The following is a 144,179-nucleotide window of genomic DNA, read 5'->3' as shown; positions in this document are numbered from 1 at the left end:
CGACAAGCGGGAGGTTCGAGGATCCGACGTCGCAACACCTAGGTTAGAAGTTCTTCCTTTATCTAAGTCATTTTTATCTTCCCCTAGTCTAATACTGCACTGCAATAGCTGCGGATGTAAGCCTCAGTTTAAAGATGGATGTGTGCTGGATCGACACCACGATAAGGGAACGCGAGGAATATCAGAGGCGTATTTTATTAAGAAATTTGGAGACGGACGCGTTAGTCAACCGTCAGTGGTTTTACACGATAAGGAGTTCGCGCTTTTGCGCCTATGCCAACCCTTATCTTGTTTGGTTTTACTGCTGGTTAACCTTCCGATGTGTCTAGTGTTGCAATCCTTCTTCCTTCGTCCGTTTTTTTTTCTTTTTTCTGCACTTCAGTGCTTCGCGCTGCAGTTTGCACCATGGACGTAAACCAACTGGCCCACATCGCTATTCTTACTATACACCCGGCATTGCGGTGACCACTGCCAAATGACTCTCTGCTGCGTCCCGCAGTGTTCTGATAATTCGAGAAATCCTTGGCGGATGTTGTAATTTCCGAGAGATAGAAGAACAGTGTCTATGAATGGTGAGAATTAAACCGCGAGAACGACAATACGAAAGGGTGAACAGAACGATGAAAGCGGCTGATGAAAAATATCAAGATCAGAGAAATAAATATTATGCAGGTTTGGATTGTATACGCAGCAGAATGATAGCTGTAAAGTAATAATAATAATAATAATAATAATAATAATAATAATAATAATAATAATAATAATAATAATAATAATAATAATAATAATAATAATAATAATAATAATAATTTTATTCGATGTCCCTGCGAGCGATCAAACTACACATTTCTTTTTAAGCAAATAGCACGTTGGCGTTGTATCAGGCCCCTTCTGTGCTGGCCCTGATTTCCCGAGGCATACAGAGACAGAAATAATGCGGCTACATGTAACTTTTGGTAGGATATAAAAGGAACGAAAATATATTAACTTTAAAATATTCAGGCCCGCTCTGTGCGCTCCGATTGTAAAGCTAGGGCCAGTATTTATTTAGTCAACGTTTGCAGTAGGTTGGAGGCAGGTTGGCGGGGAGAGCCGAGTCTGATATTCGCGCCAGCTCTCTTAACGGCGAGTCCTTTACGTGCTGGCGGGTTCTATTCAACAATCATTAAACTTTTAAAACTTTTCTTGTCTGTCGAGAGCGCAGGAACAGTGACAGCTGGGGAGAAGGTCTTTATGAGTTTGTCACGTGCCGTACGCTGGCGCTGCGTACACACATAATAAAGCGGAGGGGAGGTGGGGGAAATGGGGGGCGGGGAGTCAGGACATGCGCACATACTCCCTGGATCCGCGCATGGCCATGGGGATGAAAGCAAAGCGTGACGTTTGAGGAGCAGAGGGAGCTGCTACGCATATGTGAACAAAATATAATACAGGTTTATTTAGACTACGAACACAAAGTTACAGAATCCATGCCACGCTTTTACACTTTTTGTCCCAATGGCGCAAATGCATTCTAGGGGATCGGCCAAAAATGGGCACGTGCCTATAGGTAGCGACGCGCGCCCAGTGGGCCAAGATATAGGGGTACGCCAACGGTAACTAAAAGTTATATTAAAAGCAATACGTATCATTCAAACTGGCTCAGCTGTTGCCAAGTGCGAGAATTTCCGCTTTCTTTTTTTTTGTACCGTTATCAAGTTCGTCAGGTTGCTTGTTTTCGGTGGCAATCGATGCTCTCGATTATTTCCACGCTTCCTTCCAGCGCTGTAGCAGGTACATGGTGCACACTTGTGAGCTGATAAGCTAGCAGGCATTCCGCTTTTTCATCACACACACAACTCTGTCATCTATAGAAGTGCCCTGTTTGTTTAATGAAATAGGCTTTTATCGTGCAGCGCAATTAGCGGACGAATTATACGCTCGGTGCTGGCTGTCGAAAGGGCTTACCTCTATCGCAGCGCGCCTCAATTAGAACGAGCGAAATCAAAAATTTGACGTGCACGTGATATCAGCATTTGGCGATTCGCGTATAGATCGCGAACTCGCGATAACGCGCATTAGGTGAGGCAGATATTGACCTGTGCTTCGTTTGTTCTCGAGTTGCCTGCGTGAGAATGCGTACAGCGATTGTATTCCTAGCAAATGCCGGAAATAGATTATTACCGCACCGTATTGGCGGTCAGTTCTCCCGCATAAGTTAGCGTTCTCTCGCTAAGGTGCCTTTCAGCGCCGTTCCTCGCAGAGTATAGTTCCGTTTAACTCGCGACGAAGGTAAATGAGTAAAGAATTGCTTTTAAAAGCTGAAACCATCGGAACGACTTCGCTTATCACTAAAATATAAAAGTTCAACCGCAATGCCGAATAACACCGTATCGCGCGCTCATCTTGTGCCACCAAATAAACAGAGCGATCAACAATGGTCTAACGAGTGATGTCGCTGGGGTATCCTTTGATAGAATCGAGCGTTATTGTTTCCCACTCGAATATTACTGACGCGGCGGACTTTCTCCTGGGCCCTTAGTGATACGGTGCGCGGGTGTGTGATTAACACGGCCGACAGCAGCCCGATAGTTGAGCGGTCAGCGCAATACAGCCTGCGGGAACAAAACAATGTAATTACTTCGACAAAAGATAACTACTTCCGGCAGTTATAATGCGCAGATAGCGCAGCCGCGAGCAGTCACGTCCGATCAGTGCGCGTCGCAGCGGCATAATTGAAGGACGAGTGCGAACGAATTGCCGAGGATGTCGAACGCGACCGCCGGTTCCTCTCGCGTTGCGTGGCCCAGGATCTACCTGTTTGGAGACACGTTGACGCAGGTGAGGAAGGATCGGAGCCGTTTTTTTCTCGAACCACGTGTCGGCTTAATTTTCAGGCTTGTCTCGAGGAGCGTAAGAGCAGCCGTTAAAAAAAAAAGAGGAAATTCCGGGATTTATCGTCTCGAAACTGAACAGATTAGGGACGCCATTATGTGGAGGCCTGTGCGGAATAATTTCTCGACCACGTTGGGTACTTCAACGCGCACGGTGTACGGTGTACAGGAGCCCGTTCAATTGTGCATTGCATCTCCGTCGCAATCCGGCCGCCGCGGGCTCGTGTGCAACATCATAAGCACTATAGGCTACACCGCGGTGGGTCTAGAAGCCGTATAACATAGCATAAATTAACATGTATGCTAAAGGGATACTAAAGAGAAACACTAAATTAGTTTAGACCGATAAAATATACTTTGAAATATCCGATTTCGTTAAACTTGCTGTAATAGGTTGATTATTAGAAGAGCGTTAAAGTGAAGGTGAAGGTTTTCTTGTCCTTTCTTTCTTCAATGTCCCGCGAAACGCCGCCGCCGGTATACATCAGTGCGACGTCCTAGATTTCGCAAAGCATTTTATCGTACCTGGGCCCTCGTGGCCCAGTAAAAGTTCCTGAATTCTTTTTTCTAAGTTCAGTTTTTGGGTCTTTTAGGGCAGAGCACAGTCGATCTTGAAATAAATTCTGGAGTTCTTACGTGTCACAACCGCAATATGATTACGAGGTACGCCGTAGTGCGGGACTTTGGAATAATTTCGACCGCCTGGGGTTCTTTAATGTGCACCCAATGTGCGGTACACGGGCGTCTCTCCGTTTCGGCCCCGTCGAAATGCTGCCGCCGCGGCCGGGATTTGCATTTTGTATCCATATGAACAGCAACGCAACGCCTTAGCTGCTACGCCACCACGGCGGGTTCAGTCGATCTTTACTGGTAAGTAATCAACCATGTAGACCTCAGAAGACGCCGATAATATCTAGGATGGCGTGCTAGTGTGAGAACTTCAAGGCGGCGTCGCTACCAGTCTTTCATTCTTGCGCTTTTCTTTTTTGTTTTGTTTTGCAAGTTACTAACACAGCTAAAATAATTTATCCTTTGGTGCCCCTTTAACATGTTTGTACGATGTGGGGTGCTGACAGACGCTCGCCGCGTCTACACAAGTGACTCGGATCTCCTTGACCGAACGAATGCCCACACCTTTATTCCCCAACCACATATATAGAACGCATGTCGCGTAGCGCCCTCTACATCTCTCCCCCGAGATACGCGCACAAGAAACACCGAACACTTCACAAGTCAAGTCTTTTCGGAGTCTTGACTCTACGACCAAACCTGGTGACTCTCACTCTACAATCTTTGGAGACTTGCGGTGTTGCTGTTGCCGTGGTCTGCTCTTCGTGCTCCTCACGGTTTTCACTCCGAGTTGGCTCGTTGAGCTGGCTCATCGTTGTGTCTGAATAGGGCACTAGATGTATCCTATTACGCACAAGCACCGCGTTGGGTGTTTCGACGACATACGAGCGGGGCTTGGAGGCTGGGCTGAGAACGTATGCCGTATCCTTGATGTCTCGAACCCACACCGTATCACCCGGTTGCAGCGGAGGAAGTACGGTCGCAGCATGACGGCCATCGGTCTTTCTTCTGCCGCCCTCTCACCTGTTCGTCTTGGCACTTCACATCGTCTGGCGCAGGCCACTTCGGTTCCAGGCGGTCTACTGTCTTGGGAAGCCTGGTTCGCAAGCTGCGACCCAACAGTAGCTGCGCTGGACTGAACCCTGTGACGCCTGCAGTGTCTCTGTACGACAGAAGAGCCAAAAAGGGATCGTCTGCTTTCGCAAACAACTCTTTGATCGTACGCACCATCCTTTCCACTTCCCCATTTGACTGCGGGTAGTTTAGACTTGAGGTGATATGTTGGAAGCCATAGTACTTCGCAATAGCTGCAAAGGCTCGTGAAGCAAATTGTGGTCCGTTATCACTTCGTACTACGGCGGGAATGCCAAAACGAGCAGAAATGCTTTTGACTGCATTGATGACCGCCTCAGAGTTCGTGCTTCGCGTGTGGATGACTTCAGGGTATCAAGAACGATAATCAACTACTAGTAGATAGTTGTGTCCCTTGTAACTAAACAAGTCCATTCCTACTTTTTGCCACGGTTGTTCTGGAGTCTTCGTTACGACCAAAGGCTCTCTTCTTTGCGCTCTTGTGACTGCACACTGTCTGCAGCGAGTGACTCTATCACGTATTTGCTGCGAAACTCCATACCACCACACGGAATCCTTCGCCCTTAGTCGGCATCGGTTTATTCCCTGGTGGCCTTCATGGATAAGTTCAAGTGTATCCTTTTGCAGCAAAGCTGGGATGACAAAACGATTACCTTTTAGCAGGATGCCGTTGCACAAAGAGAGGTCACCTCGATGGTTCCAGTACTTCTTGAGGTGCTCCGGAAGCCTGCCCCGATGAGGCCAGCCTTGAGTGCAGTATTTGACGATCTGGTTGCATTCCCAGTCCAGTTCTTGGTGCCTGCGAACCACATCTACGGTAACCAGCTTCGTGTCTGTGACAGTAGCAACTTGAAATTCAACAAACTCCTCTACCACATCCACCACACTGATCGACGGCTTCTCATCCGGAGCCCTTGAAAGAGTATCCGCAGTGGCTAGCTGTTTACCAGGAACGCAGACCACGCTAAACTGGTAGCACATAAGTTTGATGCGAAACCGTTGAATACGTGGGGGCATCGTGTCCAAGTCAGCGTTCCCAAGTAGTGTTACCAGCGGCTGGTGATCGGTTTCTACCGTGAAGTTTAGGCCACGCACATATTGGTCAAAGCGGTACACTGCCCATGCTACCGCCAGCGCTTCTTTCTCTGTTTGGCTGTTGCGCTTTTCCGCTTCAGTAAGCGACCTGGATGCGAACGCTACCGCGCGTTGCTCGCCTGATGGTTGTTCCTGCAGAAGAATCGTGCTCAATCCAAATGAGCCCGCGTCGCATGAGACAATGGTATTACGACAGGGATGATACTTAGCGACGCACAGGTCCGAGGTGAGCATCGCTTTTACCTGAATAAAAGCGGTCTCTTGAAGCTGTCCCCATTGCCATGCATTTTCCTCACCTAGCAAGGCGCGAATAGGGGCGGTTGCTTGCGAAAGGATGGGCAGGAAGCGACCAATATGATTAGCCATGCCGAGGAATCGCCTAACCCCGGCGACGTCCTTAGGTGGCTCCAAGTTGCGCAATACCTCGAGTTTGCTGGGACTTGGCGAGATACCGTTGGCGTCGATCACCACACCCAGAAACACTACTTTGTCTTGACCGAAGCAGCATTTTGACTTGTTGAGTTTAACTCCGGCTGTCTTTAGACGTTCAAGAACCTCCACAAGTCGCTTGTCGTGCTCTTCTCGATCTTTGCCAAAAACCAGAATGTCATCTATCATGTTGACGACGTTCGGTTGCCCCTCCAGAATTCGAGCCATTTCTCTCTGAAAATATTCCGGTGCTGAAGTCAAGCCAAAAGGTAGACGACAGTAGCAGTAGCCTCCAAATGGTGTGATGAATGTGGTATACTCTTGGCATTCTCGGGACAATCGCACTTGGTGAAATCCTGCAGCCGCGTCGAGCTTTGGGAACACTTGGGCGTCGCCCAGTTGCCCGAGTACCCATTCGACCGTTGGAAGCACATGCTTTTCACGGAGAACTTCTTTGTTGAGCTTCGTTAAGTCCACACATATTCGGATTCCGCCTGATGCCTTCGGTACTGCGACCAGACTGGCACACCATGGCGTCGGCTCGGTGATGCGCCTGATGACACCTTGTTTTTTCCATCTGGTCCAGCTCTTCCCTTACCTGGTTGTACAGAGGAATGGGAATTCTGCGAGGAACACTGAGAGCAAATGGCCTGGCGTTTGGCTTGAGTCGAATAGTGTACTCCTCCCCTACAGTACTAAGCCCTTCGAAGATGTCCTGGCCAGGGGTTGCGTCGCTTGCAGAGCTAGCTTGCTTTTCATGTCGCTGTGCGGCATCGATGAACTTCACGACTCCCAATGCGAGGATAGCAGGGCAGCCTAGTAGAGGTGTAGACTGCCAAGGCATGACGTACATTGACTGTACACAGGTGCGGCTCTTCCACTCTAACGTAGCTGTGAATTGACCTGTTACTTTCGAAGGGCAATTTCCTGTACCGGTGAGAAGACCCTCCGGTTTTTCGAGTCGCGAGGGTACTCCTGAAAAAGTGCTTGGAACGACGGTAACTTCCGCTCCCGAGTCGACCTTGAATTTGAGTGGGACTCCATTCACGTGGACCCAAACAAACTTAGCCTTTGCCTCTTGACTGCTCTTGACAGCATGCATCTCGATGGCATGTGACTGTCGGCTTTGCGTGCGCTGTTTGGCTAAGCAAACTGCTTCGAAGTGTCCTTTCTTTTTGCAAAACTTGCAAACAGCTCTGTTGGCAGGACAAAATTTCCGCTGATGCTCATCTCGTCCGCAGAAGTGACACGATCTGTGCGCGCCGGCGAAGAGCATTTCTCTTGCTGCCGACGCTTGATTACGTGACGGCCTTCTCGTTGGCCTGTGTTTCGCTGCATCAACGGTGACTGGCCCAGATAACTGGCTTTCTCGTTCATGTTTTTCTCGTTCCGCATTTTCATGCAGCCGTGCATGCAGAAGCGTTTTATCGAGCGTCAAGTCAGACGTATGGCAGAGTTGTTCCGATAACCTGCTGTCCAGCAGACCAACAATAAATCGGTCTCGAACGAGCCTGTCCTCCACGGACGCTGAGCCGTAGTTGCATCTTTTTGCCATGTTTCGCAACGCGGAATAAAAGGCATCGACGCTCTCGTCTTCTTGCTGCGTCCGCTTGTGAAAACGATAACTCTCGTGAACTTCGTTTAGCGGGTGCACGAAAAACGAGGTGAACTTGCTTTTAACAACGCTGTACGACTGAACTTCGGCCGACAAGTTGAAAGACGCCAGCACGCGTCGACCTTGAACACCCATGCAATAAAGAAGCGTTCGTACCCGAACCTCGTCGGTAGCTTGGTGCAATCCTGTAGCGTAGGCATAATCCTCGAACTGCTCAATCCAGGTAGACCATGCACTTGGGTCGGCGAAGTCGAAGCTCGATGGCTGTTGGAGTCCAGGTACCCTGGCAAACACAGCGTCCGGCTTGTTCGCCATTAGAGAGAGAGCGAACGGCGACCACTTCTGACACCATGTACGATGTGGGGTGCTGACAGACGCTCGCCGCGTCTACTCAAGTGACTCGGAGCTCCTTGACCGAACGAATGTCCACACCTTTATTCGCCAACCACATATATAGAACGCATGGCGCGTAGCGCCCTCTACAGTGTTAACACGTATGCAGTATGCTACAGGTACCAATATGACGTAACGTAGCCTAACAGCAGTCAATGCTTATAGTCTGCAAAATGCATGAACGATAAAACGGGCACTTTATTAGGATTTCACCCGCCACGGTATGGCAGTGGCTATGGCGCGTTGCGCTACTGAGCTCGTGGTTGCGGGTTCTGTTTCGGCCGCGGAAGTCGTTTTTCGAAGAGGGCTGAATGCAAGAATGCTCGTGTCTGTACAGTTTGATTTAGGTGCACGTTAATCAAGTTAAGCTGGTCAAAGTTAATTAGGAGTCTCCACTACGTCGTGCCTTATTATCATATCGTGCTTCTGGCACGTAAAAATCCAGAATTTATTTATTGTTACTTGACAATGGGGGGCCTCATAATGAAATCGTCCTTTTGGCACGTAATACCCTAGAACTGAATGTTTATATACATTTTAAGATTTCATAACAATTTTGTCGTAGCACTGGCGTGTATGTCAGCTTTTATAGCGTTCTATAAAGTTCTTTAAACAGCGCAAGTACACGAGGGGGGACAGATGAGAGAACAGAGCGCTGACCGAACTTTAAAGCATGCTTTACCAACACGCCCAACCTTACATCCTTCTTGTTTAGCGTTCGTTATTCTGGCCACGAACAACCAGAGTTTCTATCGGGCGCCAGTAGCCTCTATGTAGGCCCTAATTGTTCCTTTGGATCATGGCTACTCTTATCTCGAGTATAGACTTTCCAGATTTACAGATCGCAAGGCACGATTGGCATTCATTGGTGAACATCAAGCGTGCTACGACAATCTCGGGAATTTCTTCATCGATGCTACAGACGAAGATGGGGAACTTTGAAACGCGAAGAGAAAAGAAAAAGGTTGATGGATGGCTGAATGTCAGTTGAGCCGTTTGATTCTAAAAGTTAAAAAGCAACCATTGAGAAATGTTAAATTTTCCATAAAAATGTTTTGTGTAAGAGTTTACGTAAAGGTGGTAAAAATTTACAAAGACATTGTTGTGAAAGAACTATTCACTATTGGAGTGTTGCAGTTTCCAAAAAATTAGAGTGTTGCAGTTTCCAAAAAAAAAAGGCTGTCGAACTTATTTTTTCAGAACTTTGCCATTACCTAAGGGTAATAAAAATTTCGACTGAAAAAAAACGACACCATGTCAACCGTAATTCGAAGTTCACCTGTGAAAAATGATTGCCTGCATTGCATACGGGTGCCCTTTACTCTGAATGCATAACGACATAAATGTGTAAATTTGGAGCCGATATGTCCCGCGCGTCGTACTTATACAGCACTAACCTCAACGAGCTATGCGTAGCACTTTTTGAACAGATTTCTAAAGGCCATTGTTTGCATGTTAAATGCTGACAAGGTGTTTCATATTTTCAGTCTGCTTTCAACATCGGTGGTTGGGGATCAGTTATCGCAGAGTGCTTTTCGAGGTGAGTTTACGCTTTATGCTTCAAGTTCAAAAGATTTTGACGTAATAGTTCTGCGGAAACCCGCAAGGTGGAGAGAAGCAATGAATAAAGGAAAAATGAGACAGTCCCTTAATCGTGGTAATTGCTACAAATCAAACCCATGCGGGCTCCTCGAAAGAAAAACCTCGCAGCTGAAGAACAATTCGCCATGATCCGGGACGAATTATTCTTCAGCTGCGAGGCTTTTTTGCCGAGGAAACCGCATGGGTTTCCTTTGCAGTAATTGCTACGATTGGATGGATGCCTCATTTTCTCTTTATTAATAAGATCAAAAGAAAAACGGAAATTAAATTACAAAGGAATTTTTTTCTTTTGTGTGAGTTTCGCTTTTCCGTCGTTCTTTTACCTATTGCTCTTGCGTAATACCAGCTATCTAGCACCGCCATCAATGCGCGGCAGTTCGAGACAAAGTAAAACTGAAGCGTCCACGTAGCCTTCCTTTGGCTTTCTTATCAGTACTGGCTGCGTTATCTGGGAAAATATTGCGAGGAGGTGCGTCGACATTTTTTTGTTGCGCCGATAAGAACTCTGCCAGACAAAAGTAAGCCAAGGAATGCTGGCACTTTCGTCTAGCAGTGCACGTTGGCTTGTGCAAGAACTGATACGATATGGAGGTGCGTAAAAAACACAACAGTGAATTGTGTGATTCGTGTTGGTCTCTGCATTGACTTGAGAGCCAGTTTAATGTGTCGCAACATTTTCCGGAGTTATGACTTTTCTGGACACGACATGCTTTTTCATTAGGTGCCATTTAATTGTTGTGGAACTCTGAGGTGTTGCTTTGTGTTGGTTACCGGTGCAGTATCAATCAATCAATTAATCAATCAATCAATCAATCAATCAATCAATCATTCAATCATTCAATCAATCAATCAATCAACTGAACGAACTAAAAAAGTCACTCCAAAATTGACCGGGCTTATTAGGCGGCCCTCAAAAATGCCTTTCCTTGTTCCCCAATTCATCTTCAGGCCATAGGGATACTCTTTTTCTGTCAACGTCCACGAGATCCACCCAACGAACAATGCACCCGCAGACAAGATCTCAAGAGCACCCGCAGACAAGATCTCAAGAACTCTCTCGAATAACCCCGCGAGGCTCGCCGCATGGTGCCGCCTCCTCTTCCAAAACCTGAAGTTCCTGAGGTCTACAGGCTTATATAACAGAATTTGAGAACGCCGTCACCAGAATGCCTACGCGCCTTACATCGTTTTTGCTCCTCTCTTCTAATTTCCTTCCCTGTTTCCCTCGCGTAGCGCGGCCAGCCAGAACTACCTTGGTCAATAGCATCCCTGCCTTTCTATGGAATCTTTCTTTTACTTTTTGTTCTTCCTCAGTCACTGCAATTATGACCAATCCGTCTGCTCCCCCTTGCATATCATGGGACAAGCGACAGAATTTTGTACTAGAGGAAAGGAAAAGGCACTCGGTCTAGCTCTTAGCTTATTCGCGTCTCTTTTCGCCCTAGTGCACAATGTCTGACTTCAAACAAAATCAACTGGTCTTACTTTTTAGTTTTACGATTGGCTTTTTCTTCACTGTGACCATGCATGCAACAACTGCTCTGGACCACCCTGGTCGCTCGTATCATAACAGTTAAGAATCGCCCGATCGAATTGCCAGTGAAAACTTGACATGTGCGCAGTGTTCAACGAAGCATGATCGTCCTGCGCTATCCCATCCCAGAATTTTTTTAGGCTGCGAAGTTCGCCTTTCAAGGACACTGGCATTGGTCTCGTAGTCGCCATATATCTGGGTAGTCGTGGCCCAGTTGAAACGTTCTCTCCGCCGTTTTGATGCTGACATGGCACACACTTCAGTGTTCCACACTTCACTTACTGTACCGCAACGTCCCGCAGGCGGTGCGATGTGCTGGCCCGCGGCCTGTGCGGCTACAACACTCGGGCGTGGAGGCACGCGCTGCCCCTCGTGCTGGGTCCCGACGACGCCCGCAGCGTGGCCGCGCTCGTCCTGATGCTGGGCACCAGCGACAGCGCCGACCCGCGCGACCCCGAGGCAACGCACGTCCCGCTGGACGAGTACGCCGACAACGTGGCCCACATGCTCGACTACATCAAGGTATACGCAGGGCGTCCCAGATAAGGTTAGCGAAAGTGTTAAAAATAAAGATTGAAAAATTGCGGCGCAAAATACGCTTTTAAGACTTATAAGGTGTTCGGGCGTACGATCTCTGACGAGGGAACACCGTAGGTCTTACAATAGTGTCGTGCATCGTGATTTTTAAATCGTCTCTTTAACAGATTCGCTAACCTAAGCTGGGACACATATGGCATATAGGAGCGGCGCTCGCGGAGATGCGCAGGGCTGTAATTAACGTAATAAATTACAGTACTCGGACTGGTCGCGATGACTCAGTGCTACGGCGTGACTCTGCTGAACACGAGGTCGCAGGTTCGATCCCTGGCTGTATGACGGCCGCATTAGGGTGTCAGCGGAATGCGGAAACGTTCTTCTAACGAGCTTCGGGCGTGTGTGTTAAAAGGCCCCACGTGGTCGAAATAAATGCACAGCCCTTCGCTGTAGTTTCTCCCATAGCTCCCGTGTTACTTTGACTCGTTAAACACCATCAAGACAGTCAATTAATCAGCCAATCAATCAAGCCACTCATGATGTGATGGACTTCCAGGATTTGCACCTTTGAAATTGTTACCCTTCCGCCCTCAATACCTACAAAATGTTAATTTCCCCATTCTGTGGGCATCAGACATTGAGGGAGTGCCATAAGGGCGCCGATAATATTGATAGGCGTGGCGGTTTGGGTGAATCGGTGCTGTGTGAGGGAGACCACGATAACAGGAGGGCAAAAAAGGAGGCACACACGTGACTACATGTGTCCGCTTCTTTTTCTCTTCCCTTTATTGTGGGCTTCTTTCATTTTCACATCGATTTTCGTGCGCTACCTACGCCAAATGTAAAAGGTATGATAATGAATTCTGCAAAAGACTGTTTAACTTTGTACTCAAGTAATTCTACGGCTCTGTGCTGCAACTGGATATATTTGCTGTTACCGCATAGTCACTCGAAGGCGTCTCGTATTCGTATGACTTGTGCGAAATCAGTGACATTCGTTCGCTTCTGTTTGGCGACCACTCTGAGCTGTGCACTACTTCGCTGAGTCGTTCGAAGAAGCGCGACGGTTAAAACATCGAGTGAACGCGAGACGTTGGTACGACGTCTACTTCTTGCGCGAGAATTTCAAAGTGTAGATGTATCTTTATGATCATAGCAATTAACTGCACGCCAAATAAAGCTTCCCTAACAGTCCCGCTTTGGTCATAGTAATCCTAGCCTTACTGGCCGCGAAATTTCATCAAACGATGATTACTTTAAAGGGACAGTAAAGAGAAACGCTAAATTAGTACACACTGATTAAACTAGTCTTCTCCAAACTATAGTATGGTTAACTTCGCAGTAAGTTTTTTATTCCTAATAGAGTAACTGAAGGTCAAGATTCTCCTTCCTTTCTTCCGTATCTTTTTTTCCTGCCTGATCGTCAGTTTGACATCACCTATTTCAAAGTATTTTTCCCATACTCAAACTAAACTGGAGTTTTACGTGCCAAAACAAAGGTCGAATCATGAGGCACGCTGTAGTGGAGACAATTTTGACCAATTGAGGTTCCTTAACGAGCCTCTAATTTATGGTACACGAATGTTTTTATTAATTATTATCATTATATACATTTTTCGCATTCCTCCCCTACTCGGAATGCGACCAACGCGGCCTTGATCGAACCCGCGATCTTGTGCTCAGCAGTGCAGCACTATAGCCACTGATCTACCGTGGCAGGCCTTTTTTTTTTTCAAGCTCCGTATTTCTTTTTCGTAGTGAAAGTTCTCGAAACTTGCTAATTAAGCACAGTGTTTGGCTTATTTAAGAAACAATGTCGTTCATATTTATCGATATTGGTTATCGATAAAAAATAAAACAACTAGGCCCGAATGGATGCTGTCGAAATTTGTGACATCGCGGCATGCGGGTGCGGGAACTTCAAGGCGGCGTCGCTAGCCGTCTTTTGTTTTCGCATCATTCTTACTCATTATGCCTCCTGTCTCGGAAGTTATGGTATTTCTGGTATTTAAGAAGGGTGCTTTACTAATCCAGCTCAAACTTTTTTTTCTTGATTGTCCCATTAAGAAGCTTACGCAACTTTCTATATTTCTTCTGCAGGCCTGCGGCATTTCCTACGGCAAGGTAATCCTCGTGACACCTCCCCCGATTGACGAGCAGCTGTGGTTGGCCCATAGCAGGAGACGAGGTGTATATCATTCTCCAGCTGTTTGCTTAGCGGGTTCACTGGATTGCTCGCATGAGCGGAGCAGCTATCTCGATCTTGGTAGTGTGCAAGGTCTTCGGGACTGTTGGCCAATTCGTTGTTGTTCTTTCAACGCGAAACTAAAAACACACAGCACACAACACACACATACACACATATACACGCACACAACACACACATACACACAATACACGCACACACAACACACAACACACACACACACAACACACACACATACACAACACACGCACACAACACACGCATACACACACAACACACACACGCACGAACACACACACACGCACGTGCGCGCGCACATGCACGCACAGGAATTTCGCATAGTGTCCCTGCTGCCATCTGCCAAACTTCACTTCAATTCACTAGTGTAACTCGTAACTTTCCAGCTGTGTTATAGCAGAGTTGTATTCGTGACCAAAATTCTGCTATAATGGAACAAAGATGTTACGACTAAGTGTCGTAAATAGACATTTTGATAAAAGGACGTAATGTCTCGGCGTTGCTAACAGAAAGTTGTTGAAATTCAGGCAGCCTTCTAAAATAAATAAATAAATAAATATATATATATACATATATATATATATATATATATATATATATATATATATATATATATATATATATATATATATATATATATATATATATATATACACAGTGAAGTAGACGCGCGTATGAAGCGGTTTATTGACGTTTCGGCCGGGGTCCGGCCTTCATCAGCTGATTCCCGAAGGAATCAGCTGATGGCCGGCCTTCACTCCCGATTCTGATGAAGGCCGGACCCCGGCCGAAACGTCAATAAACCGCTTCATACGCGCGTCTACTTCACTGTGAATATTTACCCGGACCCAGAACTGCTTTTTTTCTGGTATATATATATATATATATATATATATATATATATATATATATATATATATATATATATATATATATGAATACGCTGGCGATTGAATTACGCTGGTGCACTGCGGTGAATCTCGACAGATAACGAAAGAGGAAGTGTCCAAAATTGATGGACAGGTCATTTGTTTCCAATCGCTGTTAACTAGTACAAGATGAGGCTACCTGCATATTTCTGTGAAGAATGCCACGTTTTCATTCGTTGCCCACGGCTGTGCGGTCATTGAAAAGGGCACCTGCTGAATGCCCATACTCACGTTGCGGCTCGCTTATTTGTAGTTAATCATGTCTGAAAAGTTCCTGAAGGTTTTATAGTACTTAGCACACATATTTTGGGAACTCAGCAAACACCCTCTGTGTGTATCGCCTATGGCAAGAAATACCAGGTGTTTCAACAAACACTTTCAAAAATGGAACAATGGAATGGAACAACGGAACAAAATGGAACAAAATGGAACAAAATGGAACAAAATGGAACAAAATGGAACAAAATGGAACTTTCAAAATTTTTCAGATATTGCCTGTGGCAGATAGCACAGTTCCAGTTCATGAGCTGGTCTACTCGAAGAGGCAGACTAATATTACTTGCACAAAAATTGAAATCCTTAAACGACTAATTAAGAAAAATTTACTAATTCCGTTTTAGCTAATTATCTTATGACACACATTGCAAATTTACAAGTTTTAGCCTGGGAGATCGCAAGGCGGATTCAGTTGGAGCGAATTCTCAGGATGACACCAGTTTCTAGATATTAATTCCCATACTTTGCAGAAAAATGCAACGGCATTCCAACTACTTTTGCACTTCAATGCATAAACTGACGCTTTGTTAAGAAAGTAAGTGGAGCAACGGTGCATTTTTACCGATAGATTGACGATGCGCATCTCATAAATGGTGTCATTCACACAAATCTTTTCAAATGGATATACCTTGCACTCTCACAAGCTAGAATTTGTAGATTGCAACATGTGCCAAAAAAGTAATCAGGTAAAAACCTAATTAGTGCATTTTCGTCATTAAGTATATTATGCATATCAGTTTTGTTGCACAAGTAATGTCCACCTCTTCGACTAGACCAGCTTGTAGAGTAGAACTGTGCTATTTGCCACAGGCAAGTGTTCGCTGCAACACCCTGCATATCGGGCAGTAAATATCCTATATGGAAGCTGGAGAAAGAAAAGGAATTACTAGTGCTGGTGGCATGCAATGATTCCTCGCCAAAATAATAACACGATTTTAGTCTGTAGGCATCTTTTTTTACTGGGGTTGCGCTTTGCCTTCCCGTATAGCGCCGCGTAGCCTTAAGTGTCACTCAAGGTCCCGAAGTGCACTCCCGCACTGGAATCCATACCGGATCGTGCAGCAAGGTTCATTTACTCTGACTACGCCTACCGCACTAGCGTCACTAAACAGCCTTCCACTAAACAACCTCTCTGAACCTTCCAGCCCTCGATCACCACCGCAAAACAGCAAGACTGTCTCTTTTACAAGTTTTATCACTCGCTGCTTCACCAGACCCACATCACGCCTGCACATCGCACTTCATCCCGACATAGCCATTCAGGAGCTGCTTATCCCCCTCCAGGTCGCACCACCGCTCATCTTAACTCTTAATCTCAACGCCATCACGAGGTACAAATGTGAGAAACTGGCACACTGCGTGTACGCCTAGCCGTTTCGAAGAGTTACTTTGGCATGGTAGGAGCATGCGTGTGACCGTCGACTAATGGTTAGGGCATCGTGCTGTTGTGCTGGAAGACAGGTTTGATCCCACTAACTTTCACGCTTTTCTTTACAGCATTATAGGAGGACTTCACTTAATTAGAAAGATATCTACCAAAAAAAAGAAAGAAAGAAACTGGAGGTGTGTTGAGCGCGTCAAAATCTGTACTCAATAGCAGGTTTTTAATGGATTCGAAGAGTAGAAAAGTGGCTCGAATATAGCGAAATAGCTTTTTGGAAACTGTCGGCTATTCGCTGGCATTGAGTATCATCGTCAATAGTTTCTGCACAACAGTTTCTTCCTGTTTATCCTTAATTTTTTTCTACATGTTTTTTTTTCTGACCACTTGCCTGTACAATGTTTTTTTTTTCCTTCTTGACTTTTTCTTGCAGGCAGAAACGCAGTCCGAACATCTGCGGCTGTCACCAAGTACGCGAAGGCTTGCGCCATGGTCGGGTTGGGAAGAGGCGTCAAGGTCGTCGATGCGCATTCGGAGTTTCTCAATGACGCAGTAAGTGACGTCACATCTCGCCCGGCATTTGTCAACGTTCAGCGATACGAATCCGTCGATCTCCTTCAGAACGTGCACCTTTTGTGCGGGCGGAAACTATGAGCAAGATTGTTTCGGCGTTCTGACGATGGCGCCGAAAGTCTGGCCGACAATGATGTGAATTTATGCTACGCGAATTTTGACGGCGAACGACCAAGTTGTTTGGCCCTTTAACCGGTAGCTCAACGATATTGCTGACCTTACAAAAATATCTGCAAACACTATACAAAACAATACTATTAATCTGTGCGTTTAAACTTACCTTAATTTATGTATCTGCTCAACAGTGGTAGTCACAAACGTCAGCCGTGAGCAGCAGTAGACGTTTCGGTGACAAAACTCGAATACCTCGTCGGTATCGTCTTAGCGGACGTAGTGGTCATATTATCGCTAATGCGAAAATTTTTTCAATTGTTTAAGAAAGCTATTATCTTTTTCTGCATTGAAGTGAACCTCAAAAACACACATTTACCTAGTCAAGGCAAGTACCAAACACCAGTCTTGGACCATACATTTGCCTCTAACCAGCTGGTCAACAATGTTTTCGACCTCCTCTATCTCACTTAGTTTTCAGAGAGACCGTTTCATATTTCATTTGGTTGTATTTGAACAATATCAAGATGAAATAAAGCAATAAAAACATTCTAGTTCAGGTCTTTCTCATCTTGCCAGTTAAGGGGTTAAGCGAAAGAGGTTAACGTGGCGCTACACGCAACACTATGGATCTTGAATTTTTCGATCGCAACAGACGCATACACCCTATGATATATTATGCGGGATTTTCTTTTTAGATATACGGAACTTTTTTTATAATATCACCTGTGGTAGATAGCACAATTCTAATTCTTGAACTGGATTGCTTGAAGAGGCGGATATTACACTAAGAATCAAAACGTGTATTTGACTAATTAAGAAAATTTTATTAAATAACTTTTCACCAGTTACTTTACGGTACACATTGCAATTTACAAATTCTAGCCGGTGATCCTACAAAGCATACCTACTTGAACGAGACCTAAGGATCGTACCGGTTTCGACATGCACAGTAAAAAAAAAAGTCTACTGTTGTTCCACTTACTTCTTTAACAAAACGTCGTTTTATACCTGCCGTGGTTGCTCAGTGGCTATAGTGTTGGGCTGCTGAGCACGAGGTCGCAGGTTCTAATCCCGGCCACAGCGGCCGCATTTCGATGGGGGCGAAGCGCGAAAACACCCGTGTACTTAGATTTTCGTGCACGTTAAAGAACCTCAGTGGGTCAAAATTTCCGTAGTCCTCCACTACCGCGTGCCTCATAATCAGAAAGTGGTTCTGGAACGTAAAACCCCATAATTTAAAACGTCGTTTTATGCATTGTACGACGAATGTAACTGGAACGCCAATATAAGTATTTCGTCGCCTGCTCTTGGAATGAATATCCAGAAACTGGTGTCATCCTGAGAATTCGTTCCAAGTAGACACGCTTTGCGAAATGACCGGCTTCAATGCGTAAATTGCAGTATATGTACCGTAACAAATAATTAATTTACCATGCACGCACACGCACATGGTATGTGCATACTTATGTGAAGGCATGCCCTTTGATTCAATTGCAACTTGTTCGGTAGTGTACATATATAAGCTAAGTCCTACCAAATATTACGAGTTACAAAATTTCAACATTTTATTGAGCGCGTTTTCCAGGCTGCTCTTTCCTACATACGAACATCAATGGCTCTGGGGGATGGTCCTGTGCATGAAATGGAAAATAATTGTTTTAATAAACCGCATTAATAATTCAGCGTACCACGTCAGTCTTCGTCGACCGTACTTGTATGCCTTACGTTTCATCGTCCTGCGCATGGCCTCGTCAGCACTGGAGCCGGCTGCTGTCCGACGGCGTCAACCTGTCGCCGGCCGGGTCGCACAAGCTCACCGCTGTCCTCCTGCCCGTCCTCAGGGAAGTGGTCGGCGGCGCGCCCCGGCTGTTCCCGGACTTCTACGACCTCGATCCCGACAGACCGGAGGATGCGATCTCGGCTTGGGCGTCCGAAACCTGCGGTTGCGCGCGTCTATAGACCGCACGCTTGACAAACTCGCGTTCCGAGGTTCATCGACGTCTTCGTTATCGTTAATCGATCAGTATTTATAAATTATATTTATTAAAAAAACATGTCTTGTTTGTGTTTATCGAACACATGAGGCCGTGAGTTATAATTGAGTGGCTCTACATCACGCGGTAGTATTTCTAACTTCTTGCGAGTACATATCCGGCACTCGAGAAGAGGCAGGCGCGTAAGCGTTTAGCAGTGCGTAATCGCAACCCGAGCTGGGCGCCTCGTCAAAACGCCCGCGAGGTGTCTCACAACTATGCGCATTGAAAAAGTTTCGCTTCATCTCTGAGCTGCATCAAACTATATACACGCGAACTTCTCATTAAAGCTCTTTTATTAATGTGAAAGCATTATATGTCCCATGAGGCAGAAAGGCCGGCGTTGTAGACAAACAGTGGTACCGCAAGCATCATAATAAGTGACGTCATCGCCGTCTTGTATGACGTCAGCAGTAATACAGAATTAGAGCAAATTAGAGTAAGGCGACTTATGGTGGAGTAAAGTGAATGAAGGTGCATTAAAGTGGATTAAGGTAAAGTTGTGAAAGACACGTGACACTGTATGACGTAACGTATCATGGACGTCACCATTTAAGTCACAATGCTTTCGCATTCAGATCACGTAAGGATACTTGAGTGGCTGTGAATTTTGATTTAATTTTTGGTGATTATTTCAGGAGACGCAGTTGTTGATGACATACATGTGCTGGCATAGCACATAAACATATACCCGTGGCGCTCGTGCATAGTTGTTCAAGAAAATGTTTTCGGAACACGGGATCGCCGAGAAATTTGGAATCTGGCCGCCGCAGCGTGGGCATGCTAAACCGAATTAACACCTTCAATCTTTAGTAGTTTTCGTGAGGTGTACAGGGATGCATTAAAATTTAGAAGTGTCATGCTTTTAACAGAGCAGAAATTCAAATTTGTCGTGGGACCCGTGTCCCGCAAATTTTTGCAGCCGAATACACTGTTTAAGGTATAACCCCTCACGAAGCAACCTTATGGGAATATTCCACTGGCTTCTCAGGGTGGAGCTGGCAAATAAGCGATGATATGATAACTGCTCAGAATTAGGGCATCTATCGAACTGTATTAGAGTGGAAAGTTGGGCGAGTTGGTATACATTCATAATGGTAACAGCGCGATCAAAACCACGACGGACTGAAAGGACACAGGACGAGCGCTGACTCACAACTAAGCTTATTGAAACACACATCAGGAATATAAGCGACAGGGGTTATCATGCACATGGTCAATCGAGGAACGCACAACCAGCTCACGTGGATACAGCGCATCTGTTATCGTATCGAGCTATCTAGGTAAATTAATTCCTTCTGGGAAAGCGCGATCGAAGGCTGGCTAATGCACCACTTGCCCTTTCGCTCAATGTGGGCTGCTTCCACGACTTATCTGGTGGATACATCAGTATGCTTAAACAAAATTGTTCGCTCTTTGAGCAGAGGCTTACACTTACATTGCCGGCAATGGCAATGTGGGCACATGAGCAAAGCAGCCCACATTGACCGAAAGGGCGCGTGGTGCATTAGCCGGCCTTCGATCGCGCTTTCTCAGCAGGAATTAATTTTTCTAGATAGCTCGATACGATAGCAGATGTCCTGTATCCATGTGACCTGGCTGTGCGTTCCTCGATTGGCCATGGGATAGCCTGTGTCGCTTATATTCCTGATGTGTCGTTTCAGTAAACTTGTGAGTCAGCGCTCGTCCTGTGTTCTTTCATTCCGTCGTTGTTTTGATCGCGCTGTTACCATTATGATAATATCGAACTGTATAGTTATCTGGGACTGGCTGAGTAATTGTAATATCGCATCGCGGCAGATGCGTCTAGAATGTGACTACTTACACGTGTTACATGCAATACTTGGTACATTTTGGATCATGCATCTGTGTTTGATAAGTTTCTCATATAGTCTTCAGCGGGCCTGTTTGTTTGCAGGCTGCTTGAAGTTTTGCTTAAAACTAAAAGTGAGCTATGTACAGGATTTCTTCATTAATCTTTCGTATATTGATGCTCGCTGCGTTTTGTAATTATTTTTCTGAATATCGGTAAGAGTTGCTGATTTCTTCGTAGGCTTCTCCGATACTAACCTGCAGCGGATGTTCAAGCACATCTAGCTGTGATCGCGGAGGGGTTCCTAAAAGCGAAATCTTGGGAAACATCGCCGATTCCACTGTAGAGGGACAAACGACGTAGCTCCGTGAATCCTTGTATTTACATTGGAAAATCCTCGCGAAGTGAAGCCACTATGCTGTTTACACTTTTTCAATAAAGCACCGTAGCCGCTTATGTTCTTTATCGTATAAGTTTTTTAAAGATTGGACGCTGGTTTTGCATCGAAAACATTCCGTTGTATTGCAAACTGGAGCCTTTCGTTGCATTCCTAGAAAAAGAAGAAAGCTGTGAGATAGATGAGCACCTCAGAATAATCGGACAGGAGAAAAGGGTGCTGACTCACTTTGTTCGTATATATCAAATAATGATATACAACGACGACGCTCCAAACATTCCGTAGAATTGACGCGTATGCTCGTCCGTCCTATTCTTCGTTTATGCATTTCTTTGTTTTCGCTCTGTGTCGACAACTATTACGTAATACAGGAGCACAGTTTTTAGGCCAGTTTGTTTATGGTACAGTTATTGTAATCATAAACCCTAGACGACACGTCACCTAAGAGTCGCCTTGTCCGCGTCACCCAAGCGCTGTGCTCCCCAAAGCAGGTCATACAAGCTCCCCGAACTTTCATTGTGTCTACATACACTTCTTGGGCCTATAAACAAGCGCGAGCATATACTTGCGCATATCATAGCGAGTCCTCCTCGCTCACTCCGGTTAAGTATCGCTTCATTTTTCAATCGATTCTCAAAAATTCAAATCTTCTACAACCTTTGTTTCCCACGTTTAATGCATTACATTCGCTGCCGCGACTCAGTGGCTCTGACGTTCTCCATGCTAAACAGGAGGTCGCAGGTTCGATTCCTCACCGCGGTGGTCACATTTGGATGGGGACGTAATGCACAAAGCTCGCGTATACCGCGCTTTCGTTCGCGCTGAGGAACCATAGGAGCTGGAAAATTAGGAGACCGGCACCACGGCGTGCCCATGCACTGGCCCAGTGCCCCGGATGCATGCCCCCAGTGCAAAGGACACGGGCGTTTTTTTTTTCTTTTTGCATTTCGCCTCCATCGATATGCGAACACCACAGCCAGGATGTGATCACGCGACCTCCATGCTTAGCAGCGCAACACTACGGCGGCTAAGCCACCGTGGTGGGTAATGAAGACCGAGCGTCTTGATAGAGGTTTATTTCCTGTAGTTAACCGGATTTCTCCATTCGCTCTATTATCTACAGGCATATGTTCAGCCTTTTGAGGTCAAGCATGAAGTTCTTCAAAGGGACTGCTTCTTTCTCTACAGCGAAGGAAACAAGCCACGTTTCAATGTCACGCACATTCATGCCCCGCTCCGTCAGCTGTATAACAGCTCGTTTTACTCGCATCAAGGGTGTTTAGTCAAACAAGCCAGCATATGTTTTGCGTGGGAACGTGCAAATTTTATGTCTGCAGCAAAATGGGCGCAGACCGTCTTCTAAGCAGATGGTCTTAGCTTCGCTGCACGAAACAGCTGCTTTTCTTTATAAAGAAAAAATGAAAAAAGGAGTGATGATCGTGGGTTGCTTAGTGCCACACGTATCGTTCGTTCTATTCCTTCCGATGGATACTCGCATGGCGCCTCTGCGCTTAGATACGAAGGACTGACCCACACACCCGAGTCCGCATCACACATGTGACGTAGAAATCATCCTAGCACTCGTAGGATGCGAAACGAGGCATCGAAATTTGCTTACCAAGTCCCCCTTCGCAAACAATCGGGGCGACACCACGGCGCCTTTCGAGTTCTCTGGTTCGTTTCAGTGTGTGCCACGAGTTCGGTGAGTCATTGTACATGTACTTTCTATCTAGACCTCTTTTCCACACCCCGCAGCATTTTTTTGGTTGCCGACAGTGGAAGCGCCTAGCTGCTTGAATATACGGGTTAAATATTCAGGCAGACGTTTCTAATGCTCACGCTATCAGCGGGAAGAAACGTAACACTAAGAGAGAGCTTAATCTGGAATTGCTCATCCTTCACGTCACTGACAACTCTCTTTAAGAAAATGTATGGCAGTCTTCACCCCGCCCACGCAAAATTGATTCGTGTTATTTTCAAGGGTGACCCGAGCGGTGACCCTATGTGTGCGAAATGAAAAAAAAAGACAAAACAAAGGAAAAGAAAAACCCTCGTGTAATTGGATTTAGCTGTGCGTGAAAGAACACCAGGTGGCCAAATTAATTAGGAGTCGCCCCCTATGCTGTGCCGAACACACATATCGTGGTTTTCACACGTAAAACCACATAATTCAACTGAGCTGGTACTTTTCTTTACTGTGGACAAGCGCTGGTGGACAGCAGCGCTGCATAACACACAGCGTAGAGCGCGCGGTGGAAACAGTTTTCAGTAGTACATGCTGCGATTTCCACGTCAGCAACTTCACCGCTCGTCTTGAGGTGTACGTGCGTCCGTGGGTCACGTCCAGCTCCTGACCAGACTGGGAACTGGCGTGATAGGTGAACGTATCGGTGCGTGCGCTTCTCAACGCGCTTGGGTATGGCCAGAGCTTGGCTGTACACACAGAGCTATGAAAGCCAAACGCTTGTCGCAGGCGCGCGTCTACTAGGTATCCAAAACGTTTTGCCACTTTCGTGGTCTCCCTATCGGATGGTGTCATCGTGTTTCAGTGGCGCACTCAAACTGCCGCTGCGCCTCCTGTGCGCTGGTTCCCCATGTAGGCACCTTGCGCTGTACATTTCCGCAACTGACAGCAGCGCTAGAACAGACAGCTTATCGCACGTTCGCTCTTGCGACAGCTCCCAATCACTCGTCAAGAGACAAGAGTCTCCGAAGCCCGAACACGTCGAAACGCACATGCTCCGAACGACTTGGGCATGCGATCGAGATCAGAGGAGCGAACGTTCAGGAGGTTTACATGAACCCGACAGAAGCGGGTCGAGTCGACTTGTCGAGCTTGAATATGCCTGTCGAGCTCGTGTAAACTCTAACCAGTCAGGCTGAGTCAGTCCGACTGCATGGGGTAGGTTGTCCCAGCCCGACCCGATTGCAGCGTGCATGTAAACGCGGACAGGTCGGGCCCGCCAGTGCCGAGACTTGCGCGGGACCATCGTGACGTCACCATTTGTACGCCGGCAGCAGGAATAGTATCGGGCGGAGGCAAAGAGAAGCACTGCTCGGTAGAGCCTCATGATAGCGATAAGAGCCATGAAATGGAGCTGTTGCAGACGGCAGCAGGAACCGGAAGCCCAGTTCTAACGCGTTGATATCGCGGATCAACGTTGTCTGCGGTCGCTGTCCATACTCGTCATAAGCGAGTTTATGTAAATGCGGTCGCGTCGGGTTTGGTCAGCCCGATTTCAGACTCGACCCGATCGCGTCAGGTTCATGTAGACGTTGCCAATGCTGAACTCCAGCTGGACAAAACTCTCGGTGCCTGACGCTTAGACGAGCGACGAAGCGTGGGCCGCTGTCACTTGGAATGTCGTGTCATTTCTCTTCGCATCCCCAGCATGTGGTGTCGGTGATGCTGGTGTGACAAATAAGAGAATTGCAGCGTCCTCCGGCCGTTGCAAGCTGCCTATATGGACACCGAAACATCGATCTTGTCGTTGCTTGGTCAATGAAAATATTTAGTGATGGGTTCACCTGGCCAAACGGCTTTCCCTCAAAACATCGACTAGAAAAGTTGACACGCCCTCAAGAAATAGAAAAAAAAAGAAGAACAGCGCAGACCCATGCACTATGAGAGTCGGTGTAGGCGAAGCTTTGTTGAGCCGACAAGACGAAACGGAACCTGCTCGTAATGGTCATCAGCCGCTGTGGTGCACCTTGCAAAGTTTTGTTCAGGAACGATATTCTCGAGCGATCACTTTAGGCGATACCATCATTTTACGAGATATTGCGTGACGTGGACCTTGGCCGCGTCAAAGTTGACGGCCGATAGCTGTTCAGTTACTGTGCCAAGAAAACGAGCTTGGCGCAGCGCCAGAAACACTGTCAGCCGTATGCGCCGACGCGTCCGGTTCCGAGTCACGTGAAACCGCGCCAAACTGATCATATCTGCGATAGCGACAGTATGGTGGCCGCACTCGCGGACAGCTTTCTGTGGTAACGAAAGGAAAACTACGGGTGCAGGGCTTCAGCACATGTGTTACAACGCCAATTATTCTGGCAGCTTTCACGTGCGCCGGTTTCGCGTTTGCCCAGACGCGGAAGGTAAAGGCCGCAAAATAAGTCAACTTGGAACACTCGGTGGTCTACTTCCTCTTATCTAGCTGTTGCTAAATAAGATGTTTAATTCACGCGGATGAAAATGGGGCACTTTTTCCAGGCGTGCACTCGCTTGTGCCATTTTGCCTTTGTAGCTTTCCATTCATTGCCACAGAAAGTTGTCCGCGAGTATAGGGTAGCGACAACCACTTGGCGAGGCAGACGGCGACCATGTTGACGACGACATGCCATATCACGGAGGGGTAAGCGTAGATGCTTCTCTTTAACACGGGAATAGTTAAGGCAGACGGTGGGTTGTCATTTATAGACAATTTGGTTACCACTTTGTTTTCGTGTAGGCCTAGCGGCTTTTATGGCTGTGTAAATTCCACGTGCTGTCCTAGAAAAAAAAAAAAAGTAGATTTCAAGTTTATTACCGGTCCTTAGTTCTTTGCGATTTGTATACTTCTTAACCTTTGCATTCAGAAAGCATGTGGGATGGACCAAAAGCTGTAAGATGTCTGTTTATGACAATCTATATTTCATAGAGTTCACAGGAAAGCTCCTGTACACATTGCATATACTACCCTGACACATTCTTGGGAGGGTATCCTGACTAATATAGAGATCCGGCCAGCTACGCAGCCAAGAAAAACAGACGTATGAGACCAAATAAACAAATTGGGAAAGTGAGTGAAGGTGGGGAAGCTAAAATAACGTATTGAATGCGCACTTAGAGCGAGGGTTCTTGATGTTTCGAGCACAGCCCGCTACATGTCGGGCAGAAACCTTGCGATAGCCTTGACAATTAGCCGACCACCTCGAATAATGCACCAAGGTCTCAAGTTTTCGGACCTTTCGGACAAAGGTCGCTTCTCAAGCTCGAAAAATACTTTGACAGCGTTTGTCGTTTTTCTTAACATCGCGGGTATGCTGTGGCAGTACATGTTTTGTGTGGTCCCCTAGCGGCGCGAAACGTTAATGAACTGAGTCCGACCCGCTTGGTTATAGCGCTATCATCACGGGCGCTTCTTGGAAAGTAAACAAGTACAGAACAGACAGTAAAATTTGTAAATTGCCACTAGTGTTCAACATAATATACACAAAAAAGGGGGTCGATGAGGCGATACCTACGAAACGCGCAAACATTGAAGGAGCCGTGCCGGGCAAGCCCCCTCCACCGCGCTCCTCCTTCTCTCCCCTTACCTAAGTTAGACCTTCTGCTTTGCTACCTTAAAGTTCATCTGAGCCTTCATCGTGATTGGCGCACGAAAATCCACTCGCACCAGCAGTCTTTGGTCGCACGGAAAAGTGTCCATTGCAAAATAAAACAGCCCTGCGGCGTAACTCTCTGGTTCCACAAAGTAGATGGTTCACTCGCCACTGAGAATGTTTTCGGCATCTGATACTGCGTGAGCCGTGCAAATTTCTTGCTGCAAGAGATAATGCGCTGGTTATTGCCGTTAGTGTTCCGCTTTCACGGAGAAACCGCCAATATATATTTTTGCAGGCCAATACGACTACCGAAAGTGGCGTCCTGTGGACAAAACATCGTAAGTGATATATGTTCCTCGCTTTCTTTTTTTTTTCTTAGTTCTAAGTCACCGCTTATACTGACGCTGCTTTTCCTCTTTGTCTCTCCCCCTCTTCCACATTCGGCAGCATGCGGGCAGACCCAGTTTATACCCCGCATCATAAACGGTCTTCGCGCTCCAGAGCACCGATACCCATGGGTCGTAAGTGCCAACTGTCCGGGAAACAAATGCTGGCAGTTCAGTGTATAGAGCATAACTTGAAGGTTGTTCGAATCGGTGTGGCTTCATCTTCGAAACAGCGAGACAGGACGTGACGTCGAGAGATGTGAAAACCACGCGATTACGCTGGAATCGATGCCAAGTAATGTACAAATGCCCGACGCGCTTGAAGCGTAGATCAGATTTCGGCGATCGCCGACTGCGCATATACCATTGTCGTTGTTCTCTCAGCGTCACTTGCCTTAAAGAGTCAGCTTTGTGACTCATAGTTTTTTGCTACTGTCTGATCCTTCGCTTTAACTATAACGTGATAATATCATTTCTAGGTATGTCGTAATCTTGAGGGCTATGCAGTGGTTGTGCTTCCCATGTTGTTGTTTCGCATATCTGGTTATCGCCGACAAGTTGAACTCCGTCCTTTATATTTTGCTCTCTTGTATAAAATGTATCGCTCGATAATCGTGTATGTATAAAAAAATGTGCCAGCGCGGTCTCACGTTGCTTTTGATTACGTTCCGCTGCGCTGTTTCGAAGATTGATGGCACATCCGACTGGTCGTTCCCGAGTACTCGTGCCTAGCTTCATAGGTAGCTTAACAATGTAGCAAAGTTTTATCGCACAGAAGGCGTGGTTTTATAATGTTCAAAAATCCAGAAAAACGCTACCAAAGTTATCTGTGTGCTTAATACAGCATTCTTGTCGTTGTGCACGATGACCGAAGCACTCTGGCAACGCTCTGAAACGACTAGTCGAATAATTCATAAGCAGAATGTTTTTTACTAAAGCTTTTGTCAGATTTTCAGGCGAAAGCCTTAGATCTATATGTTTCAAGGTTGCGTTGTGAGGTACAAAAAATCGGAGCGCTCGTGCGACTGCTCGCGCGTTCGTCTTCTTCTTCCACATCCCTGCTACATCGATTCCGCTAATCATAGCAAAGAAAGGCACAGTTAAATAATCGTTAATCGAGGTATTTAAGGCACTCGAACCCACGACCCTTGGTGTTAATTAGGGCCAAGTTGATTAGGGCTCAGTTGATTAAGGTAGCTTTAATTAAGTCACTCGAACCCATGACCTGTAGTGGGAAAAAATGAGTAATAAGAAGTAACAAAGCATTCGAATGAGAATTTCAAGTAATTAAATGTCTCTTGAGTGCACAGTCTTTCACCTTCATCTTCTTTAGCGTATGCTAAAGTGACTGTCGACGTTTTTATTCAAGGACATACTAAACACAGGAACGTTCCCTTTGGTTAAAAAGGTCTAACGATTTAAAACAAACATTTTACACTTAAGAGAAAAAGTCGAGTTCCAGTGATTCCTGGGACGAATAGTAAATAATTCAATTGATAATTGAATATTGAAATAATTCTAGAAATTGACCTAAATTGGCGAAATTTTCAGACCTTGGAGTATCCAGTTTCAGATTTTAAAGCAAGTAATTATTTATACATGCAACAAGAAATATATTAGTAATCTATAAGTTGCAACGCATATAATTATTAAAGGCCAACTGCAACAAAATTTCCCTTCGGATAAATTTGTTGTAAATGACCAGTATGTACCATTGCAGCATACTCTTGGCAAAGCGGCATGGTGGGTAACTGCGTAATTATCGTATTAGCAGCCGTTAAACATCACCTAACCAGACGACGCGTGTACTCGGCTGCCGTTATGTCGTAAGTGCCAGCACGCCGCCTCCGAGAGTTTTCAGCATGCCGCGGGCGCCGCCTTATCTCGGAGGTCATGCTGAAGAGCCACGTGTTCTACGTGATGGATCACTTCTGGCGAGCGGTAATGTTGGCGTTTTCTGTTATAGCATTGGTTTCAAAAAATGGTTACTTTAAAAGCTTTTCGGGATGCTTCCGTTCCTGTTTCAAACTCAAATTTTGGAGGCTCACATCTACATCTACACTAATTCAGACTAGGCTTCTCACACGGCCCAAAATTTCGTTGCAGTCGGCCTTTAAAGCGTTCAATGTTGTACTCTGAAGGCTTTACTCATCCTCTGGGTAAAATAAAAGGTGATGCAAAGTTTTTTCTGCATGCCTAAATTAGGCACAGTAAAAGCATGCATTTTCCAATAGTAAAGCACCCCGCATGGTTAGCAAGCCCGTTTACCTATCAGCTGCCTTGCGCATGAGTGTACCTGACTGGTTTTAGGAGGCGGAAACTAGGAGGGGGAATGGGAGAGGGTATCGCCGTGCCGCCAAATCAGCCCCGCTCTCGTTCTCGGAAGCCTGTGATATCCGCGCGTCCATCGTATACTCCGGGCCTGCACAGAACTAGTTCGGCGCCGTACTGCGTTGTATTGCGTTGAAACCTCTTTGTGTGCTCTTTAGGCCTTAAGTTATTGAGCGCTATGATGCGTTATCTCGTTGTTTGTCAGGTAATGGTTCAAGCTAGGGACGAAGTGAAGAAGCTCACGGGCATCTGCGGTGGCACTATCATCACCAGCAAGCACGTGCTTACCGCCGGACACTGCTTGTTTCTGTGAGTGTCAACGCCGTGTTCTCGCACACTCAAGCGCGTGGATACTTGGAGCTCAGGCGTATCAACTTTAGTCAATATTCAACCAATCTTTAGCGTAATCCGCACCTGATCACAATTATTGGAAAAGTAACGCAAGTGTTTTGTACAGACTACAGAGCTAACAAAAGCCAAGATCGCCATCCCACCGTTCGTTTCCTTAAGCATGACTTGCAGGTCACCTTTTTCATTCTGGTCATACTGCAATAAAGTATGTGCACGTCGTTGTAGAAGCTCAAAGAAAACTCCATGATTCTGCATGAACATGTTAGTACGACGTGGCTTCTGAGAGCTGAACGATTACGAATCCTGCGCGGAAGTAGCAGACAAGTTAATAGTAAGTTTGTCATAGTTGTACACATGCGCAGTGCACAAACACTACTGCAGAAAGTAAAACTAATTGACCTGGAATTCGAAAATTAATTTTCGTCTGATATTAGGAGATGGATTTTTTTCATGAATATCAATATTCGAATACGTTGTGGGTATTCGGGAAGCTTGTGTACAGATGATATGATGTAGGTATCCAGAAGCGGAAAAAGGTGTATGATGTGACAGAGTCCGAATTTATAATGCATAGTTATTTGTTTTGAATAGGTTGCAATGAAGATAAATCCGAGATGGACGGATTGCCCGAGGGTGAGAGGAAGTAATTATTACGATTGTTAACAAAGTAATAGCATGAAGACGAGCGTTTACGAAGTAAATCGTCGTGTAAGGAGCAAACGTTTGGAAATGTCCCTTTACTATGTTGCCGTCGATATTTTTCTGCTTCATTTTGAAAGTTACTGAAGGCGTAGCTAGCTATGCGGTATAGGAGACACTCAAATTCATTGCAAGGGATACGTACTAGAAATTCTGATGAACGTTCTTGTCACTATTTTCCAGGCCAAATCACCGTGGTGGTTTAAGTGCTGTGGTCACAGGAAATGTATCACAATAACTTGCTCAAAAGTCCGTAATCCTGCATTTGATTGTGCTTCAACAGCCTTGGCATGCCACCCACTTTCGGTGGATTTTCGTTGGACGATCTCGAGAGCTCGCTGGAAATATTTGAAAGGGTCGATATCTTCAACAAATGGAACCACGAGGATAAGTTCCGCCGTGTATACTGCTCCTCAGAAAGCACCGCCGTGATTTGATTCGAAAATCGGATGTCCACTCTAAGAACGTAGGACTTTTTTGGCAAAGGCTTCCTAAGAACCTTTACGTGCGGGGTCCGAAAAGAAAGGGCCGAGGCCCTACAGGAAACCCGAGTGCATGCGAGCTATCCAACAGCTGTCTAACCAGTAGATCGCCGTCTGTTCCGCCACGCGGACCCAGCACTGTTTGAGGAGAAGAAATTTCGTCTCCTCATGTCGTGTGTAAAGGAAGAACTCTTCGCCAGGTTGATGTGCAACCTTCCCAGGCCGTAGCAGAAGTTCTGTCAGAAGTCATGACGATTGAGAACACGCTGGAAAACGAACACTAGACAATACTATCACCGTTCGGTGCCAGCCTGCTCAAAGGTTCAAGCACTCTCGTCCAACAGCCAGCGGGAGACGATAAGAGCAGTTGTGCGCCAACCACTATGAAGCATGTTCCCAGCATCGAAGCTCCGGGTTGCTTCGATTTCCGACGTCGTTCGCCATGAGATGCAACAGCCTCGTGGAGTTCCAGAACTACAGCCCGAGACAACGCCGCCTCAGCGAGAAACGATTTTCTGCACCACCACCATCGCCTGCCGTCACGTTCTCCCTCCATACCCGTGCCGGGGCCCCGTAACTCTGCAATTAAATCGTCAGCAGCCACCGGCGCCAGTACGCCCGTTTATTCCCCGGTGCAATTTCTCAAGGCAGATGGACGTTGGTTCGCTCCAGACCGCCGACCGCTATGTTATCGCCCCGGTGAAGCGGGCCACGTTACCGCCGATGCCCGTACCGCGAGATGGGAGTGCACTACGCGTCGCCGTGAACTCGCCGCGTCTACCGCGCAAGGCGAACGACCTCGTGAAATTACCGGCTACCTCCATGGTAGCAACTCAATGGAGGTCTCGACGACCTTCCTGTTCGCCGCAACAAGGTTGCTACTTTTCGCCGTACCGTCGACCCTGCACTGGCCCAACTCATGGCCGGTCCGTTAGCCCTTATCCGGAAGAGCGAAAGCAGCAATCCGTGGAGGTGCGGTTGCTGTTCGTCAAAATGCCGAAGATCCTCGGGCGACGACGAACACGCTGCAAGGACGATCTTGACGACGTAGCGTAGAGCAAGTGCATAGAGCGGCTCTACGGCCGCACATAGTGCAATATCGTCTGTTCATCTGTTGTTTATCGACGTTCGTCACAGCGATAAACCTTATGGCTGAACACCAATAAACTTCAGGTAAACATAAACAAAACGAAATATCTGTAATTCAAATAGAACGGAATGATACCCCTCTCGAAACTACATTGACAACTTCAAAAAATTTAACACCGTACAGGGATCACTAGTTAGATTCTTGGGAACCGTATTCCATGAGAAGCTGTCTTGGTCATCGCACGTAGATGTTTTCTGGAACAGTATTTGTGGTGTTATAGGCGCGTTAAACTGATTGCAAGATTTGCTACCGATAACCATTTACAATGCACTTGTATACAGTCTTGATTTACTTATACCGTTTCGTGGCTCGCTCGACAACTATACACAATCATACTTAAGGTCTCTTCAAACGCTTCAACACCATGCGCTGTGCGCCATAGAAAACTTGGGACCGAACTGAGTATACTACACCATACATTACAAATATACAATACTAATAAAATATAAAATACTAACAATATTAAAACTTCAAACAAACAATTTATTTCTAAAAACATCACGGCCATTCTGGGCAGAAAATGTTCCCCTGAAGGAAATACTGTGGGAAAATGATTTGCCTACGAGTTCAGAAAAAAACAGTCTATGGAGATCAAAAATTGGCATTACAGCCTATTAAATTGGGGTCTTTCAAAACCAAGTAAAAAAAAAAGACGATGAAGGAATTGTTAGCAGAAGGCTGATGGAAGTGTTCACCTTCGAGTGTAACAATGTTTCATACATGTTCTTTTGTATTTCATGTCCTTAGCAAACTACGTAAGACAGAATTTTGTTCCGTAAACTATGTATACATGAACTGTGTAAAAACATGTATATATTAAGTTTCGTTTCATATGCGCTTTGTTGAGTGTCTTTCTTCGGTTTTTACCGTACTGCTGCTACTGTACGGGTGGCACAATTCAGTCAGGCAATCTGTAATATCGTCTCAAGTTAACGAGTAAATAAATAAATAAATAAATAAATAAATAAATAAATAAATAAATAAATAAATAAATTTTCGTGCTTGTTGGGGTATCTGGCCTCCGTGGAATTTCCGCTTCGTAGCCCGTCTCGCCCAGGCGTTCATCTGTCATTGTGCCGTCGTCGTCTGGTCGTCGTCCCACCATTGTAGACGTGACGGTGGGCATCGCTCCGTTGTCGTCGTGCCATCATCACACTGCCTTCGTCGCCAGGCTGTCGACATGCCGCCTTCATCACCCCTCCGTGGTTGCTTGGTGACTATGGTGTTGGGCTGCTAAGCACGAGGTCGCGGGATCAAATCCCGGCCCCGGCGGCCGCATTTAGATGGGGGCGAAATGCGAAAACACCCGTGTACTTAGATTTAGGTGCACGTCAAGGAACCCCAGGTGGCCCAAATTTCCTGAGTCCCCCACTACGGCGTGCCTCGTAATCAGAAAGCGCTTTTTGGCACGTAAGACCCCGTAATCTAATTAATGCCTCCTTCATCACACTGTCGTCGTCATTTCGCTGCCGCTGCCGCTGGGCTTGTGGATGGATGGAATAACTTTATTGAAAGGTCCTGCAAGCTACGGGGCGCAAGGTCCCATGGAGCGAGCTACTCCCACGTTGGGACCGGGAGTTGTAACAACTCCCTGGCCGCATCGTGGGCTCGGCCCAGATGCAGAAGTTCGAATCATACGCAAAACAAATACACATTTCAGCAGTTTAACACGACGCAGCTGTAGCGTTTGACGCGGACAATCGCACTATCATAATTTTTGCCAATTTTTTTATGCTCCAGATGGCAACTTAGGAATGTTTTAAACTTTCTTTGCGAATTCCTGCAGACTTGGTAGACCGTGGTTGCTGTTGATTCTACTGCCTCGGTGAATAGCTGACGCTCAGTACAGCACGCATGTAAAGTATTGCTTTCATTGGTGTTTGTGCTATCCCTTCAGATCTACCAGTGACCGAGTATGTTGTATACGGAATTAATAAGTCAACAAAATGTGCGTAGATGTCTTCACTACAAAACCAAAACAAAAAATGCGGATCCAACGCACATGATGAAATATACGGGAAGCGAAAATATCGTGACGATGTCATATAAATGCTATAAAGCTAAAGTTGTGAATCTTCTGCTCCAGGGTTTGCAGCACGTAACCGTAATGTGCCTGCCAGGCAAATCCGCCAGACACGCGGCTCACGCGACAACGGATTACATTGTCTCCGGGATCGGCCCAGTTATTACACCAACTCCGGGATCCCAGCCGTTCACTACTGCACCATATCTATGAGCGGCCAGAAACCAACCGATGAGACACGCGGAAGTCCCGGGAAGGAAGACACAGAAAACTTCGCTTTATTAAATTATGCGCTCGAGGGCGTTTCCTTTTTTAAACAGAAAGTATAACCGCGAACTGGCGCATATACCAGTTGAGATGCCTTACTGAATTTTATCACTCCGAGCTTCTCCGCAGCCACGGACAGCGGTCCCAGCTCTCGGTGCTGTACGGACACACGACCCTGGCGCTGTCGAGGCGGGCCTCCGTGATCGGGGAGGTGTTGCACCCCGGATACGAGGACAAGACGCTCAAGAACGACATCGCGGTGCTCGAGCTCTCGCGTGAGCTGAAGTTCTCGGATCACGTGCAGCCCGTGTGTCTGCCCACTGAGGATTTTCCTCCGCTGCCCGGAACCTTCGGCATCGTAGCCGGGTGGGGCTACACATCAGAGAGTGAGTAGCCGCCCGGCGTTGCAGACTGTTGTCGATGCCGAGTGTAGCCCCACTCGGCATCGTAGCCGGGTGGGGCTACACATCAGAGAGTGAGTAGCCGCCTGGCGTTGCAGCGGTTGCAGATGAGATAGATAGATAGATAGATAGATAGATAGATAGATAGATAGATAGATAGATAGATAGATAGATAGATAGATAGATAGATAGATAGATAGGTAGATAGATAGATAGATAGATAGATAGATAGATAGATAGATAGATAGATAGATAGATAGATAGATAGATAGATAGATAGATAGATAGATAGATAGATAGATAGATAGATAGATAGATAGATAGATAGATAGATAGATAGATGAGGCAGAGAGACGGCTTTATCTAGGGAGCGGAATACATTAGAAGTACGTCCTAACTTGCGAAAATAAGCGCGGGCAAGGCGGTGCGCTTAAAAACGCGCGCCGCGTTCCCGAAGGCCAGACCACTGCGTGTTCGTGGTCGCGGAGAGCGGCGGGCAGGCGAGAGTTCTCGCCCTATCTCGAGATGCCTCGGGAGCCCGCGAGCATTACCGCGCGTTTCAGTCGTTCCTCCCTGGCTGCTGGGACACGGCACGCGCTCCGGTCGGGCTCCTCGGCGAAAGCAGTGACCTCACCGCACACGTGACGCCTTCGGCGACCGTGATTGGCTCGCTCGGGTTTGCGGAAACGCGGCGCCGCGAAAAAATGGGTTCGAGAGCCATCCTCGCGCGGCAGAGAATTCTTGCCGCGAAAGGCCCTTTATGCGCGTTTATGGGCGTTTTTATGCGCCCCGCATTGCGCGCGCTTATTTACGCAAGTGACGACGTACCTTAGGGCGGAAAAAATCACTGCGCTCTGGATCCATCGTTCCAAATTTGATTAGGCTTGTTCTATTTAACTTAAAGATAGAGTTAATTCTAATGATAGCAGCGACCATATTTGAGAATTAGGCCATCGATTTTCTTCCCAAAGATTAAAAAAAAAATGGCTGTGGCTTAGGTAAGGTTAAGCCCAGGATGCGAAGCATACTAGCCTTTATTTTAGTTGTTGAACCACTGTTTAGCCTGGTGAACTGCTGTTGCTTGGCTATATTTGGTTCGGCTAGACGAAGAAACAACTCGTGCATTACTGCTTCGCCTTCAAGAGTGGAACGCGACAGCGTTCCCGTCGACCCGCCAAGGGGTGTAAGACAATGGGCTACAGGGCAGCGACTACGCGCCCCGCATTGGACGCGGTGAGCGTCGAGCAAAGCAGCGTTCGGCGCGGCAACGAAATGTGCGCCTCAGCAAGAGACGCACGCCTTAGAAACAGCTCGTTTCTAAGGCAACACCGCATTCACTAGAGGCGCTTTTGTACCGCTTTGAAGCATCGTACTCGTGGCTCAGTGGTAGCGTCTCCGTCCCACACTCCGGAGACCCTGGTTCGATTCCCACCCAGCCCGTCTTGCAAGAGTTGAGCCAAAGCCACTTCTCCTCTGTCGTGACGTCACGGTGTCACGTGGTTTCAAGGCGACACCGCCGCGCCTGAGGAGCTGGGTTGAGCTCTCGTAATATGCTTCGCATAATAAGATTAATAACGCAATCTGGTATTATTAACCATGCAGCTGATGACAGGGAGTGCCGCCCACACGAGAGCGAAGAGATTGTATGTACATCCCGCTCACTAGAGACTGTGCTAGGTGACAGTATGATTTGTATTTTTGAGGCTTTCTTCTACAGAACTGTGAAGTGATTTTGTATATTGTATGTACCATGTATTTCTTACGTCATAGTGTTACTATGAAAACGTTGTTTGACAAGTCCTGGTGCTTGTATGAAAACGTTATTTGATATGTAATCTTGAACCCTGTGTGTTGTAGGTTAGGGCCATTCAAGAGAGGAGTAGTCGGCGCCTTAAATTGTGCGTCAACATATCCTTGTATCATATCAATAATAAAAACATATTGAATACTCAATTGCACAAAATATATATTTCATTACTTCTGTCTCTGGCAATAGCGTGATGAGTCCGTGACATTCTTGTGCATCTGTGTGTTGTTAGGATTGGGAGGTCAATCGCATCGCTCGTAATCAGTTGTCAAGATTGGAGTCGGGCATGAATTAGATGATAGCTGGCCTATGCCGTCGTCCAACTTATCCACGCTGAGGACGTTGTTGAAGGGAAGGACTGCTTCTCATCGAGAACGAGGAATATGGGTTTATTACAGTATCTACATCAGGACGTTGCAGTTCATCAGTCTAGCATGACTGCGAGAGAAAGTACACTGAGCAGCCGCACAGCAGCGGTTTATAAACACTCGGTTGCCCCCTCGATGCCAAGGTGAGGGACACGTTCGATCAGTAGACGTAGACAAGCCCCCTCCCTGCGCGAGGGACTGCACACACACACACTTCCGCACAGGTTCATGGTCCTCAACCGACGTCAGATGGTCTCCGCAGAACTCGGGGCTTAAGTCAAGAAAGGCGCATTTTATTCCCCGAGCTGGCCCCCCGCAGCGCGCGCGCCGGTTGTCCATTGTCTTGCGTCTTGAATGGCGCGTGGGAAGGGCCCTCGAACTACGTTCCCTCGGGGACTCCCTTGTTCACAGCAGACCAGGTCGGCGATGGCGGGTTCAGGCACAAAGCCTGCTTCGTCGAACTCATCTTGGCTCCAGCGACGGAGAGTAGAGGACGCGCGTATTGTTCTCCACTCACAGTCGACTTAGTGACGCCGTGGCTAGAGGTTTGCGGTGGCGTTCAGGAAACGTTGACGCCCGCTGTCGCAACTGGCTGGCAAAACTTCCACCTCAGCGGGCCGTTCTTAACAGTGTGTGTGTGTGTGTGTGCCTGTGTGCGTGTGTGTGTGCGTGTGTGTGTGCGTGTGTGCATGTGTGCGTGTGTGCGTGTGTGCATGTGTGCGTGCGTGTGTGTGTGTGTGTGTGTGTGTGTGTGTGTGTGTGTGTGTGCATGTGTGCGTGCGTGTGTGTGTGTGTGTGTGTGTGTGTGTGTGTGTGTGTGTGTGTGTGTGTGTGTAGTCGAGCAGTGGTGACCGTATTGTGCTTTGTTGTTTCTTTTACCAGTTGTCGGTAATTCCTTTGAAAAAAAAGTGATCATCTAAATAAAAATTCCGCTTTCTATTAATCCGCATAATCCATTTATGTTTTTAATGCAACAGCTTTCATTTCAATACGCTTTTTTAAAGAGAGCATTTCTCTGTTTCATGTTTATTTGAGGAAAGAAGCCAGAGTTCACCCCCAGCAGCTAAAGCTTCCTGTTAACCTAAATTGAAAACTGTTTGCCAACTGCTACTTTACACTTTCCCGAAGGGAATGTAGGGAGCGTTAATATGCACATATAGATAGAAAGTCGAAGGAGTGCCAGAATAGTATGGTCGATACCTGTTTCATAGGAATCGGCAGAACACGAAAGCGAAACGTGTCTTCATAGAAGCTGTTGCATGTTGGCTTCGCAACACGCAACTTCGTCTCCTTCAGCGAAAGGTGCACGATTTGTGGGTCGGCGACCGTGTTGCAGGTTTGCTTGGCGCGCGCCGTCCTCATGGCGAGCGGCGTCCTGCTCCATAGTGTCTTGGGCAGCCAGACGAGTTGCGACGCACTCAGCTTCAGGAATGCGAGTGGCAGAGTTTGCAGCGTGCTCTGTGAACGCGCGAAGGCATTCTGCTTCACGCTGGTGTGTCTCTCGCCGGACTAAAGCGAGCATCGCCCGTCGACGTCGTTGCCTTTCTGCGCTGCTTAGCGCAGGTGTTTTCTTGGTTGGCGCCATCGCAAGTGAAGCAGTAGGTAGCGTTTAAGCACTGCTGATGCATATTGAAGCTGCACTCCAGTGAGCAGGATTAGCTCCAGCTAATCGGATGCGAAAGACAAGCCATGTGCGGAAACGGCGCCGTCACCTCAGCAGAAGGCCTACACTGCCTACACCGCCTACACCAGGCTACGCCGCGTTGAAGACTGCGCTGCGCTGATACTGGGCGCTCGTTAGTATCATGATATAGTACTTCTCTTCACCACTCCTAGATGGCGGCGGCATCCATGTCAAGAGACTGGGACAGGAGTGCTCCCTATCCCAACTGCTGTTTATGATGCACTTGATAAGGGCTGAAAGGGCGCTACAGGGAAGTAATATCGGGTTTAATGTCTGATACAAACAGGCGGGCATAACAGTAGAGCAGCAGCTTCCAGGTTTGTTTTTTGCGGATGACATTGTGTTGCTAGTTTACGTGATAAGTGATGTGCAACGTTCGGCTCATATCTGTGGACTGTGGAAAAATCAGGTGTTACGATATTCAACGAAAAAAGTTAACAGACAGTGTCAGTACAGAGCCAGGAAATATATCGCGTAAAATAATATAAATACCTCGGCATATGGATAACCGAAAGCAATAGACATATGGAAATAGAAAAAAAACACTAAAGGGGTAGAGAAATGCAGCCATAATGAAACACAGAGCGCTATGGGGATGCAATAGGTACGAAGTGTTCTGGGGTATGTGGAAAGGTTTAATGGTTGCAGTACTAACATTTGGAAATGCGGTTGTTTGCTTGAAATTAGGGGTACAATGAGGGTTCGATGGCAACGAAAGGTCAGTGGGACGACTCACATTGGGCGCTCATGGGAAGATTACAAATATGGGCTAGACACGTTTTGAAGTGAGGGAAGCTCACAGTAAAATTGATTATGAAGAAGGACTATGGAGTAAAGTAAATTGACCGGGAGAGTGTTCGGGTGTTTGTGCAAGAAAAGCATTAATTCACAGTGGAGGAAAAGAACTAGGAAGCTTACCAGCAAGTATGCGACCTGTATGGTTAGCAACATAACAAAGAACGTCAAGCGGGAAGTCAGAGAAGCTGAGATAATTTCATGGGTCGTGGCAGTTGAAAAGAAACATGCTATGAGTAACTACTTAAGAGGAAAAAACGAAATCAGGAAAGAAACAATTTATGATAACTCAAAGGGAAGCTCATTACTTGTCGAAGCGAGATCAGGATGCCTTAGAACACGTACTTATAAAGCGAGATATAAGAAGGAAGAAGACGTATGTGCTTGCTGCAGTAAAGCTAAGGAAACGATGGAGCATGTTTTATTAGAATGTGAGAATGTATGCCCAGTGGTCGAATTAGGCACCTCTGACCTCCTCGAAGCCCTCGGGTTCAGCGAGAGCATTGGGAAAATAAACAGGTCCGCAATAGACATTAGCAAGGGGCGACTGGAAGATTGGTGGAAGGCAAACGACAAACGGAAGCGCACAAGAACAAAGATCCTAATACAGGCTAGAAGAGATTGGTTATGGGAATTGATCGTGTGCTTTTTTTGTCCTTTTCCGTTTCTTTCTTCTTTTTGAACATAGGTAGGACATTAGGCAATATAATAACAAGAGCTTGGTGGCACGACCCACCACACCGTTCCGAAGTGGACGCTTATAGCTCCCATCGATCCATCCATCTATCCAGAGAGAGAGAGAGAGAGAATATTTTACTCGTTCGCAGCGACGTCACATCCGTTACAGGAAGTTGATGGTGGACACCTGGCAGAAAATACTTTCGTGGTTAAAAAACAAAGCGGCAGCATGCGACGTTGCGCCTTTTCGGTTATGCAACTTCGCTTTCTCTCTCTCTCTCTCACTCTTTCTCGCTCATAAACACCACACAATGTAGGACTTTTAGAGGTGGTCACGCAGTGTAGTTTTATTTTGAAATTGTAGTGACGCCCATTCTGCTTTGTGAACTTGGCTGACGCCTTTAGGCCAGTGCCCCACTTGTACCCTTTGCTTCGTGATCCACCCATTGTCTAACTCCTTTGATTTGCCACGCAAAAGGAGCTTTTGGGTGTTGTGAAACAACGCTCACTATAGAGAGAAGGTGCTCTAGTTTCATGCAAATTTCTATCGAGAAAATTTGATCTCTGTAGCCTGCGACCACGCCGCTGCTGTACGGCAGACGAAAGCGAAAAAATTGACATCCATCCGATAGTAGGAAGACACTGTACTGAAAAAAAAAACCGTATGGGTTTCTCAGACAGAAAATTCGGGAGCTCAAATTCGAATTTATTGTGCCTTACTGGAATAGTACAGAGCTGTGCATATACAGAAGGAGGTTCCGTGGTTTATACTCACAGTTGGCGGGACCTCCTATACGAGTGAAATGAGTAAAATGCAAAGTGAAAAAAAAATGACCTTAGCAAAAAAATTCTCATATGACGCAAATGAATCGTATGTGTTCTCATCTGTCATAAGAGATCATTTGATATGTGTCGTATGCGTCGTATGAGAATTTTTCAAAAAGGAAAGCAAGCGAAAGAGAGGTGAAATTGCAAAATATAACAACAAAATAAGAAAATATATATATATATAACGGCATCAAAACACCACGGTTCAATATGGTAACACAGGAAAATGTTCACAGGTATACGGGATTGGTCATCGTTAAAAAAAATATGTTTTAACGTTCTCTTACACGGACTTTACATATTTCATATGCGTGCTTAAACTGTTACAAAATCATGTTCAGGCAAAAAAACAAAATTTATGTGTCACAATAATACGGATAGTAGTCAAGAGCAAGTTACGATGGTTTTAAAAAAGAGATGTCGGGTTGGTGCGGGGGATTGAAACCCGGACCAACGCCTTTCCGGAGCGGTCGCTGTAAACCGTTTGACCTAGGGCCAGCTGGTAACAGTGTGATGCCAGTTTAATAAAGTCGAAGCGTGGGAACTCTGGAGGCCGCATAATTGAAGTTGTAGCCAGTATAAGCAACTAAACTATCTCAATACCCGCCGCGGTGACTTAGCGACTATGGTGTGGCGCTGCTACCCACGAGGTCGCGGGATCAAATCTCGGCCGTGGCGGCCGCGTTCAGTGGTAGCGAAATGCAAGAACGCCAGTGTCCCGTGCACTGGGATTACGTTAAAAGTCCCCTGGTGGTCGAAATTAATCCGGAGTTCTTCATTACTGCGTGCCTTATGTTGAATTCGTGGTTTTGGCCAGCAACACCCCGGAATTAAAAAAAAAATAATGATTGATAGCACTGCAGGCTTATAAACTTGCTCATGACAACCATGGGTGAACTTTGCAGATTCTTATTTCAAAAAAACTGTTTTAGGCACAATTGCAGTCCAGACGTTGCTACACTGCTTTATGCCATCGACAAGTAGACAATTGTCTTAAAATTTCTTGTTATACGCACGAAACGGAGCGACGAAGCCCCGTGGAGGACCGTGTGCACGGTAAGTTTAGGTAGCGTAGCAACGATCTCTTTGATATGAATGTTTGCAGGTGGACAGCAACACCGCAACCCGTACCTGCTGTACGTCACGCAAGTGATCAAGGGGGAGGAATACTGCAAGGCTAAAATGGAAGGCTACTACTACAGTCCGTCAACATCGTTCTGCGCCTACCGTTACAGCTACGACGCTTGCCAGGTACACATAGAAGCGCCACACGCGGTTTCAGTCATTGTAATCTTGAACTTTTGATGTCCAGGAAGAGCTAGCTTGGAGACGACGGTTAAGCAGTACTTCATTGTAGGGTGACATTCGCGCTTCATTGCTACGTTTTTTTTTTTTAGGTCCAGGTCAGGACGTAGAAATGTCCAGGAGCTCCAGGTCTATAAAGCAAACAAAGATACCTGACTGGGTGATGGGTTCCTGCTGCGAACTTAGCACGACGTCACAAAAATAAGCACTCTGAAAACGAAAAAAAAAATGCGAGTGCCTGCGTGGATGCTACTAAGCGAAACTTGAACAATCCACTAAAACATGTAGTTCCTTTAGTATCTAGTGATACTAAGGCAACATTGAAAGGAAATTTGAACAAGCAGTATCACATCTATGTGAGACGATTGCCTATGCGGGATAAAATCTAATCATACTACCTCGTTTAATTTGAAGCGGAGCAAACATAAATTGCAATGCCCTCTCCGTAAACGAAGGAGGACCAGCGAGAATAGATGGGCACCGCGTGAATATAAGTGTATGTGCAGCATTAGGGCAAAGAAAGCGATAACTGCATGCAAAGCCTGTGCAACTGAGGCTAACAAATGACTAAATGCAGGCGAGCTTGTTGGGCAGCCTCGGTACGTCAGCTAGCGACCCGCCAAACGCAATGAAAAACGCCATTTCATGCGTTTTCCAGTGCTTTAAAGAAATATGAGAAATTAAGAGAGAAGAGGAAAGACGAAAGGACAGGTAAGACACTGGGCAAGTACCAGCGTCCTAACTGCCCTTTCGTCTTTCCTCTTCTCTTAATTATTCATGTTTTTTTAAAGCGTGGCAGAATGCGTGAAATGTCGATATTCCTACTAGCCCAGCCGTCCGCTTTAAATGAACGACGCGGCTTGATACCACATTTTTTTTCTCGTGTCACTTTTCTACGCTGGCGTCTTCAACGTTACCATGGCTTTACGATGAATGACGTACTTGCCCATGTATCACCTAATAAGTGCCACTTGTGCTGCCTTGAATTATGAGCATTTGTAGTTCTGCTGCGCTAGCTATTATTATTATTATTATTATTATTATTATTATTATTATTATTATTATTATTATTATTATTATTATTATTATTATTACTGCTACTACTACTACTGCATTAGCTGGCTCCCGCTAGAGAAATGAGACTCTTCGTTTCCAGATTAATCTCTTCTCTTCCCAGGGCGACTCAGGTGGCGGCATGATGGTTCTGCACGATGAGCGGTGGTTCACGGTGGGAATAATCTCGTACGGCGTGGGCTGCGCTACCCCTGGCATGCCGGGAATCTACACGGACGTCACCAGATACGTCGGCTGGCTCCGCCACGTGCTGCAAGACTATCTGTGAAGAACGACGTCGCCTAGACTAGAGCATCGTAACACAGGCTGCGGCAAAACCGAGCATCACCGATATCAAGTACATGACGAAGAGCTGTAGCCACGTGAAACCAGCTGTGTCTTCTTTCTTTTTTCGCCTCAGTGCTCCCTTCAGTTGATAGTCAGCGTTCGTGTTGTCCACTTCTCTACTCTTGTGTCCTGTCTGCACGCCTCACTTCTTTTTTGCATAATGAAACCAGCTGTCTGTCGTCAGTCTTATCAGTTTCAGTTTTCAGTTTATTATTCGTTCATAACAATTGGTTACAAGAAATGGTATACAGACAAGGGTCCCAAAGTAAGAGACTGCACCGGAACCCTTGAATTAGAATTACGTAAAAGAATAAAGCGGAATGCAGAGCAGAGAAACGAAATATGAAATAAGTAAAATATAACGAAGAAACTGAGTGATGACACACATAAAGAACGACCGTTCTTTTAATTGAGACCGAATCATTACTAAATTTGGATAACCTTGGTTAGAGTATTAATGAACGCGGTGTCAATCGAAAAAAAAATGTATGGGTGTGCCAACAAAACCGTCGGGTGAAGGGCTTCTGAGGAGCTGATTCTTGCGCAGATACATATATATATAGAAAGTAGGTCACTGTGTTCAGCATCTCTAACTTGTCAGCCAATCAATCAATCAATCAATCAATCAATCAATCAATCAATCAATCAATCAATCAATCAATCAATCAATCAATCAATCAATCATTATTCAAAATACCTCGTGATGTGTTACCTGCTGAAGATGTACCGTGTGCTAAGAGGAATGCCGTAGTGGATGTCTCCATAATTGTTTTGACCGTTTCCAGCGTTCTTGAACGTGCGCCGAAATGCAAGAGCTTACGCGAGTGCGCTGGCGTACATAGACAGCTATACAGCTATAGGTGATCAGTACTTAAACAACGCCTTCGCATTCTGCCTCGATTGAAATGTACTCGCTGCAGTTGCCTCCGAAGAGAGCATTTAAAAAAATGGCTGTGGCTTAGGTAAGGTTAAGCCCAGGATGCGAAGCATACTAGCCTTTATTTTAGTTGTTGAACCACTGTTTAGCCTGGTGAACTGCTGTTGCTTGCCTATATTTGGTTCGGCTAGACGAAGAAACAACTCATGCATTACTTCTTCGCCTTCAAGAGTGGAACGCGACAGCGTTCCCGTCGACCCGCCAAGGGGTGTAAGACAATGGGCTACAGGGCAGCGACTACGCGCCCCGCATTGGACGCGGGGAGCGTCGAGCAAACCAGCGTTCGGCGCGGCAACGAAATGTGCGCCTGAGCAAGAGACGCACGCCTTAGAAACAGCTCGTTTCTAAGGCAACACCGCATTCACTAGAGGCGCTTTTGTACCGCTTTGAAGCATCGTACTCGTGGCTCAGTGGTAGCGTCTCCGTCCCACACTCCGGAGACCCTGGTTCGATTCCCACCCAGCCCGTCTTGCAAGAGTTGAGCCAAAGCCACTTCTCCTCTGTCGTGACGTCACGGTGTCACGTGATTTCATGGCGACACCGCCGCGCCTGAGGAGCTGGGTTGAGCTCTCGTAATATGCTTCGCATAAAACACTTCCACACACTGATAACACTTAAGCAGCTAACTTTTTGCGTATAACTCTTTCTTTTAGGGCAAGTGCAGGAGCCTCGTAAGCGGGAGGCACTGAATTCAGATCCCGGTACAGCCGGAAACCCACCGCTGTTCTTTTTAATGGGTAGAGATGTCACCCGGCCTGGTGCTCGGCTGCTTGTAGGGGTTTTGCATCTCTAAAAAAGGCCCTACTGGGATTATTTGGTTGGTATCTGGGCGCCTCTTGTCCAACCACAGACGGCCCTTGGTGAAGGAGCATCCGCTGTGACTCTAGGAGGCACACTATAGCTGGAACCGTGTGCCTACCGGTAAAATAGGTACAAGCATGATTCCGGCCAGATGCTCAGCCGTTGTGGGATCTAAACGCTTGGAAAAGGCTGTTTATCCCTAATATAAGCCGAATTCTACTTTGCAGTGATTCATGATCGACTATGTCCTTATACCAACCAGGCTGGCTAAATCATTTTGCAATTCGCTCTGACGATTGAGTACTTTTGACATTTGAAATAAAGAACAGCGTATTGTTAAGCTGGTTGGAAACACTTGACTATGGTGTTTCTCAAAGCCTCCAACAACCTTCGATTTGAAACCTACGTCATTAGGAGAGTAATTGGAAGCATGGCCAGTTATTTTCAAACAATTTATTAGCCACAGTGAGCCAAGTGTTGAGAGCCATTACAGACAACTGGTATATAGGAAAACGCAGGTAGTTTTCCTATATGGTAAAGACCTTCATTATTTGTTCGTTCTTGGCCGGGTTTCGCACTGCTCACAAAGAAGTTTCGACGAACATTTTTTTTTCTTTCGTATCTTTTGTGGCCGACAGCTTTTGTACCTGTAAAACGCTTACCTGAGCGTCAAGGCAGTACAATAGACACGTCGCTTCCGTCACATCAGTGTATATTTAAATGCAACCTAAAAAAGTCGCAGTTCTCCCCGAAATGCGAAGCATCGATTGCGATACAAATTAGTGGACAGCTATACGAAGAAAGTTTAATAGTTTTATCGGCCGTATAACCTTGTAAACATAATTATACTATACTCGCAGACACCTTTCTGTGGCTATGAAGGGAAAACTAGGGGCGCGTGGCTGCTGCACATGTGTTACCAAGCCAATAGTGCGGCAGCGCTTGACAGTGCTTTTGGTTGCTCGGAACAGACGCTGAATCGACGCAGCTTCTACGTGTGACGATTTCGCATTTTCCCGGACGCGGAAGGGAAAAGCCGAAAAATGAGTGAACGTTTACACTCATTGGTGTGTTCCGTCTTATTTAACTGTTGCTAATAAGGTGTTTATGTTTTGTCTTCCCCACCGTAAGTGGACGTGGACTAAAGCGTGGGTCTCTTTCCAGAAGCGCTCCCACTTGTGCGCGCTTTGCCTTCATAGCTTTCTCTTCACAGCCACAGAAAGTTGTCCGCGTGTATACCTAAATTAACAAGCGTGGTGTTACGCACGTACAAGCCAGCATGAACACATCTCACTCTACGGCCGCGGGAACTCGCTGTCAAAACGCTGCACTGAGGAAATGCGGCAGCGGCAGCGAGCGCTCGCATGAACGCGAAGTCGCGAACACACAGCGCAGCGCGGACTTTGTACCCGTTGCAGACGGCTTTCAAGATGCTTTGGCTCGTTGGTTTTTCCGAGAAAAAAAAGCGGACGAAGCATTCAAAATATGAAATATACGTGCTCGCACGCCGCTACTCAAGCGCTCCCAAGATAACAGCCACGGATACACGGCTTTACTAGCGGCGGCAGCTCGATACAAGGCTTCACGCTGAGAGAACAGAGAACACGCCGCTGACGCATCGATAAGCGTAGCGAAGCCTTGTACGATGCGGCGATAAGAGAATGCAGCCGCATATCTTTCAATGGTTGCTTGTAGGCGCTTGAGTAGCGGCATGCGAGTGCGCACCTATTTCGTATTTCGCGTATTTCACGGGCTTTTATTTTTTCTTGAAAAAAAAACCACCCAGGACCACTTAGGCACGAAATAAATGCTTGATTCGGAGGTTATTTAAGGTGCCCCACAACATCGCATTTAGTATGTTTGCGATTCAAGCAATAATAAGTTCACTAATTAAAAGAAATTAACCAATTAATACTTCGTGATGAAAAATATACTGGTTGCAAGTACTATGCAAGTACTGGTTGCAAGTACTCCCGCTACTATGCAGTCAGTACGATTTCTTTACAGCTCTTGGGTTTTTAAAAAAAATATTGGCCCAAGTTAACTGGGACACCCTTATATATGTTGCAGATACCTATGCCTAAGAAGCACCCGGCCCTTTCTGTCTCCTCCCTGCTCTTTTTTTTTTTCCATCAGTACTCTAAAGGCACCATTACTTTTCTCAACTGCTGACCATTTAATTTTCCTTTCGCTTTAAATCCCAGCGCTTCTGGAAAGTCCCCTAGCGTTGCACTGCTGCATGTTAGGCGTACTGGTATTCGAACTTGGATAGCATTTGTGTGCAAGCAGACAGAGGCAAAACTGAGACATAGACACCGCGGTGCGCCTCGAGATGTCTACGTCTCCCTTTTGTCGCTGTCTGTTTGCGCAAAATTTTTATACAAGTTTCCTACTGATCTAGCTGTGTGAGTATCGATGAGCTGAGTCGTTTCCGGACTCTTGCTGCAGCAGACGCATCCATCATTTAGTTGCGAATATTTGCTCCGGTATGTTTTTCTACTCAGGCAGTCGAGTCGACCCTCAAATAACAAGACACTGCCCTTTGTGTTATTGTACAGATTTTCCGTCGGGATTTTCTTCGTACTGTAACTGTAAATCTTCAGGGTCTCCTTTGTTTCCATTCTTTTTTTTTCATCTCTGTTTCTCTCACTTTCTTGTCGATTAGTCATGGTGGTCTATTTGCAATTCCATTTACCATGTACTTAGTGCAAGGTAGTTCTGCACTTTTGAGGTACAGATATTTGTGCACTTTAGCCGCCCATATTATTTTATTTTTTTTTTGCGTCCATGTTCCTGAGTCCTCAAAATTATTTTTGCTTTACGCTTCTCTGACTTCAAGATAGGCCTGACCCATCTCTCCCCGCACTGCCTCATTTGTGGTTTTACCGTCGACTCCCAATACCAGGTGGCCCACCGACCAGTGGTTCACTTCCAATCCCACCAAGATATTTCGTTTGAATTACAGAATGGCATTTGCGAACGTTAGTGCTGTCACCAGTACACATTTCCATATTACTCGCACCACCGCGTACTTATAGTAGCCATAAAGTGATCTATGTTTCATTACTGCTACATTCCGTTTCCCTGTCATCCTCAGATTATCGTCGGTGATGTTTCCTTCCTTTATGTAGAGGTTCACACCTGTGTATGCATATTGCTTCACTATGGGTACGTATGACTTGCTGTTGAATGGTAAACCACGTGCCCTGTTTTTAAAGATAATAATTTCCGATTATTTTGTGCTATATTAGGCGCTAGATATGTTGCTTCTCTGTCACAAGTATTCGCAAGTGTCTATAAACCTCTTGCACTGCTCGACAGTAGAACTATTTATTCCGTATGGATAAGCCCACGGCCCTTCTGCTACACCCTTCGCCCATTACCGATGTTAAGGTAAATCGAAACCTAATTCACTTTTTTCCAGTTCCCCTTCTATGCTCGTAACACAAAGCGCGAACGACAATGAGACAGATGACATTACCGTTCATGCTTTGAAAAAATAGACCACTGTGATTTGTTAAAAAAGAAAAGGCAGAATTTAGCACCACTAACTCCCTAAGTATGCTAGAGTGTGATGATTGTGACGCATTGACAGCTATTCACACGTTTATCATGGGCAACCTCGCGCACTCTCGTTTATCAAACTGACGTTTTTTGTACCCCGTACATATTTTGCGATTTCGTGCACACTGTGACGTGATCACGCACGCTCAACACACCTCGAGCTTTCTGTTGGACATCTCCCAAGTGCTTGAAGCCTGCTTGTAATGCTATAGAAACAACGCGGGACCGATGGTGGGATCGAACCTGTTTATTCCAGCACGTCAACTAAATGCTCCAACCAATCAGTCGCGGTCTCGCGCTTGCTTCTCTCGTGTCAAACTTGCCCATCGAAACGTCTGTTGCGTGTGTCACGTGTCATTCTCTCGCGTTCTTCTCTCCTGACAACCAGCACTTCGTGACATCGCGTTAGACTGCAGTGCCTTCAGAATCACCTCACATTCTTTTAGGCTGCACTACCCTCGGGATCGGCCCGCCCTTTCCTTCAGACGAATACCTGCAAAGTGTGTGCGGTACACCTACGATGCAATCGCTTTCAAACCAATAGTGGCACGGCCGCCCCTCCAAAGCTAGATCCGGAATCTTTATTCCCTTGCGGGCATCCTGTTTGAATCTCGAGCAGAAAAGGCAGCCTCGTTGTCACGAGGGCTCCTGCAGAGAAGCCAGCTCGCGCATCGACCTCGCATACCACACGAAATGTCCAACCTTGACAGCCTGTTCTCTTGCACCTGCAGACGAAGCGCGTAAGTCACCATCATCATCATCATCATCATCATCATCGTCGTCGTCGTCGTCGTCCTATCTTAGAGCCCACCTGTTAGGCGCCCGTTCCTTCAGCGAGCCTCGTCACCGTCCCTCGTAACCGAGTGAACGAACACAGCGAAGGAGGAAAGCGAACGCGGAGCGCAGCGGGAGATGAAAGACTGCGACAGCGAATGGAGCGCGAGGCGGAAAGCGGAGGAGAAGGGCGCAGCGGAACCATGAGGGTGAAAGCGAAAGAGGAGGGTGTGGCGAAAGCATGAGAAGAAGAGCGCAGTGCCGCGCAAGACGGGCTTTGCGGCGAAGGCGGCTACGAGATGGCGTCAGAGTAGGGCGCGTCGTCTCTATAGGAACAAAGCGGTGCATGAGCGAAGGTCTGTCTGTGGCGGCTGCTGTGAATCGCGCCCACGCGTCACGCGCGCGCCGCCTCTCGCAATCTGCCGATTACTGAGGCAGTCGCGCCACACTTCGCTACGTGTGCAAACGTGCCGCGCGAGACCGATTGTCCACACCAGCCAATATATCACGAAATAGTACGTATACAGCTGCGCTCGAATTTCACATTAGGGAGTATTGCAATCGTCAGTGAAATCTTGTGGAGTCCACTTATTTTGAGTGAAAGTTACAGGAGGGCTCCCGGCAAACGTTACGAGGCGATGACGCCTGTAATAATAATAATAATAATAATAATAATAATAATAATAATAATAATAATAATAATAATCACCATCACTAACCGTCACTCAATAACAATAACAACATCAATAACCATCACTACTACTACTACTAATTGCAGACTTTCTCGGTTAAGGTCTTTAATCATATGTTGTAATTTGTCCCCAGTATTGCTGTACGGGACAACGTCATCTACAAACCGAAAGTTGCTGAGATATCACCGTTGATGCTCACTCTTTAGCTTTCCCAGTATGATATCTTGAGTACTTCTAAGCATGAAGTGAATAGCATTGGAGAGATTGTGTCTCCTTGCCTGACGCCTTTCTTTGTAGGCAATTTTCTTTTTTTTGTGGAGTACCAATGTAGCTGTGGAATATTTGTAGATATTTCCCAAGGTATTCATGTATGCCTTCTGTACTCCTTGATTATGCAATGTCTCCATGACTTCTGGTATCTGTACTTAATCAAATTCCTTTTCATATTCTCTGAAAGCCATATAGAGATTGCGTGTTGATTGCACTCCGCAAGTTTCTCGATTTTTTGAGGGATAGCATGTGTGTGATACATTGTAGAATATCTCTTCATGAAGCCAGCCTGTTCTTTTTGTATACTGAAGTCAAGAGCTGCTCTGACTTTATTGAAAATTATCTCGGTGAATATCTTATGCAGTATTGAAAGCAAGCTAATGGGCCTTTAATTCTTCGATACTCTATAACGTTTCCCTTCTTATGGATTAGTATAACGTTGGCATTCTTCCAGCTCTCTGGTACATTCGAAGTCGTGAGACATTGCCTATAAAGGGCCGTGCGCTTTTCAAGCGGAATATCTCCTCCATCTTTGACTAAATCGACTGTTACCCGACCGCCTCCTGCCTATTTTCCCTAGGTCATGTTACAAAGCTCTTCTAACTTCCTCGTTAGTCATAGAAGGAGCCTCTGTATCCTGTTCATCACTACTTCGAATGAAGATAGCGTGGCTGCTCTGGGTACTGTACATGTCACTATAGAATTCTTCTGATGCCTTAAATATGTCAGCGAAATTGATGATGACATTACCCCGCTTATCTTTCAGTGCATATATCTTGCCTTGTCTTACGCTAAGCTTTATTCTCACTAATTTCATGCTGCGACCATATTTACAGCTTCATCAATCTTTCCAGCTTTATAATTTCTAGTATTCCTTATTTTCTTGTTGTTCTATTTTGATAGTTCAGCGAATTCGATCAGATCTCTTGAGCTGGAAACTTTCATGCTTTATCGTTTCTTTATTAGGTCATTTGTTACTTGGGAGGGATTAGCTTCTGATTGCCTTGGTGCCTTACCTCTCATTTCAATTGCTGGTTCTGAAATCAGCATTGTTACTATTTCATTAATTACATCTATGTTACCTCCATCTTCCTGTTATAAACATGTGTATTTGTTTACGAGCACCATCCGAAACTCGTCTGCTTTTACCCTTACTGCGTCTAGGTTGGCCTGTTTCTTCTTGACTAATTTTACTCGTTCTCTCTTCGAATTGAGGCGAATCCTAGCCCTCAATAACCTGTGATAACTGCACTTTACCCTACTTAACAGTTCTACATCCTACAATATGCTGGGATCGGCAGAAAGTATGAAATCAACTTCATTTCTTTTTTCACCGTTAGGGCTTTTTCAGGTCTACTTCCTGTTACTGCGCTTCCCGAATAAGGTATTCATTATTCGGAGCCTATTCCTTTTCGCGAATTCTACTAACATCTTTATCGCCGGGAAAACATGGGGATCGTCAGTGGGCTCCATGCTACAGTTATATCGAGCACTTTTTATCGGATTGCCACGTTACAGTTCTCCCGTGCTTGCTAAAACATGCAAGTCAAATCTTCGAGAACTACAGAGCGTGCAAGCACAGGCACTACGTGTTTGCCTAGGACTTCCGCGGAGGCCTCAACAGCAGGAACCAATATAATGGCTCGAGACCATCCGATCACGACTTACATTAGCATCGACACGCTTAGGGCCCATGTTCGTCATGTTTCACGCATACAATCAAGCTCTCTTGCCTGCCTGCCAGAACGACGACCGCAGGCGTCCTTCTCCAACGAGGTCAGCATCCATCGTGCCTGTCTACCATCGGGCTTCACACCCTCAGCACGTTCAACCTCAGCTTTGTGGTGTTTAGAACAACCTCAAGTGCGTCTCACGGTACCAGGAATAAGAAAGAAGACCGACCTGCCTACCTTGGCCCTGAAGCAAGCAGCTCTGGATTGTTTGAACACTTTCTACTTTGACCGAGTCCACATATATACGGATGGCTCTTCCACTCAGACCAGCTCCACCGGCACAGTGGTTATACCATCACGGTCAATTAGCATCCAATACAAGATTTCTCACATGACAACATCGACCGGATCGGAGCTTGTTGCCCTCCGAGGTGCCGTTGATTACATTAACAACCAACCCGCGAATCGGTGGGCAATATTCTGCGATTCGAAGGCGGCCTTACAATGTCTTCTGTCATCTCTTCGTCGCGGGTCGTGTGAACAACTAGTGTCGGAGATACGAGAAATGCACCATTGTATGATAGCGAAAGGACACGACGTCGTGTTTCAGTGGCTGCCCGGCCATTGCGGTATCTCCGGCAACGGCCTCGCTGACGAAGCTGGTAGGAAAGCCCACGAAGGAGCAACCCTTGTTTCTGTACCTTTATCGCGGACCGACGCAGCCCAACACCTAAGCAAGGTAGCACACCGTATGACATTAGAGAAGTGGCACACACCTGAATTCACCCAAGAACGATTGCATTCCCTCGACACCTCTATGCAACTGCGGCTGTTACCAGGACTTCAGCGAAATGAGGCAACAATGCTGTGCCGCTTACGCTTGGGCGTCGCATTCACCAATGCGTATACGTTTTTGATTGGAATGACTGATAGCGCCGACTGTAATGCCTGCGGTGCCGAGGAAACTATAGAACATCTACTGTGCTACTGCCCATCTTTTCAAAACGAAAGACATGACCTCTGCACAGCTCTCAATCAGCTAGACAGAACACCGTTCACCTTGAAGAAGATCTTGGGACTATGGCCTCGCATATCGCAGCTACAGAAGGCCACAAAAGCTCTGCTGCGATATTTGAAGGCTACTGGACTGAGTCAGCGTCTGTGACCCGGACTGAGTCACCGAACGATATCCCCAGTGGACTTTCTCTTCTTCTTTTAATCTTTCAGTCCCCTTTTCCCTTTCCCCAGTGTAGGGTAGCCAACCGGGCTCAGTCCTGGTTAACCTCCCTACGTTTCCTTTATCATTTGCTCTCTCTCTCTCTCTACTAACATCTCTCCTCTAATTTCCTAGAACCGATGCTGTAGTTGCCTATTGGATGTTCCCCAGCCTGCTTTTCCCACACCTGTACATTGAGGTAACCCATGACTACAGTATACTTGATTATTGCTGTAACATTCATTAATGCTGTAGTAACATTGATTAATGCTGTAGAAATAATCAATGTTGCCCGCAATGTCCTTATGGATTAGGAATCCTGCTCCCTATTCTCGCTTATCTGGAAGAAGCAGGGGACGTGGCCGTTAGTCAGCACTCTACAAGTCTCATCAGTTATTCTGACCTAACTAAGGCCAATAACACCTCTGGCAATGCCTGATAATTCTTCAAAGATCCCGGCTAAACTTGCCTCTCCCGAGAGGGTTCGCGTAAGCTTCGCGTAAGCTTCGCATAAGAGTGCGGAAGCATTCGTATTCAAACAAACAAGTACTCTAAATATGGCGCTTACTGAAACACGGAGGATTAGCCGAGAACCGACTGATACTGGAAAGATAGTCAAATCTAAAGTCGAACACCAGTAAAAAATTGACAAGAACAAAGTAGCGTTATCTTGTGTGAATTCAGCAACGAAATTGTTCTGAATCAAATAGAAATTTCTCGATGGCCGCCCACGCTGTGACAAAGTACAATTGAGGAGGCTCCCAAAGACAGAATATGCAGAGAGAGAGAGAGAGGGCTCTTTATTAGAAGAACAGAGAATTTTGCCGGCGCGTATATAACCGCTGGCATGCTACTCTGTATAGGGATGGGGAATGGGATTAAAAGATTCCAGAAAAGAGTGGGAGAAAAAAAAAGGATAAAAATAAATATGAAATGTCCTAGTGGACCTGATACTAATTTTTACACGTGACATGGCGGGTAAATTTAGGCTTTTGTATAGGAAGGATGCAATTTTTAAAGTTTTCCTATTTGACCAATTTCTGTCAGGTATTTGAACAATGAATCCAAAACCCGTCGCTGTTTTGAAGGGCCGGGCATTGGACCTAAGATGCTCGGTAACGTTAACGGTTCGTGGCGAATCATGTCCATTTGGTGCTCAAAAAATTGTCTCTCGTCGCGGTACGCGGGGCATTCTAGTAATATGTGCTCAATTGTCTCTAAGTTACGACAGTTATCAAAGTATGGGTTAGTGGTAAGGCCTATGCGGTACAGATAATTGTTCGTATATGCCACGTTCAGTCGAAGACGATGGTACAATGTCTCTAAGTGTCGAGGAAGTCGTCGTGGAATTTTCGGTCTCATTTCTGGGTCAATGTAACGTAGGAAGTTGTCTTGGTGAAGCGGCAGATTCAAGATGCGGTCTTTTTCTTGATAGGCATATTTTTTTGCCATGGTTGAAGCGTCGGCTTTTGTAAAATATGTTCTTCTGTACTTGCGGTATTGGAGTCCATTTCTGGCAGCTTCGTCCGCTCTTTCATTTCCCGAAATGCCGGCATGGCCAGGTATCCACTGGAACTTTATGCAATGGCCAGCAATCTTAGCCCTGTGGTGAAGATAAGCAATGTCAAATGCTGCTGGTTGATTATTGCAACGCTTGTGCCTGTTCCACATACTTTGCAGGGCTGCTTTTGAGTCTGTGAATATCACCCATGTCTTTGGCGGCTGCTGTCGAAGTATATACACAAGGGCCTCCTTAATGCCATATAGCTCCGCTGAAGTAGATGATGTCGCTCGCTCAAGACGAAACGAGAATCGTTGTCCTGTAGAGGGAACAAAAAGTCCGCATGATGAACGATGTGGAGTTGTAGAGCCATCTGTGAAAATGTGCGTTGCGGCTGCGTATTCTTTGTGCATATATTCTAAAGCTATCTGGTAAGTCGCTGCTTGAGGCATTTTCTTTTTCGCACTGATTCCAGGTATGTATGGCACGATTTCCAATGGGGACAGTGTCCATGGTGAAATGTGTCGCGGCATAATTTGTGACGCCTGAGCAGGAATCGAAATAGATATGCTTCCGACGGCCTGCCCAAAGCTAGATGTAGCACGGGTTCTGGAAATATCCTTTAAAAAGTGAGTCTTCGTATGAATGACGTGGCGGAGGTGTATCCGAAGTGTCTCCTGCGAACATAGCACTTCCAGAGGCAGGCATCCAGCTTCTGCTACAGTCCCTGAGCGGGACGACCCCTTCGGAAGGCCAAGACATACGCGAAGGCAGTTGTTTCGTGCTGCCTCGAGTTTTCTCCTGCTTGTGGGAGATATATTGTGCAGGATCGGGAGGTAATAACGTAGTGTTCCATCGACGTAGGCCTTATGGAGGAGCACCATTGATCGACAGGTGCTGCCCCACTGTGATCCGGCGAGAAATCGGAATACGTGCGACGCCGAGGAAATCTTCTCACTCAGTTTTTTCACTTGGGGTGACCATGTGAGGTTTCTGTCGATCGTCACTCCAAGAAACCTTTGCGTCTTGACGTATGGAAGGGCGCGACCACCCAACACTAGTGGGTATTTTTCCATACATCTCCGCGTGAAAGCCATGGCAACGCTTTTGTCGGGAGACAATTTCAGACCCCTTGGATTTAGGTAGGCCGATATATTTGCTAGCGCTCTCTGGAGGCGTTGTTGGGTGGTACTGCGGGAACGCGCCGCACTCCAAATGCAGATGTCGTCCGCATACAGTGTGATTTTGACGCCAGGGGGCAGGTTTCTTTTCAGATGGAGGAGGACTAAATTAAATAATACCGGGCTTAACACAGCTCCTTGTGGCACTCCCTTCTCGACGGCATAAAGCGCCGTGGGGCCATCCGGGGTACACATGAAAAGTTGGCGTCCTTGAAGATAGTCTGCAATCCATGTGTAGAGCCGTCCTCCAAGACCAAGGGTTTCCAAAGCGTCAAGTATTGCTGAATGATATACCGAATCATATGCTGCCTTAATGTCTAAAAATAATGCAGTAGGTATGTTGCCAGAGACCAATTCCTCTTCGATTGATGAGACCAAGGCAATGACATTATCAATTGCGGATCTATTTTGCCGGAAGCCATTCATTTCCTCCGGGTAAAGTTTTGCAGTTTCCAGGAACCAATTTAGTCGTTTGTAGATCATTTTTTCGAATAGCTTCCCTACGCAGCTAAGCAGAGATATGGGTCTGAAGGAGGCGTAATTTGTTGGCTGCTTCGATGGTTTCAATATAGGAATGACTTTCGCAAGCTTCCATTCCGTAGGAACCTCCCCAGTTATCCATGAGGCGTTGTAGTACTCCAGAAGGCGTAGGCGAGATGTGTGACATAGATTTGCGAGTGCTTCATAACTCACGCCGTCATGGCCAGGTGATGATCGCTTGTTTACGTCGCTGATTGCTGCCGTGAGCTCTTCGATGGTGAATGGTAATTCGAAGTCAGGAAGGGTAGCTCGAGGTGGACTAGGCTGACGACTTGCAATTTGCCGCAAAGGTTGTGCCCCGTTGGACAGGAGCCTGCAGTACTGCTCTGCCACCTCTTTCAGGGATGCGCGCTCGTGTAATGAGAGGGCGATAAAAGGATAAAGCTGTTGCGGCTCTTTGCGAATGCCTCTGACGACTCGCCAGATTTTGCTCAGCGGTTGTCGTATGTCCAGTGTCCCACAAAAGTCCCTCCACCTTTTTCGGTCCAGCTTGGTGAGGTAACGTCGTATATGTCTTTGTGCCCGTCGACAAGTTCTGAGGTCTTCGATATTCTTAGTACGTAGAGCCTTCCTTTCGGCACGCCTTCGAATTGCACATAACCTTTCAAATTCCTCGTCGTTTGTTGGTACATTACAATGCTTAGTGGCAGAGCGGGTACTTTGTTTGAGGCAATGAGCTATTGTCGGTATTATTTCTGTATTCGTAGTCGAGGCTGTGATTCCTTTGTCTACGGCTGCTGTGTAAGCTTCCCAGTCTACCGACTTCAGTTTCACTTTTCTGGGCGACGTCCGAAAATGAAGGGCAGAGATTAGGATCGGGTAGTGATCACTACCTCGAGTCTCGAAATCTGTACACCATCCGAACATAGGGGCCACTTGACTTGATACGAATGTGACGTCAATGCAGCTAACAGTCGTCGGATTTTTCAGGTATGTTATGCTGCCGTCGTTCAAGGGCTCTATATTGTATTTTGCAAAAAGCTTCGCCAGCTTGGCACCGCGAGCACATGTATGTGAACTGCCCCAGATCTCGTTATGTGCGTTGAAATCGCCACAAATAATATGTGGAGACTGAGTGTTTGTCAACAAGTTTTCCAATCTGGTCACGTCGAAAGGTGATCCTGGTTCCAAGTAGACGCCGATCAGGGTAAACACTTTGGATGCAATCACTGTGGTTGAGCAAATATATTCGTTCTTGTCATGTGGTGTTACGTCAATCGCAGAGGCAGGTATGTCGTTGCGAAATCCAATGAGCAGTCGGCTAATTCCATTTTGTCGCCTTGAATGATGAAAATAATACCCCTTTATCCTAAAGTGCTCGTCGACGCGAGACTCGGAAATGACTAAAAAGGGGAATCGGTACACTCGCGTAAGATGCTTAAAGTCGGCTAACTTCGAGCGCAATCCGCGAGCGTTCCACTGGAATATAGTACATGTGCGGAAGTGTCTGTTGGTGGACACCGCTTGTGAGACGATTGTTGGCGAAGCCATCGTTGCTACTGCGAAGAATCACGGCTTTGCGCCGTGAAAGAAGACGACACTAGCGGTTCCAAAGCCAGAACGGCCTCTACTTCAGGGATGCTCTTAAACGATGGGCTGGCGCGGAGAATAGCCTTGATTGCTGCGAACAACATGGGAATCAGCATACTTGATATCTCATTTGCAGTGCTACCATCTAACGACCTTTCTTGGTTCTTCCTGTTCTTCTGCTGCGACCTTGAGGACACTTGTTGCTGTTGTAGGGTTGAGGTTATATCATTTGAGGGCTTTGATGGATTCATTGCAGTTGAAGGCCTTTGCTGGTTTTCTTTCACGACTGAGGCGTAGGACTTTTTCAAAGCCGTGTCGCTGCGCTGCACCGTGTCGTGTTGATTTTGGTTTGTAGAAGTATACATCACATCCGGATTCGGTGGTGGTTCTCGTCGTTTCCGTACTTTCCCTTGGATTTGCTCCATCGTCCGTGCAAGAGTGGCTGATTTCTTTTTAGGACACCCTCCGTATGACGCAGCATGCTCAGCTCCACAGTTTGCACACCGAGGCTGGGAACGTGACGTACACTCCTTATGCGTATGTGGACCAGCGCATATCTTGCAGCGGATGGGGCCTTTACAATATTTCGCTATATGTCCGTGTCTTTGACATCTGAAACATTGAGTAGCAGACCCCATGTATTCCGTCACGGGATAACTGCAGAATCCAAGCGACACTCGGTTTGGTAAAGGGGCGTCCTTAGAGAATTCCAGAATGACCGAGCGTCTTCGGATTTCCGTTACGACACCATCTTCGTTAGGGACGTAGAAAACTTGCCTTTTAGCAGATATGACTCCTTGTTCGCTCAAATACTCCTTGAGGTCGTCATCTGAGTACTCGACAGGAACGTCCTGTATCCTCCCGTACGTGGCAGAGTAGGAGTATGGAACTCGAGCTTCTACAGGAATACCCGATAGATCTGTCACTGTCAGGAGACGATTGGCTGCGGGAAGTGTAGACACTGTCACCAAGAGGCTTCCATCCTTGTTGAGACGATGGCTGAGTATCTTTTCTTGGGCTGTTGTCACGACCGCTGAAGCCAGAAGATTTGGGTTTACTTTCCATAAGCTGCTGTCAGGCTGAGTTGGCTTGAATATAACAGGAACACCTGCGGCTCTTTTCTTTTTGTAAGAGACAACAGTGAAGGCTGTCTGATCCATCTCTTCGTTGTCTCCTGCAGATTCTCTTGTGTCGATGTCATCTTCACGTAGCCTTTTCCTTGCTTGCTCATCTTCTCCGTGGTCTACAGAAGCAACGTGCTGACCTGATTGCTGATTGCTTGCGACGGATGCCATCAGAACATCACGAAGGGCGGCCGACGGCGGAGGCTCGCCTCGCTGCTTCGGTCCGGGGCGCTTCGGGAGCCGCTTGCTGTGCTTCTCTCGCAGGACGGTGACCCCCAGACCGGCGTTCGGTGACAGAGAGGCACAAAGAGTAAAAATGGGCTCTACACTTGTTAAAAAAAGACTTAAAATTACAGACGGGCGTTCGGAAGCGAGCCTATCACTCGTCGTCTTCGTCTTCGTCTTCGACAGAATATGCACACGAGTATTGATCCGCTGAATCGTCTGTCTCTTCGAGCCGTGCTGGCCTCGTTTATAAAACCTTTGCTTTTTTCTTTGTAGTTTGGCGAACCCGTGAAGTGACATCATAATGCGGGATCTTTGGATGCGCGCTGGCACAATTCTGCAGTGATAATGTCACGGCCAGTATTTTTTGCTTTCGGGCGCGTCCTTGGCCACATGAAAGGCACCCGGCATATCACACCTTCTTTTTCCCCCAGAAACTAACGAGGTGAAAGAAGACGCGTTCGGTCTCTAACGCAGTGCGCGTGAAACACTGCGCTAGTGTTGTAGCGGATGAGAAAGCCCGCGAAATTTTTGAATGGCCCACCGAATTGGCGGTAAGCGGATCCGTTGCCGCGCGAAAAACAGCTGCCGTAGGGAACCTGGAGTGCGTCGATTCACCATCTCCTCAAGGCAACCATCGTGCTTCGTGAATTCCACTTCACGGCTCAGCTTCAACGTTGTGAGGTGAGCGTGTGCGTCGGAGTTTCACCACATAAGTAAGTAGAACGCGAGAGAGAGAGAAAAAAAAACGTTAATTGTAACATTTCTCACGCACCATTAGCTTGAATGAAATTAGCCAAATCTATGGTGGCAAAAAAAAGGGAAAACGCATATTTTGGAGATAATTAGCTATAGACGCTAATACGATTAGCGTTGAAGTGTAGGTGCATATGTAATATTATGAAGGGAAATTCGTTGTTGGTAGAGATTTTAGTGATTATGTTTATGTTATGTACTCATAGAGCATAAGTTATCTTTTCTGGCACATACTCAGTGACCCATGTCGCCTGCTCGGCAAGACAGGAGCCAGCACGTACCTAGTCATAGATAGATAGATAGATAGATAGATAGATAGATAGATAGATAGATAGATAGATAGATAGATAGATAGATAGATAGATAGATAGATAGATAGATAGATAGATAGATAGATAGATAGATAGATAGATAGATAGATAGATAGATAGATAGATAGATAGATAGATAGATAGATAGATAGATAGATAGATAGATAGATAGATAGATAGATAGATAGATAGATAGATAGATAGATAGATAGATAGATAGATAGATAGATAGATAGATAGATGCTGAAGTAGGCTAGGGATGCTAATCGTATTTGACAAAAAGCGAAATGCACTTTAGATATGTCTTTATTGCGAAAACCAGCCCACTTACCGAGTGATGTCGTGCCGACTATAGTCGCAGTTGAAGCCTTCGGGAACACACCGATGTGGTACGCATGCAAGGAACCAAGGAAGGCAGATGCGTGTTCTCGTTTCTTGCGATCCCGACCGTTTCAGACGGTGCCTCATACATTATCGTTTACACATTGGGTCATTCGCTTATTATTTGTAATTACGCTTGTATACCTTATCTTGAGTGGATACGACCACTACGCCGTACATTCCGCGATAGTAAAAAAATAAGCACGGCGATTACGTTGATCAGTACGAAGATTACAGCTAGTTCTTTCTGTTTACGTCGCCGAAGAAGCTTCACAGGGAAGCCTGGCTATTTGTATAGTTTCTACAGTACAGTATCTGTAACACTCGTATGTGTACAGACATAACTCGTGTAAACTTCTCTGGTCAGAAGCTAGGACAGTTGCGCAACAGTGTCGTTTGGCAGGGCTTATGAACTTAAAGAACATATATTTATATATATATATATATATATATATATATATATATATATATATATATATATATATATATATATATATATATATTAATTTGCACCCGGTGAGCATTAAGCGCGTATTCATGACCAAGGAACGACTGAGTTGTAAAGCTCCTGAAGATGCCTGATGTTCATCATGTAGAAGGAAAACTTACTTTTCGTGGTATTGGGTGAGGCAAGGACTCTTGTTTTCTTCTATAGCATCTTCTACGCTAGGTGTTTATATATGCATATAGAAATGTCCAGCAGTCTAGAAGAGGCAAGAACGGCTACTTGATGCGAGATACTTCCTTGAAGATGGAGCTAAGGCACAGCTTGAGGATTTTTATGTCATGCTGTACTGGGGTAAAGACCTTCCGCAGCAGTGTTTTCAGGACACTGTTCCTTCTGTCTGTATTCGCCCTCCTATTTTCGACAAGAACTACAACAAACGCCTAATGTTATGTGATGCGGAATTTCCCGCCAGCGGCTAAATGTACGTTGCTTAGAATCTAGCTACCACCGAAATGAGTACCTTTTTTTAGTTTAATGTCGTTTGGCCATGTTAAAAAGACCAGCAAAATCCTTTCGATGCTGATGCTCTTGTGGCCATGTTTTTGACAATGCTTCGCATAACCGATGTGTTGCTGCGAGCCGTCTTCATGCCGGCAGCTACCGTCGAGGCAAAGCCGCCGAGGGTCGGCGGTAAATGCGGCTGGCGTCACGACGCCCATGCACGCGCTAAGTTTAGATGGTGGCTGTGGCATCGTTGCCACTTCCGGCTCGCTCTTTTTTGAAGACGAGGACTTCTTCGAAGACTCCAGATTGGCTTGGTGTTCGTGGCATCTGGGTTGCCGGCCACTTTCGTCTCGTAAATTATATAACTTGAGGCCTTCTAGCACACGTATAGGGCAACGAAGAAGACGTCAAAATGGAGCTTGGAATGAAAAGGACGCACCGAGTTAATGTAGACTTACGCACGAAAGAGCGATAATGCGTGGTTAGCGCAAGGAGGCCGAAATTAAATTCAGATGGCCCAGGTGGTCCCTTAGCTAGTGCAGTATAAAAATGTGGGCCGATTCCCAAGGAAGGACTATCTAAACAAACCAGATTGTACACTAATACGCCCTTACAGATCCCTTTCTTCGATGTCAATCGCTGTTGAGTCGCCTTTTCTGTGTAATTCGAACGAGAAAGTCCTACGATATGGTACTGCTACTTGTGTTCCGCACGTTACGGCTGTCTGAATCTGCCGGCGTTTCGTGGTCGCTTCAGAACGTGGCGTCAAGGAGGTATATCGACGCTGCTATCGGTATACAGCGCACAACTGTAAAAAAAAAAACTCCATAGAAAATTGAAAGATTTTCTTCAAAATTATCCGCGTGATTCTACTCTAAGGACAAGACGACTACTTGGGTGTAAAACTGTGCATACTTGATGGAGATTATTTTTAGCGTGGCGATCAGCGACGAAAAAAAAAAAAAAAGAACGGAACAACAATGCGTTCGTCCACTCTATCTCGCCTATAGTGTGCGCTACTAATCGTCACGGCCCTTCATTGGCGAACATACAGTTTGGCTTGGCAAACACACTGTGGTTCTCAATATACGTGAGCGTGCCGTAAAACGTTGTAAGTTTTTTTTTTTTTGTATGCACCACGCACCGTAAGAGCAGTCGTATAAAGACAACAGAAGGGAAAGAAAAAAGTCGACTAATTCCCACTTATCAATCATATCAGCATTCGCTCTCAAAATAGATATGAAAAAAAAAAGAGAGCGAGGGAAAACATGAGTCCGTCACGACGCAGTTCATTGATCGTCACGCAGTGCACATGCGCTACTGTACAGTCGGCCAGAATTGGCCCGCCGGTCTAATCACGCGACCCGTCCAACGCGTCGCACAGCAACCGCGGGAAGCCGCAGCATTGACAACTGCTGCAGATTTTTTAAAGAGTTTCGGCCGCCCGCGCCCACCAATGCGGATTTCTTCCCGTTCCACGATTACAAAGGTACGAAATTGCGTTGGCACTCTGTACCGCGGTGGCAACGCTGCGTGAGTGGTGTTTCATTTGAAGATGTTGAAGCTCTTGGCCGGTCAAAACAACTTTGGTGTGCTGTACGGCTACCGTCGTGCCTGCTCGATACTTTCCTTTTGCGTAAGCTTCACGAAGCACTTGCGGTGGTTCCGGCTAAGACATACACGATCGCGGTTTTTTTTTTTTTTACCCTGCTTACGGCCCAGCGGAAGTTATGCTATGATTGTGCTATATTCATCGCGGGTGAGCTTTGAGGACGTTTAAGGATTTAGTTGCGCAGCCTCTGAGTACGGCAGTCCAAGCAGACACGGTGCTCTTGAGGCCTGAGTGCACAAATATTGTCACGTTCTCTTTCCGAAGTGCTTTCACTCATGCTTCTTTGTATAGTTTTCAATGCATAAGAAGCTGCCCCTCATCATAGTGCAACAAAATAAGCCCGCCATTTGGACACGACTTTCGTCTTTTCTCTTCGTAGCTTCACAGAAAATGAGCTAGGATTTGGCGGTTCAAGTTTCGTGGTTTGGACGCGTTCATGAGTGCTCCCATAAATGTGTTCTCATGAACACTGGGGGTGTTCCAACAGTGTTCTCACAGCTACTAAGTCCATCAGTAGATGTGCAGGTTATTTCAAATGTTTAGTGATTCAGCAGTAAAGCCTCGAATCTACAGATTATTGGCGTCTTCCAGAAACACAACTACGAAATTTACTAAAGTAAAAGAAATTCGATTTTTTTCTGCTGCTTTCTAGTGCAACTTTTTAGTTAGCACGATCAACCTTTACAGCCCGCGAGCAAAATGCAATATGCGCCTCTTTTTTAATTTCTGCGCTTAAGCACACTCCAACTCAACTGAACGTTTCAGACTTTAGGTACCGGATATCACCGACGCATTTCCAGAATTTATTCGCTGATTGGAAGTGTACCAGATACCCTCTGATTTAGTGTGGCTATTCGAACGTCCCACCGAGCCAACAATTTTGGACATCAATGTATTTTGTTGCGTCATCGCAGGTGGCGCATTGTAGAATTGACTAACGATTACCACTGAATGCGCGCCTGTAAGAACTTTGTTTAAAATACCTTTTTCGCCAGCATATGCAATCTACTATTCTCAACAGATTTTGCGAGCAAAAATTCACGACTACTTTTTATCACCTATGACGTCACTGTCTGCTTGCTTACTTCCGAAAAAATTCTGGTAATGGATCAGCAGAGATCGTGTTCTAGGAGCAAAGAAAGAGACGCTAACTTCCAACAAAGAATATTGAACAAGACTCGCGGGGGCAGGCTGTAAATTTTCGCCAAGTGGGCACAGGGGGTTTAATTAGGCGTGTCATGCAGCGCGTACAAGCAGCGGTCGAAGGAGGACGAGACAACAGAACAAGGGCTGCCTGGAAATGTTAGTGTGCCTTGAAGTGTGGACGGGTCATAATGCAGGTACTGCGAGCGTTCTGCACATCTCAAAGCACGTCGCTGCCACTTAACGCTACCGCTGCACGCAGTTTCCTTAAGAATAACTAGAATTAACTCTGGCATTAGTTTCTACGTTAACTGCATAAGCATAAAGGTTCAGCCAGCAGTAGTAATTTGCCGAAACTTGATCCTTCTGACTCCAAACGGCTTTTTGTCTTCGAAGATTTTGAATTTACTGAATGTCCTCGAAATTAGAAAGCTATGAGGGCTTGGAAAGTTAGAACGATAAAGCGTAGTAAACAAATCCACAAGAACAGCTGAAGCCACAAGCACGAAGATCAGGCAAATTCATGTACTAACCATCATTCTCATGGTAGCGCAGCGAACGCAGCGCCAGAGTTTCCTCTAGTAGTTATTTGAGGAAGCTATATACCTCTCTCATGGCCTCAGAGATTGCCCTTGGAGGTTATGCCTCTCCAGAGTCATTGATACTACTTAGTTTTCTTCTATGAAGTAGCCGCACTTCATTTTTCTCTCTCTCTTTCACTTCGGTGACTTTGCAGTTATAAACCTTGGTTTTCGTATCTAGTCCATGCATCGCTGTGCCCTGGGCAGGAGCTCAGTGGCTGCACAGTGAAATAACTTACCAATGTTCTCTTTATTTTATGCAAATTTTGTTCTTTAGAAGATGTCACAAGAGCCTGAAAGGTAAACGCGCTGGTGTCAAAGTAATTATTTGGTTGTCTTTAAGGTTCCGGACGACATCAGGTTTGAAGAAGTATCTCTACAAGAATAACTTTGTCGCCCAGAGAAACTGTTGAGGTTGTTGCAGGTGGCATGCCGATTTGTTTTGCATGCCCGTATCACGTAATGCTGCAAGAACGCTGAGCATTGGTTGGGAAATAGGATACGGCAAGTGCATTGATTGATTAGGAGTATCCCCGTGTCGGTGTTGTTCGAAATTAAATTATGGCGTTTAATATCCTGAAACGGGTGCAGTAAACTGTGAGTGACGTCGTATTGCAGGTCGTCTGATTGATTTTGAGCACCTGGTCATAGGCACCGGAAGCGCTGCCTACAAGCAGCGCAATGCCGCAAGCACTGAGTCACCACTGCGGGCCCCGAATTAGAAGTACGAGTACATTTTCTGCACTTAAATGACCACGAGATGTTGCACTGACGATGTTACTACGCAGAGTGTGGGCCATATGTCTTCCCTATATATGAGTACCTTACGAGGTATTATATACGCAGAAAGTTATTCCATTTAACACTTCGCCTCGACTCGAAAAAGGTGATGGCAGTGTTTCCACTCGACTGAAGTTGTCACTAGGCTTCATTGACGGCTCATGAAACTAAATTGGATGCAAAGGGCGGAAGTAAAAAAAGACGACGGAGATTCGCAAGAATGGCAAGAAATAAATTAGAAGGAAGAATCTGTACGATAACACAAAGGGCAGTGCCTTGCTATTTGAGTCTCGAGCTGGTTGCCTATAAGGACAAAAACGTGCCGGAGTAAATATACGTCACAAGATGAGGCATGTGTCTGCTGCAGCGAAAACCCGGAGACCAATCAGCGCACCCTAACGGAATGCGAAGTTATTCGCCCAGCGCGATCCGCAGGAAATGTCCACTTTCCAGAAGCGCGGCGGCTTACACATGATGGAAGCAATAACTGCGATCGGACTGTCGAGATAATCAAGATACGTTCAGTGTATGAGTGGTAAAAAAATCAGGGAACAGATTGATAGAACCGGTTCCGTTACAGGCTTTGGTAACTGTAAAAGATAGATATAGCTTGAAGGAAGTAGAAGAAGACTAAGGAGGCATAGGCAAAACGCTAGACTGATAAATATCTATAGATTACTTGTTTAGCTCAAGCAGGCTATATCAATATTCGTCACCATCCCATTTCGAAGAAGATGACAATAAATAATAATCATCATCAGCAGCAGCATCACCATCATCATAATCTTCATGGAGAGAATAAGAGCTTCGAGTCGAGAATCGTTCAAGAATACGGCTGATTAGTGTTGAAGACACCGTGTGGCTGGCGTGCCGCCTCCTTATAGGGGCAACACTTCTGGAACACGAAGTTGAAAAGAGCCCGGAACCCGACGCGATTAGCTGTTACCAATGGCAGCAGTGCTACGTTCTACCGACAATCAGCGTGTTACGTCGCACGATGCTAGAAGGCGGCTGATGGGATCCTTCTCACGGACACACGACGCGAAGTTTTCGTCTCGTCTATTGGCTGATGGTTCATCGAGTTTTCCGTTCGACGCTGCGTAAACATTGCACGCGCCACTAAGCGGCGTTGTGGCACGTACACGGTGCCCACTACCTAGAAACTGTCACTAAGGGCTTCGCATAAAAAAAATTGGAAGAGTTCAACAAATCTGAAAAAAAATTACTCTTTAGCTTACTTCCTTCCTTCTCATAACCTTATTGGCGTTATATTTATAGCGTTTTGCGGCAATGCTGGGCTGTAGAAAGCACAGTCGGAAGCATGTGCTTGCCGTTTGCCAAGTGTACATCAACAACGACGCAACCTTCAAAGTTTTACGACTGCGTACAAGACGAATGAAGTCTCTGACATGCATAAAAAAAACTATCGCGCTCTGTCTTCAAGAGCACCTGCATTTTCTTTTCCAAAGCTCGGCACCTTTACCTGCCTCTAATGTCCATTATTTTGACTGTCATATCGTGCTAAGGCAAGCGCTCATGATCGATAGCGCACATGTACAAAGTTAGACAAAACAAGAACAAAAAACAATACAAAGAATGCAATTAACCTAGGTTCAAGGCGCTCCTGATGAAGTCGTAATTTCTGTGCAGCAAATTACCCGTATCATCTTCCCTTGCAATGAGACACTTCGATCATTCTAAATACATATACCTAAACGTGTGGACGTATACACAATGTGTGTTTTTGTTTTTGGCGCAGTAAAAATTTCATAAATAAACGAAGCCCCGAAAAAGATCCCACTAAGTACATATAAAGCGGGCAGTTAAAAAGGTCCTGCGTGCAGAGCAGGACCTGTGACACTATAGCCTCGTGCTTTACCAATAGACGAAAGACCAGTCAGACCGTAGCCGTTAGCGTGCATACAAGTTGGTCGGCAAAGCAGAAGGACGTTTCTCTCTTGCTTTTTTTCTGGCGGGAGGCGAGTGAAGACACGGTGTTCACCAACGTAACAAAACGTAAGTCCTTGCTGATGAAAATAGGCCACAAAACAATGCGTACTTGCTTCGAGGTCTTCGGAAGTCCCGTATTGCTATCTCAAGCTAGGGGCGAGAAAGGGTCCTCTTTTACTGCGAATAGCATTGTTTGCCTAGGATAGGATAGGGATAACTTTAATAAAGTGCCAGCAGACGACGGTTTAACGCGTCGTGACGCTGGCCAAGCATCGACCCGGGGTTATACCCTACCCTGCACTAGCCCAGTTGGGCCCGTTTGTAGTGGGTCATGAGGCTTGTGCTTTTCGAGCGCACCCCGGGCCTGCTGGACGGTCCATAGTTGTGAGTCCTTGTCTGCAGATTGCAGTGCACCTTGAAGTTCGGGCGGGTAAGTCTTGGAGGTAGCTGCCGTCAGGAACCTGGCACAGTCCCACGTTATGTGCCATTGCCTTATGATTACGGCCTCCTCCTGACTGAGTGCCGGATGGGGAGGCGGCATTGTCCGTCGAGCTAAGCGGTAACACTTGGTTACTTCGGCATAACTAGTCAATCTGTCCTTGGTTTCGAACCACCACACAGAACGGTTACTCTCGGGGGCGCGGAAAGTAAGCGCTCGCGCCGCCGAATGGGCCGTCTCGTTGTGGTTCGGTGAGTATGCACACTCGCCGGCGTGCGCCGGGAACCACTTGATACGGACGGTGCTGTCGCGGTATTGAAGTTGGAGCTTGCCGATGATGGCGGCCGCCAGCTCGCATATTCGCCCCTTGGCAAAGTTGCGCACGGCATTCCTCGAGTCACTGTGCATGGTGCGACACTCGGCCTCGGTGATCGCCAGAGCGATGGCAACCTCCTCAGCGTATGTGGCGTTCGTGCACCGCACGCTCACTGCCGCTCTCTTGGTGCCGGTAGCCGCCGCAACGTCCACTGCCGCGAAGCGTTCCCGCTTGTATTCCGCGGCGTCCACGTACCGGGCGTGCGGGTCTTGGGCGTGTTGTTCGGTGAGGGCCTTGGCCCGCGCCTGCCGCCGTTCTTGGTTGTACTCTGGGTGCATGTTCTTCGGGATGGGGTCCACGTAAATGTGGGCCTGCGCCTCATCTGTGATCTCGCACGGTTGCCGGCTAGGAGCTTGGGGGTTGTAACCCATGGATGTCAGTATACTGTGGCCCCTCTTGGTGGTAGAGAGGCGCTCGGATTGCGCGGTGAGCTACGCCTCGGCAATTTGTTCTAGGGTGTTATGGACGCCTAGCTGCAAGAGCCAAACCGTACTTGTGGTCTCCATTAAACCCAGCGCCGTCTTGTAAGCCCATCTGATCAACGTGTTGATCTTGGTCCTGTCAGTGACGTGCCCGCTGAGGTAGGCCGCAACGTAGGCGATGTGACTGATCACGAACGACTGGACAAGACACACGCGACTGTCTTCACGCATGCCCGCCCATCGTGTAGAGACCCGATGTATGAGCCGGATGGCGTCCATTGCCTTGGTGGTAAGCTTCTTGATGGTCTCGTCGCTGCGGCCGCTCTTGTTGAGCAGCAGGCCCAGCACCCTGATCTTGGGAACTTCGGGGATGCGTTGCCCCGATGCAGCCACAATCTTGATGTGATCACACTCCCGAAGGGGAGCGCCCTTCCGTCCCGGTCAAAGCCATACTTCAGCCATTTTGAATATTTTGAACCTGTCTGTCTGTCTGTCTGTCTGTCTGTCTGTCTGTCTGTCTGTCTGTCTGTCTGTCTGTCTGTCTGTCTGTCTGTCTGTCTGTCTGTCTGTCTGTCTGTCTGTCTGTCTGTCTGTCTGTCTGTCTGTCTGTCTGTCTGTCTGTCTGTCTGTCTGTCTGTCTGTCTGTCTGTCTGTCTGTCTGTCTGTCTGTCTGTCTGTCTGTCTGTCTGTCTGTCTGTCTGTCTGTCTGTCTGTCTGTCTGTCTGTCTGTCTGTCTGTCTGTCTGTCTGTCTGTCTGTCTGTCTGTCTGTCTGTCTGTCTGTCTGTCTGTCTGTCTGTCTGTCTGTCTGTCTGTCTGTCTGTCTGTCTGTCTGTCTGTCTGTCTGTCTGTCTGTCTGTCTGTCTGTCTGTCTGTCTGTCTGTCTGTCTGTCTGTCTGTCTGTCTGTCTGTCTGTCTGTCTGTCTGTCTGTCTGTCTGTCTGTCTGTCTGTCTGTCTGTCTGTCTGTCTGTCTGTCTGTCTGTCTGTCTGTCTGTCTGTCTGTCTGTCTGTCTGTCTGTCTGTCTGTCTGTCTGTCTGTCTGTCTGTCTGTCTGTCTGTCTGTCTGTCTGTCTGTCTGTCTGTCTGTCTGTCTGTCCGTCCGTCCGTCCGTCCGTCCGTCCGTCCGTCCGTCCGTCCGTCCGTCCGTCCGTCCGTCCGTCCGTCCGTCCGTCCGTCCACCTACGCTGACCCAGTGGCCCAAGTTGGTACTTACTTGTGTCACTATAGTCGGATACAACTTTAAAAAAAAGGGGAGGCCCCGCCCAGATGACCGAAGCGGCGAAGTCACCGGCCGTCCGGCGCATGACGTCGGTCCAGAATGCGCGCCCATTGGTGCACCCACCTCGGAGGAGTAAACGCCCCCTTTTTTCTAAAGTTGTATCCGACTATAGGTACGTTATCCTGGTCGTGATGCTATCGTGGTCATTCCATCGTTGTCATTCCAGCTTCCTGATCTTACCCTTGTCATGCCATCATCGTCGCGCCTTCTATTCTGACCCAGTGGCCTAAGTTATCTAACAGCTTGGGCCACTATAAGTATGCATTCTTGGTCATGATGCCATCGTAGTCACTGCATCGTCATGATTGCAGCTTTGTCATGTGATTCGTGTCATGCCGTCGTCGTCACGCCATTGTCGTCACGCAATCGTCGTGCATTCCTTGTCCCCCCGCCATCGTGATGCCGTCATTATCGCATAATCTCGTCATTCCAGCTTCATGATCTGACTCTCGTCACGCTGTCTACGTCGAGCCAGTGGCCCAAGTTTTCTAATAGCTTCGGCCAGTACGTATGTGTTCGCTGTCGTGGTGTTGTCGTGGTCGTGCATCGTCAGCATTACAGCTTTCTCATTCCACTCACGTCAAGCCGTCGTCGTCGTGTCATCGTCGTCGTACAGTCGTCTCGCATTCGATGTCACCACCACCGTGATGTTGTCCTGGTCATTCTATTGTGGTCAATCCAGTTTCGTCATCCGAATCTCGTCCAGCCGTGGTCACATCATCGTTGTCACACCATCGTCGTCACACAGGCTTCGTGATACAGTCGTTGTCACAACATTGTAACCATGCACTCGTCGGCATCGCATTGTCTTCGTGCCATTGTCACGCCACGTCGTCACTGCATAGTCGTCATACAGTAGTCGTCATGCGTTCGTTGTCATACCGCCGTCTTGATACCGTCACGGCCGTCAGATCGTCGTCATTGTAGCGTCAACATCCGCTTGTGCTAATGTCATTGTAATGTCATACCGTTGTCATCATGTCAACTTTATCAGGCTGTCGTTTCATCATCGTCATCACTTCAGTACCGTCATCCCGTTGTCGTCACCTAGTCGCCGTCCTACCACCATCGTCGATAGACCGCCTTCATTATTTGTTCGTCATTCTATTGTAATCATGCTGTCATTTTTAAATTGTGAGTATGCCCATGTTCTTATGCACTCATCGTCATTGCCTCATCGTCAGATAGACGCTATAATGCATCTGTTTTCCTACTGTCGACGTCATACCGCCGTGCTGAGCACGCGGTCACGGTATCGAATCCCGGCCACGGCGGCCGCATTTCGATGGGGGTGAAGTGCGAAAACACCCGTGTGCTTAGATTTAGGCGCACGTTGAAGAACCCCAGGCAGTCGAAATTTCCGAAGTCCTCCACTACGGCGTGCTTAATAATCAGAAAGTGGTTTTGGCACGTAAAACCCCATAATTTATTTTTTTTTGTCATACCGCCGTGGTCATGCTGCCGTCATTTCAGCTTCTTCATCCGGTTGCCGTCTTACTGTCATCGTCCCGCCATCGCCGTCATACAGTCGTCGTCATCTCATTTTCCTCATGTCGTCGTGACGTCTCACGACGTCACGACGTCAATGAAACATCAATGAGACGTCGTGTAAGGACGTCTCATTTTTGTCATGCCATCGTCGTAATATCGCCTTTGTCGTTCTATCGATATCATTCCTTGGTCATTTTATCGTCACAGCGTGAGTCAGTAAAAGAACTTCATTGCAGGTCCGGCGAGGACGCGAACTCGTCGCGCAGCCAGCTAGTCCCCCGACGGGTCTGGTCGGTCTCGCCACTGGTCGCGGACACGCCGGACATCGAGGATTTGCTTGTCTAGAGGGGGCTACGCAGAAGCGAGTCCCACTCCTCCTTGCTGAACTTGGGGTATCTCGACCCGCACTCCCAGAGCATGTGTGCTACAGTGGTCTGCCCACAGGACGGGCTGGCGTCGTCGCAATATATGTCGGGGTAAACTTCGCGTAAAAGGGCCAGACTTGGATATGGATATGTGCCGGTCGGTAACAGTCTAGGAGAAATGGCTTGCGTCCTATTCAACTTGGGGTGAGGGTTGAAAAGTCCCTTCAATACACCCAGAAGAATTTCGTAAGCTCGTTGTGAGTAGCGGGAGCGTCCCTACTGATGTAGGGGGGAGGGGAGTCGGCGCTCCTTACAGAGGAATCGCGGTCGGTGAGGTCGCGCGCAGCCTCGTTAGCAGAGGGAGTGAAATAACTTGGTTGGAGATCCGGCGAGGACGCGAACTCGTCGCGCAGCCGGCTACTCCCACGTCGGGACCAGCAGGTCTAGCCCAGTGGCCCGGTCACGGGCACACCGGGCAGCTAGGTTCGGGGAAGCACCCTTGACCGATCCTACGTCATCATGCCGCCTTGCTCATGGGCGACTTTGGCAAGTGCTGCCGCACCAACGTGAGACGATATCGGAAGATGGGGCACATAGCCGCAGCAACGAATATGTCAGAATCGCCACTACACATAATTTATAAACGTGACTTCAGGAATAGGGTTTGTCGTTGCACTGCTCGAATGCTATTCGCGTTACCTTCAACAGCCGTCATGAGTTGAGTTCGGCCGTAATGTTTTTGCATTTTTTTTTATTCGTGATAGTGACTTAAGGCATATTGTGTGGTGTGTATTATATGCGTGCTGTAAGGCCTGTGTTGTGCACGAATTCGAGCACTGCTTTCCGACGTGTTGTCATGCGTCCAGTGATCATAGTTGATTGTGGCACTGTAGCGGAGGCAAGCTTGCCGTACAGGATAGAGAAAGGCATTTGCAGAGGAGCTCAAGCAAATAGGCCGTGTACATGATTCCCCCAAAAGCAGGTGCAGAAATACAAATACAAGGCAGCACGTTACGTTGTTCTCTTGGACAATACCCGCCACGTCACCTGTATATATTTGTATCGGGTCCACTTGCGCATTTCATATTTATTTTTATTCTCTTTTTTTCCAATTCCCCTCTGGAATCTTTTAATCCCATTCCCCATCCCCATGCAGAACAGCATGCCAGCGGTTGCATACGCGCCGGCAAAAATCTGTTTTTCTAATAAAGAGTCTCTCTTTCTCTCTTGGACAACACGTATACATTTTATTACTCTTCATCGCATACGTTTCCGTGTTTTTTGCACCTGCTTTCAAATAATAAATCCGCACCATTTTTTTTTAGGTATCCGTTTTATTATTCTAGGTGTGTGGGTTGCAAAGATGCGATGGCATAGTTTTCGTACTGTTTTATAGACTTCCCTTTTATACACGAACCTTTCAACGTCTCTTGCTTCCTTCCTGTTTCCAAGTTCAAACGAAACATTGCGATTCAGAGAGCGAGACACCAAAGTGATGTGCACTCTGTCTGCGTGGTGTGGACTATGGGTGAACGACGTCTGCCGCGTTCATTTCTTTCCATGCGATGGGTAGTTTTTTGGTAACATTGACAACCTGTTTCTTTCTGGTAATGCCAGAGATCTGAGAAATCTTGCGAAGCATTTTCTGTGACCTGCCAATAAGTGAAGCTCCCGATTATGTCGAATCAAAACGAGAACAAGACGATTTACGCTGAACCGGATGTTCCCCCTTGGCCGTCTGTCTCCAGTCAGAAAATACCTCATTATTCTTGTTTCTGGCACGAAACATCGCCTTTATCATTCCTCCCAAAGCACAGGCGGCACTTCGATTGTAACAGTCGCCCACTGCAAACTTCTTATTTCAGATGAGCGCCTGTTTTCCCGAGTATTATTTTGCTTTTGCCACCGAGGAAGTACCTGGGTCAACGCGCAGAAGGTCGGCGAGTACGCGACAACCAAAAATATGAGAGCCATTGGCTATTATTCGCTACATTGGTTTGCTAAAAAAAAAAAGATTCGTGTGACCTTTCAGGATCGTACTCAATTTTCAAATGAAGTTGTGCCTTTCGAGTAGCTCTACTAGTCATTTATGAACGTTCGTAATTAATTGCCTGCATCTGTGAGGAGAACATAGATCATTAAGCGTACAGTGGACACCGCCTTCCCCCTGACCATCAGACCAGAAGGCAGTGAAAGCACTTCTGTGCTTTTTGAAAACAAGCGACGGCTTGTGCGAGCGTCCTTGATAGCCCGTGCTGTCTGCGCACGGGCACAGCACGCACGGAACACTTTCTTCTCTCTCTCTTCTTTCTATTTCCCTTTTGCGTTCCCCCAATGTTGGGTAGACAACCAGATACCTCTACGGTTAACATCCCTGCCTTCTTCCCTTCTTTTCTCCCTCTCATAATTAAGACACATAGTCTCCATTTCGACCAAATGGGCATTCAATTTTCCGAGGACACTGTACAACATTGCTTATAACGGCCATGTAACGCTTTTGAGCTGTTGCACAAGTGATTTATTTATTTATTTATTTATTTATTTATTTATTTATTTATTTATTTATTTATTTACATATACTGCAGCCCAATATAGGTTTATAGCAGGAGTGGGAACATTATACATTACTATACATTACACATTAAAAACACACCTAGACACAAGAAGATGAATGATAAAATGAGCACTTTGCGTGTTAGCGAAGTGCTTGCCAGTGGTAACTATGAAATCTTTTAGTGATAGGGAACGAATGTTACCGGGTAGAGAATTTCAAAGCTCTATTGTACATGAAAAAAAACTGTACTTGAATGTGTTTGTACGGGCATGTATAGGTGCTATATTCAAGGCGTGGGAGCCACGGGTACAACTTGTTAGTAGATGTGATATAGTTACAATCAGAAAGACCAGAGGTGGAGTTATTAATTGCATATGAAAGTGTTAAGGCTTCAGTGTGATCACGTGAAAGTAATGGCTCAATGTTCAAAGATTGCTGAGCCTGCGTTGGCGAGAAAGTGCGGTTGTAATTTTGGCAAATGAAACGAATAGATTTTTGTTGAATGTTATTGAGCGAGCTTATTTCGCATTGTTTGTAGGGGAACCAAACGACAGATGCATACTCTAGAACAGGGAGAATTAACGTTTTATGTAATAGCACTTTAGTATCGCGGAAAGGTCTTAGCTAAAGTTTGGTGCAAATAACCTCATTTTCTTAGGGCTGTCTCGTCTACATATTCAATATGTTTAGACGATGAAAGATGTTCGGTTAGAATGACACCTAAGTATTTATACTGAGACACTCTTTTAAGTTGGATGCCATCCAGAGAATAATCGAACGAGAGGAGGCTCTGTCTGTTGGAATATGACATCACGACTGTTTTACTAAAGTTGATGTTCATTTGCCACGTTTTGCACCAAGCGCAGAAAGACATAAGGGATTGGGCAAGATGGTAGTGGTTATCATTGGAGTTAATAGATTCGTATAATACGCAGTCATCTGCTTAAAGTCTGATTTCAGTTGAGGTGCTACGAGGTAAATCATTGATGTATATTAGAAATAATAAAGGGCCTAGAACGGAACCCTGAGGAACGCCTGACGTAACGTCGACAGGAGTTCAGTCCACTGAGTTAAAAGAAACAAATTGTGAGCGATAACGAAAAAAAACTAGCTATCCAAGAAACAAGACAGGGATTATTGAATGTGGCGTTTAATTTTACCAGTAGTTTTGAATGAATCCCAGAATTCAAGAGCTTTAGAGAAGTCAATAAAGATGGCATCCACTTGATTACCTATGTCTAGGTTAGAAGCGACATCATGAACAAAATCGACTTATTGCATTGCAGTGCTATAATCACGATGGAAACCATGCTGGGGAGAAATTAGAACATCATAAGAGTTAAGGAATTCGATTATATGTTTGTGAATAATGTGCTCCAACATTTTGCGTGACTGGAGTGTGAGAGATATCGGCCTGTAGTTAGAGAGTTGTTTATCATCTGATTTATACAAAGTCAGGACTTCGGCTGTTTTCAATTTAGTGCGAAATCACCCGTGTACTTTGATTTAGGTGCACGTTAAAGAACACCAGGTGGTCGAAATTACCGGAGTCCTCCACTACGGCGTGCCTCATAATCGGAAAGTGATTTTGGCACGTAAAACCCCATAATTTTCTTTTTCAATTTAGTTCGTACTTCACCAGAGTATAAGGATTTCTGGAAGATTACAGTATGGTACTGAGCTCTCCATAGGGAGCATCTTACAAGGAAAGAATTCGGGACGCCATCTGAACCGGTACGCTTTTTAGTGCCGAGATTCAAGATTAGGTTTTAGACACCATCAGAACTCATTACGATATCGCCTAATTTATTAGTTTGTGCATCTTAACGAAACTTTGGAACTACGTGGTTATCGAGGGTGAAAGCAGATTGAAAGTACGAGTTAAAAGCATTCGAAACTACGGTGGGGTCATTAGTAATAGCGTCGTTAATCTTGGAAGAGGTACTGCATGCACATTGCACTAGATAAAACTGATGTCCAGAACCCGCGAGGATATGATTTAAGTAGTAGAGTAAAATGCACTGAAAATTATAAATCTTTAGCACTTTTAGTACGTGTACGAAGTTCTTCCTTGGCTTTTTTCAACAGGAACGCGTAGCGCAAGATTAGAATGCTTTAATTTACGTAGTCTACAGACACGGCGTGAGAGGTGCAGGATATCCCTGTTAATTCAAGGAAGTTTATCATATTTAATTGAACGTGGTTATGGATGCAAAATTTCACTAACGACTCAAAACAATCAACGAGACTGTCGGCATGACATTCGGTATTGAGTGACAAAATATGGTCAAAGTTATCTGCCAGAGTATTAGTGACAGATGTATCGTCAGCCTTGTTAAAATCGTGAAATGTGGAATAGCTAACGCGTTCATGTGGGATAGGACAGTTAATGTGTATGAGAACTGCGTTATGACCCGAGATTCCTTCCAGGATATCATAGTTAAAACCTAACTGAGCAAGTCTGTCGCTCATAAACACTAAATCAAGTATGGAGCTCTGCCGCGTATTCTTATCAACTGTTCCAGGTTATGGGACAAAGAAAACGCAATTAAGTCTCTACAAATAGAGGCACTACTAGCGATACATGTAAGGGAAGGCCAGTGAATGCCGGGAACGTTGAAGTCACCAAGAGCGAATAAGTTAGAGTTGTCGAGGTCATGTATGTGTATAAAATGCGAAATATTATCGAACAAGTCACTAGGGCTATCACGGGGGCGATAAAGACCCCAAATTGTTAAATTCAGCTTATGCACTAGTAACTTTCACCACACGGATTCTACATTAGGAGGATCTCGTAGAACCTTAAAGTTAAAATCTGAACGTAAAAGCAAAGCAACACCACCGCCTTTCTTATTCTGACGCTCATACCGGACAGCAGTGTAACCAGGAGGCGTGAATCCTCTGTCGTGAATATTTTCATGAAGCCACGTTTATGTGATGCATATAACATGAGGAGAACACGAAGAAACCAGCGAATGAAATTGTGGAACTTTGTTAGTTATGCGTGTGGCATTAGCATTCAAAAGCGCAAGATCTGTGGCAGATTGATGAGGTTGTCAACCTGCTGATGAAACATTTGGCAATCTTGCGCTAGAATCAAAACCAGGAGCTATTATTAAAGTATTTGAGGCACCGTCTCAGTTGTAACGAACGTTATCTTTAAATAAGTTATCAAGCCTGATTTTAATAATCGAGCCGTTATTCCGCTGCTCAACCAAAGCGTCCATAGCTGTTTACGTATACTGCATGCACTCTGGACGAAAAATCTTCGGAAAGTTTCATGCCTGAATTTTTCAGCTTATAAGCGCTTTTCAGCATTACTAGCTTATCGCTGAAATCAAGGAACCTTAAAATGATAGGCCGAGAACGCCCAGGGCGCATTCTGCCTATAACCTATGGAAACGTTCATTACGCGGACAGTCAAGGGAAAGCATGTTGAAAACGTTCGCAACCTTGGTGGGTAGTGTGTCACAATTCTCGTTAGTATCTTCTGGTATTCCATGAAGGATTATGTTATTTCTACGTGAACGGTGTTCAAGATCGTCGTATTTGGCTGTTAGTCTGTAGGCAAGTTGGCTGTACTCTTTAGGCAAGCCGCTTCAGAACGAAGCTGATCAGAGTCTTGGTCAGACAGTGCTTTCGAACAAGAGGTTTCGAGACCAGCCACACGCAATTCCAAGGCATCGAAGCGTGTTTTCACAGCATTTTTGATTTCAGATATGTCTTGCGACATACTTTTCTGACAAGCAACTAAATCGGAAAGAACATTCACGACAGAAGGGTTATCGTAACTAGACATTGCCAGCTCGGCCGACGTCTCAAGGGCGTTAAGAACGCTTTCCAGGGATTCGTCATGTTTGCCAGTTCTAGACGCCAGTCTTCCGGGGCCGGGTCTAATGTCAACGTCACCGCATAGGATAAGACAACTAAGGTAATCTACGACATAAGAAAAAATGGCTGTGGCTTAGGTAAGGTTAAGCCCAGGATGCGAAGCATACTAGCCTTTATTTTAGTTGTTGAACCACTGTTTAGCCTGGTGAACTGCTGTTGCTTGGCTATATTTGGTTCGGCTAGACGAAGAAACAACTCATGCATTACTTCTTCGCCTTCAAGAGTGGAACGCGACAGCGTTCCCGTCGACCCGCCAAGGGGTGTAAGACAATGGGCTACAGGGCAGCGACTACGCGCCCCGCATTGGACGCGGTGAGCGTCGAGCAAAGCAGCGTTCGGCGCGGCAACGAAATGTGCGCCTGAGCAAGAGACGCACGCCTTAGAAACAGCGCGTTTCTAAGGCAACACCGCATTCACTAGAGGCGCTTTTGTACCGCTTTGAAGCGTTGTACTCGTGGCTCAGTGGTAGCGTCTCCGTCCCACACTCCGGAGACCCTGGTTCGATTCCCACCCAGCCCGTCTTGCAAGAGTTGAGCCAAAGCCACTTCTCCTCTGTCGTGACGTCACGGTGTCACGTGATTTCATGGTCACCGCCGCGCCTGAGGAGCTGGGTTGAGCCCTCCACTTCTCCTCTGTCGTGACGTCACGGTGTCACGTGATTTCATGGTCACCGCCGCGCCTGAGGAGCTGGGTTGAGCCCTCCACTTCTCCTCTGTCGTGACGTCACGGTGTCACGTGATTTCATGGTCACCGCCGCGCCTGAGGAGCTGGGTTGAGCCCTCGTAATATGCTTCGCATAAAATTGCACATGAGTCTACTGAGTAAAGGAGTACACAGTAATTACCCGCAATGCCAGTGATTAACCCACTAACATTAAACTTTGGCCACACATCACAACTGCAAAATGTGTGCTTCAAACGATATTTATCCGCACTTTTCATAACTTTCATCATCATCAGTAGTATCAGCGGCGTATATTTATGTACACTGGAGGACGAAGGCATGTCCCAGCGATTTCCAATGACCCCTATCTTGCGCTAGCTGATTGCAAATGTGCCTGAAAATTCCCTAGTCACCCTAGCTAATTTCCTGCCGTCCTGGACTGCGCTCCTCTTCCCTTGGCGCCCATTCTGTAACTCTAATGGACCACTGGTTATCTGCCCTACGCATTAAGTGGCCTGCCCAGCTCCACTACGGATCACTCTCTACAAAAACAACCCAAATATATCGACTCTTTTTCGTGCTTCAAACAAACGTATACACAACTTCCGTCAACTTTAAGTTTCCGCCTGGCCACGAGGTAGCCAACGTGGCCTTATAGCTGGTTCCAATTCGCGAATTGTTAAAAGAACAATAACGACCAAAATTAAATCGTATCGTACTGATGAATCATTCTTTCAACCGTATAGTTTTATTAATTTCGCAGCAGGAGGTTGATTGCTAGAAGAAATAAAAATAAAGATCAAGTATATTATACAACTGACTTGATTGAATGACATGTTTAATTTCATCAAGTGCAGAATGTGCCGTTTCGTTGCTGTTTTCCCCCTTTTCTAAATTCACGGTTTAGGCACGTTTACGAAACGTGCTTCATCGCCGGAACGTTTTTCATGTCACTTACAGTAATCACCCTTTGGTCGCGGTATAATTTCCGCGGAGAAGCCGGTGACGCAATAGCTGGCGACGTTTCCAGTTTCACCCAAATAGATCGCTCACTCATTTGCGCGACAAGCAAATTAACAACAGAACGAGCCAACCTACCTACATTTGTTGCATCACGCCACACACGCACGGCAGTTTTGTGTGAGGCTCAAACGAGCCGTACCGCGTGTACATACACTGCACGGGTCTCTTACGCCGGACGGATGCAACAAAGGGTCCGCTTGTTTTCCCCTTCGTCGTAGATTTCCGCGACGCCCGTTCTGAGTCGACGCGTCACGGCCAGTTCAAATTTCGAAGACGTTTCCGCCGTTCCTGCTATTTTGAGTGAGTCACGCCATCTTGCATTCTAAGACATATTTTTTTTCTGCCTTCAGCACGTTCCCTCCCCCCCCCCCCTCCTCCCCCCACTCGCTGGCGTTTTGTATTCTTTGCCCTCGTCGGCGTCGTTCCATTTCTTCTTCACCTCCCAGGATTTGCGCAACAATCCCCGATTCGCACCGGGAGGCGTTCAGTTGCGTTCGCTGTTCGGCGGTGCAAGACGTACTGGCGCGAAAGGAATCCTCTAAGCGTCAGTTTTAAAGAATGAAACGGTGCAAACCTAGGTTACTAAGCGAATGGACGAGGACGAACGGGAAAGGAGTCCGTGCTGGCGAACGTGACACAGATTTGTCAAAGGGCCATTTAGACGACTGGAATTGAATTCGACACGTGTCCATCCAGGACCGTGATAACGTAACGGTTCTATTCCAACTTTCTTTTTGTTTTCTGCTTTGATGTGCGCTCACCTCTTGATGTCGCCGTGAAAGGATTTCGACTTCGTCATGAATTGAAAGCGAGAATATATCCAGTTGAATGAAATTTCTTTTTCGACTGAGCGTTTCATTCTAACATTAGGGAAACGTGAGTAAAAGCAACGGAGGTGTTCTGTTCTAGGAGAAAATATAGGAGTGGAGAAATGGAAATACGAGGAAACGCGAACGAAGAACTGCAGCCAAGTCGCAAAGCGGCTATTGAATGAGCCCGCGCGTGCGACATATACGGGTATACAGCCTGAACAGAGTGCTGTCATGTTCATGTGACTGCATTTGGAGAGGGCGTAGTGAATATCATCACGTGGAACTTGGGTTGGTGCGGTAGCACTGAAGTGAGCCTCGCCTGCTGCAACTTGGCTCCAGGTTGCGATAAAATGAGATCATCTCACAGCGGCCTGAGCAGAGTGACACATGGGGAACAATTATATGAGCAGTTCCGCCGGTTATCGTTTAGCTGTATAGGTGGTGACGACCTAAGAATTACAAAGGAGCTCCACCCATAAAAATCCAGTACACCAGCTCTTCAACTCTGAAAGGGAGCTGAACCAGGTGGAGTCCATTCCCAACTTAATGACTTTGCTCGGGTAATATAAATGTCGACTACTTAGAAAATAGAAGCTAGTTAGTTAAAGGTAAAATATTACCTTTCGCTGAGCAGCGACATCAGGATCCCCTATAAGATCTGCTAGGCGTTCAGGTTTCAACGTGAAACCAGTGACACGGTGAAAAAGCTGTTGCAAACACGCGAATCTGTTTGACGAAACACCACTATATTTTTGTCCTTCGTATGGTACGGTTACTCTGGCGCTGCTGGCGCTCCAGACATCTGGATGGTGAGCACGAGAGGAATTTTACATGGCGTCGGAACCTTTCGGGTACCACGTGAGCTTGCTTGAACAGTCTGTAGTAAGCCTGGCGGTCGCAGAAAACGTAGCCATCGCGGACTTCTAACAAATAGTGTACGTGACCTGTACAAGGAAAAGTAGCATGGGAAGCTGGTCTCGTCTCAGACTTCTAGTCATTATCACATTCGTCCTCTTGTTCGTTCCTTTTCGCGACGACAGGCTGGGAGGAGTGTGCTGAACCCCCTGCACACCCGACCTCGAAAGTATATAGAGTCGTTCGACTTTGTCCGCGGCTTTGAAAATCGTTTCCTTGCGGCGCGCTTCTCGTTCGTCATGTGCGCGTGATTGCGGGACTCTTTCTATGCGCCTCGCAAACGCTCAAGGAAGCAACCTCTTTGACGCCAGGTTGGGGAATGCGCATGCAATGGGTAATGTCCCAGGTTGCCGCGGTCGCGTTTCATTTAACGCTATACGCATCTACGCGCGGATAACGTATAAAAGCGCGGGCGAATTTCAAAACGTAGCTTTCGCAAGCGGCTTGTCTGTGGCGAGACACGAAAGGTGGTGGTTCGACTTTCCCGCTTACATTAGGATGAGCAAGTGTGAAGAGCTAGCATGCTCATTCAGCTGGTCGAAACAAATTTGAAAGGTCGGAAAAGATGAGTTACAGCTCTGGCACATGGGTAAAAGCAATGTATACAATAGTGTGTTTCAAAAAAAAAAGAAGAAAAGAGCCTCTGTATATAAATATATATCGTCGCACCAGGGGCGTAGCGAGAGAATGAAATCACACCGGGCGCGAACCTCCTATAGGCCAGAACTTAGCACCACCAACTCTTCAAGCATGCGATAGCATTCTTGTAATAAAGGTGCACTTAGTAGCTTCACAACACACTCTATTTTGTTCTATCGCATTTCTTCTTTATTCTGTTTTCTTCCCCTGCCCCTTGTCTTGCTTCAACTTCTATTCGCAGGCCGTCATAGGATTGCTTCATTCCCCCCAGCATTGTTTGCATCACTACTGGGATGATACTTACCGATAGCAGCGGATTCCATGGTGTCATTAGGACCAATGTGCCATATGGTCTTTAAGTGTCCTTGTTGACTTGCCGTCTTGATCACACGAAATGTTCCGTTATAGGCCGCGTTCAGACTTGTACATTTTTTTACCAGTACGATGCCATCCACGTAGAGGGTTGGTAAAGTTGTATTTTGCTTCTTGTCGAAATTCCTCTTCATTCTTTCACGATACCTTGATATACTATCTTCAGTTCTTGTTGCTTCTGGGAGCTTTACGTTCTTGTCAATCCGCAGGCAGATAAGCTGGTCTCCCAGTTGCAGCGAATAGAGGAGTGCATTCCAGGTCAGTTGTATACGAGTGGTTGTGGTGAGCTACTGCCACTTCCAGACAACACTTCCAACCACCTGGGAATGCTGGATGCATGCTAATGTATTGTTGGTGTCCTTGATAGCCCTTTCAGCTAGCCCATTTGCTGCGGAATGATAGGGCGCAGCAACTGTAACTTGATGTTTCGCTTTTCAGCCCATTCCTGTAGCCGACTACCGAAAGCAGGTCCATTGTCGGAGACAATTACTTTTATATTGTCAAACATTTTTCCTGTTCAAAAAGGAAATTACGCTGTTAGCATCTTCTTCACCAGGTCTTGCTGCAATCATCCTGGTGCACTCGTCAATGCACAACAGGAAAGTTTGTGTCTTCTTAACTCCTTCAGACTTTATTCGTAGTTCACCGAAGTCTAGATGAATAACCTCAAATGGCGTGTTAGAATATAGTGGTATAACCATTTTTTGCGTCGGTTGTTTAAATTTTACTTTGTTAATCTGGAAGTTATGACATGATAATACATAGTCTTTTGTTTCTTGCTTCATACGAGGCCGTGAGAACCTTTTTGTCAATTTCATGTAGGTTCTCCAAAAGCCATCATGGCCCCCTGATTCGGGGCTATCATGATACAGTTCCAATATTTTTAGAACCAGGGAAGCAGGAACGGCAACTCTTCCATTTTTAGTACATTGCTAAACGTCGGTTTCTTCCCATATCCTTGCAACATTTGCCTCTTCATTATTGTCTGGGAGCATAATGGCTAATCGCGACATTGCATCCGCGTCCTTCATAAAAGCTTCCGGGCGATGCGCTGCATCAAAATCAAATTGCTAAAGTTCACCCACCCAATGCGCTATCTTTCCCTTCAATTCGGCCATCTTCAATATGTACGTTAATACTTAATGGTCTTTGTATAGCTTGAACCTTGCACCTTCCAAATATGAAGGGAGCGGACGGCTTTTGAAACAGCGAGAGCTTCATTTTCTGTCGTGGTATAGTTCAATTCGGTTTTGTTGAATGTTTAGCTGTAGTATCCGACTAAACGAAGCTGTTGGTTTGGTGGTCGTGATGAGTTTCTCTCATACAAGACTGCTCCCATGCCATAGTGAGATGCATCAGTATTCATTTTGAAGGGCAGCGTAAAGTCTCGTAAGCACAACGCAGGATCAGAAGAAATTATTCAGACGAATTCTCGGTAGGCGTCATCACATTCTTCTGTCCAACAAAAGGGAACATCCTTCTGAGTTAGTCTTGTCAGACAGCGACTTTTGAGAACATAATCTTGTATGAATGCTCTGAAATGACCATCCAAGCCTAGAAACATGAGAAGTGAGTGTACATCGTATGGCTTTACTAGTTTTGCATACGAGCTACCGGTTCTTCTTTCGTATTCTTCGTTGTTTCGTCCAAAGCTCTGCCAAGAAATGTCACTTTAGTTTTGAAGAACTCACTCTTGTTGAAATTAACTTTTAGCTTAGCATCAGATAACGCTGCTAGAATATGACCCAGGTCTTCATGTAACTTCTCACTTTTAGAGTATATGATAATGTCATCCACGTAGACATTGCAGAAGCATCCAATATAGTGATTCAAAACTGTGTTCATCATCTTTTGAAACCAACTAGGTGAGTTTTTCCATCCAAAAGGAAGGTGGTTGTATTTGTATATACCAAATGAAGTCGTAAATGCGGTGTATTTCTTGGTGTCTTCTTGCAGTAGCACCTGCCAGAAGCCCTTACACAAGTCTACGCGAGAAAAGCAGTTACAGCCTTCGGTTTCATCGCTGATGGTGTCAATCCTTGGCATTGGGAAAGAAATGAAAGGGGTTTGGTTATTTACTGCTCTGTTATGTACATAGCTGCCAACTACCGTCTTGCTTTGGAGCAATGGGGATAGGTGAAGAAAAGGGAGACACCGACGGGTGAATTACATTAGCATCTCACATCTATTGTAGCTCTTCTTTTAGCCACGCCTTTTTTTCTCTCGTCAAGTTGTATGGCTTTTTTCTCACAACTGTTTTGTCGGGCAGGTGAAATGTAACTTCGAACTTTCTTCTCGCCGGTGGATATCCTCCCAAAGATACCGGTTCGGGGTAGAATCGAGTAATTTCACTGTAATTCTTCAACATGCGTTGGCGGTATTTTTTTTTACGACTCTGTTTGGTCAGCCTCTTCATCAACAGACACCGTATCGTCCCAATAAATATTCAGTCTCAACAACTTCATGTCCTGACGAGATAGGAGAAAGTCGTACTCCACAGTGTTTAAAACTAATGCAACCACTTCTGCCTCTTTAGATTGGTACTTTACTTTCCAGGCGTGCCCACTCACAGTACTCTCTCTTGCTTCCATCATACCCACGCACAAGATCTGATCTCCATCGGAATATATCTTGTGGGTTTGCGTTGCTTTTCTTAAGAATGGGTACAGAAGCTCCGCTGTCTATAAGTGCTCGTGTACGTTGTCCATTAACCTCAATTTCTATACGTAACGAATTCGCAGAAATCAAACAAACAGACTCGTTATTTGTCATAGGGTCAGACTGAGAACCCTCATTTATTTGTTGTTTTTTTCCAATCTGGGCAAACTGTGTTCCTCAGGCAATGACTCTCTTTCCGCGGTATGCAACTACCTATGGTGACTTCCCTCTTGGTAACCGTTCTTTGGTAACCGTTATTGAAACTCTGTTTCTCGATGCTTTTGCCCTTGGACATCTCAACGCGGCTTTGTCGTCCTCTCCATCCAATGGCAGGCGATCACTTGAAGTGACTCCAGCAAAGCCTTCATAGTTTTTGGTGCTGCAGCTTGAATATGTCGTTGCAATTCCCGAGGTAGGCCATGTTTATGAGCGTTATATCAGATTTTAGTGGAAGTTACGGCTCTGCAAGTGGAAGTAGTCGCCACGTGTCGAAGAAAATACTCGAACACTGTTCCAGACCTGTAGCGACAAAATATAGCTTGTTCCCATCGCTCATGCGGGCTGCCACAGAATGACGCGATGAAGCTCTCCTTCCACGTGCTCCATGCATCACATTCACGTCCCGTGATACGCAGCTCGTACCATTCTCTCGCGATGCCATATAGAAAAGGGAGCATATGCTTCACTCTTCTTTCATCTGTGTCCCAGCCGTTTTGTCGACAGGCGTATTCAAAGAACACAATCCAAGCTTCTGGATTCCCCGACAAGCCATCAAAGGGTACAGGTTCCACACCCTCTGTAGGAAACCTTTCTTTGAGGCTCAGAGCCGAGACAAGAGTCTGAATCATTTCATTTTGCTGTAAAACTTGCTTTTGTTGAAGGTGAATCGCCTGAAGCATAACGGGGAGATCTGAATGGCAAGTTGGCTCCGATGCGACTGACTTCTCTACTTGCGATAGCACAAGGCGGTTGAAAAGGGAGACTTGAAGATTTATTTTCATGGACCCTTCTTTTAAGAGTTCGTCCAAAGACATAGATGCCCTCTGCAGAACGATAGACAAGAGCTCACCTGTTGTCACGTCGACGGGGAGATCGACTGGCGGGTCTCCAGGGAGCGCGTACTTTGAGAAGACCAGGCTGTCTTTGGCTGGCTGAACGAAGAAGGTTACCCACATCATGAATTGTATAAAGCTGACTGCGATACAGACTTTGATGATTGTGACGTCCCGGCAGCCTCGCGTGCGCACATCATGGGCGTCCCAGTACACTCTCGTTCATCAAAGTAACATTCCTATAGCTCGTATCTCTTTTACGATTTCGTGCGCGATGCGATCACGTACACCCAACGCCACCTCGAGTTTCCTGTTGTATGCCCCTATAGCGAGTGAAGTCCGTATTTTATGCTATGAAGAAATACGTCACCAATGTTGGAATAGATCCTCTGTCCCGCAGCACAACAGCCCAGCTCTATTAGTGCACGATCGCACGCATGTTTTTTTATTATGCCAAAGAGGCTCTTTGAAACATCTGCCGCGGGCGTCACGTGCCATTTTAATGCGTTAGCATTGGAAGTGTCAAAGTACGAAAAATGCGTGTGTGTGTGTGTGTGAAGCCTGGAAAGCGCTGGTCATTTAGTTTATATATATATATATATATATATATATATATATATATATATATATATATATATATATATATATATATATATATATATATATATATATATATATATATATATATATATGTATATATATATATATATATATACACATACCTCAACTCTGGCTTCATGCTTTGGAGGGGGCGCTTTTGTCATGGTGTCTTGGTATGTATGCTTGCTATTCAAAATAAAAAATGAGTTGGATGTGAACCCTTGTCTTCGTCGTTCTTTCAGTCCCTTTGCCTACATACGCGCTTTTAGTGATATTTGCGATAAACACAAGCCCGCGAAGCGCACTCTTTTTTTTTTTTATTAAGCATTCGTAGGCTCTCGGAGTCGGGGTCTGCTGGCCAAGGTAGAAGGAGGCCTACGCTTACGAAAAGGTGCGACGTAATGTTAACACACGTCCCTCGTATGTACCGTTAAATCGCCACTCAATCAATTTGTCGCATTCGTCCCTCGTTTCAAGGTACGTATCCTATTGACCAGCCAATGCTCACCGTTGTCGCAGTTATGGCTGAGCATTATTAGGTACATGTCATCTATAACAGCCTTCACAGTTTTTCTGGCTGCTTTGGTCGCTTTTGGGAAGTCAATTCTTCAAAAACTTGTGTTATCCTGCACCTGTAGGAGATTTCAAGGAGTACTTTGTCAGCAGCGTTTACCTTTTAGGCTCGCGCGTCCGTTTACAACGATCAAAATTTACAATATTTAATAAATGTATAGAAACTTTATTATGGCGTCTTCGTGAGAGAGCTTTCCAAGGCCACAGCGAGGCAAGACAAGATGTAAAAGTAAAAGAGGTTTCTAACTGCTGTCATCGAAGAAAACTTAAGCAAGGTTTAGCTCGCGAGCTCCGAATTTGATGAGTTTTGTTGGATTTAAATTAAGAGTGAAATTCGAGTGGGTAGGAAGCGGATCTTTAATATAGGCGTTCGAGTTCTTAACATAACTTGTTACAATTTGCAAGATTTCAAGACGCCAAGGTTATCAAGTTTGGAATTATGCCACTCAGCAATGAAAAGCTATAGATTTTCATTGTTGATATATATATCACAACTCTGTAAACTGCACCTAATAATCCATCTAAGGTAGACGATATTGGCGTATTATGTACCTCTCAACTTATGCACTTCACTCGCGCATTTAGGAGCATCCAAATCTTCGCAATACTGCAACTCCTAACTTAAGTGGCCGATTCCAGAATTCGATATATGATTTCTTGGAACACACTATCGGAACCTGCCTGCCATTTAAAAGGTTACATGCACCTGGTCCAGAGAGAGCTCGAAGTATCTGTTGCAAGCCTACCGGAAATTTTCATTTTATTTTGCTACTTAAGAGGCTGTCCATTTGAACGAACTCGCCAATAGCATTGCCTATATAGAAGGAAATACATGTATGTTTTTTTCTCGCTCTTGTTTTTGTCCCTTTTCCATTTTGTTTCTTTTTCCGCTTCCAGATTCCTTCTTGTATTCTAAGTTCGTTTTATTGATATAGCAATTTTGCGTACGCCCGAGGTGCATTCGTGCCGTCACCGTTGGCGCCGTCGTGCTGTCCTGTTATCTACCGCGCATGCGCGGCCCGCGTGCGGATGATCAGAGGGCCTTCGGAGACGCGCAGTGCGTTCTGCTGCAAACGCGACGAATCCAAGTGGAAGCGCCGTAACGCTTCCCTCAATCGGCTGTGTCGAAACCGCGTCAGCGTTCTGGCTTCCATGGGAGTTGTGCTCACACAAAATAACGTTCCTGCCAAGCAAATGCGTGCACACGAAACTGTGGTAAACGTCAAACTATATGTAAGCAATCATTTTTTTTTTTTAAAACGAGGCTTTCTTGCAGAGTTCGAAGCACTTCTTTCGTACGTATCTGGCCTATAACGCCGAACGCGTTTGAAGGGATGGTGGCGCTGTCTATGAAGGGTGCAGCGAAGAAGTAGTGTAAGCGTGGATGAAAGAAAAATAGCCAGGCTTAGCTTGGTTAAGCCAAGAATGCGTTGCATATTGCGCGAGTTGGGGCCCAGCTTTTCCTCTGGCTGTCGTGACGTCACGTCACGTGGTTGCGCTAAAGGTCAATGGTGGCTGCCCGGCCGCGCCGAAGGGCTGAACTGAGTGATTGCAATATGCAACGCATAAAAATAGAAGCAACTTAATAACAAACATAGCAAACTTAAAAGAGAATAGACCCACATATGAGACGCGCAGCAATGAACAATGGCTCATACCCTCAATGGTGGCTGCCCGGCCGCGCCCAAGGGCTGAACTGAGTGATTGCAATATGCAACGCATAAAAACTAAATAGAATAGGCTCCGACGTCGCGTTTTTGAAGCCGGAAGTGCAGCCATCTTGGTCTCCCATTCTCCCTTTGCGTCTCCAATCAGCACGCCGGAGCAAATGGGTGCGAGCATTGAACTTGCGTTGCGATGAGCCGCCGAAAGGGTGCGCTGCTCACGCGGGTCAGAATGAAACCTACGAAGTTTCTGTAACAGCTTTATTAAAGCAGGCGCATTCCTGTGTTTTTCGGTGGCGCGTTGAAGAAGACGATGAAGACCTGCACCGTGATGGCGTGTTGCTGGCTGACGCTCACACTCACATGCCCAAAGTACAACATTAAAGATCACACACGACACTCCACACCCAGCTTTTTTTTGCAAACTGAACGGGCTTCGACGAAGACCCGCGCTGAAAAATTTTATCTCTCTTTTCGGAGGCCGAGAGCAGAAGCGAGAGCTTCACGAGAGCGGTTGCTATTGTAATGAGTATGTTTGGCACATCAGTCCCATTGTTTACAAAAATGGGCTCCAATCCACGCAGAGGAGGCAGTTGGCCAGCGAAACTGTGGTATCACCTGATTGGTTAGACCAGTGTGACTTACCTAGCCTCAAACGATTGAGCAATGCGCCACGTGAAATAACTGGCAACATGACAAACGCACTGTACCAAAACTTTATTTCTTTGAAACGATATTGATAACTGCTTTGTGATCGCTGTGGTAAACACGGAGGTTTTCCGTTGCTACTTTGGATTCTTAGCTAAAGTTAAATCTGTACACTAGCTGTACACCGGGGGTGGCTGACTTGGATTGATGACGCACGTGAGACCAAACTCTTCCATCATGAACTGGATAAAGCATTTCTTATCGGATTTTCAAAAGCCCACACTGAAGTCTACGACAACGATCACCGGCATGAGGTGATCAAATTTCACCCCAGAGAAGCGAGTACGCGCGAAGTACTCGTGTTACGCTGCTCTTCAGGAGTCCTGACTATGCATGGTCTTCCCATAGCGGTTATCACAACCAAATGAGCTCAATTGCTAGGCGAGTTCTTTTACGTATGGAAGTGCAGCAACTTCACTCTCTGCTCCGTATGCTGTGCAGTTTTGCTTCCCGGAAACTGCAATTTTATGCAACCGCAATCTTTACCTGGAAACGCATGCGTCGAACGCTACGTGCTTCGCGTTGTTCGGACGCGCATTATCATCTTTCATGTTGTTTTGACACTTGTTTTGTGCTTTTCTTTATTGAAGCGAACACTTTGGTGCGTCTTGCATTCGTAATTTCAACGGAGGTGGGCATTGCTCACTTGAATTTGTGGAATGGTTTTATGTAGACTGTTCAGTTGATAGAGACGACGGAATCCTGGGATCCGTGTCATATACGGCTTCGATACAGAGCACCACGTGACCTCCGCCACACTTTCTTCAACCTATCCCGGCTGGCCCAGGCCTCCCCTACGCCTTCTATCCTCTGAGTTTACGAGTTAACCGTTAACGGTTAACTGGTACACTATATGCTTGAAATTGTAAGCATATGGTTTCCCTAGAATAATTACTTGAGAGAACAGTAGCGATAGTGTCCACGTGATGGGCTAGCAGGGTGATTCAGCCGACGCGGGAAGGATGGTCAGCCCATGTTATTTGCCTAAACTTCGTCCTTTTGGCTTCAAATGGCCTTGTGGCTTTGCAGAGTGTCACAGCTAACAAGGTGTCACAGTAACAGGGCGATACAGGGTGTTACAGCTAACCTTAGCCAGAGTTTTAATATATGCCTATGCACTCTAAGACGACGCGACAAAATGCATGTTGCTGGTTATCGTATGGGGTAAGTCACACTAGCTGTATTTTTTTATTTTTTTATTGCATACAAAAATACTGTGACACTAAGAAGTGTTATCCCACTTCTTAGTTATATTTCGCGCATCTTTGTCTTCAGCTGTGCTTCCTAGAGACAGTCATACAGCGCGTGTTGTGCCAGTAATAAAGAAGGGGCGATTTTACACTTATAGCAAACTATCGTCCCATATCAGTTACCTCCTCTTGTATACTTTAAGAGCATGTAAGAGTTAATAAATCTTACAAGATCCTGGGAGACAGGGACATTTTGTCACCTCTGTAGCATGGTTTCTGAAAGGGCCTTCCTACTGTAACGCAATTAACTACTGTTGTTCACGATTTCGCTAGCATACTGGACAAACAGGGACCAACTGACGTCAAAATTTTGCATTTCAAAATAACATTTAATTTTGTTACACACTCAAAGTTAATAAAAAAAAACACGATTTACCAACGTATATTATAAATTGGATCGCTGCTTACCTTACTAACTGCAGGAAATTCGTTATTGATACTTACTTTTTTTATTGAACTTCCCGTAACTGTTGATGTTCCTTAGGGTAGTGTTTTAGGGTCATTATTATTCAACATATATATTAATGACACTGTTGACGCTGTTTACTCTTTACCGAAGTAACCTGCCCGAAAGACCAAATCACATTAAATCCCAGCCTTCACAACATTCAGCCTTAGTGCATTCATACGGAATATGGAACTTAACGCAAGCAAAACAGTTTTCATAAAGATTACGAAGATAATTAACAAGATGTCGTTTGCCTACATCCTTACATCTCAATCACCTACCGAGGTTAACGAATACAAATATATAGGCTTCACATTAACCAGTAGCCTCAGCTGGAACTCTCGCATTTCTTACTTATGCTACTTTGCTTTTCAGGAAACATAGCCTTCTCAGACACAAGTTAAAGAATGTTCCCAAGGAAACTAAATTATGGGGCTTCACATTCCAAAACCACTTTCTGATTATGAGGCACGCCGTAGTGGAGGACTCCGGAAATTTCGACCACCTGGGGTTCTTTAACGTGCACCTAAATCTAAGTACACGGGTGTTTTCGCATTTCGCCCCCATCGAAATGCGGCCGCCGTGGCCGGGATACGATCCCGCGACCTCGTGCTCATCAGCCCAACACCATAACCCCGAGGAAACTCGTCTAATTGTTTAGACGTTCCTCGTTCGTCCTAAACTGGAATATGCAGCTACGATATGGGATCCTTATACTAAAGCTAACCATGCTGCCCTAGAAATGATTCAGCGTAAAGCAGTAAAGCTTATCTTTTCAAACATATCGCTTAACTGACTCCGCAAGAAAACTATAATTATTGAACATAATGTTCAGACGTCAACGTTAAAAAGAAAAATTCGCAGACTTAAATTAATTTTTTTTACTTAATAAAGGCATATTTTCTCTTTGTCCAGCCTTACATGCATCCACTTACGACCCGGCGAACAAGGCATTGTCACTCTGCATCACTAACACCTTGCAGTGACAGAACTAACGTTTCCGAGTATTCTTTCTTCCCTCACAAGATAGCAGATTGGTATAGTCTCCCCATCGAACAACTAGCCAGCACTGACTCAATTAAACACGTATCTTACTAAATTTTCTGAGTGCTTCATGTTTAATGAACCTGCTGTTGAACCTGCTGCTATATGAACCTGTTGTTATTATTATTACTGTTGTTCTTCTAGTTCAATATGACGTCTACTGTCGCCCTATTGAAGCTATGTTGCATAAAATGATTTCGTCGCATTATTTGTAAGATGTAGCATTTTAGTTTATTTCTTTCCTGACACGCTTGCCGCAATACTTTGTGTTGTACTTCGATTCCAGATCTATTGATTTATCGTGTACATAATTTATGCCTCCTGCTTGGGCCTTCCATGTCCTGCTGTGTTTCCTGAATTAATTTCTTCGTACAACATGCTGCCCTTTAATACTAATATTTATACCTCGAAAACCACACTTCATATAGAGACACGCACACTTCATGAGCCACTCGCACTAAGAATGCTTCGCTTTACGTAGTTGTCAACTGCAATAGAGTGTGCTTGTGGTTTCTTTTTTTTTTTCTTACATCGGCCGAAGGTTTCTACATCGGCCTCGTTTCGAGCACCACCGAGGTGCGAACCCGGCGACGCCGTTGGCTGGGCTCCTCACCATGGTGACGTTCGCAGGCGCCTTTAGCACAACGCTTAACCTTGTCATCGTTTTCAATGACTCGCCTTCTGCAGAACTACCAACTTATTTTTTTTTCTCGTGTACTCGTGTACAATTCGATTCGCACTTGTCACTATTAAAACGATCCTATACTCTTGATAATTCCTGCTGAATGACATCCTTGCGTTCTGTGGGCACAAGCACTTCACGAATCTTACCGAAACAGGCTACACGGAAGCTTGGTACTGCAGGGTTTCTAAATCGGTCCGATGACTCGCTTCACACTGACATTACATCAGCTCAAAAAATGTGCCATATCATCAGGACCTTGCTTCAGACCTCCACTGAGTACAAGTGTAGATACAGATTCCGGTCTTGAGTGGCAAGCGTAAAACCCGTGATATACGGTTCTGATAGCGCAACAGCTGAGAGTAGTTATCTCTGTCAGGATAACAGTCCCTCGAGCCACGTGATTTAGAACTGTACCGAACTTATTGACACTTAGCTATCGACTGTGAGGGAAGGAGGTCTTCAGCGTACTCGTAAATATATTTTAACTCAGTTCAAGAAAACGTGGGGTTTTACCACGGAAGTTCTGTTTTTGATGTTTTGGTCCGCACTTTCCTAACAATGAGTGGAGGTGCTCTAAAAGTAGAATGCGGTCTATGTTTAAATTTTGGATGCAAACGAATATGAAGGTATTCAGGCTTCGTTAGAGCCAGCTAATTCAAATTCTCATTGTCATTACTCGGAAAAGAATGAGAAAAGAAAAATTGGTGGCGCCTCCATCCTTTAGAGAACATTGGCAACGTTAATGCGCTTCGCAATCTTTGTTATGATAAGTGCCTAAATGTTGATATGCCTATATGGTGATATGCTTCATATGTCACGATGATTATTGCGATGTATATTGTATCACCGTGGCCGTATCCCCATACCATCCGCGAATCACGAAACATTATGGGCACATCAGCCTCCCTACGAAGTGGCAACCCCGTTTCAAACAATAATGCCAAATATACTCCGACACAGTATAGCTAGTTGTAATCGATGTACACCAGTTGAAAGCACGTAGCAACACCTATTATCTCTAGTATCTTAGCTTCAACTTCCTTGCAATGGCTATCCATCAAGGGACCGTGCTCGACGCCGAGGTGTTTGTTGCGAATGGGGCGTTATCGCTTTCATGTATATTTTAGGGCGACATACTTCTTTTTTGTCACATTGGCACATCTATTCTCGGAGTCTGAGCAAGAATTTGCACATGCCAATGTCACATACGCGGTGCTAAAGTTGTCTCTACTAGACTTTACAGCTGCCGGGCGCATACTCAGTGACCCAAGTTGTCTATACTAGACCAGAATGCTACCAACAGCTAGTTGTCTGTCCGTCCGCATAGCCCAGAGGCCCATGTTGTCTGCTCGGCTAGACTGCAGTCAGCACATGGTCAGCATATAGTTAGTGGCAGAAGCTAGTAGACAACCTGGATGACTGGACGAAAGAGGTTATATATACGAGCGGATAAACTGCAAAAACGAATAAAGTTCCCAAACAATGCTAACAACCTTAAAAAGCAATAAGAAAGTATCGACAATCGAACACATCACAAGTACACAGAGAATGTGTATATGGGCACCAGCACCGAAACAGTCCAACAGCTGGGACGATCCCCCATCGCGCATTAAAGAACTAGTCCACACAAGTACTTTGCTTATATAATAACAATACAGTAATAACAATAATAACAATACAATATGTGTCTTACGCATTTGGCGTAAGACACATATTTCGCAAATAAGTAGCGACGCCAACTGCTTAACGGGCACGAAATTCTTTGTTTATGCTGCGAAATGCTCAAAAAAGCTTGGCCAGAACTTAGCGCCCCTAACAGCTTAAGTATGCGGCCGCATACGTAATGGGTGGGTGGTTGGATGGATGAATGCTATGAGCTTCCCTTTTGTAACGGGGCGGTGGGTTGCGCCATCAAGCTCTTGTTTTTACATTGCCTAATGTCCTACCTATGCTAAAAAACAAAAAAAAGAAGAAAAAAAACCCACGATGAATTCCCATAACCAAACTTTCTGAACCCCTATTGTGAGGTTGGTTTTTCCATGCCTCTGTTGTTTGTCATTTACCTGCTTTTCTTTCGCCAATATTCTAGTCCCATCTTACCAATATCTACTGCGGACCTGTTTACTTTTCCCCTGCTCTCGCTGAACCTAAGGGCTTCAAAAAGATCAGAGGTGTCTAAATTGACCCCTGGGCAGATATCTTCACATTCTAACAAAACATGCTCCATCGTTTCCCACCTTTGCCTTCCTTCTTATATCTCGTTTTATCGGTGCGTGTGCTAAGGCATCCTGATCTCGATCGCTTCGAAAAATAATGAGCTTCCCTTTGAGTTATCATAATTTTTTCTTTCCTGATTTAGTTTTTTTCCTAGGCAGTTACTGATAGTGGGTTCCTTTTCCATTATCTCCACCCATGCGATTACCTCAGCTTCTCTGACTTTCCGCTTTACGTTCCTTGTTGCCATGTTGCTCACCATACAGGTCGCATACTTGCTGGTGAGCTTTGTAGTTCTTTTCCTCCACTGTGAATCAATGTTTTTTTCCTTGTACAAATAGAGGAAAAATCTCCCAGCCCCATTTACCTTCTTCCGTATTCCTCAGTCGCTCTCATAATCAATTTTACTGTGAGCTTCTCTAACTTCAAAGCTTGTCCAGCCCATATCACCTTGCCCAGTTTCATTTGTAGCCTTCCCATGTGCGGCAAATGCGAAACGTCCCACTGACCTTTGGTTTCCATCGAGTCCTGATTGTACCCGTTATTTCATGTTGAGATGGATGGACGGACGGACGGACAGACGTTATGAGCGTCCCCTTTGGAACGGGGTGGTGGGTTGCGCCACCAAGCTCTTGCTATGATACAGCGTGATGCCCTACCTAGGTTAAAAAAGAAAAAAAAGAAGCCATGATGCATTCCCACAACCAAATTTTCTGGCCTCCTATTGTGAACTTTGTTCTTGTACGTCTCCGTTCTTGGTCGTTTCCTTACTTTTCTTCCACCAACCTTCCAATAAGCTCTTACTAATCTCTATTCGAGACCGAGTTGAGAACAGCGTCGCCTCTCGACTGAACAAAGCACTACGCTTCTCAAAAATTGCTGGGGAGTGTCACTGAAGCGCAATGACAATTTCTATCGAGGGGCGTCACTGTCTTCAACTTTGAGTCGAGGTGGAGTGTTGAGTAGCGGAATGTTCTAGAAAACGGGGGGTTAGCTCCTTCCTCTTACCCACTGTGTCAAGTAGGCCTCGAACTCAAATTTAAATAAATAATTCGCTCTTTCTGTTTCTCGTAACGGCATTTTGTTCGTTAATAGTCATTCGTAGACACAAAGTTCACGGTCACTTTGAATGGGATTATAATGATAAGCGATCCACTTCACTTCTTAAAATAATATCGCCTGCCTAGATGGCATTCCTACGGACTCTTGACTACAGGCGATTTTCCTGATGGTCGTTAACAGCAGCCGCGATGGCATCATGCCCATAGATCAACGAAGGTCCCTCCCTAATGTTTCCTGTTACCGTACTCTTTCTCCTATTACATGGAAGCTAGGCTGGGCCCGAAATCTTTTAGCACTCCATTTTAGTCTATGCCACCATAGGCGTCTTCCTTTCTGTTGACACTAATTTTGGTAGTCCAACAGACTAATCGCTTATCTGCTCTGCGTAAAACATGACCTGTTCCCTTTCGCTTCTTCCACTCAGTCAAGGATGTTATCTTATTCACGGCTGATTCCTTATCTATACTGATATCTTTTCATTGCTTAGCGAGCCGTCTGGTCCTTCTGAAGTAGCAAGGCCAGCCTTAGGACAGCTGACATCTTCAACTATCATTCAACTCTCTCACATATATATCTTATTTTCAAGTTTACTTGTCCCACAAGCTTCATGGTCCCACTGATTTTCACTCGCCGAATACAACGATTAAATAGTTTTCTCTCCATGTACTGTCGCAAGCAGTTGTTTCCGACATGGGAGTGTCTGCCAAATGCGCTTTAACCCACTTTTTTTTTATTTTGTCTTCTCGTGAAAAGGGTTTATCCGGGATGAATCTCGCATGAATCTCAATCGAGAATGTCTGCTTTCTTTAATTATGTACCCACTGCTGGCTTAGCCGCGGCAATGCAACCGACGGAATTCGTGAACAAGTCAACGCGATACGCGAGGAAAATGTTGCCGGCTCTCTGAATGGCGCAGGGTTCGGCTGACTCACTCGATAACCGTTTTTATTGAACCGCTATGCCAATTGATCAATTATCGTACTTATCGTAAGTACTTATCGCAATACAATCGCTTGCGTTCTGACAGAGAATTGCCGTCTCGATAAAATTTGGCCTTCACGACAAGTTATGTTTTGAGAATAGTGCCGCCCAGTGCTACAGCGCCTATGATAAAATGCACATGAATTTCTGTTGCAGTTTCAGTTTATGATTCATTTAACAAGCAGTGAATGGAGTACCAGTAATAAAACACAGACGAGGGTCTTAAAGTCAAAGACCGCAATTGAACACTCGGTTAATAATAAAAATGGGGAACATATGAAACATTCAGCAAACTACAGAAAAAAGACACATAAGCAGTAACCAGAGAGTAAAAAGAGCCCAAATACTGTCCCGTTATATACAATGCTTTATTTACATACAACAAAGGCTACCATATTGCATACAAATATCATAAGGTAATATAACGAGGAATGTAAACTTAGTTATGGAGGCAATAATGCTTAAGCTGAACGTTAAACAACATTCTGATATCCTTAAGTTTAAATGACATTCTCAGTTTGACATATGCTCAACAAACATTTTTACCCAACGATTGCTCGTTATTGGGACCAGTTATTTGTGGCTTTGAGCTGCATGCTCTTTTCTTCTATGTTTCCAGTGGCGCTTCTTGCTGATTTTTTTCGGAAGTGGGAGCATTTTTTTGCGGAAGTGGAAGCCGTAGATAATCCGAAATCCGATAGTTTGGGCAAAGCTGGACACCGTCGTTTGATGACGACTACTTGTTACATTTACTCCACCGAGATAGCTGTTCAGCTTAGTCTTGCTCCTTTGCGATTCCAATGGATTCTGTTATTGGTGGAAAGTCGAACTTCTTACAGTATTCTAGTAATATTCCGGTCAAGTATTCAGTGAACGAAGTAATTTTCGCTAAGCATAGAGAGCCAAGAATATCGAATAGACCGAGTAATTTACGGGCGCTAATTTATCACGAATTCATACGCTTAGCTTGTTCTTCGGGGTAAAAAAACTTTGAGGCTCAGTGAATACGTTCGTTCACACATTGCATAATCAACACGGAGACAACGTGCCCCCTTGGTAGGCATTGTTTCCTTCTTAAGGCAGCTCTGAACCTGTCTTTGTTTTTGTAGTTTTTACGACTTGACCCGCCGCCGAATCAGACGTATGTCTCAGCGCTTCTTTCTTGTGTGTTCTTTACCCTTTCTGTTTTGCTTTTTTGTTATTTTCGTTTGGCTGGTGTTTGCAAACCCACACGCAACCTGCGGTGACCTGCATACCACGAAGCAAGATCGAGAGCGCATCCAGAGACCCAAGCGCATCCTGCTCGGTTTTTCCCACAACACTGTACACACCGCCGCCGTCGAGGCTGGCTGTGCGTGCGCGCGGTTCCGGAATTCCTTATTTATCTCGAAACGGCGCTTGCCCAGGAATTCGATCGTGCAAATACGTCGAGCATCTCGCCGCAGAAGGAAAGAAAAAAAGGAAAATAAAACCTGGAGGGACCCGACCCCCGTCCGAGGATCCCGTAGGAAGTGACGACACATGTGCCATGTATGGGAAAGGTCGTTCAAGCAGTGCACAGCATATCCGTGTCCGGTCGATCTTGCCGTCATCCACCCCTCCTCTTCCGAGCGCCACCCCCCCTCGAGCGATGGGGTTCCGCCGGCTCCGTCTTGGCGACGACACCCCTCCCTCCCCCCCTCTCCTCTTTCCTCTCATTCCAACTTCTCTCGCAACTCTTCCTCATCTCGAGCGCCTGTGTTCGATGTCCTCCTCCGATTCCTTCCTTGCTGCGTTCGCCCCAACATTGCTCGTCCTCTTTCCTGCTCGCCTGCGATGCGTTTCAAGTTCACCCCTCTCTCTCTCCCCCTCTCTGCCCTCGGCCGGGCGTCGCTGTAAGCGGCGAGCGCGTGCAAGTACCTTTTCTTTTTGTTTTTCTTACCTTCCCGCCGCTCTACACGGAATCGAAGCGATGCAAGCGCGCGTCCAGGCTGCATCGGCGGCGACGGCGCCGGGTCGTGGACTTCGCGCGGGCGCCCGCTGAGCACGCCCGGCCAAACCACGTCAGCGGGAGGCCGAGGAATCCAGTTGTTTGCGCCCGCCTCCCCCCCCCTCTTCCCCCCCCCTTCGTTCTTCCGACTCCAGACTTTAGCCTTTGTTTCACCACTCGCACGGACTGTGGACATCGCTCGAGGCCTGTGTTTCTCGGTCTCTTTCTTTTACCCCGGTGCTTTCCGCAACTTCTGTTGCCCGGGGTCCCCGGGACTACGACCGGCGTCGACCGCCTGCTTTCTCTCGCTTTCTTCGCCTCTTCACTGCCTCGCGCTAACAGCTTCTTTTTTTTTCTTTCTTCGTTCTTTCCTTTCCTTTCGTTTCACTCGTAGCGCGTCACTTGCGCAAGCATCTCGGCGCCGCTCTGACACTACCGCCGATCACCTGGCTCGCTTCTCTGACGAGCGTCGACGCGAGTGGACAAGCGGCCGGTCGCAGCTCCGCCCCCCTTTTTTCTCGTGTACGTCGCGATCTTCCTACTCCCGAAGGAGGCACTTCTCGTCTCGATTCTTGGTGAAAAAGGAAGGAGCTCTGCTCACCGTGAGCGATTTCTTCTGTTTTCTTTCGGGAGTAAGAGATCGGCTTCCAAGGAACCCGGCCGCATCCGCTGACAGGTGAGTGACCATGTGACGCGGCTCTGACATTCTCGCGGGCGTCTGTCACCGGCCAGCCGGGGCCGAACTGGCCAGATGCGTGTCACGTGCTGCTGCAGTGCTTTGTTTGTTCCTAGGTTGCGCGTTGTGTTTCCATTTCTGTTGGTTGTTCTTGTTATTGAATCGTAGGTAGTCGTCTGTCACTTCCGCAGGAGGGCTCTGTATAGTACGGCTGTGACAAATGTGTCACCTTGACCGTGCTTAAAGAAGAAAGAGATAACAGCTGACGTCAGATACTTACGCGGAAAAGATGGAGAGATTGTGGATGTGTAGTAGCTTACCTAGTTTTTTTTTTCTTTTAGCGGTTGAAATTCCTTAATGGAAAAGAAAGAAAGGAATTTTATGGAAAGAGAACTAAGGGCATATGCTCTCCGAGTAAGACTGTTTCATGGGAACAATGCCTGCCCCTGAGTCAAGCAGACAAAACATGGCCACACTTGCACAAGGGAGAAGTGATTTTGTAAACAAGCTTGCTTTTCTTTATTCTTTAATAGAGTGTGACAATCGTGCGTTCCCTAGGCAGATGCGCTAGAAAAATACATTCACTTTTGACAATTGGTATGATAATCTCGGTTTAAGTTTACTTTTTCTGTTCTTGGGAAGTTCGTTTGAGGTGCAGATAAGAAATAGCAATGTTAACTTGAAGTGTGAGCAATGCGTTCAGTTAGCTGCTCTGTGACTGCAGTAAAATACAACGCAATGATATTGACGTCACATTGAAATGCGCGAGGGAGGGAATTTTTCTGACTGTAGTTCTTCGAGAAACTCACGAAACGACCCTATCGTCTGCTGTTCGAAAACAAAAAGCAGTAGCTTACTAATTTTTCGAGATGCATGCGCCAAACTTCTCACACTATAAATATCATAATACCATAAAAACATATTATCATAATAAACGTGCCCAAAAGATACTGCATATACTGCCGGATTTCGTTTCGAATTCAGGCCCGTCATATTTGCTTCTCCTATCGTACTCAGATGCTAATGTATTTTGCAACTGAAACTGTATGCTTAAAAGTTGTATTAATGGTATATTATGTGCACGCGGATATTTTTTTCTTTCTTTTCTTTTTCTTTGTCTTCTGTCTTATTCAATGGCCGCGTCATTGCCCCACGTATAATATCAGGGTTCTCATTGCATGCAACATATAGCGCGGTAGTTCATGCCACAAATTACGGGAATTAGGGACGAGCTTGGTTGATGCCGATGTCCACTTGCTTTCTTCGGGGCCTGCCACGCCTCACACCACAACGATGGACACGAGGGCGCCATTCGCTAAACAAAGCGCTCAATCGGTCACATCGTCCCCCGATGCCCCTGCACAGATTTAGGTTTCTTAGACACTATGTTGGTGCCCGCGCAAATGACTGCTTGAAAAAACAGCGTAGGTCTAATTCTCACTAACCGCTCAACACTGCCATTCACATGCCAACACGCGCTATAGCACTCAAACAAACAAACACACAAACAAACAAACAAACAATCAAACACACGATCAAACAAACAAACAAACATACACACAATCAAACACACACACACAATCAAACAAACACACACACAATCAAACAAACACACAAACACGCAAACAAACAAACAACGAAAGAACGAAATAAAGAGAGAAAAGCGTTGAAGGCTGCATGAGGAACACCGCTGTTGAGTAATCAAGGTCAATTTCGATCAGTTGGGGTACTTTAACGCGCGCCTGAAGTACACGACCGAATGTTATCGCATGGTGCCTGCAGTGAAACAAACGCGTCCAGCCAAGCGTAATGCAAGTACTGCGCAAAGGGTTTCTGCTTTTGTTGAGCGCACTTCAAAGGGTATACAGCCCTACGGAACAGCAGAGTTGAGTCTGGCCTCACCTGAGCATCTGGTGCTCTCTAGTGTCCCTTTAAATGTTACAGGTCACATGTTACGCGTTTGCCTTCCCACCTTATCGGTGACTAAATGCTATATTACATGGCCTTCTTGGGCAAAGTGTCCGTCACGGAAGTTGCTCTACAGTGTAGAACAAATGTGCCTGTACCGGGTGTGCAGTTAACGCGGACCACCTACTAGCCACATAGGCTATTGGGCCAACTATATTGTACACATTACTTGACTTGTTTAAATAAAGCTCACTTTTTGATTGATTGATTGATTGATTGATTCATTCATTCATTCATTCATTCATTCATTCATTCATTCATTCATTCATTCATTCATTCATTGACAGAGAAGAATGCTATGACGTTTGTGCAAATTAGATCAACTGCATGTTGTTGGCAACTCCCTAAACGACCTCCAGTACTCTCAAAGCGAATCTTTTGTTTGCTTTTAATTAAATTTAAATTAAATTCGTTTACATAAAGTGCCAAGACCACGATACGATTATGAGACACGCCGTAGTGGGAGATTCCCGATTAATTGTGAGGTTCAACTGAGGTTCTTTAACGGGCACCAAATGCACAGTACACGGGTGTTTTTTTTTTTTTTTTTTTTGCATCCTTACCTATCAAAATACGACCGGCGGTGTCTAGCAGCTCAACTACGAAGCCACTACGCTACCACGACGCGTTTGCCGTTAATTCCAACATGTGCTTTGAATCTGAATATCTTTAGTGTTCTTTTTACGGAAGTTACTTGCATCAAAAAACTTTTTTTAGTTATGCCTATGGCCACAATGTCAATAGAAGGTTTCTGGAGAGCACTTGAAAATTTAACTTTCATTTTTTTACGCAAACGCAAACGCAACCGTTCACGCAAGTCGTTTATTTTGCCCTTAAGAGAAACGCGCCGCGGTTTTCTAGGCTGTCGCGGGCGTTTCTTTCCTTTTTTATATTTTTTTTCAAGCGCGGCGAAACTTGGAAGACTCAACTGTTGTTGATGTCTGCGTAATGCGAAGCATTCATGATTTGTAGAGAACGGTTATATGAATTATGTAACAGTCGTGTAACTAACGGTTATGTAAGAATTAAGGCTCTAGGTGCTCATATTTATTAGTATGATATAATGTTTGTAATGACAAGATATAAGATTGAAAGTAAACTGAAACACAGTGGCACATAATCAGCGCGCATACGCACTGATTATGTGCGTATGTGCACTAAAGCTTTCTAAAAATTTGTCTAAAATTTTGGGGCAAAAAATTTTAGACTGCGCTGTCGCCCAGGCTCGGCACATGACAACGACGAGATAGGCTCGCCCGCCAGAAAGCGACTGGACTCCAAGATTGCTTCGCATTAAAAAGAATTACACGCATCTCAAAGAACTGAAAGGGATTTTTCAGATGGCTTCTGAGTACCTTGTGTTTACAGTGTGGCCATAAAGTTAACAATTAGATAGCTGGCCAATTATTTATTACTTATATTACTAGGGAGGAAGCTAGCTCGGGGCCAACATTGATTTCCCCATTCGAATGCATGTAAACGACGGACATGCTTTTCTGAGACAACCGCTTGACCGATATAAATGAAGTTTGTTGCATTTCAGGGAGAAATTCTCAATTGTAATTTCTCTAGGCATGATAATATTGATTTCTGGGTCTAAATATCTTTTTCTAATTCGTGAAAATTTGTATGATTCAAAAGAATTGAAGCGCAAATTTTACAAATATTTACCTCTGCACCATAAACCAGATATTTTAGTAATGTAAACTTCATTTGTTAGAGCAGCAAAAGCGGCCGAATTTAATATATGCATTTACAGCTTGCATGAAATTGTTACAAGTGTTTCGCAAAAGTCCTATTCACAAATTAATGGCATTGTTGAGTGGTGTATAACAGGCTGATTTTGTCCCCCTTAGATTTATTATCAGCTGCAGTTTACAAAACTGGGATGTCGCTTTTCATTTTGGAGTTGCAGAGTTGTAAACTTGATGCATGAGCTTTTTTTTCTGACTGTGCACTTTTCCACAATTTTGTAAAAAAAGATCAAGGCGTAAATAAGTACTGTGCTTGCTGCAGTCACTAGTATTTATTCGTTTTCTTTTAAATTCAACAAAACTCACCAAATTCCGTGCAATCGTTTCCGAGTAAAGCGATTTCTCCGTTCTCATGTATTCATATAGGAACCCCCGAGTTTCCTCTTAATACGAAAAAGACCAAAAAAGAGGAGACTGTATACGCGTTTCCAGGGGGGGCTGCTAACGACATAAGTCGCTTTCATCCACACAGGGAAAGCTTCGCTATGTAAAGAAAAGAAAGGAAATAATACAAATAAAAATCTGGAAAAAAAAACATGTTCTGCGTTAGCAACGACAACTGATGATGATGATGATTATGGCGGCGGCGGCGGTGGTGGTGATGATGATGATGGTGAATTAAGAGGCTCATTGCAAAAGCACAGAAGTAGTGACCCTTGCTGCTGCTGATACAAAGGAGCATCAGGCCGACTTGCACTGAAAACATCGCGAACACGAGACTGGCGCAGAGACAGGCACAACGCGCCCCTTTCTCGCCCAGCACAGCTTTTGCGCTATATTTGTATGTTCATCGCACCAGCGCACCCGACTTCTAGTTGTCATTTTTACGTGATGCTGCGGCGAACGACATTCACGATGTGGTTTCGACTGGAATCGAATACGTCGACCACCGGTGTTGATCGCGATGTGCACGCGCAAGCCGAGAATTCGATTTCACTTCAATTTATTTCAACACCGTTCGTGTTGAAGTGTTATGAATTGCACGCTGACAGCAACTGAGTGTAGGAAGTAGCAGCTGGGACGGAAGTTTGGCGATTACTCACACAGGGAAACTCACTTTACTGGTGATTACGACGAAGCACTTTCGATAACTTGTGTTCGATAACGTTCACATGCTGAGCACGAGGTTGAGGGCTCGACTCCCGGCCGCGGCGGTGGCATTCTGCGGAGGGCAGAATGCCAAAGCGTTCGAATTAATCCGCAACCCTCCACAACCGTGTCGCTCGACCCCGTTCGTTGCGGCGCCTCCTCACCAGTCGTTGGCTACCTTGGGACGTTACAAATAAAAATTTCACTTTGTTTCGAAGTAGCTGATAACAGTTGCGCTGTTTCCTTAACATTTGCCCAGGGGCGCTATAAAGTAAAGCTATTCCAAACTTCTCTATTCCACAATTCTGCCATCAGCGGGCCTTCACGATTGGTAGAAAAATTTTCGGTTCATCCCCACTTAACCTGTCTGTCACGCGGTGTCACGGAAACAGTGGAAACGCCCCATCTGATATGCATATGTACGCACTGATATTGCATGGTTAGGCCTAACAAAAGAAATGTTATTATTTCTGATTCCACGCTTTTTCCCATTAGCCATCTGCTAATGGGCTGCACCCACTTCGCCTTTCCGTCACGCGACGTCACAAATCCGCGAAAACTCACCACATCGAAGTGATGTGTACGGGTTAAATATGCAGTAATATGCCGAACAAAAATGATTTTTCTTCTGAATAGCCGCAGACTGCCCCGTTCCGAGAAAAATAGCTGACCGCCAATCGCTCAGGCACTGGCTACTCGCACTGACCGGAGAGCGTGGGTTTATTTGTGGATCACAAAACTTTTCGCCAGACCGTATAGCGTTCTCAAGCCATTTAAGCACGTATACGGCATCGCTTTGCCAACTCTTCTTTGCTGACGATCCGTTTTAGCAGCATTGTTAACCTTCTGTTGCATGGCGTCGCGATTTTCGACCAGCCACCGCAGGCGGAGTAAGGGAAGCGGACCAATCGCAGACGCCGGCACCACCCTCTTCATCCGGTTATCGATATTCACTGCGCTGGCTCGGCCCCATCGAATCCCTATACAATTGAGCGTACTCCTCGCCTCATGTCAGCCAATTAAATAAGAGAAACCGCTCAATGCAGGCAACTTTATTAGTTGTAAAGCAAACAAATGTGGCCTCCTACAAACGAGGAAAGCTTTTGTTGGCCTATTAGAACAACGCTGTGGGTCAACGCCCGGTGCTTGCGTTGGCAGTTACCTAAATTTCACGTCAGAAGATTACAACAAAAGCAGATTGGAATAGTTTTACGTTGTAGGACCCCATATTTGCCGCATAGACGAACCTTGCGCAAGGTTGCGCATTGTAAATCGCACTTGACCGCGAGCATGAACGCTCAGGCTATCTTTATTCCTATTTGTTCGTTCATTTGCCATGACCTAATTCTCCGCAGGACGTTATAGTAAGAAGCAGAAGTTCCTTAAAAACAACTTGAGCACATTAAGAAAACACATTTCGCAGCACAACGAGTACAACGCATAAAAATGTTTACACTTCTCAAGTAATAAACAACACGCTAATAATAGAAAAAAAGCTTCACAGAAAACAAAACAAAGAAATGACGTAACACGCACGCACGCAAACGCACACACAGAGAGCCGCAGACACAGACAGACAGGCAAACAAACAGACAAGATGACTCACACAAACATAAACGAGCGCGCGTTTTCTTGCGGGAATGTCAAGTGATGACGCCTCAAGCCTCGGTGTGAAGTTACGACTTTCCGCTTTCCTTGTTCGTCCGCTGAATAATTTTTCTCATCGACGCTCGGACGACATCGGCCATGGAATGTATACAAAGGCCGGGCGCTCAATTCTTTCTCCACAACTGTGACGTGTGCTAGAACAGGGTGGGGCTTTGCTAAGAAATGTCCCAAGTCTTTTAAGCCCCAAAAGATGTGTAAAGGACGAATGGGGAGTACAAACGAAAGTTTCGCGGAAAACGGTCACGCAAAGGTTCGAAGCGTCCAAGGCACCCATTCAAGCTTCTCCATTATTGCTCGAAGCAACGCAAGTCGGCGCTTGCGCATGCGTGTGTAAACGTCTGTGCCGTAATGTTTAGAGCATCGGGCTTTCAATCTGGGAGAACCGGCTTTGAAACGAAATGCCGGAGACTTATATAGTAACTGGATTCTTCAATCGTCGAAACGTATATAGAAGGATGAGAAGCACAACATCGGGGTTATTTTTGGTTTATTTGCCGAACAGTTTCTGCCGGGGGACGGACCTTTTTCAAAAAAAGAAAGGTGGCCCCAACTGTTGGGCAAATAAACCAAAGATAACCGCCAAGACGAGCTCCTCATATCTTTGTACATATATGTATATAATCACGTGTCAACGTCACCCTTGAGCTACTAAGCTCACGCAAGTGGACAGAAACATACAAACAGCAAAGTGGGGTGCAAGAGTTAAAGAAAGCTATCAGCGCGTGCGTGCCTTCACGTCTTGCACTGCGACCGCTACTGCACATTAGCCTTCCGCTACCACTGACCGTTGGAAGATTAGCAGCGGGTAACTGAGCAGATTGGAGCCGGACGTGTTGGCGGGGTGCGACTGCTCTCCGCCTGCGTTACAAAGCATGTTTTTGAAGCACGAAGCTTTTGTCGACGGATTCATCGTCGGCGTTCATATGTTCAATGCAGGACGAACGCCTCTACCGGCGTTTGCCAGTTACCCCCAGCTGTCGTGCGTCTGTTGACCCGATCTCACGCCGGCGAATTTCCTAATCTAACCACGCCGCATAGTTCCCTGACGTTCTCGACTGCAGCTCTTGGCATCTATTCTGTAGGTCTACAGAACGCAGGTTACAGTCGGTTAACGATAAGTTACGCAACTGTCAGCTTTTCCAGACGATGAAGCAAACCAGACACGCTGTGGCAGCAGTGCGTTCATGACCCCAGAAAACTCCCGGCCATGCATTTCTGACAGTCAAGCTAGCCAAGAAAACGGAAGTATTTCGCGCACAGTTTACTGTAGGCACACATTCTTTATGTGTTCAGATATAAAGAAAGTGCGGTATGGTGTTGATCTCATGTATGGACTTGTAGAACATTCCAACTTCACAGCAAAACTGATGCCAGCTGGAGGGCTCTGTAAATTTATAGGCTATTGTAACTTGTGTTGTTCCAGAGGGCTTAACCGGAAGTCTTCTGGGAAGCCTGTTTGTAAACATGAAAACATATTGCGAGCCGTTGGCTATGGAGCCTGTCGCGCGAAAAACAAACACCTCGCGTTCACCGCCCATTATACGCGTATAAGCGGCGTGAGGTATTTTTTTTTTTTTAGCGCCTCCGCTGCAACGTGGTCGCGTTCGCTCGCTTCCCGACGCGTCGCTCCGACGATCACCGACGCGGAAACGAATCGTCGCCTCACTGTGCCGAGGCAGGACCGCCCGCGGCCCGCTATACATGCACGCGCGCGAGCTTGTCGCAAGGTGAACAACCGCCGACGGCCTCCATAATCAATTTTCCCGATTTCCGCGCGAGCCGCGTACTACACACATCTCTACGTGCTGTATTTTTTTCTCTTGTTTTCTTTTTTGTCTGTGTCTTTGACGAATGTGTCACATCTTGTCTGGCTGGGCACGGCCTCGGCTGATGGCGATGGCTCGGGAATAAGCGATGCGGAAAGAAAGAAAGAAAGAAAGAAAGAAAGAAAGAAAGAAAGAAAGAAAGAAAGAAAGAAAGAAAGAAAGAAAGAAAGAAAGAAAGAAAGAAAGAAAGAAAGAAAGAAAGAAAGAAAGAAAGAAAGAAAGAAAGAAAGAAAGAAAGAAAGAAAGAAAGAAAGAAAGAAGCGAGAACGCTGTGTCGTGGCTGGATTCTTGCCGTTGCGCCAACCAATGACGTATGACGAGAGGAGTAAAGAAAATGAAAAGAATCCATGCGTAATAGGGCCCCTAGAGGCTTTCTTTAAAGAACTGTGTCTGAGAGGACTCGCGCCCTTGTTGTGGCTGAGCACGAGGGGCCACCTTCGATTCCAGAATGCGGCGGCCTCATGTTGAAGTGGGCACTTCGCATTAGGACTAAGAAAAAAAAACAGAGAACTTATTCTATCCACCATTGCTTCCAATCTAGCTGTCCTTCACGCTTTGTCCATCTCGTGCGGTCATTTTGTCTGCATATGTTTACAAGCCTTTTGCTCGCCTAAATTAGTTTGATTTGGGTTATGTTTATTTGCATTCTGACTCTCCCTCCCTCCTCATTATCATAGATATATACTCTTATAATATGATTCTTTTGATTATAACCTACGTATTCTGAGCTTTTGTTTATTTATATTGTACTTTATTTTTTTATTTTCCCCCTTTTATATATTCCAATATATTCCCCCATAGAGTGCATGTGACATTGCCCAGTAAGGCCGGCTCTAGTAAATGATGTTTTCACCGCCACCACATAAGGCTCGCCACCTCCACCTTCATTTTGCAGCCGAGTTACTTTCACTCGTCATAACATCGATGAGGGCGACATGCAAGACGGTTGACGTACTTACATTTAGGTGCACGTCAAATAACGACAGACGGTCGAATACTCTAAGCCTCTCCTTTGTGAATACCTCTGATAGTGTATATTATATACTCGTGTGTCTTTGACTGTACGTGTTTTTTATGTGTTTATCACTTTGTATATCATATCAATCGCCCAGCAACTGGAGTGGCATGGGAGTCGATCAGCCAGGCTAACGTCTCTAGTGTGTCGTTAGAGCACTATCTCTATCGCTCCCTCTCTGAGCCCTACACTACCGTGTCTAGCATTGCCCTAGTGTTGCTTTAAGACATTAAAACCCACGTATCATTCAGAAGGGTTGTGATTGCAAGTTCAGGTTTCACTTTTGCACACGATGCCACCGACTCATACGGTTAGGGCAAGCTTGCCCCTCCAACAACTCGAAGCGCACAATAAGGTAGTCAGGCTTTGCCGCATGGCTAGCAGGAGTTGCGCAAAGCACGCTTATGCAGGGCCCTCGAAATTGTTTTCAAGTTTCTAAAGGAAGAACCGTTTAATGTCTAGGAAAACAACTGCGAGGCTCACGTATTGTTCGGTCAAAGGAAGAAGAACGTTCCCATGTATTAATGCCGCGAATGGCTATGTACATTCACTGAGAGTGTTCGCATATGCGTACGATCTTCAAGTTTCGCGAGGCTTTGCAGGTTATAAACACATTGTTGCCAATTAATTATTTATTGGCAGCTGATATCAAAAAAAATGAATGGCAAAGGTTATCATTAATACGGCAACATCAGTGGTGAGCTGTATGTGTGCATGTGCGTGCGTGCGTGCGCGCGCGCGTGTGTGTGTGTGCGTGCGCGCGTGTGTGTGTGCGTGTGCGTGTGTGTGCGTGTGTGTGTGTGTGTGTGAAAAATGATGGGGGTTTACATACTAAAACCACTTTCTGATTACGAGGCATGCCGTAGTGGAGGACTCCGGAAATTTCCACCACCTGGAGTTCTTTAACGTGCACCTAATCCAGGTACACGAGTGTTATCGCATTTCACTGCGCGCGCGTGTGTGTGTGTGTGTGTGTGTGTGTGTGCGTGTGGGTGTTTGTCGTCGTCACGTATGTTGTTGTATACTGGCGCGTAATCTCCATGAACCCTAAACAGTTGACTCGCGCTTGTATTCTGGGTCAAACAGCAGGTTGAGACGTTAACTCAAGTGATAGCAAACTCGACGCTCCCGCAGCAGTAAGGCCGACACTCCCGATCCGCTCGGTAGAGTGCGTATGAACGCGTGAAAACGGCGGGCACAGGTGTTCATAACTGGCACTTCTGACTGTCAGATTAGGCAAGATGCGCATCCTTGCAACGCAGTGGCGAACGCCGGGTGCCGGCCCTATTGCGGCCTTTTGGCTTACAACGATTGCGGTCGCGTGATCGTGGAATTGGTGTAATCGAAACTCGTCCAATCCCGTCGCAGCGGTGTCTCAGTGGCCCCGGCGTTTTGCCGCTGATCGCGACGTCGTTTGTTCGTTTGCCGGCGGCACCTCATTGCGGTGGGGGTCAAATTCAACAAACGCCAGGTTGTAACATGCTTGGGGTAGAGTGACTCTACTCTGGGTGTACGTCAAACACCACTAGATGGTTGAACGCATTCCCGAGCCATCAATAGGACGGCGTCTCTCGTGACCCCGTGAGCGTGAGTGGGCACTGAGCTTTGAGAATGTGGAAGGGGTAATTAAAAAGAACGGAGAACATGGTGAACCCTAACTTCCATATAATGGTTTATTTCGTGACTCGAAAGGCTGCACTCGTCTCTTCATGTCACATGGTTCGCTAACAACACAAAACCGAACAACAAAAGCAAAAGTAACCACGTGAAAAAACATATTCGGACAGCCTGTGGCGGCAGTCCGAGATACGCCAATTCATTGCTTGATAAAGATAATGAAGGTGAGCTTACCCATGCATGACCATGACCTATGATAGATTTTGCTTCAATGATTTCTCTCGTAAGCTGATTATGACTACGCCCTAGAATGAGGCATTCTTCTAAAGCAGGTTCGCAACCACACGTTTTGCAGTGCTGCGCAAGAACCTCCCGCTCCCCCCCCCCCCTCCAGCTCTAATACAATTTTTAGCATTGTAACAATGTTCGCGCAGCCTATCACTCAGACATCGACCAGTCTGACCGACGTAACGTTTTCCGCACATGAGTGGAAAACAATCAACAACACAGTGTGTCAAATTAACAAACTTCGTTTTATGATTCTTATCACAGCTAGGAGGAGCCTCCTTATTCGAATTAATGAGCTTGCAAATCCTCATATGCTTGTTAGGCGCAGAAAACGCCACAGGAATATTCGCTCGCTTGGCGATATTCTTCAGATTATGTCAGATGGTGTGGATATACGGGATAATGCTTGTCCTGCCCCGAGTAGTTGTAGAATTATCTTCGTGCCAGTTGGTCTTTTCTAAACTCTCGTAGAATCCATCCAGCTACTGACACCTGTAAAGACACGGGAAAACCCGCCTGCGAAAGCCGTTCGCACTGAGAAGCAAAGCTAGACAAAACCGAACGGTGGCACGATTTTTGAAAAGCATTATTTAGGCAAAGGTTAGCAATGCCTCTCTTGACCAACTTGGAATGAGCCGAATGAAACGAAAGAAGTGGTTTGTTTGCACGAGGTTCATAGTACCAACACGTGTGGATATCCTAACAAGCTAAGCGCAGATCCAAAAACCGGATCGTGTCATTCTGCGGGAGCTCATGGGTAACATCAAGGGGGGCAAGGCATTCTTTAACTATTGGTACCACCTTTGCAACCTCAGTCTCAATGTCAGCCAGAGAACACTAAATACGAAACAAATAATCGTCCACATAACCAAATATATTAAAAACATTAGTCTGATTAAGATTAACTGACATGGCGACATCTAGGTGAGCTGAAAATACATCGCTGAAGAGCTGGGTAATGCAAGAACCGATGCACACTCCGTTTTTCTGCAAATGGATGGTATCATTGCATGTAACGAACGTTGATGACAAAAAGAAGCTCAAAAGTTATTAAAACTGGTCACTTGAAGGCCCAGTTCTATTCTGAAAACGGGTGGCACCAAATTCATCAATCGTCTATGAAATAGCTGACAGCAGGTCATTGTGAGGAATACAATCATCGTCATCATCAGCCTGGTTACGCCCACTGCAGGGCAAAGGCCTCTCCCATACTTCTCCAACTACCCCCGTCATGTACTAATTGTGGCCATGTTGGGGAGGAATAGAATAGTATAGGGCCTTTAACATCGACGGAGAAGGCTTGGAAGCCTCGATCGGAGTTGTCCTTCAGAAAGTCGATCACTTCGTCGGAGTTACGCATTAAAAACATAACATAACATAACACATAAATACCCAAGAAAATGGATGGGAAAACAGCGCCGCGGTAGCTCAATTGGTAGAGCATCGCACGCTAAATGCGAAGGTTGTGGGTTCGGTTCCCACCTACGGCAAGTTGTTTTTTCATCCACTTTCATTTCGATTAATTTATCGTTTCATTACTTCATTTATTAGGACAAGTAATTTCCCCTATGTTGTCCTTGGTGTCAGTGTTTGCTAGCTTCTTATGATATGACTAATAAAAATCGGGCCCCTCGGTTAACCCCCTTTCTGCTCGTTGATTACATAACGAGGGTCCCGAATCCGGCAACATTGATGCCTTTAGGTAGCATATGTGGGTTAATTGACCAGTTGCCTTCACCCGAAAAGATCACGTTCTCGTGACGCCTGAGGCATGAAGGACGTTCCACGTCCGCCGCCAAGGTCTGTGGGTGGCGGCGCTGGCTAACACTCCCAGGGTTCTACTAGGACACATAAATACCCAAGAAAGTGGATGGGAAAACAGCGCCGCGGCAGCTCAATTGGTAGAGCATCGCACGCGAAATGCGAAGGTTGTGGGTTCGGTTCCCACCTGCGGCAAGTTGCTTTTTCATCCACTTTAATGTCGATTAATTTATCGTTTCATTACTTCATTTATTAGGACAAGTAATTTCCCCTATGTTGTCCTTGGTGTCAGTGTTTGCTGGCTTCTTATGATATGACTAATAAAAATCGGGCCCCTCGGTTAACCCCCTTTCTTCTCGTGCATTAAAAACTGGTCATTCGCGGGTAGAACGGCTAGCTTGGCTTGTAGAAACAGTGCGACAGACTTCTGGACAGCGACGGGAAGACCTTTGCCGTCGTTGTGGTCGACTCCAGTGGCAAGATTTCCAATAGCGCCTCGATTCGCATCCATACCCCGGAGTCACCGAGCAAGTCGCCAAGCAGTAGCATACGGGTCACGAGTTGTGGCAAGAAAGGGGCCCGTTGAACTAGAAATGAAGGTCCAAAGGGAGGCAGTTTGGGCGATTTGGTATGTCGTGACTCCTTTAGGCTTGTAGCGAAGCTCAGAACGCACAAAAAAGAAAAGTGGAAGGGGTAATGAAAAGGAACGGAGAACAGGGTGAGCGCTAACTTCCAATTGATGGTTTATTTCGTGACTCAGAAGGCTACTTATACACTCAGCGAACCACGTGATATTAGGTCGAAAACGAAAACGCTACGTCGGTCAGACTGGCCGATGTCCGAATGATAGGTTGCGCGAACATTGTTACAAAGCTAAGAATTGTATTACAGCTGGCGGATTTCTTGCACAGCACTCCAAAACATGTGGTTGCGAACCTGTTTTAGAAGAATGCATCATTCTAGGTCGTAGTCATAACCCGCTTACAGTAGAAATCATTGAAGCAAAAGCTATCATAGGTCTCGGCCATGCATGGGTAAGCTCACCTTCATTATCGTTATCAAGCTATCAATTGGCGCATCTCGGACTGCCGCCACAGGCTGTCCGATTATGTTTTTTCACATGGTTACTTTTGCTTTTGTTGTTCGGTTTTGTGTTCTTGTCTCTTTATGTCACATGGTTCGCTCAGTGCATAAGTAGCCTTCTGAGTCGCGAAATAAACCAACAGTTGGAAGTTAGCGCTCACCCTCTTCTCCGTTCCTTTTCATTACCCTCTCCACTTTCCTTTTTTGTGCGTTGTGAGCTTCGCTACAAGCCTAAACGAGTCACGACATACCAACTCGCCCAAACTGCCTCCCTTTGGACCATCACGTTTCAGTCGCTGAGCACTGTATGCGTACTATCTATCGCTCACTTTCAGTATGATTTCAGTTTAATTATGGAGTTTTACGTGCCAAAACCACTTCCTGATTAGTAGGCACGCCGTAGTGAAGGACTCCAGAAATTTCGACCCCCTGGGGTTCTTTAACGTGCACCTAAATTTAAGTACACGGGGGATTTCGCATTTCGCCCCCATCGAAATGCGGCCGCCGTGGCCTGGATTCGCGTACGCTTTGCCACACATGTTCGCGTTGTAGCACATACTGAGGGACATATTTCCGAGGACGTTTTCTGAAAATACTGTTGCATTGTGGAGATGACTCAACACAACAAGCTGGACTAGTTGGCCACTGAACAAATACCTAGGGGTGGGCTGCGCAACCCGGACGAAAGACTAAAGGGAGTGGACGATACAAGCGCAGACTAACTTCTGGTTTATTTCTTCAAACAAGTGATTAAATATACAGAGAATCAGATCGTGGGCGCTATAACATAAAGCTATTCCAAACTTTTCTATTTTAATTCTGCAATCAGCCCTCCGCGATTGCATGGTCACAAACATTTTTGGACCACCCTCACTTCGCCTGTCTGTCACGCGAAGTCACGAAATCCACGATAGCTCCCCGTCCGATATGACGTGTACACACTGATTATGCATGACTGAACCGAACAAAAGAAAAATAGTTATTTCTCACTCGACGCCTTTTCGCATTAGACCTCGGCCATTGGTCAAAAATTTCAGGGCTGCACCCACTTCACCTGCCTGTCACGCGACGTCACAAAACCGCGAAAACTCACCGCGTCAAAGTGACGTGAAAGCGTTAAAGATGCATTAATATGCCGAACAAAATTAACTTTTTTTTTTCTGAATAGCAGCAGGCTACCATGTTCGGAAAGTAATAAAAGATGGCTGCCGCCGATCGCTCAGGCACTGGCTACTCGCACCTGCCGGAGGTCATCGGTTTATTTGCGTACAATAAACTTTTTTCGTGGGCGTGTAACGTTTTCGAGCACTTTCGGCACCTTTATGACCCCGCTCTGCCAATTCTTCTTCGCTGAGGATCCACTTTAGCAGCATTCTTAACGTTCCGTAGCATGCCGCCGCAATTTTCGACCAGTCACCGCAAGCTAATTAAGGGGAAGCGTACCAATCGAAGACGCCGGCACCACCCTCTTCATCCGGTTATCGACATCCAGTACACTGGCTCGGCCCCATCGAATCCCTCTCCACTTGAGCGTGCTCCTCGCCTCTTGACAGCCAATTAGATAAGACAAGCCGCTCGGTGTAGGCAATATTATTAGTTTTTTAAAGCCAACAAAAGTGATCTCCTATAAATGAGGAGAGCGTTTGATTGGTCTCTTCAGACAACCCTGCGGGTCACCGCCCGATGCTTGCGTCGGCGGTTACGCAAATTTGACGTCAGGAGATTGGAATAAAAACATACTGGAATAGCCTTGCGTTATAGATCCCTATGTGACGAAGTGACGCGTACAAGTGGTGAAAGGGTGTCGGCCTATTTTGCCATTCAAAAAACTTCGTTTCCTTTTCATGCGGAGAGATAGAAGTCTGGCTAACGCATGCACCTGAGTTGACATGCATGCAGCAGGCTTCCACAATCTCGCGGTTGATTTGATTTCCGTTTTTATACGATGTTTCTTTTTTTTAACAAAGGTTTGCACGGCCAATTTCGACAATGCGCGGCCAGATTCGAGCCTGTTGAATTCCTGATCGCACCTTGTGCTCCCTAAGGCGGATGTTAAGACAGCGTCCCGTCTGCCCAAAGTACTTTTTGCAGCACGAAAGTGGAACAAGGTACAACGCTCCCACCGAGCATATGCCACGAGCTCCCCCGTGTGGGCCCCGTGTGGGCCCCGTCAATAGACCTAAACAGGCGTCCAAGGCCATGTGCCGCATCAAGCACACGGAGCAGCTCGGGGCATGCTCGGTAGGAGAACTTGGAGAACAACGTCTGCAAAAAATTACGAAAAATTGATACTTCAACAAAAGAAAAGTTAATACGAATGTTTGAAAACCATCGTGGTAGGCCGCGAGATCTACGGACATGCAACCTGTTTCGCAAGCACTCATTTCGCCGAGCCAGCCAAGTATATCAGTATAGATTATTTTTACATATAAAAAGCGATAGGCTTCACATCATTAACACAGCTCTTTCTCCATTACGTTACCCATTGCGCAAACAAGCGCGAACACCTTTCACCCGCGCAAATTACTAACGTCGAGACCTGGTCTATCCAATACTTGGACCATCAGATACTGCTTGTTCAGCAGGAAACTGTTTTTTATGCACCTCAATTTAAACATTATATGAAGACGCTTTTGTTGAATCATGACATATTTCCTACAAGTAAAAATGCTCACTGTACTGTAGTCCATTGTTGAAAAAAAAGATGCTTCCATGTAGACGCTTCCATGTGCAAAGTGCGCCCACTTTACTTGAAGTCTTTCGTCAATTTCTTTAAAATGACAATGAGAGATTAGGATCAAAGTGAAATGCGTGGGTTGGATGTGAGTGTGCGCACTTTGTCGGTCGAAATGGCTCGCCTAAAACTCTCACGTATGTTTTTTGTCATGAGTTTTCTGTTTTCGATTTAGTGCTCACTTTACCGCTCTTCTCGCAGATGAAACCATACACGGTCCTGTGGTTCTTCTTGGGTGTCCTGTGTTCCGCTATGCTGACAGTGCGCAGTCAGGCTTGCCGAACAGAAAGGCAACAGGTGAGGTGGCATGCTTTGTTGAAGGAATTATGCATTTCCCAAACCTTTTCTCGATCTTTGAAACAAGATTTATGCATGGCCGGGAATCGAAACCTAAGCGGTACTAATCTGCTAAAGGTCATGTGGCTTGACATAGTTAAGTGTGCCTGCACTGGGGAAATTGGCGTGGAATAGCAAGTGTTCCGCTCCAGCTTCGCGACCCAGGAACCATTCAAAAACGAGGATGAAACGCATGATCCGTAAAACAGAAACGTGGTGCCGGTTGGACCTACATTCCTTAATAAAGTGCCGAATTCGAACATGCCTCTCTTATGTATTGCACCCAAGCATGCGGGACCAACTAGGCTTAAAAAATACACAATGATTTATGTCAGAGAGCCGAACTAATGGTAAAGCTTCGCACGTATCATTGGCTCTGTTTTCACCTGTCTTATGACTGCTAATCAGATTTGTGGATGATTTCTGATGCAATTTCGGACCTTGGTTGGTGTTTCTATAGACACGTAGAATTCCTTACGTTTGGCAAAGACAGAAACGATGCAAGAGTGCACCTGCAAGGTCGTATTGCGAAAATAACAAAGTGAACAGGTGGATAGCGATATCCTCGCGTGAACAGCGTGCAGTCTAAACAACGGTCACACTTTGACCACGCTTGCACTTCACAGTGTCCCAAAGGCGCAGTACAACTCACTCTGGTCGCTCCCCTTTTTTCGAGTTGCCAGCTGCTTCAAGACTGCGGCTTGGGCAATGCTAAGCCAATCTTTTCATCACAAGCGTGCATTGCAGCAAGGCTATCTTCTTACCTTATTTGCTAAGGTATAGCTTGTAGGTTGGACTCCGGCCGCCTAATTTCGGCAGTTACCCATGGGGCTCTGAATTGCAAAGTGGGGCGAAATTCTCACAAACTCCTGTACAGTATAGCCCCCGGGACACGAAGCAGAGTTTCAAATCTCTCTTGACCAAGGCAACCAATCTGGCTAAGGATGCACCGTTGCTTATTGGAGGGGACTTCAATGCACCATATCATGTGTGGAAGTATGTTTATAGCACTATTAAGGGGGAGAGACTGTGGCAGCAGGCACTAGACTTGAATTTAACTCTGATTACGGACCCTTCGTATCCCACCAGGTGTGGCACGTCGACATGTAGAGATTCGACACCTGATCTCACTTTTGTTCGGGGGGTGGTGGATTCGTCCTGGTCCAATTCTAATATAGATTTTGGTAGCGATCACTACATACTTATGATTACTTTGGTAGTGGCTAATAAAAAGGAGCGCACATTCAGGATGGTTGACTGGGATGCATTTAGGAAACGAAGAGCGCAGAGGATCGACGATGAGGGAAATGAGTTGACCTTCGAACAGTGGACCAGTCAGCTTAAAAGTGACGTTGAGGCGTCCACTAGAGAGGTTCAGACCGATATTGACGTGGAACACATGGATAGTCGCTTGGCGCATTTGTTGGAAGCAAAGCAGTCGATGTTAGCGAGATGGAAGGGTGAGAGATTGAATAGATGGCTTAGAAAGCGTATAGCAGTGGTTAATCAGGAAATTGAAAACCATTGTCGGGTACTGTGCAAGCAGCAATGGGATGACGTATGCAATTCTATTGATGGTCGCATTAAGAGGGGAGGCGCATGGAGTCTGCTCAGACATTTGCTAGATGAGACAAACACTAAATCTAATAAGAGGACTGTGATAGGTAAGCTGGTCCATCAGGCGTGTCGGGACTCCACGGAGCAGGAGTTGCTGAAGGATTTGGCTGAGAGATACCTTCCGTTGGAGAACTGGCACGATACACCTGACGTGATGTTGGAATATAGTGGGGATGAAAATGCAGCCATGGATGAGGAATTTACTGAAAGTGATATCAGGATGGCGCTGCAGAATCTGAATGGTCGATCGGCATCAGGGCCGGATGGCATTACGAATAAAATGTTACGGAATTTAGACGACGGGTCAGTTGAGTTCCTTACGCGGGAGATCAATTACCGATGGAAAGAAGGCTCTTTCCTGGAAGAGTGGAAACTTGCAACTACTGTTCTGATACCCAAACCGGGGAAGGCCATAGGGCTTGAAAATCTCAGACCCATTTCCCTGACATCGTGTTTGGGAAAAGTCGCTGAGCATGTCATTTTAAATAGGCTAACGCGTTATGTTGAGGGCAATAGGGTCTTTCCGCACTCGATGATAGGATTTCGGCCCGGCCTCTCGACTCAGGATGCTATGATCAGGATTAAGCATCAGCTCCTTGACCGGTGGACTAGGGATACTAAGGCACTAATTGGACTTGACGTGGAAAAAGCTTTCAATAAAATCCGACATTCTTTCATTCTACGGGCGCTATCGGCCTTGAACATGGGGCAGCGGCTTTTCCATTTTGTCAAGGCTTTCCTCATGGATAGAAGGACATGTCTCAAGTTTGGGGAGATAAAGTCGGAAGTCTTTAAATTGGGTTGCTGTGGTACTCAGCAGGGATCCGTACTCTCGCCTATGTTATTCAATCTGGCAATGTCGAAGTTGGCTAATACACTGGACACTGTCCAGGATATTGGTTATTCTATCTACGCGGATGACATTACTATATGGAGTGTCGGTGGTAGTGATGGAGAGCTGGAGGCTAGGCTGCAGAAGGTGGTAACGCTTGCGGAGAAGTATCTGGGTCTCATGGGGCTGAAGTGCTCCACTAAAAAGTCGGAGTTATTGATCTTAAAATCTAAGAAGCTAGGTCGTAGGCCGAAGGGTTGGATGCCGGAAGTTGAGCCTTGCATTCGAATTCATACTAGGGGAGGGTCGGTGATACCCAAAGTTGAAGCAATCAGGGTCCTGGGTTTTGTACTTGAAGCGAACGGGTCGCACATTATAACCATTCAGCGTATTACCAAGAAGACGAAGAACTTCAGAAGAACTTCAGTTTAGCCTAGTTTGACCAAGAAGACGGAGGAGGCGATAAGACTTATAAGAAGGATCTCTAATAGGCATAGGGGTTTAGGAGAAGAAGGTGCGATGCGCTTAGTTCACGCATTTATTATGTGTCATTTCTCGTATGTGGCAGCTATGCTAAATTGGAATAGGGGGGAGAAAAATAAATTGGAAGCATTAATCAGAAAAGCCGTCAAGGCTGCGCTTGGTCTGCCTATGACTACGTCAAACGATATGTTGTTACGACTCGGTTTGCATAATACTTTAGATGAAATTGCCCAGGCTCAGCGGACTGCACAGAGGGAGCGATTGCTAGGTACACCAGCGGGTACGTATATTTTAGAGTCAATTGAAGAATCGGTGGCTGTGTCGCACGATAGGGCGCCGCTACACTACTTGAACCTTAACCTTAGGGCAAATATCATGGTTTGTCCGTTTCCGCGGCATGTGCACCCCGTGCACAGTGTAGGGAGGCGGGTCGCGAGAGCTAGGGCTTTGTTGCGAGAGGCAAAGGATCAGGAGAAGGAGTCTGCTTTTGTTGACGCCGCATGGATTAATGGTAAAAATGCTTATTCGGTGGTGGTGGTAGATGGCAAAGGGAGCGTTAGAAATACTGCTTCCTTTTATACCAAAGATCCGGGGGTTGCCGAACAGGTGGCTATTGCTCTAGCACTAATTGATTCAAGAAGAGTTTTGGTGTTTAGTGACTCGCGATCTGCGATTAAAGCCTTCTCGAGAGGACTTGTTGCGGAACCGGCTAACAGACTGTTGCAGGGTAGGGATATCACTTCGCATACAGTTACTTGGTTCCCGGCGCACATGGGGACAGTGGAGGGAGCCCCGCGTAACCTCAACGAGGTGGCGCACAGGGAGGCACGAGGATTAGTGTGCCGTGTACTCCCTGAAGGGGCTGGATCTCCCGCTCCTGAGTACAGGGACCAGCTGTTAACCTACAACGAAATCACCAAGCACTATTACCTAGGGCGCAGGGCATTCCCCCTGCCACATTCTAAATTAAAAAGGGCACAGGCGGTTACATTAAGGCTTCTGCAGACACGTACGTACCCTAACCCGGTCATCATGAACAAAATTAATCCGGACTGCGGGGTTTCACTCTATTGTAGTAAGTGTGGGGGTTTGCTCGATTTAGAACACATGCTTTGGCGCTGCTTGGCGTTGGCCGGTGATGGTTCTCGAGGTGAACAGTGGTGGCAGCGGATGCTGCACAGTGAAGTGCTGGCGGACCAACTCAGGGCTGTCCAGAGGGCCCGTGTGACGGCAGAGGGGCTCGGCCTCTCTGTACCGACGTGGGAGCGGCCCGCATCAGTCCCAGACTGATCCCTCAGGACCTAAAGTTATTCATACCATACCATACCAATTGGCCTTAGTGGTTGCGCAACAGCAGCCAATTTTCCCACGTGTTTCCAGGTCGTAAATAGCTATATGTACACGAATATGAAAAAATGATGCGCCTATGTTTCCTTTGTCGTTATCAGGCGTTGGGTTGATTCGACGTGACCATTACATCCACTTGCTATCTGAACATGATAGTGAAATTTTCAGCTTTAGATTTTTGTGCCTGGCGCAATGAAAACTCCATGGTATAGTCACAAAGCTGAACTCTGGAATTTCTATTTCCAAATTTTCGTGCGAAGCATTGTTTCACATTTGATTTATGTAATAGAGGCACGTGGTGTGGCGTTACACGTGGTGTGGCGCTTATGGCCTGGCATGGTGCTCCTTCTGTTGGGCTAGAAAGACGATGTTATACAGCTTTCGCCAAAACACACACCGGTACACGCAATTTATTTATTTATTTATTTATTTATTTATTTATTTATTTATTTATTTATTCCTCAAATGCCCCTGGAGAGGGGTTTTACATGAGGGGTGGGCTGCTTCAAAGGAAAATGCGTTCGATGGCAGTCCTGAATGCAGTCACACTGGACATGCCTCTCTCGCAGACATGCAGAATCCGCAGACATGCGCACGTACATTGAATATATTCATAAAGTTTCATTAAAACCTGCATATATGCTTTTAGTAGGTCTGCTCCGGGCACTGCATGGCTTGCCCAACTCCGCACCTCTTTCCTATTTTTGTTCGCACTGCTTGTAGCCTGTAGGCTCGCCAGTGCGCTTGCAAAACCCTGTAATCGCATGCATTACTGCAGCATGTGTTCCTGGACACAGCCACAACAGATGGCCTCGATTGCTTGCCACCTGTTGCGGCTGAAGCCAGGAACATATGCGAAGGAATATAAAACGAGGTGCTGAGCCGAACATATGCGTCCAGGAACATGTAGGACGAACAGGAATATATATATATATATATATATATATATATATATATATATATATATATATATATATATATATATATATATATATATATATATATATATATATATATATATAGGACGTTCTCACCTATTTACCTACGGGGCAGAAACCTGGAGGCTTACGATAAGGGTTCTACTTAAAATGAGGACGACGCAACGAGCTATGGAAAGAAGAATGGTGGGTTTAACGTCAAAGGGGGGATATGAGAGCAGATTGGATGAGGGAACAAACACGAGGTAATGACATCTTAGTTGAAATGAATAAATAGAAATGGGCATGGGCAGGGTAATGAGGAGAGAAGATAACCGATGGTCATTAAGGGTTACGGACTGGATTCCAAGAGAAGGGAAGTGTAGCAGGGGGCGGCAGAAAGTTAGGTGGGCGGATGAGATTAAGAAGTGTGCAGGCACAACATGGCCACAATTAGCAGATGACTGGGGTAGTTGGAGAAGTATGGGAGAGGCCATTGCCCTGCAGTGAGCGTAGCCAGGCTGATGATGATGATGATGATGATGATGATGATGATGATGATGATGATATAGGGCGTCCAGGAACCTACAAGGACTTATACGAACATATATGGTTGCCATATATAAGAGGCATGCGGCTAAAAAAAGAAAGGAAGGGAACGATGTGTGCGGATTCGTCCGAACGGCACGAGCCCTCGAGGCGCGTGACCTGAGCTGTGATCGGGAGAGAAGTGGCACTGACCAAGCATTATCGACGGGGCTCCGGGCCAAGAAGGTTGGAGCGCCAGCATCACACTGGCGATGGGAGCCATGGAGGTTCGGTCAAGCCCTTGACGCTGGCGATCCAGTGTGTGGACGTTGACCTCGGCGACGTTCAAGCGAGGCTCCTTGGACCTGCTGCAGCCTCTCACGGCGGTGCCGGGCACTCCAGCAATTGGATCCCCCTTCAGAGGCAGACCAGCACATACGATAGTCCCCGGGGCGTCTCGGCGGCACTCGAAGAAGTAGCGGCGGAACCTGACGTTAGGCCTAGCCAGTGAGGCCGGAGTGCCACGTCACCTACGGAGTTCGGGACACCGGAATCAAAAACGGACAGGTGGACTGGCCGACATCAAGGCAGCGACGTCTACGGCGTCGGCGATGAGGAAGATCCGACTGGCATCGGACTCGGAGATACGTGAGACGACATAAGTTTGTAAGAACACTTCTTACTGACGGCGCCGCAGCCATAGGCTAGGGTTGCTGGACCTTCACCTAGAAGGCGCTAGGGACTGACACGGCCGGCAATTAGGACATACTTAGTCACCGTTAAGTAGGTGACAAAGGTGCCGATGTCTCTTTATGGTGTTTCATTTCTTAGTAATGTTATTCGGAGTCAACTGAGTTCTGAGCGTGTCTTATTTTGGGTTTGTTTTGGGTAAAATATGTGTGCTTTCTTGCCCTGCGTCTCCCGACTCCATCTCTCCTAACATCCGCACGGCCCCGAGATCAGTGACACGCGACACAAAGTGTTCGCGACAATGTTCCTAGACGTCCTAGATGTTCTTATATGTTCATACACATCCATGTATGTTCCTGATGTGGCCCAGCACCACGCTTTTAATCATTTTTGCTCTTTATTGCATACGTGCCGTCGTGCTGACTGTTAAGGCGCGTTTATAGTCTGGCGCTATCGGCGCGCAGGTGAGCGTCGGAGCGTATCGGCCGCTTTAGGTTACGCTGGCTGCGCCAGTGCGTCGAACCATCGGTCGAACTATAGACGCTGTTGTTCTCTCGCCAATGTGACGTAACGTGTGCGCGCGCTCACGCTGTTTGGGACTATTGTTAGCCCTTTAGTGTTGTGTACGTCCTTTCCCGTTTTGGTTTCGTTTACTTACCCTTAACGTACGTGCTTCACGCTGTGTCCCGCAGTGCAGTCCCCGGAACGCCTGCTGCGAGGGCCTGGCCTGCGCGCCCATGTTCTTGGACGAGAGGAACCCGACGCTCTACTACGGCAACTGCCTGCAGTCCGTACCGTCGTCCTCGCTGTCGCGGTCGGAGCCCACCAAGTCTGAGAGGCAGCCCTTCTCGCCCCTGGTGCCAGTGCTTAGGGACAGGCAACGCTAGCTCCCCGCAAGGCATCTAGGCTTCACCGCTCACTAATCATCCCTATTCCTCAACCATATGTGACCGCTGTGTGACATCCACCTTCTTTTTTTTTGTCTCCTTGTCTCCTTGTTCAGTGTTCTGTTCTCGCTTTCATGTGCTTCGATGTCTGTGTGCTAGCCAACAGAACTAAAAAAAAGCAAGAACAAATAAAACGCCGCATCAAAATGCTGCTGGCCAGTATTTTATGAATTGTCGTAGATTCGATCGACTTAAGCTGTAGTGTCCATAAACTTTGCGACATTATTGAATAGTTTGAAGTTGCAACTGCACAGAACACACTTTTGCCGTCGGCAAGTCCATGTTCAAGCCGCATGCATGCTGGACGCGCGGTAGACCTGGTCGAAGTGCGTTCAGTTTGGCGCTATACAGCAGATGCCCATGTGTTGATGGCGCTCGTTGACAATACCTCGCCCTTGCGCCAATAAACACCACACAGTCATTCACCCCTGTGTTTATATAGCGCCGCGTAAAAGTGATGCTCGAACACAGAACGACGCCACGCTTCAAAAACGTCGGAGATACACAGCATGCGGGAACGTATACATTAGCGTACACCGCGTCACATGTGCTTCATCGAGGAGCCAAGTCCCGCAAGGGCTGGAGCAGCTTCACGTTGATGTCCGTGTGCATTTGGTCCTGTGTGGACGCTCATAGCTACTGCAGATCATGTGTCACGTTATGCCTAAACACTTTAGCAAATCGCTATTTCTCTGCTATGCGGATACTGTGATCATATGCGTGGCATATGTCATGAGCGCATGTACGTGTTTCGCGCCAAATCTAGCGGGCCCGTTCCGCATAGTACGTGGTTGCTGTCGTAACAGTAGCGATGCCGTGGAACCAGTTTGTTCAGAGGTATTAAGAAAGAAAAATAAAGAATAAGAAAGCTCCCAGCAGTCTTGTGCGGCCTAGCTGAAAGAGAGCCCGTGATAAGAATTTATTTCTTTCCAGGTCAGGGGTCTACAGCTTGGTGATGTCGTCCAGACCGACATATTCTTTTTTCTTTGTGCACTGTATCAGAACGCTCACAACCAAAACCACAGAATAGCAGAGCCCACAACAACCACTATAAAATTTGATTGACTGGGCTCAAAGGGGCACAGCAAACGCTCCGACAACACTTTATATAAGTTTCCTATGGTGCCGCCAATGCTCCTTCAGTTGTTGAAAACTTTTTCACCATTCTACGAAGTTTCATTCGCAAACGGCGATCGTTCTGGCCCCACAGCTAGCCCCGAAAAGTACAGCATTTAGTATAAAGTGAATACTTCCTGCAGGTGCCCGCAAATAACCTGCAATTATGAAGTTTCGCTAAGGCCAGCTGATTCATTCTATACCCAAATTGTATTTCGATATACCGGTAGCTCTGAAATAAGCCCCCGTACTGTTAAAATTTAAAATAAATTAAGTTCTGGGGTTTCGCGTGCAGGAACCACGATATGATTATGAGACATTGCCGTAACGGTAGACTACGGATTTAGTTAGACCACCCGAGGTTCTTTAACGCGCACCCAATGCGCGGTACATGGGGTTTTATGCGTTTCGCTCCTGATCTCAACTGGGTGAGGGGGGTCTTCACCGCAAGAATCATAAAACGACGACGAAGCCGGGCGTCTTGATGATGAAAGAAAGTAGTGGTTGTGACTCTTACACGAGTCTCAAGCGGTTCTGATTTAACACGGGGGCCTGGGCGGCCTTAAATAACCCCTGTTTTCCTCGTTGAGGCAACCCACTGGCCAGTCGCGAAACGCCGAATCGTTCACTACCTCTGTCGCCCCTCGCTGGTCTCCACTGTGCTGCTCGTGGTGCTGTCCGTCTTCTATGCGCTGCTCGTTGTGCCTCTACGTGGCGCACCTGTCTCCAGCGTGGCACAATAGGAGGCAACCTACTGTCGTCGACGCTTTCCCCCGATAGTTCTTGACGAGGGCGCTTTGATCGATAATTGACCACTTCGTGACGGTCAGGAAGGCGACGTTGCTGTCTTGAAGCGAAATGAAGGATGAGGCGTGAACATCAACCGTAATAACAGCTGCGTGTTGCTGGCGGGGCATCCCCCCGGCGCCAGATGCGGAAGCCGATGGCTTCTTGGAAAACTTCGGTCGATCATAACAGCCCCCGTAGAAATGCAGCCACCGCGCCTGGGATTTGATCCTCGTGCTTGACAGCGCAACACCAACGCCACTAAGTAACCACGGCGGGTAACATACTGTTGCAAACCGCGTAAGCTCCAAAGCACGAGTAACAATACTTGGGTAATTTTAGACAACGCGACTATAGTTATCCTACACTATTCTACAATTGTGTTTGCCGAAAAATCTTACTTCGCATGCCCTAGAACCCTTTTGAAACTTAACGGCGCTAGTTCTGTCGATTCCCTGAGTCAGCTTATATTGACATCACGGTGCGGGTATTCCTGAGCGGTCCCTCTCCACTGCATGCTGTCTGTCGCAGTGGTTCTCTGCGACTCTCACCCTTTACAGAGTGATCCTCACCGCTACACTTTCTTCTTTCCGGGTTAAAAGTTATGCGGAGCGGATGATGCCAATTGCAACTTTCCAGGAAGTAGACGCGCACCGTCTCACTCTGGCTGGCGTAGAGGCGGTCGAGACCGCGAGACGCAACTGCACCCATCCATTTGCTCCGCCGAAAGGTTGTCGCTGTTACGAAAGCGCCGGTGAAATTGCCGCGGTCCACTAACGAGCCAACGGAAATAACGAACGCTGACCTTGCTGCTTGCCTACGCTACGTGCGCTGTCGGCTTGCTTCACCGACTGTCGTAAAACACGTGCATCACCCTCTTAAAGAGGGTGATCGATGTAAATGACGCACGTGCTACAAAATGGATATTCCCGAAGCGAGCGTACGGGCACGCTGATTGCTGGCAACTCGGACTCTGCTACAAATGATACATTCGACTGATCGCTTTGAGCTCTCTGTAAAGTGCTCTGGCGACACGCTTTGAAACATTGTGGGTCGAAATTAAGCGTTAGGAACACATTCGCCTGGTACAGCTTCGAGCTGGGAGCGTGCGACCAAGTATTGGCGGAACCCTGGTTACGTGTCTTCTGTTGATTGTGCCTTGTCCGCCTTGTCCTGTTGTTGTTTGTCACTTTATTCGTGTGCTGTTTTTGTTGGCGCTACATCTTTTGAAAGCCTTTTTCTGGCTCCAGTCTCGAGAGTGATCCGCATCGATTCAAATTCAGTCGGTGCGTTTTATAGAAACCCAGTAGAATATATCTTAAGACTACCTGGCTTTTGTGTCAGCTTGTGACACCTGTATGACATGTGCCATTGACGAGAAGTGCGTGGGCTTGGTCAAACTTCGTCAGAACGACTTGAAGTGTCATCGGTGACCAATTCATTAGCCTTATTAAAGCTACTTAGTGATCTGTACCTGATTTTGTAACAATAATTAGCGTAACTTAGCCTCTGATTGTTAATACCTGAGTATTTTAATATAAAGGACTCTACTACCACTTGACAGCTTACTGAGCACCACGAGTACAAATGAAAACAACCGGTTAAACGAAAAATAAATATCTACTCATGCTACTCTCTAAACGTCACTCATATATTCATCGATGAATTGACCTTAAAATGCTATAACGTATTAGGTCGCTGATGTGCCTTGGTCGCAGAGTAAGATAAGGTATGACCTCCGGGGCCCTTGCTCTATTAAGTTCACCATACGAGCTTTGATTATTTCTTTCGCCGCATTGCTGACAACTGCGTCTGGTCATAACGGGCATGTGATATGTGAAAGTGAGAACCAGGTCTAAATTCTTCCTACTTTAAGTCTTTATCTTTTTTTCTGTTAACTTTTCTGTCCTTGTCAGCTGGCGCCTAATTTCTCGATTATAGCTTGATATTGATATCTCAGTTTTCATTTATGACACAATGTGGCAGCAAAGTGGTGTGGGCTCAGTGGCAGGCTGCCGTCATCATTTAGAGCAACGCTGGCATCGAAACCTCGTTCACGCCGGAACATTTGCATGTGCTCCTTACCTAATGAGGGGTTTATTTATTTATTTATTTATTTATTTATTTATTTATTTATTTATTTATTTATTTATTTATTTATTTATTTATTTATTTATTTATTTATTTATTTATTTATTGATCTACTTATTTTCTTATTGTGGGCTCAGGGCCGCGCTTTAGAGTCAGTGGCTAGCTGAGGCTCTCAGAGACGACACAGAGTGCTGGAGACATCCAGAGGACAACCTTCACTGTCCGGAGCGCAGACCAATTGAGCCCAAAGCCCAGCTTCCTGATCGCGGCACCCTTTCCAGGGTCGCTGCGCATGGCCCGGGCGCATGAACCCCGCTCCGACGACGACGACGACGATGATGATGATGATGATGATGATGATGATGATGATGATGATGATGGATGATGATGATGGCGGCGACGCCGCCGTGCCATCATGCGACCGGTGCCCTCATATTATTTATTGTAGAAACACGTGCGCTGTGAGGCATTGTGGAGGGCTTCGCCGAAATTTTGACTTTAACATGTTTCTTTAGTTGCACTTATAGGTTTCTTGAACGTGCATCTAAATCTCACTACACGGGTACTAGGGAAGCTTAATGCGCCCCAGTATAAATGAAGGCTACTGAACAAATTGTTTTCATTCCTCCGATTATCCAAATGCGGCTATCACGGCTGGGAATCGAATCGTGGCCGTGTGCTCGATCGCGCTGAATGATGCAACACCGTTCACTGAACAAACATGACAGGCGAACTCGCAGCGGGCGAATAGTTGGGGCAATGGTGATGCGCGTGTTAAGAGCATGTAAGGTGCTTAAGGCGGCGTTGCCGTAAACTGAGAGTTTAAAAAAGAAAAAGCGCTTGGAAACTTCCTTCGAAGAACCCGGGGACTCCGACACAAGAGATTTCATAAGCGAAGAAAATTATCTTCTTCGTGAGGACCTGCATGCGCCGTTGCGCATCCCGCGTTTTAACGCAACGAACATTTGTCGTGGGTGCAGAGAGCGCTTGCACGAAGAAGCTCGAAGCTCTTCGCTCGAGGCGTGTTCTGACCTCGAATTGCGAAGACAAAACAAAAAAGCTCCCCGACGAAAGGCGATGCACACACACACACTCGAAGGGGTGGGAAAACACAGCGGCGTGACAGCTGTGCCCCATTATCTTCTGCCGCTCGGCCTGCATGTACCAATTAGTATAACCACTATCAGAGGCGATCGGGCCTCCTTGGACGACGTCGTGTCGAGGAACAAAGACGCCCGTCTGCGCCAGTACCGCCTGGCACCGTCGCGGAGAATGCTTGCGACATTGTTTTCCACCGCGAGAGCAAGCCGGTGCCACTCGCCAAGAAAAGCAAACAAGACGAAAACATCCCACACCGGGAGATTTAACATTGAAATGATTTCGAGAGGGCAGCGGTTTCCGAAAGAGGAGGTGTGTTTTGTTGACGATCCCGCAAGGACGCTGCATTTTCAGGAGAGCAGTGTTTCGCCCCCTCCTTAAGTGCTTTTTTTGAAGGACAGATTCAACGAATGGCGAAGTTCAGCAAGTAATTCCAAACTTTACCGATCGCGTAATGCAGTTGATGGCCGCATTGGATACAGAGTGAACTGTATGCTGCGATGAAGTGCGTGTTCGTATGCATGTTTATTCCCGCACAGCGAAAAACGAGACGCTCGGGCGGGGCAATTACCGGCGTGACCTCTGCAAGGTTAGATCCGCCCGTAGCTTGCACCATCCCACCCTTTGCACCACCACCTCCTCCTCTTTCTCCTCTCGTGTTGACGGAGATTTGTTTTCGATTATGTTCCCTTGTAGAAAACAGCGGCTATAGCTCAATCAGCCACGGTGTATGCGCATTTGTGTGCGCGACTTGTTTTTTGCCGGTTCTCCAGTTCTGCCGATCGGTGCCGAAGACACAGAACACGCATGTTTAGGTTCGAGTAAACTCATCGCCCCCCCCCCCGCCCCCCACCCCCCACCCCCCGGCTTACTTAATGTGGCTTCATGTCACTCCGATGCACTGAGTACTGCTGCAAGCGGCCACCATTTTTTGTGGGACCCTCTACCGCGGAACGCACCAGCGTGGAGCGTTCCGTCAACAATGGAGAAAAAACAGAATTCTTTCTTACTCGTAACTCTCCCCCCAAAAATAAATGAGTAATTCGAGCGTACGCTTCGAACAAGCGACTCAACTTTTTTTTTTTAATGAAAAGATGAGACGCCGATCACCTGTGCAATAAATCGATATTTGATTACTCCGTAATTATGAGCACTCACACTAGAACCATCCTACCACCCTTTGAGCTTTTTTCAATTAAACCTGCAGCACCTTGGAATAAGACCGTGTAACTTCGACGCATTCATCGACAATCCATCAAAATTCGTGACTGAATGAGCTAAGGTTGAAAATTCTCTTGTTCGCCTGCTGCCTGGCCATGGAAAAGGTCGTTTTATTTGTCTTTAGTGTGGCAATGCGTTTTCGCGACAGTTCAGAGCAGCTAGAATCGCAGTTGAAATTTCTAAGCACAAATAGGCGCGACCTCTAACATTATAACTCAACTAAAATTACCAAGGCACATCTGAAATTATAGTTGATAACGTGCTTGAAGAAGGCCCAGAACATTAAATCTACATGGTAAATAAGGTGGGCCGGTATAGCTAGAATATAGTGTTCGAGACACGCGAATCAGATACCGGTGTGTACAAGGAGAATTTTTTTTTCGTTCGCGAAACTGCGTTTTCTTCCCAGCGATGTATTTAAAATGACTTTAAGCAAGAATAATAAGGTAAAGAAACAGTAAAGATAAACACTGAATAAGTTTAGACAAACTATTCTCGAAAAAAAAAAAACGAAAAGATAAGCTCTACCTTCATTATTCTGTGAAAAGACGGAGAATGCGGGAGACGGAAATTCGTTTTGCTTAATTATTCTGGGTAGCATAAGCTGATTATTAGCAGAAACAATGCAGGTCAAAGCTTTCTTTTTCTTTTTATTTCTCGCTAAATCTCGAGCGCTCACACGAAAGTGTGCACGCGTCACAGATTTCAACATATGTGCTCGCATTTAGACTATTTCACCTCCACAATAGTTCTCAAGTTACTTGCGAAGTTTTGTCTTTCTCTTCTTTAGATTAGTATGTCGTCAGTCTTTGCAAATAATAAAAATAATAATAATAGCTAGGCCCGAACAAGCACCATTAATATCTATGACGTCACGGCTAGCTGGTTCGAAAATTTCAAGTCACTTGCATTTAGTTTTTGTATTTTCTGGCTTACCAAGCACTTTCTTAATGCAAGAATGACCTTGTGTGTGTGTGTTGTAAATGTAAAAGGAAAGTTTTAAAAAAGCTGAAATTATTTTTATCCTCGCAAAGCAGCCACTCTTACCGTGCACTGTAAAAATAATACAGTGAATTATGGGAAATATCCCGGCAGCTCCATTTCCAAGCACTCGACCGTCAAAATGACGGCATGCCGTCATTTCCTAAGGCGTTTATCACGACGTAATGCACACGGCAGCCAATCGAATCGCATTATTATCACGAGCAATTTCTCTCTTTCATTTTTTTGTTATCTTGTATTCGTGACACTCTCCTTGTTCACGGCGATAGGAACGTATTGTCAGAATGGCGCCGATGGCTAGTAAAAAATGATAAAAACATAACCGTTGAAGTACGGCTCATATTTACAGTGTAAGAAGAGGCTTCGTAAGGCAGGAAATTGTGCAAAAGCGAAATACGTCTGGTGACATCACTCTGAAATTTCGCACCAGCTTGGGGGAATTGGCGTTATGAATTATGACATCATCTAGTCGGGTCTAGTTGTGTGTTAATCATCAGAGAAGGACCGCATTAAGTTCTAAATTGTAGAGGAGGGCGAATCTGTTGTTTTTCTTTGAATACGAATCGAATATCGGATAGTCCAACGCAAACTCATATACGTATCTACAGCGGGAATATTTATTTCTGTATACTTAGGTACCACGCCTGTTCCGAATGGTCCGAGAAAGACCGGTAACTGTCAGAGAGTGACGAAGGATTATTTTTGCAAAAGGGAGCGCAGAAGCGTTGCGGAAGAAAGGAGACCTGGACAGGGAAGACGCTCACTAGCAGCTAAGTATATTTTCAGAGACAAACAACCGGGAACGTTATTGTGCATGCGCGGTTATCGATCATTGTGAGAAAAATTCGCAATTACATATATATATATATATATATATATATATATATATATATATATATATATATATATATATATATATATATATATATATATATATATATATATATATATATATATATATATATGTGTGTGTGTGTGTGTGTGTGTGTGTGTGTGTGTGTGTGCGTGTGTGTGTGTGTGTGTGTGTGTGTGTGTGTGTGTGTGTGTGTGTGTGTGTGTGTGTGTGTGTGTGTGTGTGTGTGTGTGTGTGTGTGTGTGTGTGTGTGTGTGTGTGTGTGTGTGTGCCGAAAAAAATGATCAGAAGTTGCGGAAAAAGAAAACAAAAAATCTACTTAAGTGCTTACGTGCCGTAAGCACACGTAGGAAGGCACGTTGCAAGAAATGCATCACTGGTTGTAGCGCAAAAAGTAAAGATGCTGCGCGACCGGTCTGTCGAAAACACTAAATGACGGAATACAAGCAAATACAACAGGTTTCAATACACGCTTCCGCCAGGAAACTGAAACCAAAACTTGCACTATCCATTTTGTTTCTGCCTTCTTTGAAAAAGGTTTTGTCGTCGCTTCACTTCTGATAAATTTGCGATACTTTGTTTAGCAGATGGAGAACAGTAACAAGCCTTTAACAGTCGGTTATTGCGATATATTTGTTAAATTTTTATTATGTACAAAAATGCCGAATAGGTATTTTTTTTGCATACGGATACTGATAGTTAGCGTGTAATGTTCGATTCTTATTCGAAACTTTGAAGATTCGTCCACCCATATTCTAGACGAATCCGGGACTCACCTTTTAAATATAAAGCTTTCCAAGCGCCATAATGGCCCAAACGCGATAAAGTACACGGAAATTCGTGACGTCTCACTGTAGTTCCAGTAGGTAAATGAATAAATATAGCGTTCTGAAAAAAAAATACTTTGCCCGCCTAAATTGTTTCAGGGTTGCCCTCAGGTGCCCATTTAAATCCCTGCCATTTTTGATGTTCCAAGAGGGGGGAGGGGGGTTATAGGAAGCAGGAATGAGCGAAAACCAGCAAGGGATATTGGCTAGAACGTATATTTTCTAGCTATACGTTTTCTGTTGCATCCTTAGCTTTTACCTGAATAAAATAGAAAAAACTGCAAAGTATGATTCGACAAGTAAAATACCTATTGTACTCTTAGCCGAACATCACAAATGCAGCAGAGTAAAGCTATTCTTATTTTTCTTAACGGCAAATGTCCAATGTCGAAAAGCGTTGAAAGTTTTCACCAGAGTGCTGATGTTTTTTTTTATTATTGTGATATTTATTCTGTGAAAATTCTGCGAGATTTTCTAACTTTCGGTCCGCTTTCTGGATGTCCGCAACGGAAACTCCATTTGTGAAAATGGTACCTGCCGACTTACGAATTGATTGATGGACTGACATCGCTTTGATCTCGTGAAGAACAACGCGTTACACAGTGTCCCGCGATATGTGTTCAAAACCATACTCTGCAATACTTTCACGAACTTTATCATCCGGACAACAGATATCTTATCTTCATAAAAAAAAAATGGCATATTAGCGGTGGTAGAGTGGTTTCAACTGTACGTCACATAAAACTATGGTTTTGGACTATCCCGTGAACACGAGTTCGCTCGTTCGACTCCGACCACCCGGCCCTGCCGTTTTGCTTTTTGTTTTTATATTTCTTTCTATGCGTCACTACCGAGTCCAAAACTCGCTGGATAAATTTATTTGCGTCGCACTTTACGCCATGTGGGCAATTTCGCAATCAACTAAACCAATCTCTACAGATTCGCGGCCGTAAGATCAAATAGAGTTAGCGTAAATCATTAGTGGCAAAAATGTGGAACCACGTCCGCTTTGCGCAAGCTCATTATCGAAGCCCAAGTTGTGTCACCCGATTCCTCCAGAAAAGATCTGCCACGTGTTTTAGGAAATGTAGTTTACGCGCCGCAGCAGCAGCAGAAGAAGAAAAAAGAATAAACAGCGTTTTCTAAACTCTCTTGTTTAATTTAACTGTTGACTGCATCATTGTACCATTGTACAGGACTTCTGTACTCGAAGACGAGAAGTGAACATGCACAACCTGACTTGCCAGGAGTCGTTGCCAGAGAGAAAAGAAAATCCACGCAGGCTTATTTGAGGCAAGGAATTCAGTTTCATTAATGCATCTCAGCGGTCAGAGCAGCAACAGAAGACTTAACGTGCGTTATCAGACGTGCTCGGTGATGTTGCTTCCCAGGTGTTTGTCAAGATCCGTGATGAGATCCCTGTAGTGGACCGGGTCTAAGTTCTTGACGAGCAGGTCAAGCAAAAACCACTCGCCTATTTGGCTCCGTTCCAGCACACGCTCCAGCTGGGTACCGTTGGTCAGGCGTGCCTTCGACTTGATGGCGTGATACCTGGTCAGAGGCGAAATGAACAGCACAACACGGTACACCAGCACAAGGGCGGAGACCACGGCTAGGATGACAAACCAGAACCAGAGGAACACGTATATCTTCTCGTTGATAATGTTGATCGGGAGGACACACATGGCGTCGTGCTTCTGCACGTCGCCGGACGAACCGTACATGTGGAAAGTGCACTTCGTAAGCCTCGGAAAGACTTTAACCATGGGGTCGGAACGCACGGACCAGTCCCACTCGCTGAACTGGAGGACCTTCAAGCCGTACGTCGTGAACTCGCCACCGAGGAAGTGGTCCATGAGGTAGATTTGTCCGATGACGTTCACGAAGTTGAGCAGCTCGCAGAAGAAATAGTGGAAGGCGTACATTTGGTGCTGGCCTACATTGTTGGCGAAGTACTCGAGGAGGAGTTTGCGGTTGTGCTTTCGCTTCTCGTCGCTCAGGATGGGCGAGCCGAGGTCGAGCACGAGCTTGCTGATTTTGCTGCCCTCGGACGCGAGCCACAGGTAGCGAGGTACGTAAAAGAGCACGGCCTGGAGGAAGAGCACGAAGCAGACCCACTGGTAGTAGGCGTGGTACACCCGCTTCTCGCCCGGCGAGTACTTATCCACGCCGGGATACGGAATCTGAGTGCCCACTTTCTTGTCCCAGGAGTCCTTGACGCTGAACGTGGAATGAATCCAGCAGAATGTGTCCAGCACACGCGTGGGCACGCTGTCCTTGGTGATGCAGTCGATGGGGTCCCCGATGTACTGTCGACTGGTGACCAGGATGCTGAAGGCGATAAGAAGCGCGCACGTCACCTTGTAGTGCAGCCGGAACGCGTGGTTGTCGGTGACGATGGCTTCGATCTTCACGAAGCTCTTGAGCCCGCCGAATATCTGGTCCATGGCTGCGGCGTCGCTCGTTGCGCCGCTGAGCACTGCTGGCCCTCAGAGGCTGCCGAGGACCGGCAGGGCATACCCGTCTTGTCGTGGGGTCACGTGATTTGACAGCAAGCTTGAACTGAGTGCGTTGGCCGCCGAAACAAAGTAGTACGGGGAGAGGTATACGTGAGCTCCTCTCTCCACGGGAGCCCCTGAAAACGGAGGGGGGCAAATTGGGGACCTTTTTTGTCGAAACGGCACCGAAGCAGACGGGCCGTCCGCGAACTCTCCGTGTGTCTGCCAAGAAACGTCGTTGCGCGCGTAAGAACACTGGGAAAGGTTGACGTGTAGAAACGCAGGCGAGGTCTCTCAGTCGAGAGCTACACCTGTCAGACGACACTGCGGGGCGCTTTCAGTCTGCTGCCAAAGCGCTGATTGAGGGCCGATGTACGCTCGAGCCGCCTATCGCCGCAAGCCGCACCGCACGCTTGCGGTCGCGCGAAAGATTGCACGTATCAAACACTTGTGCACAAATTTCGGTTTACAGTGTGTAAGGTATACACTGTGCACACAGTGTAAATGGTAATTTGTGCACAAGTGCTGGATACGTGAAATTTTTCGCGCAACCGCAAGCGTGTAGTGCGGCTTGCGGCGATGGGCGGCTCAAACGTAAATCGGCCCTAACGCTTGCGCTAGTTGCTGCCGGCTGCACGGCGACAGTGCATGCATTCCTTCTCCATTTGATTCAAATGTATGCATGCATCGTGTATATGTACATTCATATAGCGCTTGCACACAGAGGTCCGCAATCCACGCAGTACTAATTATGTGGGGCTTTGTAGTGCATCATTGCTTTGTGACACTGTGGTGCTGTGAAATCACAAGTTTGACACTAACAAAGAATAGAATATTCGGATTCGCGCGCTCTTAAAGTATGCTTAAGCGAAGTAGTTTGCGAAGAACGCGGTTCTTGTATAGCGACCATTTGAAAGTGCAGAACACGCGATCAAATTGCACATCTTTTCCTCGGGAAATACCTCGCTCAACATAAAGTTGTGGCGCTCTAACAAGGGGATTCACGCTAGTACGACCACGACGGCTGTACGACTACGACGGTATGACTACAATAGCACGGCGACAACGGAATGATGATGATTAACTAACGATGATGCCACGGCGACTGTATGACAATGGCGCAATAACGGTGATGGCATGGCGACGATGGAATGGCGATGAGGGGATCACGGCAGTGGATAACTGCGACAGAGTAATGACGATGACATGACGACTGTCACGGCTTGTCACCCGTTCGCCGTCGGCGCGAAGTCGTCCACGGGGTACACAAGCTGGTTGGTCGTTCCGTAATCAAGCGAACACAGTGAAGGGGTCAGAGTCGGGAGAAAGAAAGAAAAAAAAAGTATTTATTGAATGACAACGATACACAAATTAAAGGAAACGTAAAAACAGAAGAACACTAACACACGTGCTCTTCTATAGATCAATATGACGACGACGAAATAAATACATCGAGCAATTACCAGTGAATATAAGAACTAACACTACACAGGAATACACTTAAAGGGGGTCCACTAAACAGAGTTCAACAGAAAACAAATGATGGCATACGCATGGCCGCACAGCAGCAGCAAGTCCATAAAGCGTGGAGTCGACGGCAGAGCTTTCCCGAAAAACGCTGGCGAGCCCGTCTTGTTGCAGTTGATGAGGTTCTTGTGCTGTGTTTCCCGGGAGTCTAGGTCTGACGTCTTCCCTCGAGCAGGTTGAGCTAACTTGAGGGGAACTGCCGTGAGCTTCGTTGCAGACGTTGGTTTGTCGTCTCTTACGTCAACTAGTAACTCGCAGTTCAGATGCGGCTAGGCGGCCCAGGCGATGCTGGACGGCACTAGCTCTTTGACGCTTCTCAGCAGATTGTAGGCTCAGCTTCAAGGCTCCTTAGCTCGGTCGAAAACCTGCGTTTACATAACTTCTCTTTTCCCTAGTTCCCTGTGTTGGGGAACGGCAGCTATTGGTGACGATCCAATCAAGTTCACCCGATTGTATCCCGGCTCCTCCCAAGGTCTTGGCCGCGCCACTTTTAATTAGGGGCGAGGGAACGGGTGATTTTCCCCCTGCTGTAGAGTCGCGCACTTGTATTGCACCACACACACGCACCCTTGAGTCCGTGGTTGGCCTTTCTTGTTCGTTCACGAACACAGGAGAAACGACGGCAGCCGGCCATACTGCGCTGTCGGCACACATACACTGTATTCACTTCGTGCACATAGGATTGCACAGAGACACCACATATTTCGGAGTATTGACACCCCTGCTTTCTCGGTAAGCTTCTCAATGCACGCGCGGGGCAGAGAATACACAGGGGTTTCTACAAAAAGCCGTCGGGGCGTCACGGTCACGCCGACGACAAAAGACAATAATCTATAAACCTGCCTTCGACTTCCTTCGGGCGCTTGACCGAGTGGCCGGCAATAACCGTCTTGCTCGCCGGTCCCTATTTCCAGGACCTTTTGCCGCCCATTGATCGGTGCTTCGCCGAATCATCAATAATGCCGCACCGTGACAACGACGATGGAACAAGGAAAGAATGACGACAGTAGGACTACGATGGGCACGGCGAAAATGGGATCATGACGACGAAATGACCATGATGGAACAACTACGATTGCACGACGACCGTATGACGACGGCGCAGTAATGGTCACGGCATGACGACGATGAATGGCGACGAGGGTGTGACAATGACGGTATGACGCCAGTAACACGACGACATTGGTGTAATTACGAAATAATTATGAGCATAGAATGACGAAAGGATGACGAGGGTATCGCCACAATGACATGGCGAGAATGGTATAACGAGGCTGAAATATCAACGGCGGTAAGGTGACGATGGACTGACAATGGCAGGATGATATGGGATGACAATGCTGGAATAATGACGATGGCGTGACGACGCCGGCATGGTGACATTAGGATAATGAAGCTGAAATGTCGACGATGGCAAGAACACGGCGGCATCATGACGAATGTACGACGACGACTATATCGCTATGGCGCAATGACGACGATGCCTTAAGGACGACGGCTTGATAATAATGGTATGCTGACACTGGTACGATTACTACGGAATGACGATGACTGCATGATCCCAACGGCGGGATGTCTGTGGAACGACAACACAGAGACGACAACAGAGTGAAGTTTAGCAGGATGCGTTGTTGGGCAAGTTGGTTCATTGTAATAGGAAACATTGGTTGCGCTTTCTAGACAATCACATGTAAGAAGGCAGGACAGGCACCTGTTCTGTCTTCTTACATATGATTGTTTAGAAAGCGCAACCAATGTTTCCTATAACAGAGTGAAGGTAGCGAGAAGATAATGACGATATGAGAACGGAGAAATGATCGCAATAGAATGAAGGCGATAATAATGACGACGGAATGACGATAACGTGCTATATGTGAGCTGCCATGTTGCTTCGTGATCACGGCTAGGGTGACTATTACTGTTACTGGCGGTAATCTTCTCGTTGTGGTAATCTGTGTCAATCTGCCACAGTGATTCTGAATATACGACATGCATGCGCAAAGATCCTAACATGTCACGTATTGCTGCAACGTATTATGTAGCGAGCAAAAATAAATCTCTCCAGTAATCAGCCAGTTTTACCCTGAACTATATTCAGCTGCCCAGGGGCATTGCCTGTGTACGCCACCTACAATCGATAATGCTGCAAGGCACCTTTGATATGGAATATAGCCAAAATCGTCCAGAGTACGGCAGCCTTACGGAGACTCTATGACGAAGGAATGACGTTGATGGAACGACAGAGGTGTTATGATGACGACAGCATCATGTCCGTGAGACGGCAACTGATGAAGATGGCATAACCACGACAGCGTGATGAAGACATGAGGAGGATGGGGTGATAACGAATGCGTGACTACGATGGCGTGACGACGATAGCATGACGACGATGGTATTGCAACGGATGCATATAGCCACTGTCTGCTGACGGTGCAATGAGGACGATGGTACGGCAACGGCTTATAATCACGTCAAGCGACAAAGACGGTCATGACGACGACGGCGTGATGACGATGGGATGACGTTACTTAAGTGATGGCGGTGATGGCAAAAGGACAGCGTGACCATGATGGCCTGACGGAAGTTGGATAACGAAGTTAGAATTACGACAACGGAACAACCACGGCGGCATCATGATGACGGTATCACAATGAATGTATCCCGATAGCTGTATGAAGACGACACAATGATGACGACCGCAACACAATGGTATGAGGACAATGTGATGGCAAGCGTGGGACTACAACGGCGTGACGATCATGGCGTGATGAGAACGACATGGCGAGAGTCGGATGACTAAGCTGAGTGGCGATGATAGCACGACAACGACGGAATGACGAAGATGGTTTGACAACGCACGCAGGATAACGACTGTCTGACGACGACGCAACAGTTACGATGGCATGACGATGGTGCCGTAATCACCGTACAATTACGAAGAATGGACGTCGATGGAACGAAGGAGGCGGTAGACCACACAGCCTGACCACAACGGGATTATGTCACTGAAGTGATGAGGATTAAACGACCGCGTGACGGTGAGTGCATGGGGACAGTGGCGTGACGACGACTATGTGACGACGATCGCGTAGAGACGAGGGCACGACGAGAGTCGGATGACGAATTTACAGTCACGACAATGCAGCTTTCGCGACCGCATCACGACGATGGTATGAGAACGAATGCATGGCAATGACTGTATGAGGACGAAGAAATTACGACGATGGCATGCCAAAGGTATGAGGACAATAGGTGAACAGGATCGTATGACGAGAATGACATGACGATGCCTGTATCACAGAACCTGTATGGGGATGATGGCGTGACTACGACGACATTACGAGAGTCCGATGACGAAGTTGGAATGACGATGGGGGAACGGCCACGAAGTAATCAGGACCCCGAGCACAAACCTTGTGGCCCAAGCTGGCAGACAAATAACTTGGGTAACTGGGTTGGCGCAAGAGGATAGATAGATAGATAGATAGATAGATAGATAGATAGATAGATAGATAGATAGATAGATAGATAGATAGATAGATAGATAGATAGATAGATAGATAGATAGATAGATAGATAGATAGATAGATAGATAGATAGATAGATAGATAGATAGATAGATAGATAGATAGATAGATAGATAGATAGATAGATAGATAGATAGATAGATAGATAGATAGACAACGCCTGAAGTAGGCAAAGCACACTAATCGCATTAAACAAATTCTAGGGTTTCCAGGCATTGAGGTATGCCTCGGCGCCTTAGCACGAGCATTCACCTGCTATGTCGTCCCTACGCCTCTCCCCTTTCCACTCGCGACGGTTGTCGATGGTGGCACTCCACTCACCATGGTTTGCGGTGGGAGCGCTCGCGTCGCAGTGGAGCTAGTCGCGGTGGAGTGTTCCTGTATATGCTCCCGCAGGGAGCGGGAGCAGATACAGGAACACTAGGTGGAGCTAAGGCGGAGCCGCTAGCGGCTGCCCACGACGGGAGCGCGGGTCTTATCCCCGGGAACAGCACTGGGTACGCACTCGCTTTCCTCCCGTCCGCCGCACTCTGCGTCTCGGACTTGAGCTCGTATACGGTGCCTCTGCCCATGCAGCGAGCGCGTACCTTGTGTTGATCCTTTCCGGACGCTAAGCCGAAGAGCGGTGCCTTGTGCTCGCACGGGGCCTGCGGGGCCGCACTGCGCCGAGCCACACTTGACGACGTTTGTTACATTTAAAAGAAAAACTGAAAATCTAGTGCCTGTTGCGTTCGAATTTTTGATTTAGGTCGTCAGTTTTTTACTAAAGATTGGAAAAAAATTACAAATTTTCAGAAAACGAAACTATCAAGTTTACAACTCCGTAACTCAATGAAAAGCGATATCACAATTCTCTGAATTGCATCTCATACTGCATCTAAAGCAGACAAAACTGATATGTCACACATGAATCTAAAAGAAGTTAAAGGGCCCCTGAAACGGTTCGGACAAATTTTGTAGGCGCGTAGGGTATAGCTTAAGTAGAACATTCGCACCACAATTTAAGTGAAGCGTTACGTATTAATGGAGCTGCAAGCGATTAGAAGTTACCCTCCTCCCTAGCTATGCTTTACCTCCTCAACTCGCTCGCCGAGCGAGCGGCGCTAAGCTCCGCCTTCACTGGTTCAGCGTCACGATGCGACGTCACATCGTTTACTTCCGGTTGTTTTGGAGCACGCCCCCTCCCGCGCGAGACCTCTCCGCTAGCCGCTTGGCCGTCGACCGAGAGCTATCGAAGCAGCGTGCGTTGCGAGCATTCTGTCGTAGCGCCGAACGTGTCCGGTATTCCGGTAACCACAGGCAAGCTGGTCATTTCGGCAAATGACTGGAGGCATAAACTCAGGCTGATGAAGGAACTTTAGCGTAGACGTACGTGAGCAGCCTGATCGGTCTGTACGGTCCAGACACTTGCTGGCGCAGCGCTTAACCAGACAAACAAAGCGCTAATATTGCTCCAACCAAGTGTAAAACATTTTAAACATTTATAAAAACATCGTGTTGATGATTACACTCCTGCGAAAAATACACACCTGCAGCAAAGAAGAATACACTTCGTTGCTGCTACTGTGTATGGTTGAGCTCTGCGCCACCAGGTGGCTGCACCGTGCAGACCATTCACATTTGCCCTTCTGTTCATATCGTGGCTCATCCCGGCGCAGTCAAGCGGCCAGACCATGTCCCCTTGCGCTTGCGTTTGCGTTTGCCCCAATACCGGACTCGCGAAACGCTATTGCGTTAGTAATCTTCCGGTGTAAAGTGACGGCCACAAACGCGCAAATCCTGGCGCCGATCGGATACCGGCAGTCCGATGCACAGCAGCCAGTTCGCTTGTATAATGCCTTGCAGAGGGACACGATGTCGCAGCTTGACATATTGCCAGTCGCTAGGTTTGCAGTCCACAAGGCAACAAAGTCGAAACATAGTGCTCATGAAAAGACTGAGACCGACTCTGACCGCGGAGCTCTCGTCAAAATGGAGTACGTTGTAATACAAGCAGACGACACTTGCTGTGTGCCGGAAGTGCTGAAGTGTACTGAAAAATTGTTCTTGTGCATTCTCTTTATGTTACTTTCTTT

At 46.4% G+C, this 144,179-nt stretch overlaps 4 protein-coding genes across 6 annotated transcripts; 3 read left to right on the top strand and 1 right to left on the bottom strand.

Moving 5' to 3' along the window:
- The first annotated feature begins 2,665 nt into the window (after positions 1–2,665).
- LOC139059659 (isoamyl acetate-hydrolyzing esterase 1 homolog) lies at positions 2,666–19,299 on the top strand. The gene is made up of 6 exons (XM_070538081.1): positions 2,666–2,820; positions 9,555–9,607; positions 11,506–11,725; positions 13,838–13,925; positions 16,981–17,099; positions 18,990–19,299. The coding sequence occupies exons 1-6, from the start codon at positions 2,746–2,748 to the stop codon at positions 19,191–19,193; spliced, it is 759 nt and encodes a 252-aa protein (XP_070394182.1). The 5' UTR covers positions 2,666–2,745; the 3' UTR covers positions 19,194–19,299.
- Positions 19,300–22,914: 3,615 nt separating this feature from the next.
- Positions 22,915–43,923, top strand: LOC139059145 (serine protease 33-like). Of its 2 annotated transcripts, none has more exons than XM_070537128.1 (7): positions 22,915–23,179; positions 27,080–27,122; positions 27,232–27,305; positions 29,707–29,810; positions 34,603–34,859; positions 42,140–42,285; positions 43,517–43,923. In XM_070537128.1, the coding sequence occupies exons 1-7, from the start codon at positions 23,066–23,068 to the stop codon at positions 43,679–43,681; spliced, it is 903 nt and encodes a 300-aa protein (XP_070393229.1). In that variant the 5' UTR covers positions 22,915–23,065; the 3' UTR covers positions 43,682–43,923. The 2 variants fall into 2 exon arrangements, with proteins under 2 accessions (XP_070393229.1, XP_070393230.1); XM_070537129.1 differs by lacking the exon at positions 22,915–23,179 and adding an exon at positions 25,513–25,832.
- A 19,583-nt stretch (positions 43,924–63,506) lies between these two features.
- On the top strand, positions 63,507–125,729 carry LOC139059658 (uncharacterized). 2 transcript variants are annotated; one of them, XM_070538080.1, is made up of 3 exons: positions 63,507–63,657; positions 118,063–118,158; positions 125,304–125,729. In XM_070538080.1, exons 1-3 carry the CDS (start codon positions 63,625–63,627, stop codon positions 125,496–125,498), a joined length of 324 nt encoding a protein of 107 aa, XP_070394181.1. In that variant the 5' UTR covers positions 63,507–63,624; the 3' UTR covers positions 125,499–125,729. The 2 variants fall into 2 exon arrangements, 1 of the variants encoding a protein (XP_070394181.1); XR_011514283.1 differs by lacking the exon at positions 63,507–63,657 and adding an exon at positions 100,516–101,058.
- Positions 125,730–135,699: 9,970 nt separating this feature from the next.
- LOC139059657 (innexin inx2-like) lies at positions 135,700–137,190 on the bottom strand. The gene has a single exon (XM_070538079.1). The coding sequence runs from the start codon at positions 136,997–136,999 to the stop codon at positions 135,914–135,916; it is 1,086 nt and encodes a 361-aa protein (XP_070394180.1). The 5' UTR covers positions 137,000–137,190; the 3' UTR covers positions 135,700–135,913.
- Positions 137,191–144,179: the final 6,989 nt, after the last annotated feature.

The sequence above is a fragment of the Dermacentor albipictus genome, chromosome 4 (genome assembly GCF_038994185.2).
Source record: "Dermacentor albipictus isolate Rhodes 1998 colony chromosome 4, USDA_Dalb.pri_finalv2, whole genome shotgun sequence".
NCBI classification, from domain to species: Eukaryota; Metazoa; Arthropoda; class Arachnida; order Ixodida; family Ixodidae; genus Dermacentor; species Dermacentor albipictus.
Note: the sequence above shows the minus strand (reverse complement) of the source record. Positions and strands in the feature narration are given on the sequence as shown.

What these genes read in the sequence shown, in the direction of transcription:
- LOC139059659 (XM_070538081.1), top strand. Translation starts at nt 2,746, where the DNA reads ATGTCGAACGCGACCGCCGGTTCCTCTCGCGTTGCGTGGCCCAGGATC. An exon ending in TTGGAGACACGTTGACGCAG is followed by an intron (nt 2,821 to 9,554) that starts GTGAGGAAGGAT and finishes TCATATTTTCAG; the next exon opens with TCTGCTTTCAACATCGGTGG. An exon ending in ATCGCAGAGTGCTTTTCGAG is followed by an intron (nt 9,608 to 11,505) that starts GTGAGTTTACGC and finishes AACGTCCCGCAG; the next exon opens with GCGGTGCGATGTGCTGGCCC.
- LOC139059145 (XM_070537128.1), top strand. Translation starts at nt 23,066, where the DNA reads ATGCGAAACGAGGCATCGAAATTTGCTTACCAAGTCCCCCTTCGCAAA. An exon ending in AGCACCGATACCCATGGGTC is followed by an intron (nt 27,306 to 29,706) that starts GTAAGTGCCAAC and finishes GTTGTTTGTCAG; the next exon opens with GTAATGGTTCAAGCTAGGGA. An exon ending in ACAGCTACGACGCTTGCCAG is followed by an intron (nt 42,286 to 43,516) that starts GTACACATAGAA and finishes TTCTCTTCCCAG; the next exon opens with GGCGACTCAGGTGGCGGCAT.
- LOC139059657 (XM_070538079.1), bottom strand. Translation starts at nt 136,999, where the DNA reads ATGGACCAGATATTCGGCGGGCTCAAGAGCTTCGTGAAGATCGAAGCC.
- LOC139059658 (XM_070538080.1), top strand. Translation starts at nt 63,625, where the DNA reads ATGCGGATTTCTTCCCGTTCCACGATTACAAAG. An exon ending in CCCGTTCCACGATTACAAAG is followed by an intron (nt 63,658 to 118,062) that starts GTACGAAATTGC and finishes CTCTTCTCGCAG; the next exon opens with ATGAAACCATACACGGTCCT. An exon ending in GCCGAACAGAAAGGCAACAG is followed by an intron (nt 118,159 to 125,303) that starts GTGAGGTGGCAT and finishes TGTGTCCCGCAG; the next exon opens with TGCAGTCCCCGGAACGCCTG.